The sequence below is a fragment of the Schistocerca americana genome, chromosome 1 (genome assembly GCF_021461395.2).
Source record: "Schistocerca americana isolate TAMUIC-IGC-003095 chromosome 1, iqSchAmer2.1, whole genome shotgun sequence".
Classification (NCBI taxonomy): domain Eukaryota; kingdom Metazoa; phylum Arthropoda; class Insecta; order Orthoptera; family Acrididae; genus Schistocerca; species Schistocerca americana.
Window position 1 is genome coordinate 993,260,258 of NC_060119.1, and position 144,179 is coordinate 993,404,436.

Below are 144,179 nucleotides of genomic sequence, written 5' to 3' on the forward strand. Positions count from 1 at the left end.
CTTGTATCTACAAACAGAGTGAGCTGACAATGATTTACGATCTTGGAGGATGAGGTGAACTGTTGGTGCCTGAGTCCATACTCGCCGGACGCTGATATCTGGATGACACATCAGAGCATTCTTCCAGAACAGCCTCTTTGCCCCGTTTTTTTCTAAGTGGGGAGAGTTCTTCCCCTGACAGGCACCGTACTTGGTAATGTATGTCCTGGCCCTCTTTGACTTTCTTGCTTTGACTTTGCTGTCATGATCTTCAGTCCAAAGAATGGTTCGACGCTGCTGTTCATTCTATATGATTTCCTCTTCATTTATGAGGTGTCCCGAAATGGTAACGAGCATGTTTACCAACATCGCTATGAAATAAAATGTCCAGATATATTATTTGCCAACACATATGCGCAAAAGTCAGTCGTATTTTGGGGATTTGGCCCAACCAACCAGAGTACAGAAACTCTAGATACATGAAATGTTATACCTAAGCTGCGCTGTATCTGCTAGTTAAATCGTTTGTTCATTCATTGGTTTCGGTATGAACGCGACGATTCTATTATATGTTTGAGCTTGACATTGGTGCAATGTCGATAGAAAAATTTCTACAAACTCTTGGCGTTCCCTCTTCAAAGTACAGAAGTTGGACAAGTAAGTCGAAACTCCGCGGTAACGTGTTTAACGCTTGAACGTAAATGCAGATAAAGTATGTTGGCATTGTCACCCAGGAAAACGCGACAGGTTGCAAATTATTTATTTATGACAGGGATTTAAAACCCATTACGTTAATATCGTACACGAAATCTAATTTGTTTTATTCATTACTGTTTTCGCTTAACATTCTAGCCATCTTCAGATCTAAGATATAAAATAAGTTTTTTCCCATATTGGCAACATATAACAATCTACAGAATTGCATACTATATTGTAACAGTGTTCAAGAGTACATACACGTATGAATTGCAGAATAAATACCATAAAACATTTTTAACTAGTGCTCGGACCATTACGGCTTCACTATCCTTAAAAATATTTCTTAAAGAGACAACATCCATACACAATGTAATTAAAAACAGTTATTTGTCGTTCGTGGACAGTATAATTGAACGATGGGCATAAAGCTGAAAACACACAATACTATTGGTAAGAGGCAGTGAAAACCAAACAATATTTACATAAGGAACTATCCACTAAAATGGCTAAAAGTAAAAGATATCGTCTTACTAAAGGCATTATGCCGTTACAACTTAGTAACTGGTGCAATCAGTATTCACACCTTTTCGTAACAGAGATCGTCACGTATGTGTTTCTGTGATATGGTACACGTGAATAACATGGCAGCTGACGTCTATTACAGCTTCAGGAGGCGTAACATTCGGCACATACAAAGATTACGTATGTGTGGACGGTACTGTCGGGATATGAGGACTGAAGGCCACCGGATTTTGACACTTTACTGGAGGCGAAGACCACTAGGTGAGGTTAGCAGCTGCCTATGTAGCTTACATAAACTCTACATACTCAAAAATCGACTTGAGAAGCAAGATATTAATGTAGTTAAAATTAAATAGCTCGTCCGATAGTTACGTCAACAGGACTTTGATGAGAATAACTGGCGTGATAGGACTCCGCTGGTGTTACATAAACCAAGCGATGTAATTTTATGTAATAATTTATCGTACTGATATTTAAAATGGATTGCCGGTCTTAGCAAGTGTCTCAAAATATTTTTATTTTTATTTTTAATATATATATAAACAAAGAATAAGATTATAAACAAAATCGCCATCAGGCAATTCTGTTGGCCGCTACTGAGTTGGAATTAAGGATAGACAGTTGTGTGTCATTGTGACGGTAATGGTCATAACAACAGAGTATACAATTATTAAACTGTATAGGATGTGAAATGTGTGACAATGCACACGATAAAAGGAGACATTTTTAAAACGTACTATGCTATATGTGTTAATAACAAGCCATGGGTTAATGAGCTTCGTTCATATGCAGCATTATGTACATAACGGAGGTCGAAACAATGTCAGACAATTTTTATGTCTTGGCCACGGTAGTAGGTAACAATATCGGATATATTCGAAACGGAACATTGTAGAAGTTGAAGGCCGGTGTGAATGGTCGCTCGATGTCTTGGTTGCTGATGTGCAATAGTAAAAAAAAATAAAATAGTATTTGGTTTGCCTTTTGTCTGTTACTTGTGTTTCTAGTCTTCCGATTATGTAAGATGTGTAAATCCATGGTTATATTATTAGGAGGTAGCATTCGTGTGTTGTGAGTGAACTTTTATGAAACAATGTATGTATAGTGTGTGCTCTGACTGATAGTGAGATATCAGTGAACAACGTGGGATTACGTTCTTTAGTAAGTTATTTGTAAAAAGAAGTATTGTATACCAGGAGTAATTCTAATGATTGTCTCTAACTAGAAGTCTGTAAATATATATGTACACGAATTAACTTATTTTAAATTGATCTAAATTTGTAAAAACTTTGACATGTCCTACACACTTGTAAAAAGAGATCTACGGGTGAATAAGGCCACTACTAACACTACTACTACTAGACTGAGAAGTTACGTGAGGTCTAGATTGTGTAAACATGATAGATTAGAAGATAACGATCCTTTAAAATGGTACTGAATAATCACAGACTGAACAGAATTGAACAAAATCAAAAATACTTATAAAGATGTTGTGATTTAACTCTAATTAATCGTTCAGTACACGATTTAATATATGTTTCTTACGACTGTATATCTCTTCTGAAAGAACTATTTTTCTGCATTTTGGGGCGTTACGTAAAATCATCACGGTTTTTTATCTCCTGAACCGTATGGTGCAGTGTCTTCAAAGGGATGCCAAAGGCTTATTCGTATTTGAATATCGTTGGAATCTTATTTGAAAAGTGCGGCCTATTTGGCCTAAGTATACTTGCTCGCAATTTTCATTGTTCAGCTGATAAACTTCTGAGTTTTTATTTTTATTCCTTTTGGACCAATTTGTTGCCGAAGATGGGGTTCTGAAACCGATTGCTTTAGATTTTTTCAGGAAGCGCTCAACATTGTCGCGTGTATTTCTTCTGTGAGCCATGGAAATCAGTATTTTTCTTTCCTTTTTATCTTCTTCGTGCATCGAATGAGGTTTTCGAGATGTTCTCGCAATTTCGGAAACAGCCGGGTGTCCATCGTATCTAAGTTGGAGGTCCCTGTGACTGTCTTCTCCGGAAAAACGAACGAGCTGTTAAACTTTCCTCGAGAAACGACGTTGTCGTGCCTCACTCTTTTCACTTAAATGGGACATAATGTCATCAATGAAACTTAAACACTAATTTAAGTTGTTATTTTCCATCTTCGCACACATTCAGCAGGCAAATATGGGATGGCTAACTCTCGGATGGCGCGAAGAATACAATTCTGTGGACTACGTGCAAAACTCTGTTGTAATCGCTCTACGCGTAGAATAAGCAAACGGAACCAATCGGTAGATTTCTCCGCATATAAACTTCTCATGGTATCGCCAAATTGTTTGAGTTATAGTAAGGGTAATGCCGGACTCCGGACGAAACTCTCGCAAACAGTCGTAACTGAATTCCAGCTATTGAAACGGGAAACGCCTTTCTTTGCTGTGTAATCATCGTCGCTACTTGACGCACGTTCAAAGAACGAGCCAGCTATCTGGGGAAGGGTGGGAGGGTGGGCCGGGGGGTGGGGGTGTGGCATTACAGGCAACCACATTAAAATGTAACATACGAGAACCAAGAGCTCTGTTTCGATGTGCAGAGTGAAACGTACACTATTTCTGTCTTCCTTCATGTACAGGATATTATAGTCTATAGCGAAATATTTTTGAACGAACATCGACTCAATTCATGCGAAACATTCTGACGTCACTAATTTAAAATAATTACGAAATAAAAATAATACCGACTCCTCATGGTCAGTAGAGGTATATTCGGTTTTTAGGGACCTCTGTAATCGATGTCGAGAATGGTTTCGTTTCTGTGCGAGGACGGTTTACGGTATGGCGTGCTTGAAATCAGAACTAAACTGGCGCTTTCTGATGGGGTCCTGATAGTTGATAGCGATCCCTGCAGTCATTGACATGGGTGACGCTGGCGGCGGTGGTTCTGATGGTACGCTGTAGTGTTGAGACAAACGGTCAGGTGGATTTCGCACGATTCGAGCACCAGATATCTGGTTCTGATCTAATGCCCTCTTATCGCTCGTCTACCCCATCTTGGGCTTGACTGTGACCCCGAAAGATAGTACAAAGTCTGATGGTGTAGCACACAGGTTGTAAGGGGTTCATTAGGGGTTCATTATGGGTTCATTACTATTCGCTAGCGCACTTGAGCAGATATAATTTCGATGGATTGTTCACGCGTTGCCTGCGATATGGATATGGAATAGAATGGCAGGTCAGATCAGTGTTGGCAGTGAGCCGAGTTCAGTAGCTCGCAGAGAGCAGTCGTGTTTTGTAGCTCGCACACAGCACTTGAGTAATGGAGCTCGGAAAGGGCAGTGCAGAGGTCGACTGGTGTTGGGGTGGTCGTGCAGAACGATGGCGTTGCCTGAGCGATGAAGTATAAGGAAAAAAAAATTGTTTTTATTGCTGCAACTGATTTAACCACAATTGTGATGTTAAAGTTCCATATAATTCCTCACAGAAATTTTTCAATAACAACTTTTGTTCTGAACAAAGCTTTTGCCAGTCATTTATCTGAGTTTAAAGATTTTACGAATTATTCCTGTGCATACCCATGTTGATTAAGCAAAAGAAAATCAGTTGTTTTCCTACAAATGAAGTGGGCTGTGCCAAAAATTTCTTATAGGAGCAGATTTATAGATAGCGTTATCCGGCGACATCATTGTGAAGTAAGAATTTTTCAGTTTATTCAGGATGATTTCACAGGGCCATGATGCAGCGTTGCTGACGTCAAAACTTATTAATCTCGATAGGCAGGCAGTCTTTAATGGAAACTCAAATTAAAACTCGAAATATTATTATTGGAAAGAAATTATTTATCGGGACTTTAACGAGATTTTTCCTGATGGGAGGTTACACTAAATGCGAATATAGTAATTATTTTTTTTTTTTTTTTGGTAGGTTACACTTGTGGCATCCGGTGGGGATGAAATCTCAAAATTCGTAAAATCATTAAACTCAGATAAATGACTGGCAAAAGTTTTCTTGAGAACTAAAGTTGTTATTGAAACATTTCTGCGAGGAATTACATGGGACTTCAACATTACAATTGTGGCTAAATCAGTTGTGGCAATTAACATATTCATGCGGAAATAAAGAACTACTATGTTTTTTTAATCTTATACCACATCGCTCAGGCACCGCCATCGTTCTGCTCGACTGGCCCAACACAAGTCAACCGCTGCACTGCCGTGTCCCAACTCCATAACTAAGGTGCTCTGTGCGACCTACAAAACACGACTGCTCTCTGCGAGCTACTAAACTCGACTCACTGCCAACACTGCTCTGACTTACGATTCTTTTGTAGCATACATATTCCATATAGCAGGCAGCGCGAGAGCAATCCATCGAAATTACATCTGCTCAAGTGCACTAGGGAATAGTTCAAATGGTTCAAATGGCTCTGAGCACTATGGGACTTAACATCTATGGTCATCAGTCCCCTAGAACTTAGAACGACTTAAACCTAACTAATCTAAGGACATGACACAACACCTAGTCATCACGAGGCAGAGAAAATCCCTGACCCCGCCGGGAATCGAACCCGGAAACCCGGGCGTGCTAGGGAATAGTAATGAACCCCTTACAAGGTGACACGCGGGAGTGTAACACTCGTTTACTGACGCTAGCGGCGCCTCTCAGATTCACTCTTGGATTCAACTGTTCGTCAATGGACACTTTGGGAAGGCTTTTCCAGCGTGAGTGGGAGCAGCAAGGATATCGGATTCTCCGACGTTACCTCAATGAGGACAAACGGGGAAACACATAGCTTTCTACATTATTGCGTGAACGAAAGAATAACTGTTAAATTGTAATAGTCCCTGTGAGAGAAGGGATGTTGTTCACACACACTAAAAGAAACGAAATTTGTTAAACCATGAACACCTTGATCGAACTTAACCAATGTCATACCTCAGCATTTCATTGACTGTTGAATATGTTAATGAAAATCGTACCTTTTTCGAGCTTATTTCCAAAATTGCCGCTCCAGAGAAAGGCCATTCCTGAGGACGGAGAATACTGTGATTACACTATAGGTATTGGACGCGGCAAAAATTACTGGAACTTTCGAGTGGAAATCGCATAATTAGAGGACGTGCACGGGAAGCTTATTATCATCTTTCGGACTTTGAGGAAGATTGAATCTATGGGACGAGGGACATGGGCGCATTAAACCGACAGATCGTGCAAAGTTGGCTGTAATGGAATGAGTGAAGAACAAGCTATGACGATGTTGAGAAGACGGTGTCAGAATTATGTACTTTACCATCTCTTAAGTTTTTTCTTATTGTACAGTGACTCCCGCTAAATATAATTATGGCAGATTGAATCCTAGTCTAAGGCGTACAATCTTAGATGGCAGATTTGGACAAATGCGAGGAAGCCAGATGTAAGGTCATTGCCCCCCTTCGTATTTTTATGAGGTCCACCCACCGTTTCGCAACTATCTGACCTAAATAATTTTAGTACTACGGTTTCATTATAATCAGAGACTAACTCGCGCAGCGGGTAACTCTAAAATGACCTCAAAACACAAACACTGAAGGCTACTCACGGTGAGCCACTCAGTGACTGACGTGCACATCCCTCTCACGCTATGTGCACAGCGTAGTCCAGTTACTGCACAATGATGACAGTCATACTGGGTAAATATGTCGAGAATGGATACTTGCAGCTGGCTTCGACATAACACGGACGCCTCTGTTAAGTATTTGAACGTCATCAACTTTATTCTCCTTAAGGTCCCATCCTAGCTGCAAATAGATAACTCTCTCGTTAATTCCTACTAAAACAAACTGGTCTCTTATAAATACTAATTTCTCTACACTCTTACCAATTCTACATTAACTTCTTCTCATACGATTGGTCTCTTACGGATATTAATTCTCTCTAGTTTTATTAGTTAACTTTCTTACTTTCTGTGGAATACAGTAACTCTACTAAATGCTCTGTTAATCTGCACGTAGATCAGGGAAAGGAGATGTCTTCGTTACTAATTCGCACTCAGACAATTTATAGCTTACGAAATCTTGATATGCCCCGTGCAGATTGGAACAGCAGTGCATGAATGAGTACGCTTTCAGATCAAGATAACATTTTAACCCCTGATAAAAATAATCTCCCAACGCCTCAATGAATCTAAGACAATCTCCTAATTCGGGCTCTGTCCCCACCAATGTAGACACGTTCACTTGCACATTCTTAATTTCAGTTTAGCAAAACATTTCTCTCCAAAACAAGATATACAGACGATTTAGACAAGTCACACGGTAGGTATTTTTCAATAACTGTTCACTCACATCAAGTATGTTCTCTCCTCTTGTCTGTGCCGCCAGTGATCACGATATCCTCTGAAGACAATGGTTTTCAATGCCCTCACCCTTTGTGTGTGCTTGTCCATGCAAAATAATTCACATGCAAGTGATCTCAACTCAATGTTACACTTCACATGCATGTAATCTCAGTTTAATCCACCACACTCGAAACTCCCATATCTATGCTTCCAACGCGTGCTGGTTGATTAACGCAAAGGACCATCGTACAATCAAGTCATATCCACAATTTAATTAAGAGGATGAGAAAAAAATCTCCCTCTAGTCCAACAGCATATACCACCTGGAAAAGAAATGAAAACTGCGTTCTTCAAGCTAAATATTTCACGTAGAAAACCGTTGTAGAGGACATAATTCAGGGAGCATACACTGAAGTCTATCTCCAGATTCAGCACCCGAATGCCTAACACGGCGGCACCAGAGACCGAAACCCTATTCCGGAAAGTGGCGATGGAGAGGACTATCAACCAGTCTTGGCTGCCACTCATCTTGGCCTGGTTTGCAGCCCAGGAAATAAAACTCAAGTTAGCATCAGCTTGATACTGCACAAGCAGTATCTATGAAAACTTCTAACATCTGAGCAGACGACTCACTCTATGCCGTTTAACTTTCAAACCCAACAAGACGAAGACAAAAATGAATCACATAATTACTGCAACTGATCCAAAAAGGACACTAGAAGAAAAGGAAGGGATATGCAATGAAACGTAAAATAGCAGTGGGTGCCCATCTCTGCTCCATACCTCACTGTTACAACTACTCCGAAAAAGCATGAATGTTATAGGCACGAACTTCGGCGTGCATGCCTATCCCAAGTGAACCAAAGTGAAACAGGAAAGGTTGTACCCTTTCAGTATGATCACGTGACAACAGTGTGACAAGAAGATTAGGCACAACTCTTTCCATAATGAAAGCAGCAAGAGAAGACTGGGTGATTGCTCGACTGGCTCTGACGAATAGACGAATAAATACAGTGGAAATACCAGAAGTGGTTGAAAGCAGAGTATCATAGCCAAACATCAGGAACTGATTCCTGGATCCTGGACTGAAATCGCCAATTGCCATAAGTCGTTTAAAGCTGGTATCACACCACTGAAAACAAACACTTGAGTGCTAAAGAGCTAATTGAATGGCATAATGTGATGTTCAGCGATGAGCCTCACTCTTTTGTGGCAGTCAAATCAACACAATCTCGTAGACGAAGTGGTGAAAAGGCTGAACAAGCCGCGATTTTTTATGCTTAGTCCTCTCCAGTTCCTGGAATTGTGGTGTGAGGAGCTACTAAACAAGAAAACAGGGTTTGATAATTATTGAAGGGAGGTTAAATGCTCGCCATTATGTGGCAAGAATGGCAGACCCTGTTGTCGTATGCTTTTGCCTGTGGTAGAAAATGCTATATTCTAAGCAGAACAATGAAAGACGAAGCACTGCAGTTTATACCACGAACTCCTTGATGAATTTAATGATACTTGACTGGTCTTTTCCGTTGCCCCGATCCCTCAGAAATACAGCAAGTGTTGCATATAGGGAAGCAATCTCCACGAACTGACAACATATGTTTCAGATTTAGCGAAAAGTTCCTCAAGATGACGTTCAATTGCCTTTGGCTTCTATTCCATAACGACTACAACAGTATATTCGTGACTCAGTTCGTCTTACCTCACACTGATGATGACAGACATCAGTTCTAACTAGTACTAAAGTTAGAGCAATACACGCTGGTGCCTCATGGTGCAAGACTTTCCATTTCTTTCAATGTGCAACACTGCAGCAGTTGTTGGAGACATTAATAACGTTAAAAGCATGTGCGGACAATTTAAAGAAATGAAGAGATACACATGCGAGCTGTCGCTGGAGAACGCTAGGGTCACATGCCTCTTTCGTACGTCAAGAACGTAGAAAATGGGTACAAGACGCCATTGGACAGCAGCAATGCAGAAGCGTGTGGTTACATCATGTAAACGAGAAAATTCAAAAGCTGATGTGCGTTTACATTCTTATCCACAACGAGACTATTAGGCTCAAAGTTTAAAGTCGACAAGGACAACAATAACTGTGACATCTTCAATGGAACAATACTGAAACTCGTTCTGCGATTTACGAAAGTAATGTAAAGCCTAAACCTGAATATTCGAACGGGGATTGGAGCTGTGATCCTTACAAATTACCCCACCCCCCACCCTTCCTCCCTCCAATAAACACCCACACACACACCACCATAAACCATGGATCTTGCCGCTGGTGGGGACGCTGGAGTGCCTCAGCGATACAGGTAGCCATACCGTAGGTGCAATCACAAAGGAGGGGTATCTGTTGAGAGAGCAGACTAACGTATGATTCCTGAACATTGGCGACAGCCTTTTCAATACTTTCAGGTGCAACAGCCTAGATAATTAACTAAACTGGGCTTGTAACATCAACCAAAACGCTTGTATTGCGAGAGTCTCAAAGTAAGAAGATACTACAGCCGTAATTCTTCCCGAGGGCATGCAACCCTACTGTATGGTTAAATGATGATGGCATCCTATTGAGTAAAATATTCCGGATGTAAAATAGCACCCCATTCGAATTTCTGGGCGGATACTACTCAGAACGATGTCATTATCAGGAGAAAGAAAACTGGTGTTCTACGGATCGGAATGTGGAACGTCTGATGTCTTAATCGAGCAGACAGCCTAGAAGATTTAAGAAGGGAAATGGATAGGTAAAAGTCAGATATAGTGGGAATTAGTGAAGTTCGGGGGCAGGTGGAACAAGACTTATGGGCAGGTGAATACAGGGTTATAAATACAAAATCAAACAAGGGTAATGTAGGAATAGGTTTAATAATGAACAAAATTATGGGAACGTGGATAAATTACTAAGAAAAGTGAGTGAACGCATTATTGTAACCAAGATAGACACGAAGCCCACACTCACCACAATAGTACAAGTTTATATGCCAACTAGTTCTGCAGCTGATGAAGAAGTCGGACAAATGTGCAATAAGATAAAAGAAATTATTTAGATTGACAAGAACAGGGGAAAGAAACACAGTAGGAACCGAATGGGTATCGTTGAGAGAAAATTTAATAGTCATTGGGGACTGGAATTCGAGTGTAGGAAAAGGAAGAGAAAGAAGAGTACTAGGTGAATATGGACAGGGGGAAAGGAATGAAAGAAGAAGCCACGTGGTAGAATTTTGGACAGAGTGTAATTTAATCACACCTAACACTTGGGTTAAGAATTATGAAAGAATGTTGTCTACGTGGGAGAGACCTGGAGACGCTGGAAGGTTTCAGATTGATTTTATAATGGGTATTCAGAGATTTAGGAGCATGGTTTCAAAGAACTGCAAGATATTTCCAGTGGTAGATGTGGACTCTAACCACAATTTATTGGTTAAGGACTGTGGGATAAAACTGAAAAAAGAAGGCAAAAATGTAAGAATTTAAAGAGATGTAGCCTGGATAAAGTGAAAGAACCAGAGGGTGTAGAGTATTTCAGAGGGAGCTTTACGGAACGATTGACAAGAACAGGGGAAAGAAACACAGTAGAAAACGAAAGGGTATCGTTGAGAGACGTAATGTTGAAGGCAGCTGAGGATCAAGTAGGTAAAAAGACATGAGATAGTAGAAATCCTTGGGTAACAGAAGAGATATTTACTTTAATTTATGTCAGGAGAAGATACAAAATGCATCAAATAAAGCAGGCTATAGGGAGTACAAACGTCTCAAAAATGAGATCGACAGGATGTGCTAAGGAGGAATGGCTAGAGGACTAATGTAAGGATGTAGAAGCACGTGTCACTTGTGGTAAGATACACTCCGTCTACAGGAAAATTAAAGAGACCCTTCAAGAAAAGATAAGCACTTGTATGTAGATCAGGAGCTCAAAATGCAAAACAAGTCCTAAGCAAAGCTGGAAGATGGAAGCAGTATATAGAGGGTCTGATCAAGGGAGATGTACTTGAGCGCAATATTTTGGAAATGGAAGAGGACGTAGACGAATATGAGACGGGAGAATTTGACAGAGAGCTGAAAGACCTAAGTCGGAACAAGGCTCCAGAAATAGATACCATCCCATTAGAACTATTGATAGCCTTGGGAGAGCCAACCGTGACAAAACAATTCCATCTGGTGAGCAAGCTGTAGGAGACAGGTGAAATACCCTCAGACATCAAGAAGAATGTAATAATACCACTTCCAAAGAACGTAAGCAGGTGCTGACACGTGTGAAAATCACCGAACTACCAGTTTAATAAGTCACGATAGGAAACTACTAAAACGAATTCTTTACAGACAAATGGAAAAAACTAGTAGAAGCTGACCTCGGGGAAGATCAGTTTGGATTTTGGAGAAATGTAGGAACACGCGAGGCAGTACTAACTCTACGACTTCTCATAGAAGATAGGCTAAGGAAAGGCAAGCATACGTTTATAGCATTTGTAGAGATAGGGAGAGCTTTTGACAATATTGACTGGAACACAAATTCTGAAGGTAGCAGGGTTAAAATACAGGGGGCGAAGGACTATCTACAATTTGTATGGAAACCAGATGGCAGTTGTAAGAATCGAGGGGCACAAAGGAAACCAATGGTTGAAAGGCAGTGACACAGGTTTGTAACTTATCCCAGATGTTATTAATTTTGTACACTGAGTAAGCAGTAAAGGAAATGAAAGAAAAATTAAGAGTAACGATTAAAGTCTAGGAAGAAGAAATAAAAACTTTGAGGTTTGCTGTTGACATTGTTTCTGTCAGAGACAGCAAAGGACTTGGAAGATCAGTTGAACGGAACGGACAGGGTCTTGAAAGGAGGATATAAGATGCACACCAACAAAAGCTAAATGAAGATAATGGAATGTATTCGAATTAAATAAGGGGATGCTAAGGGAATTAGATTAGCAAACGAGACACTTAAAATAGTAGATGAGTTTTGCTATTTTCGCAGCAAAATAACGGATGATTGTAGAAGTAGAGAGGATATAAAATCTAGACTAATGGCAAGAAAGCGTTTCTGAAGAAGAGAAAATTGTTAACATCGAGCATAGATTTAAGTGCCAGGAAGCCCTTTCTAAAAGCATTTGTATGGAGTGTGCCTATCTATGGATGTCAAACATGGACGATAAATAGTTTACACAAGAAGAGAAAAAAAAACTTTCGAAATGTGGTGCCACATTATAATGTGGAAGATTAGGTGGGTCGATCACGTAACTAATAAGGAGGACCTGTACAGAAATGGGAAGAGTAGGAATTTGTGGTAGAACTTGACTAGAAGAATGGATTGGTTGCCAGGAAACGTTCTGAGGCATCAAGGAATCACCAATTCATTGCTGGATTGAACTATTGGTGGTAAAAATCGTAGAAGTAGACCAAGAGATGAGTACAGTAGCAGATTCAGGTGGATGTAGGTGGCAGTAGTTACTTTTAGATGAAGAACTTGTACAGGATGGAGTAACATGGAGAGATGCATGAAACAGTCATTGAACTGAAGACCACAACATTAACCTGAAAAATTGCGTGTCTGTTAGCCTCTGACACACACAACTTAGTTTCCTATAACCTCTACTACTTCCTAATGTAGCTCCTGCGTTGACATCGTCGTCATCACCACCACCACCACCACCACCACCACCACCATCATCATCATTATCACCTCATTCCAAGGATTAGGTGCTATAGCCGCCTATTCCAGTGTCTATTGTCCATCCATCTCTTACATGGTCTATCTAGTTCTCTCTCTCCAGTTGGACAATAATTCATTACTTTTCTTGGCAATCTATTCTGTCATTCTATAAATCTGATCATGTGATTTTATTCTATTCCATTCTATCGCCTCATTAAGTGAAAAGATTTTATATCTGAACTTATTGTTACATTCCTCATTTTATCCATGTCACAACTCCTTACATATGTCATAAATTTCATCTCTGTTGCCTGTATTTGTGATTCTTCTTTTTTCTTTATTGGTGTTCACGATTTGGAGACATATGAGATACAACCACTGTGAATGCTAAAACTATAGACTTTCATTTGTGTGTCCCTTCTTGTTTTCCTTTCTCAACTTCTTCCATTTGTTCTGCCGGTACTTTGAAGTTTATTAATCTTGTCCTCCACTTATTCGTCATAGTTAAAACTAATATCACATGTCAGGTAACTGAAGTTTGATACTTGTTCTAAAATTTTATCATTCATTACTATTTTCAATCTGAGTGGATTCTTAAATTTGAAAGCCATTATCATTATGTTATTTGCAAATGTAATTAAACTGTAGTATGTTGAGTTTAGGCTCATTATACACTCCTGGAAATGGAAAAAAGAACACATTGACACCGGTGTGTCAGACCCACCATACTTGCTCCGGACACTGCGAGAGGGCTGTACAAGCAATGATCACACGCACGGCACAGCGGACACACCAGGAACCGCGGTGTTGGCCGTCGAATGGCGCTAGCTGCGCAGCATTTGTGCACCGCCGCCGTCAGTGTCAGCCAGTTTGCCGTGGCATACGGAGCTCCATCGCAGTCTTTAACACTGGTAGCATGCCGCGACAGCGTGGACGTGAACCGTATGTGCAGTTGACGGACTTTGAGCGAGGGCGTATAGTGGGCATGCGGGAGGCCGGGTGGACGTACCGCCGAATTGCTCAACACGTGGGGCGTGAGGTCTCCACAGTACATCGATGTTGTCGCCAGTGGTCGGCGGAAGGTGCACGTGCCCGTCGACCTGGGACCGGACCGCAGCGACGCACGGATGCACGCCAAGACCGTAGGATCCTACGCAGTGCCGTAGGGGACCGCACCGCCACTTCCCAGCAAATTAGGGTCACTGTTGCTCCTGGGGTATCGGCGAGGACCATTCGCAACCGTCTCCATGAAGCTGGGCTACGGTCTCGCACGCCGTTAGGCCGTCTTCCGCTCACGCCCCAACATCGTGCAGCCCGCCTCCAGTGGTGTCGCGACAGGCGTGAATGGAGGGACGAATGGAGACGTGTCGTCTTCAGCGATGAGAGTCGCTTCTGCCTTGGTGCCAATGATGGTCGTAAGCGTCTTTGGCGCCGTGCAGGTGAGCCCCACAATCAGGACTGCATACGATCGAGGCACACAGGGCCAACACCCGGCATCATGGTGTGGGGAGCGATCTCCTACACTGGCCGTACACCACTGGTGATCGTCGAGGGGACAGTGAATAGTGCACGGTACATCCAAACCGTCATCGAACCCATCGTTCTACCATTCCTAGACCGGCAAGGGAACTTGCTGTTCCAACAGGACAATGCACGTCCGCATGTATCCCGTGCCACCCAACGTGCTCTAGAAGGTGTAAGTCAACTACCCTGGCCAGCAAGATCTCCGGATCTGTCCCCCATTGAGCATGTTTGGGACTGGATGAAGCGTCGTCTCACGCGGTCTGCACGTCCAGCACGAACGCTGGTCCAACTGAGGCGCCAGGTGGAAATGGCATGGCAAGCCGTTCCACAGGACTACATCCAGCATCTCTACGATCGTCTCCATGGGAGAATAGCAGCCTGCATTGCTGCGAAAGGTGGATATACACTGTACTAGTGCCGACATTGTGCATGCTCTGTTGCCTGTGTCTATGTGCCTGTGGTTCTGTCAGTGTGATCATGTGATGTATCTGACCCCAGGAATGTGTCAATAAAGTTTCCCCTTCCTGGGACAGTGAATTCACGGTGTTCTTATTTCAATTTCCAGGAGTGTATGTATTGTTCTCAGTAATTTATATTCTGTTACTTGTATAATTATCTAGTGATCAGCATATAGTAGACCGTTTTGTGGATTTCTAGATACCATTTTAGCTCTGAAACGTTATTTCGTCTTTCCACTTCATAACTAGGTCATCAGTAAATAAAGTAAACATCACAGATGACAGACTACACACCTGTCAAACTGCACCCTTGATGAATAGCTCATAATTAAAATTTCATCTGATATTTTCAAACCTGAACTTTTAACTATAATCAAATTTATGTATAGACTCTTTATGGTATTAATAAGGTGTTTATGAAAATTTCAGTTCTAGGTTTTCCATATAAAAGGTACATCACCAAAAGCATTCCTATGTCAAATACCAGAAGATTTTCAATAATTTTTATAAGTACATGAAAGTCTCTTCCTGAAACCTGATTCTTCTCCGAAAATCATTGCACCAATGATAGTTTGCAATTTCTGATTAATAATTTTCACATCAATTTTATATCCTGCATTTGGTAAACTTATTACTCTACAGTTTCCTGTGTCTTTCTTAATGCCTTTTTATACATAGAAATACCTTTGGCTATGTTCTATTCTTCAGGTACAAAATAGATCCTCCAATAAATACTTCAAAAATTGAGAAAGTGAAACTCTTAAATGATTCCTCCATATTTGATTAATTCAGCATTTATTACATCTAGGCAAGTAGCTTTTCTATTTTTTGTTACATTAGGGCTGCTTTCAGTTGCCTAATGTCTGTTTTATCTATAGATATATTATCAGTTTCCACATAATAACTTTCTTTGCTGTCTTAATCATGCCATAAATTCCTGTAAAGCTGTTTCCACTGAGTTTCTGTTATACTAATGCTTGCTATGTCTTTCTCCATTTCATTCATGGGTTTCATAGGTTTGAATACTTTATTCTAATTTCTGTGTATGTCATTCTCAACATTAGCAATGAATCTTTCCCATAATTCACTATGTTATCTTCTCATTAATTTTCTTTCCTTCGTTTTCTTTTCTCTTTGTATATTACAAGCCTTATTCATTTGTGTTTGTCGTTACAAGAGAGTGTTTTTCTTTAATATTGTTGGCTATTCCTATATTCCATTTTTCAGGCAACTCTTCTGGTTTGATTACTTTTCCATTAAACCCAATGAGCTATTTTCAACCTTGCTTAGATTAATCTTTCCCAGTCTTTTCCATTGTTGTCATTAGTTTCAACCATTTCCAAGTCATATTTAAGTCTTGTTGTTGTTGTTGTTGTGGTCTTCAGTCCTGAGACTGGTTTGATGCAGCTCTCCATGCTACTCTATCCTTTGCAAGCTTCTTCATCTCCCAGTGCGTACTGCAACCTACATCCTTCTGAATCTGCTTAGTGTATTCATCTCTTGGTCTCCCTCTACAATTTTTACCCTCCACACCTTCTGAATCTGCTTAGTGTATTCATCTCTTGGTCTCCCTCTACAATTTTTACCCTCCACACTGCTAAATTTGTGATCCCCTGATGCTCCAGAACATGTCCTACCAACCGATGTGCCACAAACTCCTCTTCTCCCCAATTCTATTCAATACCTCCTCATTAGTTATGTGATCTACCCATCTAATCTTCAGCATTCTTCTGTAGCACCACATTTCGAAAGCTTCTATTCTCTTCTTGTCCAAACTATTTATCGTCCATGTTTCACTTCCATACATGGCTACACTCCAAACAAATACTTTCAGAAACGGCTTCCTGACACTTAAGTCTGCACTCGAAGTTAACAAATTTCTCTTCTTCAGAAACGCTTTCCTTGCCATTGCCATTCAACTTCGACCATCATCAGCTATTTTGCTCCCCAAGCAGCAAAACTCCTTTACTACTTTAAGTGTTTCATTTACTAATCTAATTCCTCAGCATCACCCGACTTAATTCGATTACATTCCATTATCCTCATTTTGCTTTTGTTGATGTTCATCTTATATCCTCCTTTTAAGACACTGTCCATTCCGTTCAACTGGTCTTCCAAGTCCTTTTCAGTCTCTGACAGAATTAGAATGTCATCGGCAAACCTCAAAGTTTTTATTTCTTCTCCATGGGTTTTAATACCTACTCCGAATTTTTCTTTTGTTTCCTTTACTGCTTGCTCAATATACAGATTGAATAGCAATGGGGATAGGCTACAACCCTGTCTCACTCCCTTCCAAACCACTGCTCCCTTTCGTGTCCCTCGACTCTTATAACTGGCATCTGGTTACTGTAAAAATTGTAAATAGCCTTTCGCTCCCTGTATTTTACCCCTGTCACCTTTAGAAGGTGAAAGAGAGTATTCCAGTCAACATTGTCAAAAGCTTTCTCTAAGTCTACAAATGCTAGAAACGTAGGTTTGCCTTTCCATAATCTTTCTTCTAAGATAAGTCGTAAGGTCAGTACTGCCTCACGTGTTCCAACATTTCTACGGAATCCAAACTGATCTTCCCCGAGGTCGGCTTCCACTAGTTTTTCCATTCGTCCGTAAGGAATTGGCGTTAGTATTTTGCACCTGTGACTTATTAAACTGATAGTTCGATAATTTTCACATCTATCAATAAGTTCTTTCTTTGGGATTGGAATTATTATATTCTTCTTGAAATATGAGGTTATTTCGCCTGTCTCACACATCTTGCTCACCAGATGGTAGAGTTTTGTCAGGGCTGGCTCTCCCAAGGCCGTCAATAGTTCTAAAGGAATGTTGTCTACTCCTGGGGCTTGTTTCGACAGGTCTTTCAGAGCTCTGTCAAACTCTTCCCGCAGTATCGTATCTCCCATTTCATCTTCATCTACATCCTCTTCCATTTCTATAATATTGTCCTCAAGTACATCGCCCTTATATAGACCCTCTGTATACTCCTTCCACCTTTCTGCTTTCCCTCCTTTGCTTAGAACTGGGTTTCCATCTGAGCTCTTGATATTCATACAAATGGCTCTCTTTTCTCCAAAGGTCTCCTCAGTTTTCCTGTAGGCAGTATCTATCTTGCTCCTAGTGAGATAATCCTCAACATCCTTACATCTGTCTCATGATGACTGAGTGTTGTGTGCTGTCCTTAGGTCGGTTAGGTTTAAGTAGTTCTAAGTTCTAGGGGACTGATGACCATAGATGTTAAGTCCCATAGTGCTCAGAGCCAGAGCCTTACATTTGTCCTATAACCATTCCTGCCTGGCCATTTTGCACTTCCGGTTGATCTTATTTTTGAGACGTTTGTATTCCTTTTTGCCTGTTTCATTTACTGCATTTTTATATTTTCTCCTTTCATCAATTAAATTCAATATTTCTTCTGTTACCCAAGGATTTCTACTAGCCCTCGTCTTTTTACCTACTTGATCCTCGGCTGCCTTCACTACTTCATCCTTCAGAGCTAACCATTCCTCTTCCACTGTATTTCTTTCCCCCATTCCTGTCAATTGCTCCCTTATGCTCTGCCTGAAACTCAGTACAACCTCTGGTTCTTTCAGTTTATATAGATCCCATCAACTTAAATTCCACCCTTTTGCAGTTTCTTCAGTTTTAATCTACAGTTCATAACCAATAGATTGTGGTCAGAGTCCACACCTGCCCCTGGAAATGTTTTACAATTTAAAGCCTGGTTCCTGAATCTTTGTCTTACCATTATATAATTTATCTGATGCATAGTATCTCCAGGCTTCTTCCATGTATACAACCTTCTTTCACGATTATTGAACCAAGTGTTAGCTATGATTAAGTTACGCTCTGCGCAAAATTCTACCAGGCGGCTTCCCCTTTCATTTCTTAACCCCAATCCATATTCACCTAATATGTTTCCTTCTCTCCCTTTTCATACTCTCGAATTCCAGTCACCAATGACTATTAAATTTTCATCTCCCTTCACTACCTGAATAATTTATTTTATCTCATCATACATTTCATCAATTTCTTCGTCATCTGCAGTCCTAGTTGGCATATAAACTTGTACTACTGTAGTAGACATGTGCCTCGTGTCTATTTTAGTCACAATAATGCGTTCAGTACGCTGTTTGTAGTAGCTTACCCGCACTCCTATCTTTTTATTCATTTTTAAACCTACTCCTTAAATTACCCCTATTTGATTTCGTATTTATAACCCTGTATTCACCTGACCAAAAATCTTGTTCCTCCTGCCACCGAACTTCACTAACTCCCCCTATATCTAACTTTAACCTATCCATTTCCATTTTTAAATTTTCTAACCTACCTGCCCGATTAAGGGATCTGACATTCCACGCTCCAATACGGAGAACGCGAGTTTTCTTTCTCCTTAGAACGACGTCCTCTTGAGTAGTCCCCGCCCGGAGATCCGAATGGGGGACTATTTTGTCTCCGGAATATTTTACCTAAGAAGACGCCATCATCATTTATCCATACAGTAAAGCTGCATGCCCTCGGGAAAAATTATGGGTGTAGTTTTCCCTTGCTTTCAGCCGTTCGCAGTACCAGCACAGCAAGGCTGTTTTTGTTAGTGTTACAAGGCCAGAGCAGTCAATCATACAGACAGTTGCCCTGCAACTACTGAAAAGGCTGCTGCCCCTCTTCAGGAACCAGACGTTTGTCTGGCCTCTCAGCAGATACCCCTCCGTTGTGGTTGCACATACGGTACGACCATCTGTATCGCTGAGGAACGCAAGACTCCCCACCAACGGCAAGGTCCATGGTTCATGGTTAAGTCTTAGCTGATATAAATTCCTTACCCGTTCTCCTATAGAAGATGAAGTTTAAATTTCAGTACTTGCTTTCGATCTCCTTTATATTCGCTTGTTTTCTTCATCTTGACTGTATTTTCATGCTTGAGGTAACTAAAATGTTATCAGAGCATATATCATGTCCTCTGAATGCTTGAGTACCTTGCATGTGCGAACTTCTGTTCTAGTGGCTGTACATAACAAATTATTGAGCGTGAACCTCCTGCATTGCAAGTGCAGTTATTTATATCTTTACTTCTAAAGAAGGTATTTGTTATACTTAACTGAGTAGATGTTGCAAAATCTCTTAATGACTCGTCATTTTCTTTTAAAGGTATTTCCCAAGTGCATCTAATGCATCTACTAGTGGTACTTTTCTTGTTCTTATATTTAAGTCTCCTAATTTTAACAAATGATCAGCCTTATTACACTTATTTACTTGTTTTTGTAGTTTTTTATTAAATATCCCAGAATCTTTGTGTTTTTCATTTTCAGGTGCGCTTCCTCCTATGACACATAAATCTCTTATATCAGTTCTAATTTTAGCAAATATTGTCCTGTCATTTACCAAAAATCTCTTTCTTTTTCATTATTCATCTATAACAACACCTATCTCCTAAGTGTTCATTTTCTTTATTCGACTCCACATAAATGAATGTCTAATAATTTAAATCTTTTGTCTATGTATGAAGGTAGTATCTGTTCCAAAAAGAACAGATGCTATTGATGACCATGCAGCTTCTCTATAATGAAATGTTAATTACATCGACACCCTTGCTGCAAACAGGCGTTGATATACATAATTGGGGATATGTTGATAATGTGTGCCCCGACCAGGACTCGAAGCTGGGATCTTCTGCTTACATGGCAGACACTCTTCTGAGCCACCGAGGGCACAGAGGATAGTGCACCTGCAGGGACGTATCCCTTGCACACTCCCTGTGAGACCCACATTCCCAACATGTCCACACCACTACAATCATATTGCAACTAATTGATGTTTGCCCATCAATCTATTTGTCCTCTCGAACAGGCCATGAAATCCCAACGCTAGCGACCGGCCGCCGTGTCACCGTGTCATCCTCAGCCCACAGGCATCACTGGATGTGGATATGGAGGGGAATGTGGTCAGTACACCGCTCTCCCGGCCATACGTCAGTTTCCGAGACCGGAGCCGCTACTTCTCAGTCAAGTAACTCTTCGGTTTGCCTCACAAGGGCTGAGTGCGCCACGCTTGCCAACAGCGTTAGGCAGACCAGATGGTCACCCATCCAAGTGCTAGCACAGCCTGACTTCGGTGATCTGACGGGAACTAGTGTTACCACTGCGGCTAGGCCGTTGACTCGAATTATTGTGGTTAACGATTAATTGAACAAGACTTGTATAATTAGATATTTCACTATAAGATTTTTCCCGCCAGCACTCAATGAACACATGAAACATTTGGCACATCCCCCTTCAAATAATCAAGAAATCAACGACCTACCATTGATGGTGCTCCATCACTAGTGCAGAGGAATAATATGTTTCGTAATGTATGATTTTTCAGTATTAAACATCAGTAATCCTGTTTAATCTGAAAAGAGATTTATTGCGCATAGTTTTTTACTTAACATGTATTTTTCTCTTCAAAATAGTATACATATGGCACCAAAAATCCATTAACACTTGCATTGGTAGATTCTTCCAGTTGCTTGGAATAAGAAGAGTCAATAATGCAACATTTTTAAAATTTCAGGCATATCCTGATGCATTAATGTTGATATAAATTCTTTTTAGTGGGTATTATAACAGTTTCTCCAATATTATAGCTTTTACTACTTTTGCAATTAATTCTGAAATGTGATAAGTAGCAATTAATCCATATTCATTCGGTGCATTTTCCTTCTATAATAATACAACAACTTTTTTAAAATATTTCCTGAAAATATTCAGTGCTTTTGTCCCTATCATTTGGCTGCTCTGGAGAAAGATATTCTCGCATTTCACCTAGTCTCAATGCGTAATGTTTTATGACACAATAATAATAATGGACGTTATTTGTTTTTAACGGATTCTGTTAAATCCATCTTCAGATACTCTGGCAAATAGCTGTGAACGTATTTATCTATTTGGGTGTCTGACATATTTCCAAATATTTTGTTTAAAGCTGCAGGCACGCGTTCACTCTCACAAATCGGTGTGGGAGTGGATGTGAGAGCTATTTAGACGATTTTCTTTTATTTGCTGTCACACGAGAGCGGCATTTACATTCAATTATGTACCTTGAATTAAACTAACGCAAAGGCGACACAAATAGAACACTGTCTTAACTTTATGTCTTTATAAGGAATTTTATGAAAGTCTAACGAAAATATTTTTGAAACCTCTACTACACACCATCCACCACGAATGCTGGAACACCCACAAGTGGGTCACAAGGACCACATTGACTATCACTGCTTTATACCATCGTCCCATTCCTACTAACATTCCTTCCACTTCTAATGGTTATGGACATTGAAGTCAGCCTAAAAAGAATATCGCAACTGTGAAAGAAGTATGAGCAGTACATCCCTGGAACAAAGTTTTGTGCTCTGTAGTAGAAAGAAAACACGGGTCACATTTGTCTACAAGGAGGGTAGCAGAAGTTACCTACTAAACTACTATCACATAACTTCGACTTCCATCTGTTGTAGGACCGTAGAACATTTTGTGAGATCACAATGATCTCTTCCATTCCAACCAACATCGATTGCGAAAACATCGACTACATGAAGTCCAACTCGTACTTTTCTCACAAGACATCCTAAAAGACATTGATCAAGATAGTTAGGAGGAAGCAGTATTTCTTGACTTCCGAAAATCATTTTACTCCTCACCGCATCAACTTTTTTAAACCAAAATACAGTCTTATGGGGTACCAAACAAAGTTTGTGACAATAGTGACGGTATCGTGGTAAGGATATAAAGCCTCTTACCTTGGATACAGGTCACCGACAGACGTACGCGACTCTCGCTTTTCATATGCTACGGTAATACTCTAGCAGATAACACCAATAAAAACCTAGAACTTCTCGCAGGTTATGCAGTAATCTACAATATATTTACAAAAGCAGGACAAATATTGAGTCAACTAGTGATAAGATGTCCAAGCAATACATAGGTTGGCAACTTGCTTTTAGTATTGTGAAAGTAAAATGGTGCAGAATGAGATTTTCACTCTGCAGCGGAGTGTGCGCTGATATGAAACTTCCTGGCAGATTAAAACTGTGTGCCCGACCGAGACTCGAACTCGGGACCTTTGCCTTTCGCGGGCAAGTGCTCTACCATCTGAGCTACCGAAGCACGACTCACGCCCAGTACTCACAGCTTTACTTCTGCCAGTATCTCGTCTCCCACCTTTCAAACTTTACAGAAGCTCTCCTGCGAACCTTGCAGAACTAGCACTCCTGAAAGAAAGGATATTGCGAAGACACGGCTTAGCCACAGCCTGGGGGCCGTTTCCAGAATGAGATTTTCACTCTGCAGTGGAGTGTGCGCTGATATGAAACTTCCTGGCAAATTAAAACTGTGTACCCGACCGAGACTCGAACTCGGGACCTTTGCCTTTCGCGGGCAAGTGCTCTGCAAGGTTCGCAGGAGAGCTTCTGTAAAGTTTGGAAGGTAGGAGACGAGATACTGGAAGAAGTAAAGCTGTGAGTACCGGGCGTGAGTCGTGCTTCGGTAGCTCAGATGGTAGAGCACTTGCCCGCGAAAGGCAAAGGTCCCGAGTTCGAGTCTCGATCGGGCACACAGTTTTAATCTGGCAGGAAGTTTCATAAAATGGTGCAGTTCACAAAAAGAAAATAACACTGAAACACTAACCTCATACAAAAATTACGCTCTAAGAACCCATGTGGACATGGAATGATCCGTGTGGTCAGTCACAAGCAAAGCAGGTGGCAGATTTTGGTTGCTTACAAATCACTCGTGCACTCTATCACAGAATGTTGTACAAACGTGTGGGACTCATACCAAATAAGACCAACAAAGGGCAATCATTCGTAATGAAGGGCTCCGCAGGAGGTCACAGGATTGTTGGAACCATGGAAGGAAGTCATGGAGACGCTGAAAACCCTGAGGGCAACAGACAGCTGGAAGACAGACCCCATCTATCCAACGAAATTCTAGTCTCAAAAGTTCAAGAACCAACTTTAAGAAATAAGAAGAATCATCCACCTCCGCAGCCGATGGGTTATTGCAGATGACAGGTGTGTAGAGGACTCAGTTTCGATTCTCAGTAATGCGAGAGGTCTTTCCTTTGTGTGTGGAGTGGAATGGCGTCCACGTAGCCTCATGACGCCACTGATGAGCTGCCCGACGGAGTTGTAGCGACGCTATGTCTGTTAACCCGACAATGGACGGGAGAGCGATAAGCTGATCACACGCCTTCCCCTCTCCCCTATTTCATACTACATCTAAGTGACTCCACAGACTGTTGGATGACACTGACATCCGTCGGCTGCGGTGAGCCCGTATGAGTCCTGAACTGCAGAGGTTTCCTTCTTTCCCTAAGTATCGCTATTGTAGTGACCACGGAGAATAAATGGGTAAGTTACTATGCGTTCAGAGGCGTATTGTTAACAATTCTTCGTGCGCTCCATAATGAAATACAACGGGAAGAAACCCTAATACTTGGTAAAACAGCAACTACCCTCTGGCACTCACTTTGAAGTGGGCTGCAGAGTATTGATGTGGAATCTACGACGGTGGTTTGATAAGCCTGGTAAACAAGAAAGAAAAAATGTTTGTTTCGCAAACAACTCACTTTACTTCTATAAATAGTTTCCTTTGAGCGTTATACACATGGTCTGGAGATCTACTTTGTCATCCCATAGGAAAAACAGATTCTGCCCATTAATTGGAACTATCATTTCCTCGTTTGATGTCCGCAGCTCGTGGTCGTGCGGTAGCGTTCTCGCTTCCCGCGCCCGGGTTCCCGGGTTCGATTCCCGGCGGGTTCAGGGATTTTCTCTGCCTCGTGATGACTGGGTGTTGTGTGATGTCCTTAGGATAGTTAGGTTTAAGTAGTTCTAAGTTCTAGGGGACTGATGGCCATAGATGTTAAGTCCCATAGTGCTCCGAGCCATTTGAACCATTTGAACCTCGTTTGATGAAAATTTGTTCCCAGTAAGAGAAATTGTCAACTTAGGGATCAGGAAGGAGTCACTTGGGGCTGTGCCTGATGAACAGAATGGATGATCCAATTCAAAGCCCAATCCACGCACTTTCGAGGTTGTTGTGGTTGATGTGTGTGTTGGCACATTATCCTGGTGAAAGAGTACTTTTTTGTGCTCGAACCATGTTCTTATTTTGAGCCAAAACAAGCATAAGACTGTCCAACAGTGAAGCACAATAGGGTCCAGACACGGCTCTGCCTTTTTCCTGCAAGAATTATTGCTTGGGAAACATAAATATATAGTGGCAGTGGAAATATAGTGGCAGTGTCCGTCACCAAACCAGCTGACAAGATGGTCTTTGCCTTCTTCAGTACACTTTCACAAAACTCTGTCCGCTGTTGCGACTGCCGGTTTGCCTAGTGTGTAATGATGGATGTAGATCTCATCAGTCAGCCTGCTCAGCTGAGTGGTTGCGTGCTGGCCTACCATGCAGCGGGCCCGCGTTAAATTCCCGACCGTGTTGGAGATTTTCTTCGCTCGTGGACTGTGTGTTGCGTTGTCCTCATCATCCTTTCATCCTCATTACCGGCACGCGAGTTGCCCAATGTGGCGTCGACAGTAATAAGACTCGCACTCGGCGGCCGGCAATTCCACACGATCATTCCATTTTTTTATTTTATTTTATTTTTTAAGGTTTCATCAACAATCGGCACAAAAATCTTTCAGATTGCAATTACACATCGTCAAAAACTGTGTTCAAATGTTGTTCCGAATACGCTTTTGGCCGACTGTGAGCAGTCGCAGCTCCTACCTCGCACACAGCTTCTTTATAACCAAATCTCCATGCCAGATATTATGCACTCCCTTGTTTGAGATGCCTACGATCTCGGCAGTCTCACGCATTTTTATCCAGTGATCTTGCATTACCATGTCATGGATTTTCTTATTGGTTTCCTTTGTGATGAGCTCAGCTGGACAGCCAGAGTGTACTTCGTCTTTGGTGCTTGTCCGACCAAGTTTGAATTCATTAATCCAAAAGTAAATGGTCTTGCTGAGTGCACGTGAAGTTCATTCAATTCTGTTTTGATTTGTGCAGCAGTACAACTCTTGAAATGAAAAAGTTTACTGATAGCCATTTTCATTCGCAGTCAACATAGTGACCAATTCAGAGGACTGTCAACCATGAACTGTACACTGTATGTCGTTGGAATTCTTAATACGATCCTTACAATAATTAGCTTACCAACCATGAAGGCACGATAATAATGTTCCATTCTTTCATGGAAATTTAACAGACTTATTAAGTCACTTAGCATGTATATAATGAAATTGATCTGTATCTGGACGGTATCGATAACAATCAATTCGTACACTTTTGGAACTACATGTCGCAAAACACTTCGCTGATCGACCATTTTGGGAGCCTCAGTTGGCGGTCCACCGTCAGTGAGACCAAAGTCGACGCTTTAGCCTCCAGTGGCGTGACACGTGGGGGCGGCGTGCTGTTCGCGTGGCACGCCTCTCGCCGTTCGCGTGCCCCCGCCCGCCCGCCGCTGTTGAGCCCAACGCCTGCCTCTTATCTCCCCAACTGCTGGCCCCGATACCATCGCGTAAGCTTTCGCAACTGTACCTGATCGCATCAGGCCGATGTCGAAAGCTTTCTGGAGTGTACTGTATCGTTCATTACGTGAGCCACAAAAAATGGTGCTTCTAGAAAATCTATAATGTTCATGTTTGTAGGGGTGCGGTCCCTCAGTATGTTGTTATACGATTTCGCGACATTTCATCATATTACATGTGAGCACCTAAGTGATTTCAAGAGAAAGGATACTCAGATCATCTGGAATAATTTCTTATTTAACGTTTTATTGCTGATATCCGCAATGCTTTTGACACCGTTCCTCACAAGCGACTTCTAATCAAGCTGCGGGCCTATGGGGTATCGTCTTAGTTGTGCGACTGGATTCGAAACATCGTGTCCGGAAGGTCGCAGTTCATAGTAATAGACGGCAAATCATCGAGTAAAACTGAAGTGATATCAGGTGTTCCCCAGGGAAGCGTCCTGGGACCTCTGCTGTTCCTGATCTGTATAACTGACCTGGGTGACAATCTGACCAGTTCTCTTATGTTGTTCGCAGGTGATGCTGTAATTTACCGTCTAGTAAGGTCATCCGAAGACCAGTATCAGTTTCAAAGCGATTTAGAAAAGATTGCTGTATGGTGTGGCAGGTGGCAGTTGACGCTAAATAACGAATAGTGTGAGGTGATCCACATGAGTTCCAAAACAAATCCGTTGGAATTCGATTACTCGATAAATAGTTGAATTCTCAAGGCTGTCAATTCATCTAAGTACCTGGGTGTAAAAATTACGAACAACTTCAGTTGGAAAGACCACATAGATAATATTGTGGGGAAGGTGAGCCAAAGGTTGCGTTTCATTGGCAGGACACTTAGAAGATGCAACAAGTCCACTAAAGAGACAGCTTACACTACACTCGTTCGTCCTCTGTTAGAATATTGCTGCGCGGTGTGGGAACCTTACCAGGTGGGATTGACGGAGGACATCGAAAGGGGGCGAAAAAGGGCAGCTCGTTTTGTATTATCACTTAATAGGTGAGAGAGTGTGGCAGATATGATACGCGAGTTGGGATGGAAGTCATCAAAGCAAAGACGTTTTTCGTCGCAGCGAGATCTATTTACGAAATTTCAGTCACCAACTTTCTCTTCCGAATGCAAAAATATTTTGTTGAACCCAACCTACATAGGTAGGAATGATCATCAAAATAAAATAAGAGAAATCAGAACTCGAACAGAAAGGTTTAGGTGTTCGTATTTCCCGCGCGCATTTCGGGAGTGGAATGGTAGGGAGATAGTATGATTGTGGTTCGATGAACGCTCTGCCAAGCACTTAAATGTGAATTGCAGAGTAATCATGTAGATGTAGATGTAGATATCATGGTCTGGTAAGACATTTGTGATTTTAGGCGAACGCCAAGTAAACATGTATTGTTAGTGGACACAAACAACCATTTTTTCTGTAGTCTCGTTGAACAAAGAGTGAATGTCAACCTCGTGACAGCACACACTCTATTTATTCACGGTTTATTGACATTTGTCACTATTGGCATCATTCATCTTGATATACTGTATCTTGGGAGAGCTTGTAATCTTCCATGTGCGCGATATTACGAACATGATAGCGGACGCCTAAGGAATTTAATTTTCGTTGTGGCTATCGTCTCCGAAGAAAATCTGACCGGTTAGTGGAGTGAACTGTACAATAAGTCGTTCTTAAAACCAAGGTATTCTACTCCTGCACTTTCTACTCACATGGATTTCGTAACACGTAAAACAGTGCCATCGCTCTCATAAAATACGAAACGCAAAGTGGTACCACATGACTCAATGAGCCCACAACAAAACTAGTTGAAATAATACAGTAATTAATAAAAACGGTCGCGAACAGAATTGGGCACATTTTATCTACTATCTGATCAATAATGCAGACAGAAACAAATATTTAACCGTTTCGCTGTGCGTGGGGTAACAGAAGGTCGACACAAGCCTCTGACAACACAACACTTTACGAAATAATAATGAATAACGAAAGCAATTGTCTGATGTGGTTAATAATCAGATACAGTAGTTTGTGTAACCTCAGATTAATATTTAATTACGTCTACTAGATTTCAGGCATGGCAAGCAAAGTACTATGAATAGATTGTAATTTACAACGAAAATTTGTAGGATCAAATAAGCGGCAGTTGATTTTCAGCACATTTACAACGACGAAGTATGAACCTTGCCAATACACATTAGCATTATTACAATAGACACAGATATGAAATATGCAAACTTAATTTATTTTCCCTTGCTTAATTTAGAATTGTCAGATTTACTTTAAGTTTAGTGACTTTATTTTGTCTTCAGTCAATTAACTGGAATCACTTCACGTTTAAATACACTACTGGCCATTAAAATTGCTACACCACGAAGATGACTTGCTATAGACACGAAATTTAACCGACAGAAAGAAGATGCTGTGATATGCAAATGATTAGCTTTTCAGAGCATTCACACAAGGTTGGCGCCGGTGGTGGCACCTAAAACGTGCTCACATGAGGAAAGGTTCCTAGCGATTTCTCATACACAAACAGCGGTTGACCGGCGTTGCCTAGTGAAACGTTGTTGTGATGCCTCGTGTAAGGAGGGGAAATGCGTACCATCACGTTTCCGACTTTGATAATAGGTCAGATTGTAGCCTATCGTGATTGCGGTTTATCGTATCGCGACATTGCTGCTCGCGTTGGTAGTGATCCAAGGACTGTTAGCACAATATGGAATCAGTGGGTTCAGGAGGGTAATACAGAACGCCGTGCTGGATTCCAACGGGCTCCTATCACTAGCAGTCGAGATGACAGGCATCTTATCCGCATGGCTGTAACGGATCGTGCCGTCACGTATCGGTCCCTGATTCAACAGATAGGGACGTTTGCAAGATAACAACCATCTGAACGAACAGTTCGACGACGTTTGCAGCAGCATTAACTATCAGCTCGGAGATCATGGCTGCGGCCACCCTTGAAACTGCATCACAGACAGGAGAGCCTGCAATGGTGTACTCAACAACGAACCTGGGGGCACGAATGGCAAAACGTCATTTTTTTGGATGAAGCCTGTTTACAGCATCATGAAGGTCGCATCCGTGTTTGGCGACATCGTGGTGAACGCACATTGCAAGCTTGTATTTGTCATCGCCATACTGGCGTATCACCCGGGGTGATGGTGTGGGGTGCCATTGGTTACACGTCTCGGTCACCTCTTGTTCGCATTGACGGCACTTTGAATAGTGGACGTTACATTTCAGATGTGTTACGACCCGTGGCTCTACCCTTTATTCGATCCCTGCGAAACCCTACATTTCAGCAGGATATTGCACGACCGCATGTTGCAGGTCCTGTAGGGGCCTTTCTGTGTTTAGAAAATGTTCGACTGCTGCCCTGGCCAGCACATTCTCCAGATCTCTCACCAATTGAAAACCTCTGGTCAATGGCGGTCGAGCAGCTGGCTCGTCACAATACGCCTGTCACTACTCTTGCTGATCTGTGTTATCGTATCTGTACACGGCATCCAAGTTCTGTTTGACTCAATGCCCAGGCGTATCAAGGCCGTTATTACGGCCAGAGGTGGTTGTTCTGGGTACTGATTTCTCAGGATCTATGCACCCAAATTGCGTGAAAATGAAATCACATTTCAATTCTAGTATAATATATTTGTCTAATAAATACCCGTTTATCATCTGCATTTCTTCTTGGTGTAGCAATTTTAATGCCAGTAGAGTATTTTATTGAGGCTTCATTATTAATTACTTTCAGTTATCTTTTAGCAAGCAAAGAAAACTATAAACGATTTTTAATACTCTCCTTTTAGCTATTTAAACAGCGACACTTGTGTATTTTATAACTGGAAACAATGGAACTCTGTGTAGGTGTTCTTCCATAACCCTTTCTTCAATTCCTTCCCCTAAAACCGCATCCAATCCGCCATAGCCATTCCATTTTCATTTCCTTTTACGTACTGGATTACCCGTTCAAAATCTATCTCTTAATCTTCTACTTAAGATGTCTGCTTGTACAAATGAACCATGATTGTCGGTGTTACTTTGCTGTCGATTCTGATGGGAACAACCCTATCACTGGACTGTTCACAATTAATCTATGACCTACCGTCCTATTCGTAACGAATCCTACACCCGTTATGCCGTTTTCCTTAGCTCTTCTTATTATCCTACAGTGGTCCCTCCACGACTGAGCCTAAGCACTTCCAATTCCAGATTTTTGTAGCTTCCCTACCACGATATACTTCTAACATTCCATGCCCCGACTCGTAGAACATTACGTTTTCATTTGTTATTCAGTCTATGGTTCAAATGGCTCTGAGCGCTATGGGACTTAACATCTAAGGTCATCAGTCCCCTAGAACTTACAGCTACTTAAACCTAACTAACCTAAGGACACCACACACATCCATGCCCCAGGCAGGATTCGAACCTGTGACCGTAGCGGTCGCGTGGTTCCAGACTGAAGCGCCTAGAACCGCTCGGCCACTGCGGCCGGCCTTATTCAGTCTTTTTCTCTAGGTCTCCTTCCCTGTCACTCGGTTCTCGGAGGGTTGAATGTGGGCTAGTTCGAAATCATTTGCGAAGTGAGAAATCATATTATAGTTTTTCAGCTATGGGCCTCATGTCCTGTGGATACGTATAATGTGTCCTTGATACAGTGGTTTCCATTGCCTTCAGCATCTTAAAGTAGTTGATCATTGCCGGTTCTTCCCCTTTTTTGGACAGTTTCCCATCCCAAGGGCAACATAATGCCATGAGCGCTGTCCACTCCTCAACCCTCCTAGAGAAGGTCGTTAGCAGAATTAGGATGACTTCATATGCTGGAGATCTTCAGCTGATATTTCTGATGATTTTTGTTCTTTTTCTTCTACTCTTATTTTTCCCTCTTGGTTCTTGAAGTTGTTGTATGTATGCTGTATCTCTCTATACCTTACCTCTATTTTTCTCAGAAGTTCCAACATGTTGTACCATTTTACATTGTCGAATGGATCTTCGACATCGTAAAATCCTACGAGCATGTCTGGATTTTTATTTTATTTCTTTATAAATCTATGGTGTCTATCTTTTTTAGAGCCAGACTGATCCTCATGTGACAGGTCTTCAGTTTTCTGATCAATCCTTCTGTGTGTTATTCATTCCAGTAACTTGGATGCGTAAGATATTAAGCAAATTATGCGATAGTTCCCGCACTTATCTCATTTTGCTATCTTCGTAATTGCGGAGGAGATATTTTTCCGAAAGTCTGATAGCATTTCACCTGTCTCATAGACTCTACATACCAACCTGGATAGTCGTTGGTACATCCCTTTCCCCAATTATCTTACAAATTCCGATGGAATGTTATCTATCACTTCCGACTCATATGATCTCAGGCGTTCTATAGCTCGTTTAAGATCTGTCAAATACTGTATCCGCTGTCTCTTTTATATCAGTTCACATCACTAGACAGGTGCTCCCTCTCAGTGGAATTTCCATTGCATTCTTAATGTTACCGACCTTACTTTTCATTTACCGAAGGATGTTTTGACTTTTTTCTTTTCTGAGTCAGTCCTCCCGACTATCATTTTCTTCTTCGACTTCTTCGCATGTTTTGCCTTCGCTTCACTGAACTTCCCGTTTATTTCATCTCTGTGGAATTTATATTACTGTATTCCTGCTTCTCCATGAAAATTTTCGTACTTCCTCGTTTCGTCGATCAGTTGAAATATTTCTCCCGCTCCGAAAGTTTCTTCGCAGTTGTTATCCTTGTACTTATGTTTGTCTGTTCCACCTCTGTGATTGCTCTTTTTAGTGATGTCCACTCTTGTTCAAGTGAACGTCTTGCTGTGCCATTTCGTATGACATTATCCACGTCTTTAGCAAACTTCTAACTCGTCTCATCATTTCTCAGTAGTCCGGCATCCCACTTCCTTCCTCACTGGTTGTTGTGGATGGTTGTCTTAAACTTCATTTTACTCCCCCTCGTTAGCAAATTGTTATCTGAGTGTATACCTACTCCTGGGTACGCTTTACAAACTAATAACTGAGTTCGGAATCTATGTCTAACCATGATTTGATATAGACGGAGCCGGGTCCTGTGGCCGTGCGGTTCTAGGCGCTTCGGTCTGGAACCTCGTGACCGCTACGGTCGCAGGTTCGAATCCTGCCTCGGGCATCGATGTGTGTGATGTCCTTAGGTTAGTTAGGTTTAAGTAGTTCTAAGTTCTAGGGGACTGATGACCACAGATGTTAAGTCCCATAGTGCTCAGAGCCATTTGAACCACTTGATACAGACGGAATCTTCCTGTGTCTTCGGTACCTATCCAAGTAAGCCTCCCTCTACCTTTTGTGGTTACTGAATTGAGTATTCGCTATTATTAGCTGAAATTTGTTGCAGAACTCATTCTTTTTCCAGTCTTATTATTACTAACAAACCCGTATTCTCCCTCAAATCTCTTGTACTCTTTCTGCTACAAACGCATTCCAATCCCCCAAAACTACGAGCTCCTCATCTCCGTTTACATAATGAATTATTCGTTGTGTTTCCTTACATACTTTCTCTGTCTATTCTTCTTCTGCTCGTGACATTGGCGTATACACCTGAACATGGGTCGTCGACGTTCGTTTTCTGGCGAATCTGATGAGAACATCTCTGTCACTGACCCGTCCGCAGTAACGCAGTAACTCAGTCTCCGCCTTACAGTCGTATTACCAAATAACCCTGTTCCCATTATAACATTTTCTGTTGCTGTTGATCTTAACCTATAACGTCCGACCAGATGTCCTTATCTTCTTTTCATTTCACGTCACTAAGCTCCGATATATGTAGATTCAGCCTTTCAATTTCACTTTCCAGGTATTCTAGCTTCTCTGTCACTTTCAAACCATTGGCGCTCCACGCTCTGACTTGTAGTGTGTTATCCTTAATAAATAAAATGAATGAAAATAAGTAAATTTAAACGAATACTATGCAGATGACAAGCCGTTGAGTAATATTAGCACAGTCAAAAATGAAACATAAAAATGCACTTAATTTTTTTTCCAGGAACTCCTCGACACAGTTCAAGGCACGATCCATGAGAAAATTCCTGAATTTACAGTTGGAAGTGCGAGCAGAACTGCTAAGATTTTTTAATTCTACTGTTATCTTACTGAAAACAGATGTAGTGGAATACGGTACTACTTTCTGCGTAAGTCTCAAGGTGTGCGATCCACATGTAGCTACTACTTCTGTCTAGTATTAACTGTGTAAAGATTGCTAAATCTAGGAAATAAGGACATATTGTAAACAACAAACGGCATTAATGACTATATATTGAGAGGCCAAAAGCAGACGCACTAAATTATTGAAGAAGGGACGATAACAGGTTTGATAACTTACACCTAATATTGCTCGAATTTCCCGTTTCCGAGCCATAAAAGAGTTATCCCACAACATAGCATATTTATATAAAAGAATTTTACAACTTTGAAAATTCATATTGATTTACTAAGATGGTAACTGTTCTTTCAGACACGTCCGGAAGAACAGAAACCATCTTAGTAAATATGTAATTAAGGCTCATCGGCCACTTGACCATCTTCTTCTTCTGTGCGAATGCACAAACAGTGCCCGAACTCTTACGGGAATCGGCAACCCCCGCGAGTAATGAGTATAGTGGGCGGGGGCACTACGAAAGTAGTGCGGGACAGTACGTTGTGAACGTGGGTTTCGCGGGAGGCGTGCCGGAGATAAATCCCTGCAGTCACGCTATCCTTTGTGTTCTTGGTGGCTCAGATGGATAGAGTGTCTGACATGTAAGCAGGAGATCCCGTGTTCGAGTCCCGGTCGGGGCACACATTTTCATCAGCCCCGTTGACATATGTCAACGACTGTGAGCAGCTAATGGTGATCATTTCATTGTAATTTCATATTGATTTATTCATGTAACTCACAGACATGGTTTTCTTTCGTTTTACGGAAAAATACATCAAATTGTTTACCAAATACCTAAACAGATTAAAATTGACTTCCATTCGATGTATGGCGCATATCCCATCGCACGTCGATTTCTTGCCGAACGCGTTGCAGCATGTCAGTGATGACTCGTTCCGTTGCGGGGTTGCCAGGTCTGAGCTCTGGTGGGGAAGCTGGTAAGGGTGGACCAAACAAGGTACCGTGGTTGATACCCCAAAACAAAAATAGAAGATGCGTCAAGTCCACTGAACGTGAGGTCGATGCAATTGCCGCACTTCGACCCATTCAATAACATGGAAAGCGGACATTTAAGAAATTCCTGACGCCATACCATATGAATATCAAGAGCTCAGATGGAAACTCAGTTCTAAGCAAAGAGGGGAAAGCAGAAAGGTGGAAGGAGTATATAGAGGGTCTATACAAGGGCGGTGTACTTGAGGACAATATCATGGAAATGGAAGAGGATGTAGATGAAGATGAAATGGGAGATAAGATACTGCGTGAAGAGTTTGACAGAGCACTGAAAGACCTGAGTCGAAACAAGCCCCCGGGAGTAGACAACATTCCATTAGACGACCTGCCAAAACTTTACCATCTGGTGAGCAAGATGTACGAGACGGGCGAAATACCCTCAGACTTCAAGAAGAACATAATTATTCCAATCCCAAAGAAAGCAATGTTGACAGATGTTAAACTGCGAAAATTACCGAACTATCACTTTAATAAGTCACAGCTGCAAAATACTAACGCGAATTATTTACAATGGAAAAACTGGTAGAACCCGACCTTGGGGAAGATCAGTTTGGATTCCGTAGAAATGTTGAAACACGTGAGGCAGTACTGACCCTACGGCTTATCTCAGAAAAAAGATTAAGGAAAGGCAAACCTACGTTTCTAGCATTTGTAGACTTAGAGAAAGCTTCTGACAATGTTGACTGGAATAACATCTTTCAAATTCTAAAGGTGGCAGGGGTAAAATACAGAGAACGAAAGGCTATTTACAATTTGTACAGAAACCAGATGGCAGTTATAAGAGTCGAGGGGCATTAAATGGAACCAGTGGTTGCGAAGGGAGTGAGACAGGGTTGTAGCCTCTCCCCGACGTTATTCAACCTTTATATTGAGCAAGGAGTAAAGGAAACAAAAGAAAAGTTCGGAGTAGGCATTAAAATCCATGGAGAAGAAATAAAAATCTTGAGGTTCGCCGATGACATTGTAATTCTGTCAGAGACAGGAAAGGACTTGGAAGAGCAGTTGAACGGAATGGACAGAGTCTTGAAAGGAGGATATAAGATGAACATAAACAAAAGCAAAACGAGGATAATGGAATGCAGTCGAATTAAGTCGGGTGATGCTGAGGGAATTAGATTAGGAAATGAGACAGTTAAAGTAGTAATGGAGTTTGGCTATTTGGGGAGCAAAATAACTGATGATGGTCGAAGTAGAGAGGATATAAAATGTAGACTGGCAATGGCAAGGAAAGCGTTTCTGAAGAAGAGAAATTTGTTAACATCTAGTATAGATTTAAGTGTCAGGAAGTCGTTTCTGAAAGTATTTGTATGGAGTATAGCCATGTGTGGAAGTGAAACATGGACGATAATTAGTTTGGACAAGAAGAGAATAGAAGCTTTCGAAATGTGGTGTTACAGAAGAATGTTGAAGGTTAGGTGCGTAGATCACGTAACTAATGAGGAGGTATTGAATAGGATTGGGGAGGAGTTTGTGGCACAACTTGACTAGAAGAAGGGATCGGTTGGTAGGACATGTTCTAAGGCATCAAGGGATCACCTATTTAGCATTGGAGGGCAGCGTGGGGGGTAAAAATCGTAGAGGGAGACCAAGAGATGAATACACTAAGCAGATTCAGAAGGATGTAGGTTGCAGTAGGTACTGGGAGATGAAGGAGCTTGCACAGGATAGATTAGCATGGAGAGCTGCATCAAACCAGTCTCAGGACTGAAGACCACCACAACAACAACAACATACCAAACAGTCAAAACTTGGTCTATTTTCCCGGAAGATGACACCAGTACTAAGTTTGTAAGACGTATGAATAAGTTTGCACGAAGTTTCAATTCTGCATAAAATTCTTTTTGATACATCTACATAATGCCGTATATAACAAGTGAATGGAAATTAGCAAAGTAGAGGAGTCTTAGTATTTGACTGTCACTTATTGCTGATGCTGTTCTAATGGGAAATATAGCAGTATTTCATGTCCTGAAAATGGGTTTTCCACGACAGCTTACCATCTGTCTCAACACATAGGGATTTGGATTGTTCAGGCTCACTAATCATATGACCATTTTGTGTAATCAAAATTTTGGTTTTAGACGAATTGCTTTTTAGAAACTGTAAAAAACAATTCTGACCGTGATTTGATGTCACCTTATATTCTATGGGCCATGGACTTTTAACTGCACTATCTGGCACACTGCCTGTACTGCACTCAACATCCTTCATCGTCGAGCTAGTGTCATCTGCAGACACAAATATTTTGGAGTCACCTGTCATGTTACATACCATATAACTATATAAGAAATAGCACTTACCTCTGATGAACCCTCCCCCCCCCCCCCTCCTACACGATACTTAACCGTGCCCTAGCCAGAAACCACCTCCTAGTTGTTCTCCTTATTGTGAAGATTGACGTTTTGCTGTACGTTATTAAAATATGAGAGGAACCAATTGTGAGCTACTTTTCCTACTGTCCTAATTGAGCACTAATATTTTGTCATCAACACAATCAAATGCTGTTACTAAATCAAAGAAGGCGCCTAATGTCCGTAATTTTTCCTTCAACTCATCCAGTGCCTCACAGACAAAAGGAAATATACCATTTTCAGATGTTGAACAACTTCTAAAACCAAACTGTTCTTTCTACAGCAAATTATGAGGACTGAAATAATCATTTACCTTTGTAAATGCAACCTTTAAATAATTTTTGCAAACACTAATGACATATAAATAGCTGCAAAATGGTATACAGTGTTGTTTTTCCTTTCCTTTAAAGCGGTTTCACAGCTGAGTACTTCAATCTTACAGGAAACTGATAAATCGTAAAGGAAAAGTTACAGACGCGATTAACTACAGCGTTAATGTACGAATCACATGCTTTAGTGTCCTGCTAGATACCCAGTTGTATCCATGATTATTTTAGGAGAAAGTGTAGTGTAAAGAATACGGAAAGAGGGGATAGCTGTCTGAGCCATCTGTTACAGCATAGAGGAGTGGTTGACTTTACACCTTGCTTAATACCAGAAGGGAACTATTGCAGGAAAATACATCTACGTCTACATGTGCGTCTAAATACGTATTGGGAAAATCACAGTATAGTGTGTGACATGGGATAGTTGGTATTTCCTGCTTTTCTGATGACGTCGCAACGATTGATGGAAAAGCTGCATGTGGGCACGAAGCACTCCCGTATTCTAACACCAAGGTATATTAACGATTTATACATAAGAGGAAGTTATATATGTTCTTTGAAGGTACACTCTCTGAATTTTAACATGTGTAACGTCACACTTGTAGCATCTTCCACTGTGTGAGGATCTCCACGATGGTTTCACATAATACAAGTTTTGTGTTAGTGTAGCAGGCACTAGCTTCCGAAGACTTCCCGCATATGAGGTCACTCTCTTTCAGTTACCTCCTTATCGAAGAGGGCGGAGGGGCAGACGTTCAGGGCAACCTCTTGCCCCTGGGTGGGAAACTGCCCCCAAACGGGGAGGAATTAGCAATCATCAACTGGAAGAGGATGCAGAATGCAATAAAAACACTGCATTGAAAACGCATGATGTGTATCCATAGGGCATGAAGCCTGTAATTGGAAAACTGACATGATGATTTAACCATTGGCGAAAGATTCTGGACTAGTCCCCCATTCGGATTTAGGGAGGACACTACCAAGATGGATCTGATCACCTAAAAAACAATGTATAAGCAACGAAAGTTGATCTTCAACGAGACGGGGCGCGGACTGTCAGAATCTCGAATATGGTAGAGAAGCTAGAAAATCTGAAATTGGAGATGCTGAGGCACATTCTATGTATAGTGATGGTCAGTAAAGTGAACCGGAAAGAAGACAACGATCTCTGGTCAAATGAGTGTAACGTAATATCAACAACAGCGGAAAATGGTATAACGGGAGCAGGATTCGTGTAAATAGGAAGTTAGGACGGAGACTGGAGTTACTGATCAGAGTCAACAGCAAACCAACACCGACAACGTTGCTTCAGATATACATGCCGACGTCACAAGACGAAGATGAAGAGATAGAGGAAGTGTGTGAGGATACTGAATGAATGATTCAGTACGAAAATGGAGATGAAAATCTAATAGTCATTGGGGATTGGAGTGTCTTTTTAGGGGAACTAGTAGAAGAAAGGGATATCGGAGAACGTAGCCTTGGTACTAGGATTGAAAGAAGAGAATGACTAGGTGAGTTCTGCAATAAATTTCAGCTACTAATAGCGAATTCTCTGTTCAAGATTCAGAAGAGGAGGAGGTATACTTGGAAAAGGCCAGGAGGTTCGGGAAGATTTCAGTCAGATTACGTCATGATCAGGCAGAGATTCCGAAATCAGATACTGGGTTGCAAGGCCTAACCATGAGCAGATGTAGACAGATTACTAATCAGCGGACAAAGAAGTGGAATACGGAAACACTAATGAATAAACAGGTGCGCTTTAAGTTCTCTAAGACTATAAATACTCTGATAAGAAATAGATCATGAGGCAGCTGAGTTCAAGAGGAGCGGACTTCTCTGATAATGGGAATCACAGAAGTTGGAAAGAAAAACATAGATGAAAAGAAGGTAATTGCGAAGAAACCGTGGGTCAAAGAAGAAATGTTTCAGTTGAACGACGAAAGAAGAGAGTACAAAAATGTTGAGGGAAATTGAGGAATACAGAAATACAAACAGAAAAAGCAAGTCGCTCAGGAGTGAAATAAACTGAAACCACAGGGAGGGTAAGGCGAAATGCCTGCACGAAAAATGTGAAGAAATCGAAAAATAAATGATTGTTGCAAGGTCTGACTGAGCATATCGAAAAGTCAGAACAATAGACGGTGAAATTAAAAGTAAGGGTGTTAGATCAAGTGTGGAGTGTGAATTTCACTGATAAAATGCAGAGGAGGTAGCGTGGAGGTGGAAAGAGGCCTGTATGACGTGGAAGACTTGTGTGATGACGTATAGAAAAAGAAACAGAAGTCAATATAGAGGAGGTTGGGTAGACTTAAGACCAAATAAGGCTGAGGTGACAGCATTACATCAGAATTATCAAAATGATAGCTGGAGGTGGCGAGAAAACGACTGTTTACCTTGGAGTGTAGAATGTACGAGTTTGGTGATCTACCATCTGACTTTCGGACAAACATCATCCACACAATTCCGATGATTGCAAGAGCTGAAAAGCGCGAGAACTGTCGTACAATCAGGTTAACAGCTCATGAGTCCAAATTGCTGACTAGAATGATACATAGAAGAATGGAAAATAAAACTTATGTGTCAGATGACGATCAGTTTGCAAAGAAAAATCAAGAAATGTTCGCGGGATATGTCAACCTGAAAAAAGTTAAATGGCGCAAAATGTTTGACATACTTATAAAAATAGGGGTAAGCTATAGGGAAAGACGGGTAATATGTACAGAAGCCAAGAGGGAAAAATAAGCGCGGACCACCAGAAAATAAGTGCTGCAATTTAAAAGGGTGAAAGACAATGATATATTCTTTCACTCCTACTGTTAAATCTGTACATCGAAGAATCAGTGACGAAATAAAATAAAGATTCAAGAGTAGAATCAAATTTCAAGGTGGAAGGATATGAATGATAAGATTAGGTGTGGATATTGGTATCCGCAGTAAGAGTGAAGAACAATTGCAGGATCTGCTGCTTGGGACGAACAGTCTAATGAGTACAGAATGTGGATTGAGGAAAAATCGAAAAGACGAATGTAATGAGAAGCAGCCGAGATGAGAACGGCGAGAAACTTAACAGCAGGATTCATGATCACGAAATAGATAAAGTTAAGGAATTCTGCTACCTAGGCAGCAGAAAAACCTAAGACAAGCAAAGGAAGGAAGACATAAAAAGCAGAGTAGCTCTGGAAAAAAGGGCATTTCTGGCCAAGAGAAGGCCTTAATTTGAGGAAGAAATCGGCGAGGAAAGAAATATATGCAAAACATTTACAAGAAGAGGGGACAGAATGATAGGACGTCGTCAACACATAGCGGAATAACTTCCGTGGTACTAGAGGGAGTTGTAGAGGGTGAAAAGCTATAGAAGAAAGTAGAGATCGGAAGGCATCTACATACAGTTAGAAGAGTAAAAGGAATGGACTGGATTAAGACTGGAAATCACTCCACAGGAGACGAAGACGGGGGAGATCATATTATGATGTCCCACTGACGAAGACAAAGTCGTCTCGCCATTTAACACAAAGCTAAGGCTCAGATGGGGCAATATAAAAGGTAAAGCTACTATCAACATGATGACTTTTTTGATCATCACAGTGTTTTATTGGTTATGGTCTTATTGGAGATGTTATTTCTTTGTCTTCCACCTACCTATGAACCCATAGAGTTATAGTAGTCCCTTAACCAAGGTGCGACTTCTATTTTTTCGCATCTCTATAGTCTAATAAGGTGGGGCAGGCAATCGACCGCGCTTTCTGTATAGCAACCATACGAACTTCACCTTCATCAAGTTAAGCAGCACGGAATACGTTGAAATGTCCGGAGGAGGATTTGAATGCAGCTGCTGCCTAATTGCTGCTACCTTACCATGTATGAACGCCGGCCTTTGTTAGTTGTTACGATGAGCGCCAAATTAAACCCTAACAAATTACAAGTCGTCCATAATCGCATCGAAAGTTGGTGAGCAGAGAATTTCGTGGAACGCTTCATCCGGTACTTCTTAATGGTATGTCTCTATGTTGTAAAATAGCTAAAACCTAATTTCCTTTCCTTCATTTTTAATAGTATCCATTCACTCTAGGGAAACGGTAGCGGATCTCGGCATAATCTTGGATGAGCACCTAGAGTTGGAAGGACAGACTTTTGTCGCATCCAGGTCTTGCCTGTACGCAATCCGGAGAGTTTGAAAAATATTTCCACCTCAAATTACACAGAAATGAATATACTACCTCAAGTTACACAAAAATGAATACATTATTTACTCATGGCAAATCATCGCTATTGTGGAGTTGTTCAGCATAGCACAAATAGGAAAACTCTCGGTGGCTACGAATGTTTGCAAAATATATGTGCATAATATTCGGTTGTTTGATCACGTCAGTTCTCCCTTTTACGCCACCAGAAAGTCGAAGTGATCTTCACACGCTGTATATTTCCTCAGTTTCTAAATCACTAGTACCTCAATATCTCCCTTCGCGTATCAAATTGCTGTCATCAGTCCATAACAGAGTCTGCCTCCGTAGCTAAGTGCGGAGGACCCAGACTCGATTCATGGTACTGTCAGCAATTTTTCCGTGTTGGGAGGAGTGGAGTGGAACGGAGTCAGCATGGTGATGGCAGTGTGGAGCTACTCGACCAAGAAGTAGCGGCTCTAGGTACCGAAAACTGACAACTGGCGGGAGAGCGTTGTGCTGATCACATGTCCCTCCAATTACACCATTAGCAGAGGATAAAACGGTCATTCTTCGGTACCAATAAGCCTATCAGGACCTGCAGACGTAGTTTACGCTTATATTATATAACTGCAGTACCTGATCGGATGCGTCCACCATCTTGGCTGTATGTTTGCATAATACTGTATCACTTCATCTCGTCGTCCGCTCCAGCCGTATCTAAAACCACGCTGTGTTTAAGACAAGATCAAAGCTTTGCCTGTTGTCAGTGACGTCTTCTGACGAAATGGAAACCAGTATCTCTGCCACATTTTACAGTATCCATGCTTTTCTCATCCCTACCTGTTTCTGTTTCGTTATGTCCATCTCTTTTGCTAATCTTAATCTGCTATTTCTCGCTCTTTCTCAGATCAGACGATTTCTTCTCTAGATGGGTTCCATCAGTACTGCTGCCACGTATTTCTATTGGATGTATTAACACGCATTTGACACGTCACAATAAGGAAACTGCTCAACGCAGTGCTAATAAGACTGACACTTCTTGCATATTTTCATTACTATATGTTAATATTTTATTATTATTAGTTTCTGTTATTCATAGACTATACAAATAGTATTGTTAACTTACTAAGTATATGTGAATATACGCAACTGACAGCCTGAGTGTTCTAAACTCGCCAGGGGAAATAATTTCACAGATAAATAAAAAGAATGCGGCTCTTGGATGCTAACCAGTGCACCGCTTCTCTCCGACAGATGTCATAATACTGGCCTATAACATCCCCATACGTGTCTATGAGAATGAAATAACTATAATGATTGAAACTTCCTGGCAGATTAAAACTGTGTGCCCGACCGAGACTCGAACTCGGGACCTTTGCCTTTCGCGGGCAAGTGCTCTACCAACTGAGCTACCGAAGCACGACTCACGACCGGTACTCACAGCTTTACTTCTGCCAGTACCTCGTCTCCTACCTTCCAAACTTTACAGAAGCTCTCCTGCGAACCTAGCAGAACTAGCACTCCTGAAAGAAAGGATAATGCGGAGACATGGCTTAGCCACAGCCTGGGGGATGTTTCCAGAATGAGATTTTCACTCTGCAGCGGAGTGTCCGCTGATATGAAACTTCCTGGCAGATTAAAACTGTGTGCCCGACCGAGACTCGAACTCGGGACCTTTGCCTTTCGCGGGCAAGTGCTCTACCAACTGAGCTACCGAAGCACGACTCACGACCGGTACTCACAGCTTTACTTCTGCCAGTACCTCGTCTCCTACCTTCCAAACTTTACAGAAGCTCTCCTGCGAACCTAGCAGAACTAGCACTCCTGAAAGAAAGGAGTGCTAGTTCTGCTAGGTTCGCAGGAGAGCTTCTGTAAAGTTTGGAAGGTAGGAGACGAGGTACTGGCAGAAGTAAAGCTGTGAGTACCGGTCGTGAGTCGTGCTTCGGTAGCTCAGTTGGTAGAGCACTTGCCCGCGAAAGGCAAAGGTCCCGAGTTCGAGTCTCGGTCGGGCACACAGTTTTAATCTGCCAGGAAGTTTCATATCAGCGGACACTCCGCTGCAGAGTGAAAATCTCATTCTGGAAACATCCCCCAGGCTGTGGCTAAGCCATGTCTCCGCATTATCCTTTCTTTCAGGAGTGCTAGTTCTGCTAGGTTCGCAGGAGAGCTTCTGTAAAGTTTGGAAGGTAGGAGACGAGGTACTGGCAGAAGTAAAGCTGTGAGTACCGGTCGTGAGTCGTGCTTCGGTAGCTCAGTTGGTAGAGCACTTGCCCGCGAAAGGCAAAGGTCCCGAGTTCGAGTCTCGGTCGGGCACACAGTTTTAATCTGCCAGGAAGTTTCATATCAGCGGACACTCCGCTGCAGAGTGAAAATCTCATTCTGGGAACTATAATGATTATTTCTTGACTCTGCTCACGTCATCATCATATATTGGGCTTATTATCAAGGCATAAGACGGTCTCGTTAGGCGAAAATAGTAGTGATTTATTCCCGAAGACTAACACGAGATGACCTACATGAGGAAGCGTACGGTATAGTGAACATTTGTGGCGAGTTATAACGGACAATAAAGAGAAAACAAGACAGACGGAAGAAACTAAGTAAACGGTTCATTATTTCAAAAGTAATCGCCATGAATGTTAATATACTCATCCCATTGTGAACCACGACGGCCAGTGCCATCATGTAAAAATGTTTCCGGTTGCTTACGGAACTATTAGTGTAACCAGGTGTGCACCTATTCGTCCAAAGCAAATTGGCGACCACGAATGTCTTTCTCTACCACTTCAAAAGTTTGGGTTCCTATGGGGAGAGATACGGACCATTTGTAAGCGCTTCCCAGCGAAACTTCTGCAACGTAGTCGAAACAACAGGAACAACAGCTCCTGAAAAATCATGATGACGTTTTCCTTTGACTGAAGGTACGCGCTACTGGTTCACTTTGTGGACGCGGCGCCACAACTAATGCACAGCGGTACGTGGACACACTACAAAATTTGGATCGCGCCCATAAATTTTGACGGTCGGCATAATTCTGTTGTATTGTAATGCCCGCGCACATGTTGCCAAGATTGTTTCGATTACACTACAGAAATTTCGCTTTAAAGCCGATAAACATCCACCACACAATCACAGCGTCTCCTCACGCAATGGAGGCTTGAAGAAAGACATTTATAGCGTATTGGCGCATTCAGACGATATATTTCTCGATTGTTCAAATGGCTCTGAGCACTATGGGACTTAACAACTGAGGTCATCAGTCCCCTAGAACTTAGAACTACTTAAACATAACTAACCTAAGTACATCACACACATCCATGCCCGAGGCAGGATTTGTACCTGCGACCGTAGCGGACGCTCGATTTCAGACTGAAGCGCCTAGAACCGCTCGGCCACTCTGGCCGGCTATATTTCTCGAGTGGCTCCCTACTAGCATCAGGTGAAGGACGTACTGGTAAACAAAATAAAAGAACTAAAATGCTGGCGAACAGGGATAGTTTCACCGCACTTCGCGACGTCTGTCTTGGAATGGTACAGACTGTCGTAGCTTGATTTCCCACACAAAAAATACAACTTCTTCATATTTTTGCATGAGACATTTTATGAGACATACAAACCAAACCAGTTTCAAACCACCGCTTACGGTCAACTTTTCTATTTTTTAATATCCTTCTAATGCTCTCCAAAATATTCCCCATTGTGAATCCCGTTGTCGCATTCCCAACTAATTAACCATCTGTCAGTTTCATCACAATATCTATCAAAAAAAAAAAAAAAAGGAAAAATAGACCACTCACGTACACGTACTGGCTGTGGAACACTGTAACACATTCAATCCCCGAATCTACTTAACTTTCTGGGACATTCCACAGTTACTGAGACTGCTACTTCTCTCGCATCTATCTTCAGTTGCAATACATTTACATGAGTAACAGCTATCTAAGGTGTAGATGAACCAGATGAAAAAAACCTCGCAAAAATATGATTTACTGTCCTGGTACGCCAGTAACCTAGGAATTCTTGATGTTCAAGGAAATGAGGATGTTAAATTTATAACACTAGCCTACAATACTACGAAAGAAAAGTGACTGACAGAAAGCCACAAGTATTATTCTATAGTCCATCTGACATGTTGTCTGTTATGCAGCCACCAGTTGGCCAGACACTGCTGGCGATCGCTGGGGGAAGCGTAGTACATTCACAAAGAAAAAACCTTCAGTGAACACAGTTTTGAAAACGAAATGAAATTCGCCAAAGGTCCTAAAACCAGGAATATAAATCGAGAATTTATTAGAAACGGTGGGTGAAATGAGTGAAATCGTGTGTGAACATAAGAAATTCACCTTTCCCTTTCTTACTGTTTCTTGAAAGAGAAGAGGCAACAGATATTACTGAGTTACCATTTCACACTATTAGCTACAGATTTCTCTTTTACTTTTCAGGATAATAACAGTAACTAATGTCATCGTTATAAATAGCAGATTACACCATTTCAACCATTGATTACACACACCACTGATAATATCTCTCTTCGTGTGAACTCCATAGCTTGTTCTTTAATACGTGACGGAGATTATCTTGTTCGATACCAATAACTGACGTCGTATAAGATAGCTGCTGGCTTATGCAGAATGTACACTAATCAGGCCCCTTCAATACAAAGGCGTCAGTGATAAAAATGGGGGTTTGCTAACGACAGAGTCACTTGCTGCTCATGAGGAGATCACTTCATACGTTCTCTTCTATATCACCATGCGCCTCCAAAACTAACCTTACCCCTAAGTCATGGAATGACACAGGATTTTATAAGTGTAAGGTATTGCTTCCCCCGAACACCTCAAGTACTATACTACGTATTGCTGTGTTACTGAGAACAAGAGATAGTGGTCCACATTACTAATGAAGACATTTGGATCACTCACAGGCCGGCCGCTGGTGGCCGGGCGGTTATAGGCGCTTCAGTCTGGAACTGCGCGACCGCTACGGTCGCAGGATCGAATCCTGCCTCGGGCATGGATGTGTGTGATGTCCTTAGGTTAGTTAGGATTAAGTAGTTCTAAGTTCTAGGGGACTCAGATGTTAAGTTCCATAGTGCTCAGAGCCATTTGAACCATTTGGAATCTCACACGGAATAAGCACCACTTCGTTTCCAATGTGGGCTTCACCCAGTGTCCAGCGAGACAATAGGAAGACTGAATCTCGTACAGTTCCGAGCTCTATACATAATACATTCTAAAGCAGGAAGAAAACCTCGACAGTACTGTACAGAACAATGCATGCTATATTATATTTGTTAATTCCATTTAATATAGAGAAATTTACCTCATGCATGCAACACGAAACAGCTCCATGACTAACTACCAGAATTATGTGGTCATCTTCATTTTTATCCCACGGTTTGCCTACAGTACGTCAAAATGAGAAGTTCTTTACAGGTAATTAGAAACTCGTATATTTGTTGAAAGGACAGGTTCGAGAACCGATGTTATTACAATGGAGAACATGCACATTAATACTATTGCCGTGATTGGACTTCATCTTTGTAGAGGAAAATCAAGAAACGAAAGAAAAACCAGAAAAATAAATTCTACATCACTAAAATAGCCCTCAGCAGAAGTAGAAAAGTTTCAAACCCCCAAATCTTGGAAAAAGGAAGATGAAATGTGTCTTTACTGAATGTATTAGAACCATCTTCGTTTCGATGATGACTTTTTACCGGTTGCCTTTAGCGGAGATGACCTCGAAAATAATTCGGAAGGACAAAATGCAGAAAATATCACAGTGGGGGTGAAATTTAATTATAATTAATATGTTGTATATTCAACAAGCTAGCAAAAATAGTTAAAGCTACTAATCATGTCGTGGAATCATTTGACGAATTTCTGTTCTTACTATAGCTGACGACATAAATATAAGTTATTGGGAGAGCAAAACTGGTTTGAAGTTCTCTGAGTAAAAGGAATACGTTTTTCAAAACTAGGATTCCAGTTTGTCTAATACAGAATGTTTGCAACCAGTTAGGAATTACCACATTGCATCATTGCCTTTTAATGCGAAAACTGCTAAAAGGCTAAAGGTTGTTCAAAGCAAAATGGAAAGACGTCTGGTGGAAATTGCTAGGAGAGGCAGGAAAATAAAACAAATGGAATGACATGGAGCTATGTGCATCATGTCGGCAACCGAATTATTTGTATATGTAACGAGGTAGTCTTTCACTAGATTCCCCAAAACAAAAAAGATCAGAGGACACGAACTAACGGAAAGGGCATACATTACGGTAGACTGTAAACAGGAGTAGCACACATGCACAGAGTTCGTACTGCGTGGAGAAGTCTAGAGAACATTTCTACTTATCAGTGGACGTAAAATGGTTGATAATATTGATGTACGTTTACTTTCGTTTCGTATACAATGCGCATTGTAGAGTCGTGGAAGCATCTTTGACAAGTAATCAAAATATTTCGAGTAAATATCATCAGCAATGGCGCCCGGAGAGACATAAATAGTCACCCTCTTTATGCCAACGGCATTGTCAAAGAGAGCGGCAGAGTGGACGGAGCTTCAAGTCAATATCTTGCCCGTGGTGTGGGAAACTGCCCCTAAAAGACGAAAGAATCAGCAGTGATGAACGGCATAAGGCAGAAGGTAATGGAAACCACTGCAAAAGAAGACGCACAATGTGCATGCATAGGATATGCGACCTTTAATTGGAAAAAATGTGACGATGATCTGTCTATTGCCAAAAGACTCTAGATTAGTTCACGTTTTGGAACCTGGAATCCCAGAAGTTTGAACGTGGTAGGGTGGTTCGAGCATCTGAAAAGGGAAATGCAAGTGGCTAGTCTGGATATTCTGGGGTCAGTAAAGTACAATGAAAAGATCATGTTTTGTGGTCAGAAGAATATAGAGCGATATAAACAGTATCAAACTGGGGTATAGCGGGAGTAGTATTCGTTATGAACAGAAAAGTAGAGCAGGGAGTGAGTTACTGCGAAAAGTCCAGCGATCGATACTTCACAAACTGAAGAAGAGTTGGAGTAAGTGTGTGAGGGTAGCGAAGGGACACATCAATATCTGAAAGGAGGTGATAATCTGATAATCATGGAGAATTCGAAAACGGTTGTGAAGGCGAGAACGGAAAAAAGAATTACTGGAGTATATGAGCTTGGTAGTCCACATAGTCCCAACCTGGTATTGGCTGTACACAGGGAATTGGAAAGAAAAAGAGCGATGGGTTTTGATAGTAAGAATTGAGAGAGGTGATAGACTAATTCAGTTCTTAAACAAATTTCAGGAGGTAATAGCAAACAACTGTTTATAAATCATAAGAGGAGGACATATACATGCAAAAGGTATGGAGAAACAGGAAGATTCCATCCACATTGAAGTCAGAAAGATGCTATAAACTCAGATGCTGGATTGTAAGGCGTACTCAGGAGCAGATACAGACTCCGATTATAATTAAGTGATTACGAGGAGTAGGTTCAAGTTTAAGAGACATTGTCCAGAAGAAGAAATGTACTGAAAAGTTGGACATTGAAGTACTGAGCCATGCTGACATGTGTTTGAAATTATCTCAGGCTATAGATACTGTGATAGTGAATATCAAAATAGGTAGTTCAGTTCAAGAAGAATGGATATCTCTGGAAAGGATAGTCACAAAACTTGGAAAATTAAACATAGGTATATGGAAAGTAAATGCGAAGAAATCTTGGGTAACGATATAAATACGTCAACTGATTGACAAAAGAAGGAAGTACTAAAATATTTAGACCAAATCAGGAATACAGCAATGTGATATAGAATGAAATAGAATGAATTAGATAGGAAGTGCATGCAAGCAAACCAGAAATGTCAGTAGGAAATCTAAAAACAAATGGTTGTCGGCAGGACTGATTCAGCAAATAGAGAAGTCAAAACGACCTTCGGTGAATTTAAAACTAGGAACGTCAACATTAAGAATCCATTGGGAGCTACACTGTTAAACAGAGAGGAGAGGAAGAGATCAAGAAAAGCCTATATGAGGGGAGGAGTTGTTTGAGGAAGAAATGGGAGACGATACAGAAGACATAGTGGATCCAGTATTAAACTCAAAGTCCAACAGAATTTTGAGGACTTGTGATCAAACAAGGGCCAAGAGATAGATTAATTTCCTTCAGAATCTTTAAAATCATTAGTGAAATGACAACTAAGAGACTATTCAAGTTAGTGTGTAGAATCTATGAGTCTTGAGGCGTACCATTACACCTTTAGAAAAATATCATCGATTGCAGACTCCTTATTCCACAGTCCTGTTGCTGCCGAGTTCAGAGACGCTGGTAGGGTTTTCTCCATCATACAAGAGGATTTGTGCCATTACCTCACTAGCAAATATGATCAAATGTGATTTGTAAACGAGAATACCGGTGCATAATCTTTTCTAATATGCAAGATGTAAATAGCGCTATTTTGAGCTCAACTGCTAATTATTTTCGTTTCTAAGCACTTGGTGCACTTCATACCGATGTGACATTTTGTGCATTATGTGACCATATGTCGAAGTTTTCACGGGCTGCGGTGAAAATGATGTGAGTAGTGTGTAATTATACAGGTGTGTACACTTAACGACATGAGACGACGGTTCATGCGCTAACACAACAGCCCAGTAATGAGTGGGTCGGTGCAATAACAATAGCTGTCCCTTAATAGGTTTTAAAAAATTCAGAAGATTGTGTGCGCTGCACGTCTAATCTGTAGTACAGATTAGACGTGCCCCTACTGCTTCACACCAGGTATGAAACAGCAAGCAAATGAATGGCTGCACGCAGTTCTTGGTGCACCGAAAACGCAGAGTCGATTTCATCAGCCGGAAAGCTTTTTGTATGTATTTTCTAGCATGCAAATGGGTTGCGTCTTACTGATGACGCTGCAGATGACATAGCAACAAGTACGAACTTCTAGCATGCTGGAGTAATTGCATGGTAGCAACGTGTGTTAATCAGTACAACAGAAAAGCAACCGAAGTTTCACATTTCACATTTATTTACCTGATGACTGGTTTCCAGTCGAGATCCATTTTCAAGTCATACATATAGTCAAAATGGTATTTCCCAAAAGTAGTCTGGGTGGCTGACTAGTGGGATGAGGATATCATGTAGAACAAAGCAGGAATTATATCAGAATGTTAGTAGTAGTCACAATCAAGCTACAGTTGCCCATTACAAAGAGTACTGTAAGATGCTCAGAAATATTTTTAGGAAGGCAAAGTGTATGTGGTAGGCAAAAAGAATAGCTGATTCACAGCATACCACTAAAACCATATGATCAATTGTGAAGGAAGTGCCTCGTCAGCAGCACAAGGTCGACGATGTAAAATCAGTTCATACAAAAAATATTTCTGTTACTGGTAACTCAGATATGTGTACAGTATTTAACAATCATTTTCTGGGAATTTCTGATGAATTAAATAAAAATTTTGTTTCTATAGGGAATCATATAACTCTCTAGGAAAATCCCTTTCCGAGACTGATGTCTGAAATACTTCTCTGTGAAATTGACAAGGGGAAGGTTGAGTAATAATTAAATCACTGAAGACTAAAGACTCTCAAAGATACGATGGAGTGCCTAGCAGAATATTAATGTACTGTACTGCACATGTTAGCCATGTGCTTAGCCATATTTGTAATTTTTCTTATAGATATGGTCAGTATCCTGGACGATTAAAGTACTCAGTAGTAAATCCACTTTATGTAAAGGGAGAAAGGGGTAATGTAGACAATTTTAGACCTATTTCGATGCCATCAGTGTTTGCTAAATTTATTGAAGGATAATTGTAAGAATAATTAATCGTTTTATATCACATAATTTGCTATCAAATGTACAGTTCGGCTGTAGAACTTTAGGACTGAAAATGATATATTCTCTTTTCACTCTGACGTAATAGATGGTTTAAACAAAATGTTTAGAACTCTAGGCATATATTTTGGTTTAACTAAGGTGTTTGATTTTGTTGATTACATAATATTGGCCGGCCGGAGTGACCAAGCGGTTCTAGGCGCTACAGTCTGGAGCTGCGCGATCGCTACGGTCGCAGGTTCGAATCCTGCCTCGGGCATGGATGTGTGTGATGTCCATACGTTAGTTAGGTTTAAGTAGTTGTAAGTTCTAGGGGACTGATGACCTCAGAAGTTAAGTCCCATAGTGCTCAGAGCCATTTACAAAATATTGCTCCAGATGTTGAACCATTACAGAATACGGGGAGTAGCTCATAATTGGTCCACCTCTTACTTTAACAACAGTCAGCAAAAGGTCATTATTCACAGCGTTGAGAATGGCTGTGATGTGGGGTCTGTGTGGGGTACAGTCAAAAATGGTGGGGGGGCAGGGATCAGTGTTGCGGCCACTCCTACTCCTTATGTATATAAATGATATGCCCTCTAGTATAGTGGGTAACTAAAATATTTCTGTTTGCTGATGACACTAGTTTGGTAGTAAAGTATGTTGTCTGCAACATTGGTTCGGTTTCAAACAGTGCAGTTCATGACATACGTTCATGTCTTGTAGAAAATAAACTAATTTCTAACACATGATTGAACAATTACCAACGTTTTAATTCCCCAAAATGGACATATGATTAACAAAATTGAACAGTTCTAATTTCTAGGTGTTCAGATACATAGTAGACTCATGGGCAGCCCACGTTCAGGATCTTGTTCAAAGACTCAATGCTCCATTTTTGCTAATCGCACGGCATCTGAAGTAAGTGATCGATACGAAAATTAGTCTACTTTGCTTATTTTCATTCGCTTATGTCGTATGGTATTATATTTTGGGGTAACTCTTCCCATTATAAAAGGATATTTTTGGCCCAGAAACGGACGCTGCGGGCAATAAGTTGTGTCACCCTGCAAAACACTTGTTGACCCTTGTTCACTAGTCTGGGTATTTTGACATTGGGGTAACTCTTCCCATTATAAAAGGATATTTTTGGCCCAGAAACGGACGCTGCGGGCAATAAGTTGTGTCACCCTGCAAAACACTTGTTGACCCTTGTTCACTAGTCTGGGTATTTTGACATTGGGGTAACTCTTCCCATTATAAAAGGATATTTTTGGCCCAGAAACGGACGCTGCGGGCAATAAGTTGTGTCACCCTGCAAAACACTTGTTGACCCTTGTTCACTAGTCTGGGTATTTTGACATTGGCTTCTCTCCCCCCCCCCCCTCTCTCTCTCTCTCTCTACATATATATATATATATATATATATATATATATATATATATATATATATATAAATTTTCAATAAGCTACCACAAGAATTTAAAAATCTTAGCAGTAATCCACGCGCTTTGAAACAGAAACTGAAGAGTTTCCTCATAGCTCAGTCCTTATATTCTGTTGAGAATTTCCTTGAAAAATTAAGCTGATTCTTATGTTATATTGTTGACTGCGTTTACTGACACATAATGCTTGACTTTTTTGGGTTCAGAAACATTTTATTTTTATCTGTTATTACTTATATGTTGTAATTTCATGTACTGACACGTTCCATGACCTTGGAAGTTTGCTCCTCAATTTGGTCCTACGGAACTTGACGTGTAAGTAACTAAATAAAACAAGAACCATGTCGTAGGTATTTGTGTTCCGCAACTGTTCATTTGCACTAAGTAATACGGGGTGAGTCAGGAGGGAAGGTAGATGCTTTTTAGGGGTGTTACTAATGGTGATTCTGAACAAAAAAAGTCCTAATAAACATATGCCCCTTTCTTAACCGTTTCCGGGTAAACCAATGAAAACAACTAGGAAGGGGGAAAGTGTAGCGTCGTCTTCACTAGGAGTGTCGGAACGCAGATCACTTGCGCATGGTGCAGTTGTTTACCTCAAGTCTCAGTCAGACAGTGCTTGTTGTACTGCACGGAACTACAGTGTTGTTACGTGAACAACAAATACAGTTTTGTATAGTGAAAATGCCACAGATCTTCACACATGCAGAGTATGCTGACATCGTGTTTGTCTATGGTTTTTCCAGTTAGAATTTTAGAGCTGCTGTGCGAGAATATCAACAACGATATCTGAATTGCAGTGTGCCAGATAGCAGGATGTTTCACGGAATGCAAAACTGAGCTCCGTTTGACACAACACCTGTCTACAAGAGCAGCAATATGCATTAAAGTTGACGGTGGACTGTTTGAACATCTTCTGTGAGGAAACGTACACAATGAAACAAACGATAAGATAATGGTATCTTAATTTACCGTCACCTACACCTTTCCTGTTCCTAGCTGCTTTTATTTGTTTACCCGAAGTCAGTTAAGAAAAGGGCATACGATTATTAGACGTTTTTTGTTAGAATCACCAGTAGTATCACCCATCAAAGTATGTACCTTTCTTTCTGACTCACCCTGTATATATGGTTCTTATATTTTGGGAAATACCATTTTGACTATCTGGATGGCTTGAAAACGGGTCTCGACGTATAATTACTCATGAAGTAAATAAAAATGAAATTTGCGCTTTGGCTGTTTTTGCATTGTTTTGAAAGCAATCAGAGGCAAATGCTATACCAGCCTTTGGACCATCTGATTGAAAATATACATGAGATGCAATTCGCAGTGAAGTAATAAGGAAATTTTCTTTCATAAGATAAATACAACTATTTATATGGTTGCATGGATAACGCGCATGCAAGGAGTATATGAAGGGAAATGTTTGAATATAAATGATATTAAGTAGGGTTTGTATACTCTGATTTAAATTTCCTCTGGTATACAACAAGCGTGGTAAACAATTTGGAGTCCGATAAAAATTATTGCAGCCAAAAATGGTATGTTGTGAACCATTCAAAATCATAGTTTAGGACAGAATGTGTCTATTAGAAAACGGAGCAAAGAGGTTAGACCTAAAGGAAGTTACTTTGACGGACTAAGGCATTATGGCCTAAAGTCACTATTTTTCACTGAGAGGATTTCTCCTTGTCCCCGTAGATTACGTAATGTTGTAAGTGCATCATCTCTCTAGATTTGTGGAACCTAGACTCTGCAAACGTTAGTATGACCCAACGCTATACAGTTACACATCTGCACAGTAGGCCATGCACTGGACCAAAGCAAGGTCTAGTTAAGGCCGTCTCCTGTTGCTATGGAGACAACTCTGACATGATCGTTACAGTATAAGACAATTTTGTGTGGGTCCAAGCAGAGTTTTCGGTAATCCGTATTCGTCGATAATCGGAATCTCTTTTTCTTCCCTTACAGAGGTATTCTAGTTTTCTTTGCCTGTAACATTTTAATCATTCATCACATATTTTATTTTTAATTTCCTCATCTACTATGATGAACAGAAATGAAAATTCGTGGGATTTAGATGACACTTGTGAATAAATAGTGAACTCTAAGTAGCCATACTGACTGACTGCGTGGGCGAGACGCTACCGTGGTTTTATGTTCGAGAATTAAAAATTGGAAATTTCTGTTATCATGGAAGAAGCTTGGGGTGAAATGGATAAATAATAATAGGATGAATTTACAAATTACGGCTCATACATGTTTATAGTCCTCCATATGAACTCTTTTTTATCAGTAATTTATTTTTATGAGCAAGGTAAACTCCAAAACATGGAAACCAAAATTCGTGAATGATTGAAACAGTGAAGCTTTTTTACTTTTAATAATTGTTACTAATAATTACATCATCATTGGACATTTCAGATTAACTGCAGATGCCACTGCTGCTTTAATGTTCCTCTCAAGTACACAATTAGTGCATAAGATTGTCGTTGCTATTTAGAACGGTATGCTTTACATATGATGTCCAAGCATATCATCAGAATAAGGTGAAGTCAACTGCTACTGATTACGTCAACAGACACGACCACTCACCGTTGCCTTGATTTAATCAGGACCCAAGACTTGCGTAGCAACAACAGTGTGCTACATCAATGAATGCATCTTGATGGCTCGATAACATAGCCATCCTTTTCACCTTTCATGGGTAAACACTTAAGATAAATCGCCATCCTTAGAGACAAGAAAAGAATATCTCTATCCAAAATGAAGAACATTAGCGGTAGGTTCGCACTGATAAAACGATATCTCTCATCGTCGGTGATGATTTTTTGCCAGAAAAGAAATATCCTCGTTTTTCACTTCAGGCGAATCATGGCAGGGGTCCACACATGTGCACATTTTTTTTTTTTTTTAGTCAATGTTTGGGACAAACTTTGCACGCAGTTTCTCTTCTCCATCATCACGTTCTGCAGAATGACTTTACCACCAGCTCCACTGCGATTTGTAACACAACGCTGACGCAGTCAGACCACATGTCAAATACTTAACACCGCCTACTCACATTTGACGGGTCTAAGGCACCTCACTCGCTTACAGCTTTTAGTTGAAGCTACTACCGTAGTTATTGCTCGGTCGTTGCTTGTGAGCTAGGTAGAAGTTCATTCTCACAACTTTTTGGACGGACGGTGTATATAGCATAAATTGTTTTGTGACCTTGCTAGACAAGTTTTATGAGTAGCAGTCTGAGCATTTATTGAACTACACGTGAATATACAGCTTGTAATATCTCTTTTTCCTTACAAACTACGCGTCATCCTACGTTACCTATTGACTGGAATGGAGTGTTTTATCCCTCTCCAAATCATCAAATCTCTTCTTCATCGTCCTTGGCGGCTTCTTCTCCTCCTTCAAGCTCCTTTTCTGCGCCGGGGAATTCGTAAAACCCCTATGTTCCCACTAGCTAAGATTCTAATTTCTGGCCTTGCCCTCGAAGACACCAGCTTCTCTGTCGGTGCCTCGGATAAGCAGGTCTCCCGGCTGCACGGCCTTGCGGTTTCCAAAGAGTGTTTTCCCCTGACACCAGTGGCTCTGCTCTATTGACGTTTAGTCAGCGCAGGTGGCTCTGCATGCAGAGCATAGAAAATTTCACCCACGTTCACAGCATCGGTAAAAAAGCATATCTATGCCGTGTCTGAGAACGTAAAGATAACTGTTAATTTCGTAGTCTTCCCAGCACATTCTTAACGATGCCGCCAACCGCGTCACTGTAATTACTATTATTATTACTAATCCACCTACTAATATTGTCAATATTTTGCGTTATGTTTCAGTTTCCAATCATTATTTAACTACAGAAGATTCTTATCCGGAGGTCTACTGGTTTCAATGATCAAAGAGACAACGCCACATCAAAGTTCAAGGTCAATAACTAAAGAAGACAATGTTCTAAATTTCATCTTGCTATTTTCTCAGCAAGGGGGAATAAACGAACAAATGCTAACCTGCACAGATTCAATTTTCTTGTATTATCACCACTGGCAGACGTTACAAGAGAGGTGTTGTGCATCGCGAGAGATTTACTATTGAAATTTCGGGACAGCACTTTTCAGGAGGAGTCGGACAACATACCCGTATTACTTACCCCCATACACATCTCGCGTACTGACCACGAGGAGGAAATTCGAGAAATCAGAGCCAATACAGACGCTTACCGATAATCGTTCTTCACGCGTACTATTCGAGAGTGGAACAGGGTTGGAGGGATCTGATAGTGGTACTCAAAGTACCGTCCACCATACACCATTACGTGGCTTAAGGAGTATGATATAGATTTATATGTAGATGTTAGAAACGCTGGCATAGTTAAGGGAACAATGTGATTTAGTGACTGGTCGGAAATCGTTATCTCCTCTTAAAAATCCTTACGAGAAAAATATTTGGACGAGGCAACGCCTTTGTATAGGAGCCCTGTATCATTTAGTTGACATACACATTAACGAGTACATACTGTCACCGGCCAAAATATTACCTTCCCCCCCCCCCCCCCCCCCTCCCCATCTTAACACAGCAGGTAGGTCGCTTTGAAGCGCTGTAGGTGCTGTAGAACTGGAACCGGGTAGTCATCTCACTCCCCACTACTGACGTTTGTCCTGCTACTGATATTTTCTATTTACGTAGTGCAATGTCTTAAAGCCTTATGTAATTAGCCCCTTTGGGGTAAAATGAAACTTTGTGCGAGGTAAAAACAAAAGGATCCGATTGTGTTTCGGTATTTTACAAGATAATTTCTATTACGACTATTTCGTAAGGCTATAATACTGGTTATGTAAGTTACCAACAATTACATTTTTTTCAAATATTGGAAGAAATTAATGCGTAACGAGCTATTATCTTCTTTCGCACATAGTCCATCCATTACACACGTCTTTGTATTTCGCATTATCAACTGCAAAATTCAGAGGTATTCGCCAGATATGTTTCAATATCTTATGAAAATGCCTTCTCCGGTTTGTATGTAACTGGCTCAATGGACCAAACATTCGTTTGCTATTTATTTAGAAATAGATAAACGAACTAATTGACAGCACAAAGCAACAGCAACTGCGTAATGGCTACTACATTGCTGTAGGGCTTCAAAGTGTTATTAAGATTTCTAGGGCAAAGTGCTCATTCTTCTGGTGCTTGCCTGATACCAGGTAGCTGTGTGTCTCCCTGCTTGGTGGTGCAGTCCGTAGCTCGTTCCGACAACCAGTAGAGAAGGTCACTCTCGTGTGTCATTGCGAGTTTAGCGCCGGTGCTATTAACGTTTCATTCTTCACAGTTATTTTTGCATTGTGAGCAAGATAACTATTTTTTACAGCGTTGAGTTGGAAGCCTCTTCTCAAGCCAGATAAAAAAGATCAAAAAGGGCTCCAGTCTCAAAGGGTGCAGGGCAAAGAGACCAAGAAACAGTCGGTATTGTAGTTGTAAATTGTCGTAGCTGTGATGGATAAGTACCAGAGCTTCAAGCGCTGATAGAAAGCACTGAAGTTGAAATCGTTATAGCAACAGAAAGATGGCTAAAGCCGGAGATAAGTTCTGTGGAAATTTTTACAGAGGCGCAAACCGTGTTCAGAAAGGATAGATTAAATAAAGTAAGTGGTGGTGTATTTGTATCTGTTGGCATTAGTTTATCTTGTAGTGAAGTTGAAATAGATAGTTCCTGCGATTTATTATGGGTAGAGGTTATGCTCAACAGCCGTACCTACATAACAATTGGCTCCTTCTACCGAACCCCCAACTCAGATGATATAATAGCTGAACGATTCAAAGAAAACTTGAATCTCACTACAAGTAAGTACCCCACTCATACAGTTATGATTGGTGGAGGCTTCGCTCTACCTTTTTTGTCGGCAAAAATACATGTTGACGGCTAGTGGAAGACAGAAAACATCTTCGGAAATTGTACTGGATGCTTTCTCTGAGAATTGCTTTGAACGATTAGTTCATGAGCCTACACGAATTGTTGATGGTTCCGAAAACACACGTGACCTCTTAGCCACAAATAATCCTGATCTAATAGAGCGCGTCATGACGGATACCGGGATAAGTGAACACAAGGTCATTGCAGCGAGGCTTAAAACCATATGAAACAAAACTTCTAAAAATAAACGCAAAATATATCTGTTTAAAACTGCAGATAAAAATTCGCTTGATGCTTTCCTAAGAGAGAGTCTGCATTCCTTCCAAGCTAATTATGTAAGTTTAGACCACATGTGGCTCAAATTCAAAGATACGGTATCGACAGCAATAGTCAGATTCACACCGCATAAGTTAATAGGAGACGGGACTGGTCCACCATGGTACACAAAACACGTCAGAACGCTGTTGCAGAGGCAACGAAAAAGGCATGCCAAATTCAGAAGAACGCAAAATCCCCAAGACTGGGGATTTCACAGAAGCTCGAAATTTAGTGCGGACGTCAATGCGAGATGCTTTTAACAGTTTTCACAATGAAATATTGTCTCAAAACATGGTAGAAAACCCAAAGACATTCTGATGGTATGTAAAATACACCAGTGGCAAAAAACAGTCAATACCGTCACTGCACGTTAGTGAAGGAAGTGTTACTGATGATGGTGTCACTAAAGCACAGTTATTAAATAGAGTTTTCCGTAATTCCTTTACGAAAGAAGACGAAATAAATATTACAGAATTCGAAACCAGAACGGCTGTTAGCACGAGTGACATAAAAGTAGATATCTTAGGTGTTGCGAAACAACTCAATTCACTTACGAAAGGTAAGTCTTCCGGTTCAGATGGTAAAGCAATCAGGTTCCTATCAGAGTATGCAGACATAATAGCGCCTTTCATATACAACCACTCACTTGACGAAAGGCCTGTTCCTAAAGCCTGGAAAGTAGCACAGCTCACACGAACATTCAAGGAAGGAAACAGGAGTTGATACATAACCACCAAGACAGCAGGGAAAACATGGCCTTCAACAAAACCTACTCGAGGAGCTTCATCTGGTGAATCTGATAGACATTTAACGTAAGGACGAACGGGAGTAAGAAAGAACCAGAGTTTTACGAAGCAGCAGGATCATGGTGAGGAAGACTGATTCAAGCGTTGAATCATCTGAATAGGAAATGACGAGAAGTACAGTTACTGCGACCAACTGTGGTTAACCTATGCCTCTAAAGAAACTTGAATTAAGTGCATCATTTGCTTTCGCTTGTGCTGTCAGCTTTAAGTAGGTGTCGACATGATACTTAGAAAGTACTAAAAGATGACTTCTGTATCGAAAAGCACAAAAATTGAGCATTTTTCTTGTTATAGCTGAACCGTCTTCAGAGTAATAGACAGTTGTGCTGTTTTCTCTACGTCTGAAACAAATATTTGGTGCGCACGAGGGTTATGTTACTACTTCAGTACATTTTATTGTCTATATACCGCTTATGATTTATTGTTGTTGTGGTCTTCAGTCCAGAGACTAGTTTGATGCAGCTCTCCATGCTACTCTATCCTGTGCAAGATTCTTTATCTCCCAGTATCTACCGCAATCTACATCCTTCTGAATCAGCTTAGTGTATTCATCTCTACGATTTTCACTCTACACGCTGCCCTCCAATACTAAACTGTTGATCCCTTGATACCTCAGAACGTGTCCTACCAATAGATCCCTTCTTCTAGTAACATTGTGCCACAAATTCCTCTTCCCGCCATTTCTGTTCAGTATCACCTCGTTAGTTACGTGATCTACCCATCCAATCTTCTGCATTCTTCTGTAACACCGCATTTAGAAAACTTCTATTCTCTTATTGTCTAAACTATTTATCGTCCATGTTCCACTTCAATACATGGCTCCACTCCATACAAATTCTTTCAGAAAAGACTTCCCGACACTTACATTTATGCTCAATGTTAGCCCGTAATTAGGAACGCGAAATTAGAGACCATATTTTCTAGAAGTAAAAATTACATGTTGTAATTCTTTGTTTAGCTATTACTGAATGAGAATATATTAGGAAGTTTTCTTGCAAGGGTAGTATTTAAATGTTCCTTCATAGCAATATAGCACATATTCCACAGTTCTAACGCTTGTAATTTACTAGTAATTTTATGTTTAGAAACCGTACCCGATAATAGGGCACTTTCCTCTTGTAGCGATCTGAAACAAACTATTAGCAACCTGAAGTCTTCCGATTTTGCCAGTTCAGAAGTAAGGAGTGCACCACTCAAGTAATTTACAGTCAGTAAGTGTAGGGCAAACATTTTTACTTTCTTGATTTTAAATAAGGGTTCAGGCTGTAAGTGGAGAAAGGGTCGCTAGGGAGACGAATGGTGCAGAGGAAGCAAGTTTTGTGACAAGTGTCTATCTTTAATGTGAATAGTTTCCATCCTTTTGCAAAGAGTTGTGGGTATCACCCGAGATGCTTTGTGAATTGCTTCATTAAAGATTGTTAAAAATAAGTAGTACAAATTGTCGCACTGTCTCATTAGTTAATAAAACGCCTCCCAAAATTAATTATCATTCATTTTTCGTCAACTTAGAATCGAAAGTATGCAAAGAAAAATTTTTATTGTTTGAAATTTATTATTTTAGTGTTAACTTAGTCGCTAATGTTGTTTATGGTGGTGACCGTGGTGGGGGTGGGGGCTGGAGCTACTAGTTAATATCGAATTTCACTTAGGGGAACCACCGTGATAGTCTGTTGTAGGAATTACAGCAGTAAGAAAGGGTGAAGTTGGGACGTGACGAAATGGCAGAAGGGGTTTAAAGTCAATAAAGTTATTCAGTTTGTTAATGCATCAACACGGACAAATAACGTTAATCGATTTGTTATTGTGTCAACACGTATTCTCAAACGTGTCTACAACGGATAGTCTATTACTCGCTGCCTTGCATCAAGGGTGTAAGATCAATGGACGTAAAAAGTACTGACCGACAGGCACCAGAGAATGTATCACGCCTTCTCAATAACAATCAGTTTCAAACTCAATAGAAATTTACCATAATGTTTGAAGCAGGAGAAATAAATTAAAATTTGGGCTGCGGCCGGGAATCGAACCCGGGTCTTCTTGCTTGCGAGGCAGCACAATGTCTAACATTGTTGCACGGACTACGCAAGTTGAGCGCCCTCTCCTTCACAAACTTCAAATCATATCTTCTGCTTATTTTTCCCTGGCAATAGTAAGTTTGTGTTGGCGGGGGGGGGGGGGGGGGGGGCATTAAACTTGGGTAGTTCGTGCAGCACTGTTAACAACAGTGCTGGGTGGTGTGGTTAAAATTTCTGCCCAGCAAGCAAAAAGAACCGGGTTCGAGTCGTGTCCGCAACACAAATTTTAGTTAATTTCCTCTTCTTCAAACATTATTGTAGATAAAGAAGAGACTTGAAAGTCTCAGGGAAAAATGTAATTATAAGATCAATAGGAATTCTGCCATCAATGACAGCAATCCCTGTCAACCAGTTTCCGAGTGAGCATCGCAAATTAAACTTCATTAAATGGACTCATGGGGTCAGATACGTCGCTAATGGCCATTGCACACAGTGGAACGAAAGGCTACACGGTTTTAGATGGGACAAACAACCCAGAAACTGGACAGTACTAGAGTGGAGGTTTATAGTGTGGTCTGACGAATCGTGATTTAGCCATTACTTAAAAGATGCGAGACCTCGAGTTCACGGGTAAGATAGTGAGTCGCAGGAAGGTAAAGCTCAAGACGAAGACGGTTCTATGGTGTGTTTCTCAACATAGCTTGGGGTTTGTCACTCGGGTTGAATAAACCAACGGCGCTCTCTCTTCTTGAGTATGCTGTGGACACTGCCGTCCTCCAAGATGACAACAACTGTTGTCACAGGGCTGAAACCACGCGATCCCTGTTTGACAAACACAGACCTAATAATCAGTGAGTGGTTTCAAATGGGTATAGTACACCTGAAGAAAATGTGGATTGCCCTCTACGCCGAATTGAGGCCATTATCAAAGCCAGAAGGTGTGGTATGGTATTTTCGTCTTTGTGACCAATTTTTAGCTCAGTCTGCTTATCTGCCGACGTGGAACTATGACTAAGCAGGTCAATAAGTGATGTACATGCGTGACCACATGTCGATGCTGTGGATTAAAGATTTCATCAATGAGTACTCTCTCCCAAACAGAGATCGCCTCGTGGATGAGAATAGTCCATAGTAAACAATTCAGGACATGCAATACATTGCAAGAACTGCCCCAATCCATCGAAAGATGCAGCCATTCGTATACAACGTACATAATTCTACTTTGCATCTTGTGACACTGTGTGTGGCTCTAAGCACTATGGAACTTAACATCTGAGGTCATCAGTCCCCTAAACTTAGAACTACTTAAACCTAACTAACCTAAGGACATCATACACGCCAATTTCCGAGGCAGGATTCGAACCTGCGACCGTAGCAGCAGCGCGGTTCCGGACTGAAGTGCCTAGAACCGCTCGGTCACAACGGCCGGCCGACACCATGTGTGTTGTATTGAAATCACACTTATCGGTCTTTGTATTCGCGTTACTTGTGTTTTACGAACTGACACGGCAATTTTAGGCCGTCATGCCATCATCATCACCATCATCGTCATCTCCTTCCTCACCCATCTTGATTTGATTTCCACACGTCTTCCTGTTATATCAGTTATTTTAGGTATTTTGCGGTTCATCAGTAATGAGCCTCATAGTCTTCTCTGTTGTCATCACTTGGGACGTGTTCTCGGATTATATCTTTTAATATTAAATCAGATTTTCATTTTTAATGACTACATTACGATCATGTCAGATCTATATGTTTGAGAATCATACAAGTCTTGGTGATGCCGTAGTTACTGTTGTCATCACGGGAATGTGATCTAAGTGATTACGCCTTCTGACAATAATTCAGATTTTCATTTCTCCTGACTAACATTAGTTCTTGTCAGGTGTACATATTGCAGAAGCATATAGGGCGTTAGTGATGCCATAAAATAAATCGCAATTTTCTTTTCTTTTCCTATGTTTTGTCCCATAATATCGAACAACCATTCTGACACGTGATGGATTACACAAGCTTTTCCTCCCTTCTGTCACATTTGTATATAGGTTTTTGACTTGCTGTTATATTTTATTGACTGAGTGCCTGGCGTTGCCTGGGTATGTATTCATTTCAATCTTCTTTTAGTCCATCTTTTCTCTTCCTCTCTCTCTCTATGCATCTCCTTCTTTACTCCCTCTATTCCGTCTTCTACACCCCCTCTTTCTATCGGCCACCTCCACGCCCCTCTCCTCTCCCCTACACTGTCTCTCCATCTCCTACTGACCCTCTCTTTGTCTATCTCCTCCTCCCCATTGTCTCTGTTCAATTGCTCCTCCTCCGCTATTATCTTCTCCATCCCCATCTGTCCACCTCCTCCTCTCCACATTATCACTCTAACCCCAAGAGGAAGGTGGTGGTTCTTACCCCAACAGCATTTATCTCCAGATCATGACTAATATGTGAAACAAATTTCGTTGAAAACCTTCCAGAGGTTCAAAATTAGCGTTCTACCAGTGACTTTTCCCGTGTACGCACGTGTCAAATGTATTTCACATAACATATTTCGACACAATTGTGCACATACGTCACCTGTATCTCTAGCGAAATTCAACCTGTATTTTCATTGTCACGCAGCTCAGTGCTTATGACGTCGTATCTCGTGGACAATGTTCTATACAATGATAGAATTTTGCAGCTGCATCCAGTGTTATATGCAGCTACAGCCTGCGAAATATCTGGGAAAAAGTTTTAGCAGTAAACAAGTTAAAAATTAAAATGTGATGCGTGATGCAGTAGTTCCTCACACGTCTCTGTGATTATGACATCTCTTCAATTATGTGCCTCTTGAACAATATGCTTTTCTCGATACATTCAGCGACATAAGTGGATACTGTCTGTGAAATGTGTTACGAACAGCGTTCACGGTAAATAACTAATAAATTAGAACGTCTTACATTATACGGCAGTTTGTCACGCATCTCAGTATTTGACGTCATATCTCCTGAATCACTTGTAGTACAATAACGTAATTTTGCTGGTACATGCGAATACTGTCTACCAAATGTGTCACGAGTACAGTCAGTAGTAAAGAAGTAATAAGTTGGAACTTCATGCCTTATGCGGCCGTTTCACTTCATGGGCAGCGAAACTGTAATAAACGATTAGCTTCTTCCCTTTCATCATTTTACGCGGGTTGTCATTGAGGTAAAGTTTGGTAAAGGTTTAAAATTTTGTGCCAAATTTGTTCCTCATTCTCAAATACTGGAAGAGTGAAGTCTGGGTATACGAGCGTCGTGGGCCAAGCTGCTTCTTCACACCAACTCCGTCAGTTTGATAGGTATGTGGTTCTTAGCCCCACAGCGATTCCTTCCAGATAGTAAGTGATATTTGCATCAAATCTGGTTGACACAGTGGTTTAGGAGCTGTGAAACACACATACATTCATAGATACAAAAAAAAAGAAATGGTTCAAATGGCTCTGAGCACTATGGGACTTAACTTCTGAGTTCATCAGTCCCCTAGAATTTAGAACTACTTAAACCTACCTAACCTAAGGACATCACACACATCCATGCCCGAGGCATGTGTGTGAACCGCACGGCCACCACGGCCGGCCGTAGATACATACATACACTCCTGGAAATTGAAATAAGAACACCGTGAATTCATTGTCCCAGGAAGGGGAAACATTATTGACACATTCCTGGGGTCAGATACATCACATGATCGCACTGACAGAACCACAGGCACATAGACACAGGCAACAGAGCATGCACAATGTCGGCACTAGTACAGTGTATATCCACCTTTCGCAGCAATGCAGGCTGCTATTCTCCCATGCAGACGATCGTAGAGATGCTGGATGTAGTCCTGTGGAACGGCTTGCCATGCCATTTCCACCTGGCGCCTCAGTTGGACCAGCGTTCGTGCTGGACGTGCAGACCGCGTGAGACGACGCTTCATCCAGTCCCAAACATGCTCAATGGGGGACAGATCCGGAGATCTTGCTGGCCAGGGTAGTTGACTTACACCTTCTAGAGCACGTTGGGTGGCACGGGATACATGCGGACGTGCATTGTCCTGTTGGAACAGCAAGTTCCCTTGCCGGTCTAGGAATGGTAGAACGATGGGTTCGATGACGGTTTGGATGTACCGTGCACTATTCACTGTCCCCTCGACGATCACCAGTGGTGTACGGCCAGTGTAGGAGATCGCTCCCCACACCATGATGCCGGGTGTTGGCCCTGTGTGCCTCGGTCGTATGCAGTCCTGATTGTGGCGCTCACCTGCACGGCGCCAAACACGCATACGACCATCATTGGCACCAAGGCAGAAGCGACTCTCATCGCTGAAGACGACACGTCTCCATTCGTCCCTCCATTCACGCCTGTCGCGACACCACTGGAGGCGGGCTGCACGATGTTAGGGCGTGAGCGGAAGACGGCCTAACGGTGTGCGGGACCGTAGCCCAGCTTCATGGAGACGGTTGCGAATGGTCCTCGCCGATACCCCAGGAGCAACAGTGTCCCTAATTTGCTGGGAAGTGGCGGTGCGGTCCCCTACGGCACTGCGTAGGATCCTACGGTCTTGGCGTGCATCCGTGCGTCGCTGCGCTCCGGTCCCAGGTCGACGGGCACGTGCACCTTCCGCCGACCACTGGCGACAACATCGATGTACTGTGGAGACCTCACGCCCCACGTGTTGAGCAATTCGGCGGTACGTCCACCCGGCCTCCCGCATGCCCACTATACGCCCTCGCTCAAAGTCCGTCAACTGCACATACGGTTCACGTCCACGCTGTCGCGGCATGCTACCAGTGTTAAAGACTGCGATGGAGCTCCGTATGCCACGGCAAACTGGCTGACACTGACGGCGGCGGTGCACAAATGCTGCGCAGCTAGCGCCATTCGACGGCCAACACCGCGGTTCCTGGTGTGTCCGCTGTGCCGTGCGTGTGATCATTGCTTGTATAGCCCTCTCGCAGTGTCCGGAGCAAGTATGGTGGATCTGACACACCGGTGTCAATGTGTTCTTTTTTCCATTTCCAGGAGTGTACATACATACGTATACAGGGTGGTCAGAAAATGTGTGAAATGCTTGTAGGGATGTTACAGGGCAGTTTGTACTGAGACATAAATGTTAAGAAAGCAGTTTAATACGTTGCTCCGTTTCCGAGTTATTTAGCATAGAATTTAGCCAATCGGGGCGTCGCGCGCTCACATTTAAGCGGCCTGCCAGGGGCGGTGTTGCCCAATGAGTGCTTTGTCTCGTTAGCTGAAACTCGAATTTACGCGCGCGACAATCTGATTGGCTAACTTCAATGCTAAATAACTCGGAAACGGCGCAACTTATCGAATTTTTTTTTGTAACTTACATATCTCAGTACAACCTACCCTGCAACATCCCTACAAGCGTTTGACATTTTCTGACCACACTGTATATGTACATCTTTTTTAAAAATTTGTATGAATTTGTCTTTGATTTAGTAACACCAGTGCAGTAATATAGCACAATAATACTCGCTTAATGGAAAGTTAAATTCGAGATGTAACTGTTTAGGGCTGCCTCGGAATTAATACAGTTTGGACTGCGTATGTAGCGACCTGTTGTAGTATTCTGCGAAAAGCGTTAAACTGCTTGCTGTGTTTCCACGTGACGGAGCTGGTGAGCAGCAGTCTGTGAAGTTCAGCGCCGGCACGTAGCGTGGCGGCTGGCCGTAATAAGGCGCCCAGCTGCCGTCCTCAAGTTGTGTGTGGTGCGGCGGCGAAACAGAAAGCGTGGACGGACGGCAGCCGTACACATTGGCCACGGCAGTTCGCTGCTACACAACTGGACGCCTCGTCAAGAGGGACGGGCGTTTGTTTACATGCGCTGAAAGCCAAAGGAAGCTAAATATCGACTGCTGAATATTTAGAATAGCGGATGACAATGCTTTCTCTGTTGTCGTGTACGACTATATTCTACAACACTGCAGTGTGTGGCGAAGGGTACTTCCATTACCATCTTTTCCCCCATTCATTCCACCCACGAACGGCGCACGGGAAGATTGGTTGTCGTATGAGCACTATTTTTTTAATCTTCTCTTGCGCATTTCGTGTGACCTGTGGAGGAAAAACTAATACGTTTACCATCTTCGCTTGGAGAGTACGGCCTCGAAATTTGTAAACAAGACTTCTCCGTGGAGGACAACGCCTCTCTTGTAGCATCTCCGTAACGCTCTCGCACGTACTAAATAGCCTCCTGATGAAACATGCCTCTCTTCATTTTACCCTATCTATTTGTCCAACATGGTAAGGATGTCAGAATATTGAGAAATACTCAAGAATTTTACAGACTCCCGTGGAAGATTTACACTTCCTTAATATTCTTCGACTGAGTTTCAGCCTGGCATCAGCTTTTTCAACATTTATTTTACGAGCTCATTGCACTTTAGATCTCTCAGGATGGTTACTCCTAGGTGTTTTACTGTAGTTACTGCTTCAAGTGACTTGTCATCAGCAGTGTTATCGAAAGGTTGTGGATCTCCTCGTCTACTGACGTGCAGTATATTAAATTTACTAACGATCAGGCTCTACTACCAGTCCCCGCACCAATCTCCCATCTTATGCTGCTCCCTGTATTTTTGCTACAGTACGCTGGTTCCGCAGGATCCCTATAGTCAACAGCATCGTCCACAAATAGCCCCACAGACGCTCGCTCCTACTTTGTCCGCAGCGTTATTGATATGTGTTGCAAACAGTAACCGTGTATCACATTTCCTTGTGGTACTCCTGAAATCACGGTCACATCTATCCATGTTGTTGCACTCAAACCTAATTCAGCATTCACTAAACAGGTATTTTGTTCTCTAAACGTCGTTGTAGAACTGTACTGAATGCCTTCCGGAAGTTATGGAACACGGTAGAGCCTGCACACGAGTTTCGTCCGCACCGCTGGGCGAGTTCATTACTTTAGGCACGGAAAGCCAGAATTGTCTGCCAGCTTTCTGCCAGTTGCCGACGCACTGCGTTGACAGAATCGAGGAGCACACGCAGCAATCTTCCTTAAATGATTTTACACAAAGTATTCAGTAAAAAAGAAACATTTTTGCGTTTCTTTTGCGTTGCTTTTGTCTGTTATGTTCATGATGACGTGCTCAGAGTGTCGTTAATGGTCACAGTTACTATGATATTTCCATTTAAGTACGACACTGCGCGAAAGTGGAAAAAGATTACAATGAAAAATAGGGGTCGGTATGATTTCGCGTTTGGTTTGTATCATGTAATGTGCTGTTGCTTATGAAAGTTAGCTAAAGTATTGAATTTTTCTTTAGACTTGGGTGACTTATCTCGAGAAAATTGAACGTATGTAACACACTCATTTCTGATCACGGGCCCCAGCGATGAAGCCAGTATGATATATCCATAATATCCCTGTTACGTAATAAACTGTTTTAAATATCGAAACTAGATTTTGTCAAATAATAGCATGCAACATGGGAGTATTTTGCCACTTGGTTATTACCTACTGTGGTATTCCACTAACTACACACTTTTTCGCTGAAAGAATGTAATTTTTAAAGGCCATCGATAGGTTATGAAAGGAGACTTTGGGAACAATGTAAGTAAAGACATTACAGATTTGTTTCTTTAGCGAGGATCTGCTTTTTCATAAGCTGTTGACATTACTTGTCCTCAGTTCCTCACTTAATAAACTGCTGTTAGGGAGATGACATCGTGTTAACTTGAGTACATTTTGGCAAAAAAAGCAAATTATAGTGTGGCAACAAGGAAAATGTAGGTTTGCCCAAAATTCGTTACCGATGACGCTTCTCTGAATGTATCAAATGGCTAACAAGTAAGATGAAAGTAAATCCCAGCTTTGGTTGCATTTTCAGCAGAATTCTTTTTAGATACTAATCAAAGCAGGAGGGCAGTAGATCCTTATGGTCATCATGCAGCTGTGGGTGTAGAGAGGCTCCACCTAATTTTTACAAGATATGTTAGAGTAGGCTTCAGTTTACAACTGCACTTCCCCTGCAGCATTCGGGATTTATCGTACAAGGTCCGCTAGCAACCTCCACCACAAGCAGTCTCCCCACGCTTGCCCTGCCGACTGCGCAACTGCCGGCCACGTTATTCTGCTTGCAGGCTAATAGGCTGGCCGCGTTTCCTATTGCAGCTAGGCACACTACAACCGTAAGAATAAGACAGTTTAAATGCAGGAAATTCTTTCATCACAGAACTCTACGTTCCACCGTTGTCCTCTACAGTTTTTCTCTTGTATTAGACCATCGAGGCTGCCTGCTGTAGATAACATGTGAGTTACATGAATTCCGGTGGGCAACACCCTTTGTCGTAGCCCGTGCTGATTCTACTTGATAAATAATCGGCGTGCAGCAATGCTCCTAGGTAGAACTACACTTGTCGTTGACTGTGAAGTTTGAAAGAAGCCGTGAATCCAGCTTGAAACAACATACAGTTGGTGTCAAGAATGAAGACGACGATATTAGCCTTCTTTCATGGTCAAGAGGTTCGTACACACTTATCAGCTCATGTTCAATATGTTTCTGTAGGGCAGTCAAACCTCCCATTGAACTACAATACTGCTTCATTGAAAATCAATTAGTTACACAGACTCCGCTTTCGATAGCATTTCGGTGAGGTTTTTTTTAGTTTTTTTTTCGCTATGTCTACAACCTTTTCAAGGGTAGTTTTTCATGTCTACATCTTTTACGAAGAACCATCGGGAAAGGGTGTGGGTGAGCTGTGGTGAGCCACCCGGTGTGGCCGAGCGATTCTAGGTGCTTCAAAAAATGGTTCAAATGGCTATGAGCACTATAGGACTTAACTGCTGAGGTCATCAGTCCCCCTAGAACTTGGAACTACTTAAACCTAACTAACCTAAGGACATCACATACCTCCATGCCCGAGGCATTATTCGAACCTGCGACTGTAGTGGTCGCGCGGTTCCAGACTGTCTAGGCGCTTCAATCTGGGATTGCGCGACTGTTACGGTCGCAGGTTCGAATCCTGCCTCGGACATGGATGTATGTGATGTCCTTAGGTTAGTTAGGTTTAAGTAGTTCTAAGTTCTAGGGGAATGATGACCTCAGATGTTATGTCCCTTAGTGCTCAGAGCCATTTGACCCATTTGTGCTGTGGTGAAGCATGGTGGAACGGGAGGAGTGAAAAACCAATCGAGGGCAGAATAATCGCTTTATTACTTTCGTACAGTTGTTGTTAGTAGCCCAGTGTCATATCTAACAGTCGATGGAAGATGTGCGTCGACCCACAAACCTCGGCGGCGAAACATTGTTGTGATGACGCCCGCAGCTCTACGGTCAGCGCAACCCAGCCTACACGTAACTTGTGCGGCAAACATTCCAAGCCGTCGTCCGAGCTACGTCGGGAACTGATGAAGCTGACTAGGTCGGCCAGGCCGAGCGCAAGCCTGCCTTCATGTGGTGAGTGACGGAAACATAGACGTCCATGAAGCAACCCCAGTCCGGCATCTGTCTGCGGCGACTGGCACTGGTGGACGCCACATGTATTGGCGGCTAGGAGGACCAAAGTTCGACTTTTGGCCCATCAGTATTGCGACTGGCCTTTCTGACGTGATGGTCGTGTCTGGATGACGGTGCAAGAGCAGTGGCGCCGCGGCGGCAATTTACATTGTTTTTACAAGACCCCTATTTCAATCTGTCCTCTAACTGATAAAATCGCAATGGAAAGACAGATCACATCGAAATAAATTAATCGGTCTTTTTTTTCACCGGGAGCCGGCGTGGCAAGGGATAACCCAGGTTTCAGGTTGTCCCTCATATACTTAATTCCCGAGATATAGCCTGGCAGGGACAAACAGCGGACGCGATGTTCCTTGCATTCATCTCAGCTGCCCGTCCAAAACATCCACCAGCCCCAAAAGGCTCATGACTTTTCCAATTAATAACAAAGCGCTCCGTGGACACTTCCTTCACGCCGCGGTGCTTCCTCCGACCCCTTACTACTTGGAGACCTCCTTCTAACTAACGGAGCCCTGCTCTGGCACCGCAGATGTACGTCCTGGCAAAGACAGCCACACAACGGCACAACCGACAGTCGAGAGATCGAAGCGAGCCACCAGCTCAGAGTTATTGACACGGTTTAACTAACGTAGAATGTAATTTTCTGTACTGAATTACACGACAACTAAATAAGAAGCATTTATATAAGCAAGCTACACTTGCCTTTAGGCGATGGGACGCGCAGTGGGTCACAATACCGACAGTGGACACAGCCTACAGCAGAATTTCCGGAAGGAACGCAGACGTGCCAGGCAGAAGAGGACGTGAGAATGGACAGCGCTTTGAAATAAACCGCCTCGGCGAAGCACGCCCAAAAAGTCACAATGTGAATAATACACCACTGGCCAATGAAACTGCTACACCCCGAAGATGACGTGCTACAGAGGCGAAATTTAACCGATAGGAAGAAGATGCTGTGATGTGCAAATGATTAGCTTTTCAGAGCATTCACACAATGTTGGTGCCGATAGCGACACCTTCAACGTGCTGACACGAGGAAAGTTTCCAACCGATTTCTCATACACATATAGCAGTGGAGCGGGTTTGCCTGGTGACACGTTGTTCCGATGCCTAGTGTAAGGAGGAGAAATGCGTACCATCACGTTTCCGACTTTGATAAAGTCCGGATTGTAGCCTATCGCGATTGTGGTTTATCGTATCGCTACATTGCTGCTCGCGTTGGTCGAGATCCAGTGACTGTTAGCAGAATATGGAATCGGTGGTTTCAGGAGGGTAATACGCAACGCCGTGCTGGATCCCTACGGCCCCGTATCACCAGCAGTCGAGATGACAGGCATCTTATCCGCATGACTGTGACGGATCGTGCACCCACGTCTCCATCTCTGAGTCAACAGATGGGGACGTTTGCAAGACAACAACCATCTGCACGAACAGTTCGACGACGTTTGCAGCAGCATGGACTATCAGCTCGGAAACCATGGCTGCAGTTACCCTTGACGCTGCATCACAGATAGGAGCGCCTGCGATGGTGTACTCAAGGATGAAACTGGGGGCACGAATGGCAAAACGTCATTTTTTCGGATGAATCCTGTTTACAGCATCATGATGGTCGCATCCGTGTTTGATGACATCGCGGTGAACGCACATTGGAAGCGTGTATTCGTCATCGACATACTGGCGTATCACCTGGCGTGATGGTATGGGGTGCCATTGGTTACACGTCTCGGTCACCTCTTGTTCGCATTGACGGCACTTTGAACAGTGGACGTTACATTTTAGATGCGTTACGACCTGTGGCTCTGCCCTTCATCCGATCCCTGCGAAACCCTCCATCTCAGCACGATAATGCACGACCGCATGTTGCAGGTCCTGTACGGGCCTTTCTGGATACAGAAAACGTTCGACTGCTGCCCTGGCCAGCACATTCTCCAGATCTCTCACTAACTTAAAACGTATGGTCAATGGTGGCCGTGCAACTGGCTCGTCACAACACGCCAGTCACTACTCCTGATGAACAGTGGTATCGTGTTGAAGCTGCATGGGCAGCTGTATCTGTACACGCCATCCAGGCTCAGTTTGACTCAATGCCCAGGCGTATCAAGGCCGTTATAACGGCCAGACCTGGTTGTTCTGGGAACTAATTTCTCAGGATAAATGCACCCAAATTGCATGAAAATGTAATCACATGTCAGTTCTAGTATAATATATTTGTCCAGTGAATACCCGTTTATCATCTGCATTTCTTCTTGGTGTAGCAATTTTAATGGCCAGTAGTGTATCTACAGGCTGTGCCAGAACAGCGGAGACTGTTTTTAGTGAGCCTTGAGTGGTTGGGGAAGACGTACTGTTTCCGGCAGAGTCACAGAAGAGCAGCTTTGTCCACAGACCTACAAACAGACATAATTCTTGGAAAGACACGGAATGTTCAGATAACATGTTAGAAAGTGCAATGGATCCATAAAAGTTTACATCACATCGGAAAACCATGAGACGCTGTCTTTGTGCTTGGATTCAGCATGAAAGAATGCTTAACAAAATGTAGAAACAGTTATCAGAGGTTAAACTAAATAATTCAGTAAGAAACATAGCTGTGCTTACAGAGGTTCACCCTTATTGGCTGACACACGAAGTCAGATAGAGAGCCACAAGCAAGAAATCAGCAATAAATAGAAAACTGTAAGACAACTCGTAATTAAAGCAATTTGGTCTTGGAACAGCTCTTAAAATGGTTCTAAAACAATTTAGATTAATTTCAAAATTAGTCAGACTAGCGTTTGAAAGGAGAATCTGCACCTGCAATTACTAATTACCAAGTTACAAGTCCATACATTCAATTTTCAGAACAGAGTAAGTATGAATGTTAAGTACCAATTGTTACGATCCAGCAAGATTTTCTTTTACATGCATGGAATAAATACAATGCGGAAGTGATGGCAAACTAGGTAGAATAACATTTCAAACACTGATCACTAGAGAAAGTAAGATCAAAATTTCCAAATATTAACACAATAAGTACAGGCTGAAGTAATGTTTTAGAGTATCTGAAGGTTAACCATAAATCGCATAATATTACCCATTTCAGCAGAGACACAAAATATTTGGCGGAAAATATTAAGCCGGCTGGTGGGGCCGAGCGGTTCTAGGCGCTTCAGTCTGGAACTGCGCGACCGCTACGTCGCAGGTTCGAATCCTGCCTCGGGCATGGATGTGGGTGATGTCCTTAGGTTAGTTAGGTTTAAGTAGTTCTAAGTTCTAGGCGTCTGATGACCTCAGATGTTAAGTCCCATAGTGCTCAAAGCCATTTTTTGAAAATATTAACATGAGAGCTTGTAAATAAGCAGCCATAAACACTCTCAAAAAACACCACTCCGGTGAGTATCAGCAACAGGACGCTGCAGCCAAGCGCCGCCCCAAACAGAGTTCACAGAACTCGTAAAACTAAGAGCTGTTAACAAACAGCACTCAAGAGAAACGTGAGCTGAAATACATAAGTTAAGAAAATGTAATTCGCACACGTCTTAATAACTTAAAGGCATTAAACCTGCAAATATGCCATAATAATGAAGCAGTAAAGTCAATCAAAACAGCACAGAGCAAAAAACTGATAAATAAGATAAAACTGTAAAATTATGACGTAATAAAAGTGTCCCACAAAACAATTTAACTGAATTGGGTGAAAGCAATAATCTCAGAAAGTTACTTCAAATACAGAAACAGACAATATGTTACCTTGGCTACACAGCCAGAAACTTGTCCGCGCCAAACTGAAATGTCTATGAGAAACAGAAGCTTACCTCTAGCAGATAATAAATTTAACAGCACTAAATACCCAGTTTCATTAAACACTAGTGTAACAACAAACGGCCCGACAGAAAATAACACTGCTCGGAAAGCCACCACGTTTAAAGTAACAGACAGCTTGTGGCGTGGCAAAACTTGAAGTGGCAAGTAAAATGGTAGGCAGTCACCGTTGCATGTGCAGAACAGGCGCTAATCATTAAATGAATCGAATTGCAACAGACCAGTTCTGATTAACAGTAATTGCAGTGGCTGAAAAATCTTTTGAGATCCATAAGGCGAGAGTCACACAGAGGCGGGCATATCACATCAACTATTGGTACACCAAAAATTCGTTATTCCCTAACTTCAAATCAATGCAAAACGCTGGCATCCTAAAGCGCAGAGCATGGACGTATGAGAAGACTGAAGGGAGTGGTGAAAATTTCGTTGCTCACACTAACGGTATACTCGTAACTAATTTAAGTCTCAGCACAAACAGAGCCTTCGGCCCACACAGCCGACGGACCGATCACTGTCTTTGTTGCCCTATCGCCAAGTACCCAGACACTTCTCAAATCCGCACGCTCCGGCGTGTTTTCAACAATCTGCCCCAGCAATAACGCCCAGGAAGTTAATGGTAATCTTTGCCACCTAGCGGGCCACCAGCAAATGAAGGGGGAAGGTAATATGAAATAAAGCCGCCACGTATGAGGGAGAGTGGAACACAGTTTTGGAGCTCCTCGTTTAACGACTTTTGTAACTCATTAACTACGTGAAATGATGGTAAGCGAGGGAGAGACCAGCGTCTTTTAAGACAACTTTTTACTGGTTGGTCTCGCAACATTTGTCATTCAGCCAATGATAATTCCATGACAGTAGAAATAGGCAGAGAAGATGGTCTTCCTTGTCTGAAGTTCATTGCAGAATGTAGCTTCTGCGGCGTACTTGACAGGTAGACTTCGTCAGACTCCATCGACTCTACAGACGAACTTCCTAGGCAGGCGATTTGATGGGCGACTTTACTTCGGAGACGAGGGTCTTTCATCCAGCTGAATTGAACTTAGATGCAGCCGCAAGTTGGTACAGAGGCAATGACACCTTTCGCTGCCACCTCACCCGACACTTGCTGATTATGAGTAAGGGGAAGTACAGCCGCAACAGCGAGGCAACTGTTGGGAAACTCGAATCACTTTTAACGATATTTTGTAATTTCCATCTTCATTCTGAAGACTTGCTTGCAGTTAGAGGTCCAACATGCTTTCAAATCCGGCTATTAATGAAAACGCATATCATTCTGCAGTGTTTTCTATCTTTATGTATTGCCTTCGCAATCACGGCCAATGTGTTCTATCCAGATATGCACTCATTTGATTAACATTCCAGATCGCTCGTCTGGGTTGGGCAAAGCGTTAGCTTCTCGATGGTGGTGCTTGTTAAGCAATTTATTTTGCATTTATGTGTAATAACTGAGTTATTTGATATCCTTATTTAATTTCGTAATGGAATGAACTCTACTTACTACTACTACTACTACTACTACAATTATTATTATTATTATTATTATTATTGCTTCCCTCTTAAGGAGAGTGCTCAAACACAATCATATTTCATGGCATTTCTTTCGTCTCTTTTTTTTTCAATTACGTCGTGTATATTCACTGTCATTTTTCTTCCTCTCTTCCGTCCATTTCTGTCCTGTTTCTTGTCTTCCTGCGATTGATGAAATTTCGATATTTTAATTTTTTTCTCTGTATTTTTCCCTGTCTGTCATGTTTTCTGTGGAGATTTTCAGATTCTTGAGATCTTCCACGATGTCCTTTACCCACTTGGTTTTCACTGTATTTGCCGTCACTAAGTTAAAAATCGTCTTCGTCAGTCCTTTTTCGTTCATCCTATGTGTGTGTCCGAAGACCTTTACCTAATTTTGTTTGTAATCGTCTCTGTCTGCTCATACTGTTCTTTTGTCGGTCTTTTTATCCAGATCCCCTCTTTCTGAAGCGTTCCTTAGATCTTTCTTAGTACTTTCCTGTCTTGTTTTTCAACCACGTTGATTTTCTTTCTTTCCTTGATTACTGTTGTTTCCGAGGCATAGAAGGCCTCTGGTAAGACTGCTGTATCATCGTGTCTTCATTTCGCATTGATATAAACATTTATTTTAATGTAATGTTTCCATGTAAGCCTGTAAGTTTTTTGAAGTGCTGTAATCCTCCTTCATTGGATGTCGAGTTCAGTTCCGTTTTGTGTCCAATCCCTTCCTGGTATATGAAACTTTCTACTTGTATTATATTTTCTAGCTTCATCTGTGCATTTTGCATCCACGACTGCTTCTTTTCATATGGCATTTATAGTCCTGCTTCGTCTAAGGTTTCGTGTAGTGTCTCTATAGCTTCTTTGGCTTCTTTTTTGTTATTTGCTATGACGGATATTCATCAGCAAAAGCCACGCTTTTATGTTGACTCTTCTATCGTTGTTTTTCCCGCTCATTACTCCATTGACTCCTTTATCCTATGTCCTGATTATTTGCTCCAAAACCGAAATATACAGTGTGTAACAAAAATGCACGGCACAAATTGCAGGATACATTCCCCACATGTAGACGAAGAAATAAAGACGAAGTAAGAATGTTATATGAACATGGGTCTGCAAACGTTGTGTTTCCATTTTTTTTTTTTTTTTTTTTTGTCGTCAGTCTACTGACTGGTTTGATGCGGCCCACCACGAATTCCTTTCCTGTGCTAACCTCTTCATCTCAGAGTAGCACTTGCAACCTACGTCCTCAATTATTTGCTTGACGTATTCCAATCTCTGTCTTCCTCTACAGTTTTTGCCCTCTACAGCTCCCTCTAGTACCATGGAAGTCATTCCCTCATGTCTTAGCAGATGTCCTATCATCCTGTCCCTTCTCCATATCAGTGTTTTCCACATATTCCTTTCCTCTCCGATTCTGCGTAGAACCTCCTCATTCCTTGCCTTATCAGTCCACCTAATTTTCAACATTCGTCTATAGCATCACATCTCAAATGCTTCAATTCTCTTCTGTTCCGGTTTTCCCACAGTCCATGTTTCACTACCATACAATGCTGTACTCCAGACGTACATCCTCAGAAATTTCTTCCTCAAATTAAGGCCGGTATTTGATATTAGTAGATTTCTCTTGGCCAGAAATGCCTTTTCTGCCATAGCGAGCCTGGTTTTGATGTCCTCCTTACTCCGTCCGTCATTGGTTATTTTACTGCCTAGGTATCAGAATTCCTTAACTTCATTGACTTCGTGACCATCTATCCTGATGTTAAGTTTCTTGCTGTTCTCATTTCTGCTACTTCTCATTACCTTCGTCTTTCTCTGATTTACTCTCGAACCATACTGTGTACTCATTAGACTGTTCATTCTGTTCAGCAGATCATTTAATTCTTCTTCACTTTCACTCAGGATAGCAATGTCATCAGCGAATCGTATCATTGATATCCTTTCACCTTGTATTTTAATTCCACTCCTGAACCTTTCTTTTATTTCCATCATTGCTTCCTCGATGTACAGACTGAAGAGTAGGGGCGAAAGGCTAAGGCCTTGTCTTACACCCTTCTTAATACGAGCACTTCGTTCTTGATCGTCCACTCTTATTATTCCTCTTGGTTGTTGTACATATTGTATATGACCCGTCTCTCCCTATAGCTTACTCCCACTTTTTTCAGAATCTCGAACAGCTTGCACCATTTTATGTTGTCGAACGCTTTTTCCAGGTCGACAAATCCTATGAAAGTGTCTTGATTTTTCTTTAGGCTTGCTTCCATTATTAGCCGTAACGTCAGAATTGCCTCTCTCGTCCCTTTACTTTTCCTAAAGCCAAGCTGATCGTCATCTAGCGTATTCTCAGTTTTCTTTTCCATTCTTCTGTATATTATTCTTGTAAGCAGCTTCGATGCATGAGCTGTTAAGCTGATTGTGCGATAATTCTCGCACCTGTCAGCTCTTGCGGTTTCCATGTTACAACTCATTTTCTCCAACGAGTTTCAATGAGCGCGCATTGTAAAGTTTCGCTATATGCACGCATGGGTAGATATCAATCCTCACACAGCTTCTATGGCAGGTCATCAACACAGATTTTCTGTCAAGGTTTGTGTTGGGATTGTGGGTGATCGTTCGGTAGGGTCTCACTTTGTTCCACCCAGGCTCAAGGGACAAAGTTATCATAATTTCGTAGAGAAGGTTTTAGCTCGCATGTTAGCGAATGTGTCTTTAGCCTTGATACAAAACATGGACGTCATGCACTATGGAGCACCTCATTTTAGTGTTAATGCATGTTAACTTCTAGATAACAGAGTGCCAGATGGATAGGTAGAGATGGACCCATTGCCTGGTCTCCACGTTCTCAGGACCTACACCCACTGGTCTTTCGTGGGGGAATTTGAAAGTTCTTTTGTATTTACCCGCGGTAAAAGATGTTCAGAGTGTCCATGCGCGTATTCTGGAAGGCTGCGAAACCGTACGCAGCGCTCTCGGGATACATCTGTGCATCCAAGATTCGGCACGACGGCAGGTTGGTGCATAACCACGGAAGGGAATGTTGAACATCTCCTGTAAGAAACAGATACATGTAGAATGCCGGTGTGCTCTGTTCGTGGGTGTTTCTCATGATATAATGAGTTGTAACATAGAAACAAAGACTTTCCAGATCCATCTTCACTGAACATAATTTCGTCGTCTGTATGGAAGTCATGTGATCTGAACTTTGTGCCGTACATTTTTGCTACATCCTGTTTTCAATTAAATATTCAGTATTAAAATCACCTCCCACCAATAACAACTTACATTGTGGCGGACGCCGACATGATGACTCGTCGATTTTATTATCTACCTGGCTGTATGGTCAGTGGTTATACGTGCCATAGCAGGCTTGGTGTAATGTTGCTGGTGCAGATATCACGTACGCTCTGTCCCAACGTGTTCCTGACTTCGGAAACCAGTTACGCTCTGAATGACAGGCAGGCAATGACGCCTAGCAGATGCCGTGGCTTAATGCTGCCCCATCGTGTTGTGGCAAATGTCCTTTATACAGCATCCAGCCGTCTTGCCTACGCTCGCGCCATTACAAGTGGTACTGTATGTGCTGGAAGGTATCTTGCATGGTTTTTGATCTATGATCTATCCCCTCTTTATTTGTAAATGATGCATGGAGAAAACGACCAATAGTACTGTGTGACCTCGAAATCCCCTAATGTTATCGTTATGGTCAATTAAAAAGACGTATACGGGAGTAAGTAAAATGGTTCGCGAATGGTTTATGAAATTTCGGGTGTAAACCTCTCCATAAACACAGCATATCTTAAATGGAATCATTACATATCTTGATATTTTTCCTGTTATGTATCATATTTTCTTCCTTGTATTGTCCTTCAATTTTTCCTTCAACGGCATTGTCGTTGATGGCTCATTATATGTAACCACCACTGCATGCTACAATGGCGTTTGCATCACGGTGTAATTGATGTCTGATTTGTCGGTTCTGTAGTAGACTCATTCTGGTATTAACTTTCCTATATTTACAAAATTTCTTTCAGAGAAATCCAACTTTCATTCATTCATGTCGCACCCATGGGTGAGGATGGGCTGGCAGCGGTACAGATCAGCAATTACGAAAATACAGACGGAAAGCTTTAAGAAGCTAAAAATGTGAATTATTTACATGTTTCTTAAAATTATTAGATAGGAAATTGTGCACTGAACATGTTTAAAGTATTCACTGTCTTTCTGAAAGGCAAATATCGGTTATCACATTTATATTAAGATGGAAGAAAATCAGTACAGTGCACTGTCATATAGGAGAGGCAAAACGGGAAGAATGAGGTGGAAGGGGAAGGGGAAAGGGTTAGGTACGAGAGAAGACAATCGAGACGCAGCGAGGCGCCAGTTCCGACACAGGCGAGCATAGCCCAAGTGGAGGTAGCGTGTGCAGCTGTTTGTTTGACCAGCAGACGACATCAAAGTCTGCTACTGCAGAATGTGAGGACCAATAAGTAAGCCGGCTATGATAAAGACCGCAGGAATTCTAAGGGTTTGCTAGGGACTGACCTTTGCTAGACCGCTCGTTGTGTGAAGGGTGTCATCATGATGGCAACTCAGAGGCTTCATATTGTTTCACGACCGCCGCATACGTAAAACCTATAATAAAAAAAGATGCAGAAAAGGCAATGGCACCACATGACAAAGAATCAAGGTGAGAAGGCATGCTTAAACATCCACACTGTAGACATAATAGTACTTTAGAATCTGACTATGGTAGATATGAATGTATCTACAGGTATTATCTTTAAAAATTAATAACTTGTAAATGCCTGAAGCGATCTAAGACGCTGCAGCTCCTTTCGAGTCTATCCATCCTTGCTGGCGTATGATCGGTACGCTGCCGCGCCGTATCGCTAGTTGACGATGCGGGACCGGGAGGTAAACTAAGAGAAGGAAATGGTTTGACTCGAGTAGGGAGGCGGGCGCGCCCAGCTTAGCAAGACCGTTTACGAGCAAGTGCGCGCTGTTGAATGTGTTGAACGCTGGTGTTAGCGTCGAGGGTTATGGGGGTCTGGCAGCATATTGCAGTGGTTATTATCCTGGAGGCGTGCAGTATTTTCGTTGCACGTTGACTGAAGGACAGATGTGATTTTGGCGCCTTCCGTTTGTCCGTTAACACGATATTTGTGGAGAATGAAGTCGATCTCCTGGAAGCGAAGGTTTTACTGTTCGGAACTCTAGAGAAGGCACTGTCGCCTGATAAACAAAATAAGAGCCTACGGAATATCAGACCAGCTGTGTGCTGGATTGAACAGTTTTTAGCAAACAGAACACAGCATGTTGTTCTCAATGGAGAGACGTCTACAGACGTTAAAGTAACGTCTGGCGTGCCACAGAGGAGTGTTATGGGACTATTACTTTTCACAATATATATAAATGACCTAGTAGATGGGCCGGCCGGAGTGGCCGAGCGGTTAATGGCGCTACGGTCTGGAACCGCACGACCGCTACGGTCGCAGGTTCGAATCCTGCCTCGGGCATGGATGTGTGTGATGTCCTTAGGTTAGTTAGGTTTAAGTAGTTCTAAGTTCTAGGGGACTTATGACCACAGCAGTTGAATCCCATAGTGCTCAGAGCCATTTGAGCCATTTGAACCTAGTAGATATGTCGGAAGTTCCATGCGGATTTTCGCGGATGATACTGTAGTATACAGAGAAGTTGCAGCATTAGAAATTGCAGCGAAATACAGGAAGATCTGCAGCGGATAGGCACTTGGTGCAGGGAGTGGCGACTGACCCTTAACATAGACAAATGTAATGTATTGCGAATACATATAAAGAAGGATCCCTTATTGTATGATTATATGATAGCGGAACAAACATTGGTAGCAGTTACTTCTGTAAAATATCTGGGAGTATGCGTACGGAATGATTTGAAGTGGAATGATCATATAAAATTAATTGTTGGTAAGGCGGGTGCCAGGTTGAGATTCATTGGGAGAGACCTTAGAAAATGTAGCCCATCAACAAAGGAAATGGCTTACAAAACACTCGTTCGACCTGTACTTGGGTGTTGCTCATCAGTGTGGGATCCCTACCAGGTCGGGTTGACAGAGGAGATAGAGAAGATCCAAAGAAGAACGGCGCGTTTCGTCACAGGGTTTTTTGGTAAGCGTGATAGCGATACGGAGATGTTTAGCAAACTCAAGTGACAGACTCTGCATCGCGGTGTAGCTTGCTGTCCAGGTTTCGAGGGGGTGCGTTTCTGGATGAGGTATCGAATATATTGCTTCCCCCTACTTATACCTCCCGAGGAGATCATGAATGTAAAATTAGAGAGATTCGAGCGCGCACGGAGGCTTTCCGGCAGTCGTTCTTCCCGCGAACCATAAACGACTCGAACAGGAACGGGAGGTAATGACAGTGCCACACAAAAGTGCCCTCCGCCACACACCGTTGGGTGGCTTGCGGAGTATAAATGTAGATGTAGATCCAAGCATTGTAATTTCTTCCTTCTGCATTTGTATTGCCAGAGTGGCTTGACATTGTATTTTAAATGACAGCTTTCACCTTCTTTGGTTCCGGCTATTTTGAGCGATTTGTTTGAATTCATACAATTATTTGTACTGAAAAGTGATAGAAATCTTTGTGCGTTCTAGTGCTGCTCACCTGGACTGCTAAGACTGAACTACGGTTACGTCACTGGACGGCTGTTCCGCAGAGAGTATATGACCTGTTGATAACTCGCGGGCTCACAGCTGGAACTGTGGTACACTGTTAGCAATTAATGCTTAATTTGTCTTGCGGAACTGTACGTGTAGCATGCTGCGCACCCTTGCAAGATTTTGTGATATAAATTTGTGACTCAGCTTAAATTTCATTGGAAATTAAATAGCTAAGATTTCTGTAAGCATCTTGTGCTGTCCGTTCAGCAGATTAATTGCATTCTTATTATCTTTGTAAGATTGCTGATGTTACTGAGGTACCAAGGTACTGTCGCCCAGGCATTTCGGGCAGTTACCTAAATTTGTGTCATTCCCAAGCGTGGTGGCCTGGTGCAAGGTTTTCCTAAAGAAAATTTGATGGGGTTATACCTCAGTGCAGTTAACGCTAGATTTTGCTCATATACACCGACTAATAAGATTTTGTATCGTTGGTCTGCCTCCCGTCCGAGTTGTAAATTCCACTACAGAGTGACAGTTTCATTTTGGAAACATCCCCCAGGCTGTGGATAAACCATTTCTCCGGATTTTCCTTTCTTGCTTCCTTGCGTGGGTTGCATTGTCTGTGCTAATCCTCTACAATGAGAGGGTGGCGGCACTGGCCATTTCGCATATCTGCGATGCCGAATGGGCTTCTAGACATCGGGTGACACACGTTGTTGTATGTATACATTCCAGAGGGACTCCGTCTGTATATTGTATCTGTTGCATCTAAGCTAATTGGCAAAGTTAAGATGCTGTTCATTGTTGTTAGGAATTGGATTGGGCCTTTAAAATTTCATTTAATAACTGAAAGTTATTTGTTTTTCATGTTCCAAGAAATTGCATGCTATACTGTTTGGCGTTCTTGTATCTGGTCAGTTATTGTGTTGATTAATAGTTTTACTTGCCTAGTGTTTCCTTAATTGTATATTGTTCTCTAAGGCAATATTGTTGATAAGATATAAATTATATTTGTAATTTTGATCCCAGCTACGTTTTCTTAAAGGCGCTATTTTTTATTCAGCTAGTTGTGCTTAAAAAGACTAGTTCCCTGTGGTAAATGTTCTATTCGTTTCTCGTAACAGAAAAAAATAGTGGTCAGTTTATTCTGAGCATTAGTGAACCTGTAAACCTTGATTCTGATGTTATTAATTAGTCACATATTCTTGAGATCGCTACAGCAAATTCTGGATTAATTAACGGTTTTAAGTAACCTTATTTTAATTGAGTGATTGTTTAGTTAAATAGTTATAATCAATATGTGTTGGTGTTTGGAATTAAACGGTGAATTCTGTTGAACAACTTGGGGTCACGTCCTTCCATGTGAGTGTTTCTCTAGAAATTCCTTTGGGCGTAATTTACCCATTTCGCGACCTTAGAGAACAAAGTGTCGGCGAATAGCGATTAAACAGCAATGTTGAGAAGCGGCTTCATAATCTCTATTTAAGGAATACATTTCGACTAATGGGCCAAAATAGTGAATGCAGTTTTCAGTCAAAGTAAGTTAGTTACATGATACTAAGAACAGTGGTAGAATTAGATAACAGACTGCAATAACTATCTGTAGGCGTTCGTTTTTCATTAGGTTTCATGTAGATAATAGCAAATACGCTCACGTAGAGCATGTCACTAAATAAATTGTAAATAACAGAAAGCAGCGGAGTTTCTGTTGAAGTGGCAGGATAAAACTAGGTGCCGGACCGGAACTTTCCTACAAGAGAGCTAGTCCTCCAAGTTCCGTAGGAGAACTTCAGTGATGTTGGGAATCTATGATATGAGGTACTCGCGGCTCGTGAAACTACAGTTGTGAGGACGGGTCGTATGTGGCGCTCGGGTAGATCACTTGGTAGAGCACTTTCCTGAGAAAGGCAAAAGTCCTGTGTTTATGTCCCGGTTGTACATACAGTTTTAATTTGCCTCTAAGTTAACCTATTAGCGTAAATTCCACTAAAGAGTGAGAGTTTCATTTTGGAAACATCCCCCAGGCTGTGGGTAAACATTTGTCCGCGATATCCTTTCTTCTAGGAGTGCTAGTCCTGTAGGTTTCACAGGAGAACGTTTGTGAACTTTGGAAGGTGTGAGATGTACTGGCGCAAGTAAAGCTATAAGGAGGGGGCGTTACTTGTGCTAGAGTAGCTCAGCTGGTAGAGCACTTACCCATCAAAGACAGAGGGCCTGGGTTCGAATCCCGATCCACGACACACTTTTAATCTGCCAGGAAATTTCAAGGTGCAAATAAATACCAACGACCTCAGCAGGACTTAACGTCATTCCAGAAAATCTGGTGCAATTCTAGGCCTAATTCATATGTAATAGGTAAGGTATCAATACGTTCAATATAATTTTTCTTCGTTTTAAATTTCGTATAGAAGAAATAAAAGACATCACCCAAGATTTTTCTGATAAAAAGACAATGATACTGGTATTTCTAACAGCTAAAAGAAATCTGCTTGCAGGTACAAATCATGTAGAGTGTTTATATCTGTAATTTTTTATGGTAATACGTACAATATGTGTCAATTTGTGGATTATGCAGCGGCAAATCGAGTCTTTATTGGCAGCGGCTTTGATAGGTCGGGGAGAACGGACGTTTACTGATGAGCGGCGTGTCGGTCGCGTTTAAAATGTTAAAAGTTTTTTTGTGAGATACGTTTAATGACTTGAAGAATGTCTACAAGACAAACTTGGAAATATTTTGACAGTTACACTCACGGACCTTGAAAAACCGACAGTACTGCACTTGTCACATTTTTAATTGGTTCATGGGCTTTAACTCTGACCCGAATTGTGTTCAGAGACCCGTCATTACACTCATGGTATTAAGTGCGGAAAAATCATCCTTATTACTAAAGGGGACCCGCTTGTGGTAAGGACATTTCTTCATTTCACCAACACTAATGATGCCTGCAATTTGAGAAAGCTATATTAAGTTAATATAACAACAACAAGATACAGCAACAGGTTTGTGGCCCTTTCCAAGACATGTGCGAATCCAGTGAACGTTAATAATCGGTCACAAACTTAGTTAACCCCTTCGGCACACAGGTGCATTGTAGTTAAAGCCATTAGTACATCACAAGTAATGTCTTGAGTTGCAAGGTGATAATTTACACTGCCCAAAGTAATTAATGGGTCACTTTTTCTAAACCCTGTAACTGACCATCATAGCGACGCACAAGTTTGCGGTTTGTCTCCAAGATGCGTAAAAACCTCCTTTTTAATGATGGAAAAACGTGGCGCCCTGGGACGTCACCCTCGGACTCAGCGATAATTCAGATATCCAGGTGTCGACACATGTAAGAAACGGCCGCAACACAGACGTTCATGCGATGTGTAAAGTGGGTTATAGATGTTACGTTGACACCAAACTTCACCACAATTCTGCTGAACGCCACCACCGTGGTCTCCTTACGTACTGGGAAGGTTGTTACAGCCCCTCTTACCCACATTTCACAATTTCTTTTGACATTTCTGCCATGGACGCTAGAAACGCATGGCCAGAGATGAAATCATGAGGTTGTTTGATGAGTGGCCGAGGAAAAATTCCGGACAGACCGCCGCCCAGAACAATTATGGCGCACATCCGTGATCACACCACAGGAAGGGTGAAACAGAATTGACAAAAATGCGTAAGCACCCTTTTCTGCTGTTATTTCAATGCTGGGCGTCGCAGTTCTAACCAACATCGCAGAGACGTCAATAAATGGGGCGAAATGAGGGTAAGAGGGACTGTGACAACCTGCCGTCATGTGACACGTCCACCGTGGCTTTGGTCAGAATTGTGGTAAAGTTTGCTACCAATGTGACGTCATTAAACGACATTACACGTCACATAAACTTCTGAGCTGTTGCCTTCTTTGCGCGTGTGTCGATATCTCGGCGTGTGAAGCGTCGTCGAGCCCGAGGGTGTCGTATGGCGCCAGTAGAGAAGCTGGTGTTACGTACCTTTGAGCCAAATCTCTAATTTACGCGTGCCAGTGGGAGACAGTTACGCTGTTTCGGAAAAGTATAGTTGGAACATTGGTAATTTGGGAATTCTGCTATTAGAGAACTGTTCTAAAGACTTAGAATCTGGTGTAGGGGAGCTTGGTTGGAGACTACGGTAAGTTTATGGAAAGGGAAGGAGGAAATAGCCTGCAAAAGAGGAGAAAGCTGTAACGATCCAAAGAATACAGCACAGTAGTTTGATATAAGTGCAAGGAGGGGTGCGCTTTGCTGCAATTGCGTTTGTTCAGGATTCGGAGTGATAATAAGTCGGAGTTTGATATGGTATGTTGGTACTGATTGGGAAGAATATCAATGTTGATAGCGACGGGGGAAACTATGAATGTCTAGAGAAAAGTTTTCGGGATGAATAGGATGTAGGGATACGTTCAGTGTTTGTATGGAGCGGGAGGAAATTGAAGATGCGATAAAGGATTCACATAGGGAAGGATAAGCGGATACCGTAAACAAGACGGACTGCATGAAATTCGGATTTGGAGGGGATGATTTATCTTCTGTGGAACGACTATCCAGCTTGGGACGAATGGATTGAATAAAAGCTTTTTAAGTGTGGGGAATGAAAAATGTGCTAGAAATACTGAAGTTTGACTAGTTAACAGCTCTTGTCCGTTGTGGACTTGCATGCCACATAGGCTTGGTTTTGTTGTTAGTTGAAGGTCCCTTCGACATATTTTTGTGTTAGTTAATTGATAGGGTAGTAATAAATGGATGGTTAAACGTCAGAGGAACAGAAGCTTTGGATGGTTGTTTTTAAAAGTATTGCTAGTATTTTGAACAAATTTCTCTTAAGGAGCCACTGATTGTACCATGAGATAAACTGCTTGAAATGAAATTTAAAGGAGCATTGAGATTTCTGGAGAGTAGCGTTGAAGTCAAGGGAAGCGGTATAATCGGTGTAATACAGCAGATAGGCAGGGGGAAGCAGTTGAGACGTGTTCTTGATATAGGAGACTCAAGGGCGACGACAAAGCCTTAGAGTACATTTACAATACGATCGACGGTATAGACATCTCTGTTGACGACAAGACGAAGGCAGGTAAATTACTTACTTTTTGAGGCAGGAACATCAAAACGTCTTACATGGTGACTGGCCTCGTCATAGTCATCGGGCACTTTAGTTTCAAATTTTCTCTTACAACGTGATGGGATAAAAAAATGGATGATCGTCAGATAAATTGTGACGCAAAACCCACTGGTTGTCAGGTGATAATCGTTAAGTTGAAACTAATTTCAGAATATTAATGATCTACAATGACATGTTTACAGAGGCAAAGATCTTTCTGAACGAAGATGGCGCTCAAGGATCGGCAGGGGTGTCGTTTCAGCTATTTGACGCAAGTGGAAAGGAAGTCTGGTTTAAGAGAAGAGTGTGGCTGTAGAGGTTTTCCGCAGTTGAAGTTAGTAGCCTGAAAGAAAGATGAGATTCTAGAGGCTGGGAAAATTCCATTTTGCGTCTGAGCAGCATTTGTGGCATTCCAACCATCTGTAGTTAGCGTTGTGGAGTTGGTCCTATGGTGTAAAATTTTATTATTTGTAAATATGTATTGGTTTCGTGTGTATATATTACTTCACATATGAATATTCGCGTTCTGCAGTACGCCAGCCATCTCGAACAAGGAATGGATACTTGGCAAAATGAAACTGAATGGACTCTATACAGATGTCGAGGTCCAAAGAGAAGTCCAATCCAGTACAGACAAACTTCGTTGATGAAATGACACTGGTCGATAGGCCGAGTTGACCGAATTACTGTACGACGACAATATTTTGTTAAGGGAAGAAATCGTCTTTCTTTGTGCATTTTGTACATTTACATGAGCAACGTTCTGGATTAGACTTGAGAATGTATAACAATAAATGACGTGTGACGTGAAAGAAGAGGAAGTGCGGCAAAGTAAGTGTGGCCAGTCAACGAGATTTCTAACTTACCAACAGCCGTGGACAATGACTTGATGAAATACTTTCGTGAAGAGTAGACTGCTAGCCCTAACGCTTGTGAAGGGAAGCAAATAATTTTATATTGTAGATTTAAACGTGGTGGCAGCTTTCAGAGCACGATTTATTGGAAAAAAGAAGAGAGATAATGAGAAAGAGAGAGATAGATAGAGAGAGAGAGAGAGAATTCAGGAAGGGCGATGTGTCGATGCGCAGTGATTTTACGTAATGCTTTATGCTTCAGAGGTATACTGAATTTACGTATAAAAGTTTCAACTTATCGCGTTACGAATAAGATACATAATGTAGGTCGTAAAACCACTAATTCAATCTATGTGATGTGCAAAGAAGTAATCGTCTCCAAGGAAAAGCAAGTAATGTTCCTCCAGTCTCTTTACGTTTGTTGACGAACGGTAGTACCTACAGCGTGTTTCTTGCCACGTCAGGCCAAAACGCGAGCCTGGATTAATTAAAATTTGATAAAAGTTAAGATGATGGTTTTAATGCTTCATGTGTTCTACTTCCGTCCCCCTCCCCCCCTCCACTCCACTTGATTACAAAACCACGTGAGACTATCAGAAAAGTTTTGCTTTGGGATGTTATTCAACAACTCGCTCGTCACTTTCGAACCATCTATATCCTATTCTGCACACTATCGTTTTGTGGTAGGTTCAAATGGAAGCACTAACGTTTGTCACATATTGTTATTTTTTCCATAAAATCAATGTCCAAGAGTCTTGTTCTTGTTCGGCAGTCATGATTTTCGAGGCAAACTCTGCACACTCTCTCGTACTCTTCAAAACATTCTGAAGGCTGTGCTGAACATATCATTTACAGATGTCCGGTTCGTTGCTCCATTGCGATTTGACACACTACAACGTTGACACACTACGCCCGCATGTCCACTACTTAGCACTGCCTGCTCTCAACTGACTGATCGAATACATTTCTGTTGTTTACGTTTCATAGACACTGGCGTCACTTACATAGAAGAAATAAAAGTACAGGAACTTTTAGGATGGATGATCAATTGAGGGCTTCTAGTGGGGATTAACTTCAATTTTTGAATGGTTATTTATGTCCAAAATAGTTTTGTATGAATGACAGAAAGAGGGATACAACAAATAAAACAATACATTCTCCTGTGTATGACGCATGATGAACTATAATCATTTACTTCAAATAATTATAGCCTTTCTAACGTGGTAACCGACTCAAGACCTACTTTCAACGCTGAGGAATGAACGCCTTTCAGGTAACATTTAAATTGAAACATACGTGAGTTCTTTAGTGCTTAAGCAGTTCACACACCCGTTCATTTGTAGAAGACTTCACAACACGCCGCTGTTGCAATTTAATGACGGGTACCCCCTCCACCAGCTGTGCTGAAACACTGTCGGACCATTTCTGTACCACGAAATTTACACCCCGACCGCGTATTCAATTACGCTAAACCACCGCCGCAGTAGTGTGACAATCATGGCTTCCCGCGAAACCGCTAACCGAGGAATTCTGAGTACACGAAAACCGGTTGGGTGGCACTAAATGCCTCTGTCAACTCACGCCACCCCTTTTCCCCGGCCGCCACCACACCGCACCCGCGTATAGCGCACACCATTCTCTGCCAACATTCAGCTGTAACATCAACTGGTCAAATAATCACTATCGTGAGAACTCATTTAATTTGTCTGCACAATTTCCTTGGATACTGTGGCTGGCTGGCAAAATGGTTCAAATGGCTCTGAGCACTATGGGACTTAACATCTGTGGTCATCAGTCCCCTAGGACTTAGAACTACTTAAACCTAACTAGCCTAAGGACATCACACACATCCATGCCCGAGGCAGGATTCGAACCTGCGACCGTAGCAGTCGCGCGGTTCCGGACTGAGCGCCTTAACCGCGAGACCACCGCGGCCGGCTACTGTGGCTAATTTACTCGAAGATTGATACACTTTGCCTAAAACAAGAAATAATAACATTGGTATATTCAGAACAGATTTATACCGTACATACAAGGCAGCTAAACTTTGTGATACAAGAGTTCACATAGACGGACAGGAAAAAAATCTTGAAAATGTTATCATTAGCTTCACCTTAACCAACGAATGTGAGTAAATGAATGTGGGCATATTTTCAGAGCAGCTATCGGGAGTAAGGAAAACTTAACCAGGACACTTTTTATAAGCCAGGATCTTCAAAACGCAATTGGGAGCTTCTGAAACCTACATTGCTTGTTACACAGCTGCAAAACATATTTTTTATATTACGTGAAAACTCTTAATAGTGGATATGGTTATATGCAGATGCCACCCTTCCATGACAGCATTGTGGCATGATCTCTATAAGGCGGTTTGTTGACCACTATTGCCAAGTGAGCCCCATCGAAAGTTTCAAATATAGGTGGACAAAACTGATTAAGGTTCGTACTTGGACGGAGGAGATGAGTACATCGGAAGTCACATATGGCGATACATCCCGCATATAAAAAGGCAGGCAGGAGATGTAGTCTCCCATACAGAATATTCTCAAAATGGTTTGAGCACTGCATGGCTACGTTGAAGCCTATGTGATCACCGAGGTCACTTCACTGCAATCCAGTAATCACTTCCGGGAAACCACCTCCACTCAGTCTCTGTGATGGGTTGCGACGGTCGCGTCGTAATGTATAAGAAAGACTTCTCAGCAATTTCGATGTCTCGTGAAATGCATGTCAACTGTTTACCGAAGTTTAAATAGTCTTACTAATTGCTCATAAATCTATGACAGAGACACCTGAAATATAAGAAAGATAAAGTAAGGGATTAAAAATCAAGTTGAACTTCGGATTTAAGAATAGTGTTTGTCAATGACGTTGCTATCCTTGGTAGAAGAGAGAAAGAAAAAAGTCTGTTAAAACGAATGAATGATGAGTACAGAATGTGGACTGCGAATAAAACATAGAACGACTGAACGAATGAAGTGTAGTGGAACTGAAATTTTCTATCTGTTTTTGGGAACAAGGAAATAGACGTACTCAGTGAACTGTGCAAAATAACACATGTCTGGTGAAGCAAAGTGGGCCTAAATATCAGACTATCATGGGATAAGGGGACACTACGGGTGACAATGAGTTTGCCAATATGAAACATAAGCGTTAATTTGAGGATGACGTTTCTGAGAAAGTATCTTTGGAGCTCGACATTCTGTGGGAGCGAATCATGGACTGTGGGGAAACCAGTTAAGAAGAAAACCGAGGCGTTTCAGATATGATGCTATATAAGGAAACTGCAAATTAAGACCGATTAGGTTCTTCGCAGAGCCGGTCAGAAGAGAAATATGTGAAAATGATAAAAAGAAGGGACAGAATGATAGGACACATGTTAAAATGTCAAGGAATAATTTCAAGACATACAAACATTTACATTTAAAGACACTCAGTTTCGAAAAATAAGGGCACAAAATAGTTCTCATCAATGTATTTATTAAATTCCACTGATAATCCAGTCTAACAATCAATCCCATGAGTATGGGGTCGTAAGTTTATTCTTCAGTTAGGCTCATCTGAAAGTGTTGTGTTAAAAATTATATATCACAGGAAAAATATTAGCAGCTAACAACTCATCAAGTGCATCAGGAAGGCCCTCCGCCACACACCGTTGGGTGGCTTGCGGAGTATCAATGCAGATGTAGATGTAGAAGGCGACCGAAAATGAGTGTCCGGGAGGTGTAGAGATCAATCTTCTATGGGATGTATGTTCGAGTATTACGCTTCACAAAATGGACACTGTCGGCATTCAAGAAACGTTCGAAACAAACCATTAACTTGCACCATGAACACCGAATGAAAAATTGCACCCCACAGTTATCACAAAGGTTCCTACCATTAAGATCGAAGGCGAACTCCTTGGGAGTTACAAATCTGGCAGGTCGTTCACCAAGGTATCCACTATTAAAGAGTGCATATAGAATTATACTCGGGGTGATGAGAAATGATGGAATGGAATGGCACACAACCAAATTCGAAACAGTCGGTCGTGGAGCTTGTCATGAAACTGGCTATCCTTTAAGGCGTAGCTGCAATATGTTTTGTAGACAGGGAAAAAACAAACATCACGAGGATAAATTTGTCCAGTGGTTCCCGGTGGTATAAACTGCGATGTTACACTTTTCGGGACGGTAAGTTTGCTCTAAAGGAGAATGATTTTTGCATGCAGACCAGGAATCAAGCTATTGACCAAAAACACTGCTCGTATCATAATTATAGTCCTCTGACTCCCATTCTTCCTTGCTGTGACGTAAATATTTGCAACTGCCCTTGCAAGATCACACAAAGAATGGTAGGGCTGAGCACTCCAACCTTTCACAGGACAGTAATTAACTTCTACCCAATTTACCATTCAGATGAGTGGTCAGCGTAATGGTATACGAAGGCGTTTAGGCATTGATATTCGTTGATCTCGATAAAACTCTCTTGGTACTTCTAATTTCTAGCGTTTTCTTCACGTGCACTTCCTCTGCAAATGCTGATTGATTGGAGTTAAAAACAAATTCTTTACTGAACGATGGGATAAAAGTGTTTTATCGTCTACAAATTTTCGGGCCGATTCCGCAGTTTGCTTTGTATCGTCAGTTTTAAACCCTTTCTAACCTCTACAGGGATATTGGCACATATTTGACCATTATCCTTATGCTGAATATATTGAAGAAAATGATGTCCTGTAATGGGCAGTGGCTACATTTGTGGCCATTGTGTTCCCATAGGTTGGCTACCTTGTTCCTAGTTCATAATCTTTGACTGTTATGGAGAGCGATGTTTTTATACCTACGGATAGTCAGTGGCTGCCTGTAGTTCAGTACGTGCATTTGAAATCATAATCTACACTTTTTTGCAGGAGAATTTTTCGTCTACAATTTTTTACTGTGTGCTTTCAACATTTATTACTATGGTAAATGTTTTGTATAAATCGACTACTAACAAACGTACACATTTATGGACACAGTGAAATAGGTAACTTAACTTGAAATACAACGTAACCACCAGTGTCTCAGTTATAAAACACTGTTTTTTTTCATTTTGTTATTTTCATTTATTTTACAGTTTCTTTCCAGCATTATTCAAAATGAATCGAAGGGAAACATTGAGCCCAGAGGAAATTTTACTCATTTTAGATTCTGTTGACGATGTCAATTGTTCTGATTTGGACGTAATTACAAGTGATGAAGGCAGTGATATTCCTGATGACGATTCTGATGATGGTAGTGTTGTTGGTGATGACATTCCACAGTTCCGAATTCTCCAACGTCTTCCCGCATTATATGGTATCCAAATAAGGACAATGACTTCGATGGTAAACTTCCTGCATTCTGTGGCGTTTACAAAATAATAGTGATCCTTCAGTAGAAAATACACCACATTTTTACTACTGCAAATGTTCACTCCTGAAGCACTGGACGTGATAGTTAGAGAGACAACACGCGTATGCATTTTCAAATGATGAATGCAATTTCTCTGTCTCAGTAAGTGAAATTCATTTCTTCTTAACGATTACTTTGATTATGACATATATAAAGTACCCAAACTATCGTATGTACGGGTCAAGAAACCTAGCTTTGAGAATGGGTCTTATTGCTGACATTATGTCACTAAAGACATTTGAGAAAATAAAAAGGTATTTACATTTTGTGGACAATGACGAAATCTCTTAAAACAACACTGACATGTTTGTGAAGGTGAAACCCATTTTGGACATATAGAAAGAGACATTCTCAGAGACAGTAACTCCTACTTAATATAAATCTATAGATGAAATGATTATTCCCTTCAAGGGTAGAAGCAGAGCAAAACAGTATATAAAGTGTGAACGCAAAAAGTGGGGATTCAAAGCATGGGCACGCTGTAGCTCAGATGGAAACTTGATATTTTTTGAAATGTACCAAGGGAAAAGACAGGAACAAAATAACACGCTGAGCCCTAACTTTGGTCCTATTGGGAACATTGTCGTAAGATGGTGCCAGGAATAGAAGGAAAGAACCACAAGATCATTCTTGAAAATTCAGTAAATAAAAGTACAGACCAATAGTGCAACTACAAGTTCCACAGTTCCTAATTTTTCAACGTCTTCCCAGACAACGAACTGACACTGTCAAAAGATGGGACGTGAAGAAGGATGCTCGCATAGAAATAGAAGCCATATGCTGTAGCAAGCTACAACAAATTAATGGGCCGAGTAGGCTTGACTGACCGGATGCTTGCACACTACCCTCACACAATGAAGAGCAAGAAGTTTTATTTGAGAACATTTTTCCTCTTTCATAATGTTGCACTAGTAAACACATGGTTTCTTTACAGAACAGACACTGAAAGAAATATTTCTTTTGTTGAATTCAAGGCATCAGTTGCTACAACAGCTATAGAGCTTGGAAGCCTGCAAAAGAAGCGTGGCAGACCATCAAACACCCCTGACTATGCTCGCTTGAAGAAAAGGCAACACACTGAATGTTCTGCATATATAAGCGTGGATGGAATAGCCCATTGCCCTGAAAAAAAAGGCATTACAGAGATAAAAACTGCAAAAGAAGAACATTTACAAAAAGTGCAGAATGTATGGAGTTCTTCCACAACACATGATGTGAACAATTTCTTGTTACTTGACTTTTGTCACTATTTATCATATTTCTTGGTTTCTTTGTTTTCAACATGTTTGCTCTAATGTAACCTGCTATGCACCATGTACAGAAATGTGACCATTTCCTATTTTCATTGTTGTACAGTAAATTGAAGCAATTGTTGAAAAAATATATTTGTAATGAATTCCTTACATCTCCAGTATAGTGTTTAAAATAATTGTCAGAATTGAAATTATTTAAAAAATTCGTCCCTGAAGAAATTTCATTATCTCACGCCTTTCAGTTACGTAACTCTGAAGTTATGCAACCACCCGTTCCTCCCTTTGAAATCAGTGTAATCTATGTCGCGCAGAATTTCATGTGCATAACTCAGTAGGTCACCTATCACGCACGTTCTATAAATTCTATCGAACATTCTTGAAACACGCGAACACCATTTTCTGTAACAAGTGCGACTTGTCTTCCTTTCGTTAACCGTAGTTCACCTTATGTCTACACTGTCATACTGCACCGGGCTTTTTTGAAATCTGTTCATAATTTCACCAGCTGCGATGAAGCCGCGTATACGAACAGTGATCCAATACTATCAAATGTTTTTTATTCCACTCTTTGGTCACAATATCAATTCATTTGACGGTTTAAGTCCGGCCTTATCACTTTAGGACATAATGTAGAAAAGATCTGAGGATGGTCATTACGGATTGAAACCGGTCTTCGTCAAAAGAATTGATGTTGTGATCAAAGACTGGAATAAAAGACATTAAAAAAAATATCTGTTGATTATTGTTTCTTTACTATGTTGCCGATGATCTTCCAAGCACGTAATCATGTTTAGTACCGTGTCGATAGACTTGCACAAAAAAGCTCTGAATATGGTCTAGATGTCAACCCTCAAAAAACGGAAACAATGATAGTAAAAACAGAGTCCCTGCATGTCACATTAAGATAGGCCAAAATGACATAGAGCAAGTACGTAAACACAAGTACCTCGGCACTACAATAAATGACGAGTGGGATCTTTCTGATGAGATGAGAACTCGAATTGGAGAAACCAGGGCTGTCTTCAATAAGATGAGTAACCTTTTCAAGAATCATGGCTTAGCAGTGACGAGAAGATCAGACTTCTACGCTGCTACGTATTTTCCACCCTCTTCTATGGTGCTGAAACATGGACTCTGACAGAATCGTTGGGTAAGCGGCTGGAGGCTTTTGAGATGTGGCTGTACACGAGAATGTTAAGAATTCCGTGGACAGCACATGTCACAAACGTCGAGGTTCTACGAAGAATGAAGAAAGAGAAAGAAGTACTGGCCATCGCGAAAGCATGAAAGATCCGGTACGTGGGACACATCATGCGGAACAACAACAGATACCATCTCCTCCAGACCATCCTCCAAGGACAAATACCAGGGAAGAGAAGCATTGGCCGCTGAAGAATGTCCTGGCTTAAGATCATCAGAACATGGACCTCTAAAGCATCTTCAGAGCTTTTTAGAGTCGCAATTGATAGGAATATCACTGCCAATCTGGTTGCCAACATCCGGAACGGATGGGAACCAGAAAAAAAAACAGCTCCTTGGACAAGCCCTTTACTACGTTTCACGAGAGACGAGGTTTGTGGCTCTCTGTCCAATAATGATGGCAAACTACGTGGTTAGATATCTACTTCAGTACCATTTTCATCTGTTAAGCACGTGATTTCTTCATTGTATTCCATATGTACAGTCGTGGACAAAACGAGCGACACCCATCGCCTTTTCGTTATGCTGATCCGCACAACTTTAAAGTCTGCTACACAGCATAACAGGCAAGGCGACGAAGTGCTACCAACATACTATGCACAGGCGTGAAATTGAAAAACTATCCGAACTTTGTCAGACTGTTTTAAATCATGTCTAAGACTATATCAATGCTGATTAGTGTGCTAAACACAACACGTAAATATAAGATATAAATGAAAGAAGAAACGCTAATTAGTATGAACTGTACTAATAAAAATGAATTTCAGCTTTTCGAGATAGCTATGGTCGCAGGTTCGAATCCTGCCTCGGGAATAGATCTGCGTGGATGACCTTAGGTTAGCTAGGTTTAAGTAGTTCTAAGTTCTAGGGGACTGATGACCCCAGCAGTTAAGTCCCATAGTGCTCAAAGCCATTTGAACAATTTTTTTTTCGAGATAACATAACTGTTTTAGTAAGACAAAGTGCCCCAGATCGTTACGAATTAGCAAAATATTATGTGCATTCGGACGCGAAACGGTCTGTGTCAACGTTCAGACCAGTCATACTGGATTACCTTTGCGTAAATTTTCTTTACATAAACAGCCGTATCTTTAGATTCCGTTCACATAGAAGCTCACTTTTTTACAGCAGCAAGGGACCGTACACCGCAGGAAGTGCGATACGTTTCCGCTTATTATGTCTACCCGTACTCGAGGTAAACGGATTTTAAGGGTTGGGTAGACAGGCAGACGGTCAAGAAAGTGAGACTAGTAGGGTTCTATTTTTACCGATTTGGTGACTAAATAGCTACGACAGTCACTGAAGATGACGACCGCATAAATAATTCCACCTACTCTATATTCGAAATGTTCTAGTTGCAGTCGATACATCAGCATATATATAATCGTAGCTACGCTTTCGATCCAAATCACGTTTCAGGAAAGCAAATAAAATCCATTTGCCTATACACGGTGTAATTCAGATCCTAGTATTAATTCCACCCCGTTTTAGAAGTGCGAGCATTCCCATAGTTTAAGAAACACTTCGGCTAATGAACGTTTCCTGGCTGTGGCGAGTCTAATGGAGAATTCGAAACATTGTAGAATACCTTTGACAGCTATGTCGCCGTTTATTTCCTGGGGTGGTACAGACTTATCCTACTAACTTTACTCGCTAATAACAGTATTTGGTATGTCGATAAACATCCCGAATGATTGTCGCATAAGCGGTGACATAAAGGTAGAAAATTCATGTTTTTGAGTCCAGAAAGCTCTATGAAACAGAAACTGCAGATCATTTTGCCATTTTTATTGAGAAATTGGCGGCTTATTCATGTCTGGGGTAATAATAGAGGGTTGTTCGCCTGGGTTGTCTGCTAGCATAGTGAAAGGTGTTTGCTACTGCAAGGGAGGTTTGATTTGTTTTCGGTTCTAATCTCCATTGAGGCAGACTATCAATAAAGCAATTTTAAGCATTTATCGAGCCCCCTATACGTTCCTTTGCTACCTTTACTCTGTACCGGCGCCCTGTGGATGTAAATATGAAACTCTTGTAGAATTTCATACTTGTTACCGCCTACTTTCTCAACTCTGTACCGGCGCCCTGTGGATGTAAATATGAAACACTTGTAGAATTTTATACTTGTTACTGCCTACTTTCTCAGCTTCTGTCAATAATTGAATTTATTTTTAACTGAATTTCGTTACAAATCTTCACTAATTGTTAATCTTGCACACTTTCATGGTAGGTCAGCAACGGTAATCCAGTACGACTGGTCTGAACATTGACACTGACCGCTACGCGGCCGAATGTGCATAATATTTTGCTAATTCGTATCGATCTGGGGTACTTTGCCTTACTAAAACAGTTATGTTATCTCGATAAGCTGGAATTCATTTTTATTAGTACAGTTCATACTAATTAGCGTTTCTTCTTTCATTTATATCTTACAATTACGTGTTGTGTTTAACACACTAATGAGCATTAATATAGTCTTAGACATGATTGGAAACAGTCTGACAAAGCTCGGATAGTTTTTCAATTTCACGCCTGTGCATAGTATGTTGATAGCACATCGTCGCATTGCATGTTACGCTATGTAGCAAACTTTAAAGTTGTACGGATCAGCATAACGAAAAGGCGAGGGGTCTAGCTCGTTTTGTCCACGACTGTACATTGTATGCACAGCCGAGCGTATACGACACCACACATTCCACGGACTCGTCGTGCAGAAACGCTAATATTTCACCTGCCACCTCTTTCTCATTCAGCGAAATTCCTTCGGTTTCTTTGTGACGAAATGTAAACTTTGGCGATTATTGTTTGTTTAGAGCGTTGCCATCGCTCTGCTCTTTGTCAACAACATTAGCACAGTAGCACTGTTATGAGTTACTCATTGACAAAGCAGTTCAACTACGCTCCGTAACTTCATGCTGAGCTCACCATTGGATACCTCCAATCCTGCTTCACCCCCCCCCCCCCTCCTTTGGTCATTAGCGGGCAGTATGGTGGTTGCATGGCACACAATATGTGGGGCGTCGAACGCTGTGCACATCATTGGCATTTTGCGTCCTCGCACTCGAGGCGTTCCCTGTGAGGCGTTTTGAAGTATATGGCAATGTACTGTTACTGCAAACAGTAACAGTAACGTAAGAAATGATATTCATTAATTTATTCATTTCCCTGTCTGACCAATGTGGTATCTGCAGATATTATTATTTTTGTGACCAATTCTTTCGAAAGTTAACTAACACATGAAAGTATAATCTTCCTTATTACACAAAGTATACAAATTTTTTCTGTACCTGAAAGGGAACTGCGCTAGTTAGGCAGGATATTTATCGCAACAGCATCGAGAGTAGTAGTTTGCCGTTGTGACTGTGCTCATAGCACAGCTGTGTGCATTTGTGAAGATGGAGAAAAAGTGTGTGGAGACACACCTATGAAGTGGCACTATACGGAGATGCCAGGAGACGAGGTTTGCCACTATGGAGTAATTAACACTGCAACGGAAGGAATAGTGGAGAACATGAAACAGTTTTTCTGCGACTGAACCACTACGTCTCCTGCTACAGTCCAGCTCAGTCTTAAGTCAGATTCCCGATCTTTTCGTTCAGGTCCTGTAGCCCAAATTTGTAACATACAGACTTTACACAGACGTTTACACCTATCCGAAAACTCATAAATTCCTCAAAATGGCGTAGAAGTACAGTTAATCGAAAGGTCGTTGGTTTAAAAATTCTCGCCAAGGAGACGGTTACTCCGAGGGACACTGGCCTCTCCGACGTCCAGGCATCTAGTGCCAACGCCAACCTTTGCGTAGATGGGTAGACCGCCAATCGCCTGAAAGTAGAAGCAGCCTTCGGCAATCATGCCCCCGTCTATGTTGGCAGCAGGGGTCTTTTGCTCTCGGAGAAAGCATACAGTGTGCGAGGACCCGAGATTACGAGTCGCCCTCTCGGTCTCAGCTCGTGGCAGTGCTTAGTAGGCGCAGTTAGTGTCAGTACATTGTAGACTTTATTTAGTGACTAACAGTCGTGTGGTAGTAGCTGCTATTTTGCGCTTCATTTATACTTTACCACCGCCACTAGCCTCGAATTAGCTCTTTGTTTAAGTGTTGTACGAGGTCCAGCCAGATGCAGAGGATCTGCGTGAATGTCAGAGACCTTGGCACGTGGCTCGACCAGAGGCTTACTCGGGGGGAACCACATACAGCACTTTACGAAGAGAGCTAATGCGACGCTCAAGAAACTATACCCTTTACGAAGAGAGCTAACGCGACGCTCAAAAAGCTATACCCAATGCTCAGCAGGAATACTACACTCAGCAGGAGGGCGTTTTGGTCCTTGTATACGACACTAATTAGACTACTGTTGTCATATACTGCTCGTGCCTGGGGATACGCAGCGGCTAAACACCTTCAGAAAATACAGAACAAAGTTCTAGGCACCATAAGCAATGCTTCCAGATATTCTCGCACAGTGGATCATCAATCATCATAGCGAATACCCCTGGAGTCTCTCTCGGAGCTATTCAGAAAACACGCCACACGTCGTTGACTATACAGAAAATGTAGTCACTGGTTCAAATGGTTCAAATGGCTCTGAGCACTATGGGACTTAATTTCTGAGATCATCAGTCCCCTAGAACTTAGAACTACTTAAACCTAACTAACCTAACAACATCACACACATCCATGCCCGAGGCAGGATTCGAATCTGCGACCGTAGCGGTCGCGCGGTTCCAGACTGTAGCGCCTACAACCGCTCGGCCATTCCGGCCGGCGCACTCGGTCAACCCTCACATACACCCGGGGAACAACGATGGCAACCATAGACGGAATCACAAGCGCCCAACCACACGGTTCCTTAGGGACTAACTATCTACCGTATTTATGCTATTACACAGACGTCGCAATACGGCGAGCTCATGTATATCAGCTACTAATTAGCACCACTAGCCGAGCCTTAGCCAAAAGAACTGGCAATCGTAGAAACGTCGAACACAATGCACAGACAAACCCCCTACACACTCGTCGGTTCTATCAAGGACCATCGAAACGACTTACATATGACGGCACTGCTGTGTTACAGGAGCAGCCGGAACAGAGACGTTTTCCCCTTGGCACGTGCTGTTGCACTTTGCACCCCCTCCCCCCTCTCTGTTGTCTTTATCGCTCTCTTTCTCTCCCCCCCTCCCTCTGACCTTTCAAACCACTACTCTTAGTTCGCTTTCGACCAACCCCATTCCATATCCCGATGGGCTCGTATTAATGGGTAATTGTACCCAGGCCTACGGAAAATATCACAAACCGTAACATGTGAATCACTCGATTAAAAATCAACAAATAGCAGAACTTTTGTGATGGTCAACGCCCTTCGAAGAAAAAACGTGCAAACATGGAAGCGACCAAACACCCTGACGATCAATTTTTATCAAGTCAAAGGAACACTGTAGTGCGTGCGGCTCATACCGGGGTTTATTTTGTAAGCGTGGCCCTATTTTGTATTGCTATGGCGGCGGCGTCTGCTGTACTCAAGGTCCACCTTGCATTTTATATGTTTTTATGACAGATGGGCTACATATCCTATTAGTGTTGCTTCCTTTTTCCATTTTATATGGCTTTATCACGGATGGATTACTTAACCAGCTACTTTTACACAGTCTAATGATGCTCCAAAAGTGTGATATCACATAATTTAGCAACAAAGACTGTTTTATTCTGAAATAACACCTGATGTATTTTACGAATGATCACTTTCAGCGAAATTTGTAACATCGATGGTGGTGATTAGTGTTTAACGTCCCGTCGACAACGAGGTCATTAGAGACGGAGCGCAAGCTCGGGTTAGGGAAGGATTGGGAAGGAAATCGGCCGTGCCCTTTCAAAGGAACCATCCCGGCATTTGCCTGAAACGATTTAGGGAAATCACGGAAAACCTAAATCAGGATGGCCGGAGACGGGATTGAACCGTCGTCCTCCCGAATGCGAGTCTTGTAACATCGACTCATTGATGTTTTATTCGTCTGGGAAAGACTGCATAAATACACGGTTGAGCTTCGCTATCAGTAGTTAGGACGTTACCAGACGTTTTAGTTTTGTGGGTTTCAGCCAAGATTTTCATTTAAATAATTTTGAACCGGAATGAGATTTTCACTCTGTAGCGGAGTGTGCGCTGATATGAAACTTCCTGGCAGATTAAAACTGTGTGCCCGACCGAGACTCGAACTCGGGACCGTTGCCTTTCGCGGGCAAGTGCTCTACCATCTGAGCTACCGAAGCACGACTCACGCCCGGTACTCACAGCTTTACTTCTGCCAGTATCTCGTCTCCTACCTTCCAAACTTTACAGAAGCTCTCCTGCGAAGCAGGCAAAGTTCCCGAGTTCGAGTCTCGGTCGGGCACACAGTTTTAATCTGCCAGAAAGTTTAATTTTGAACCGCCTTGTAATCAGAAAGAAGGAGGATTCAAATGTGGAAGCGTAATAGTATTCTACCTACCGAAAGCAAAAGAATAAAGTTTACAGCGTAAAGTGGAACAAGATCTCTGACTCAGATATGTGGTGGAAGTTACAGTCCCGAAACCACGAAGAACTGGAAAGCACGATGCAGGAAAGCGCAGTCGAAATTCCACTGATTACCTGACGATAAGTAACCGAATGTTAAAAAAAAGTCAAACAAGATTTGCAGACAACTGGAAAGAGTTTCATAGTTTGCACTTTTATGTTTAGGCACTAAATATCGATGTGACATCCGTTGAAGCTGCTAGGCTGACTCATGAGGAAGATGACTCTTTATACTATGAAGAAGGGCTAAATGCAAGGCTGAAACACATCGATCGAGCGTCAAAAGCATGTTAATAACTTTGTGTTATTGCGTGAATGGCTGTATCCAGTAGGAAATTTAAAAAAAATTACATAAAATGAACGTCTCAAATCATATTATGTGAAAACATGATTGAATGAAAACGTTTTTTGTTGAGTAAGTTGGTTTCCAACGTATCACGTCCAATTTAAAAATTAAAATGGCGCCTTCATGCAGTGAGAAGAGATTTCAAACATGAGTGATTCTTGAACATAAGTAACTATGATCAAAATATCCACGGGTGTACTGCCGGTCTACAGTGTCCAACGGGCACAATATTTCGGCGATCATACATGTCGCCATCATCAGATGAACCGACGGACTGAGCTCCTGTGAACGTGGTGGCACGGAGATCCGTACGCTATCGCTGCTCAGGGGGAACTAGGTTCGGTCGCGGCGGCGGCCGATTTAGATACCCTCCGCCCGCGGCGCGCTCACTCCGCCGTCCGCGCCCCGCGCCACGGTCGCGCTGTGGACGCGTCTGAGATGACGTCGATGTGATGGCTCTGTCCGCCGTGGTCGTCACAACTATACGTTTGCTCGATTTACTCTTTATTAACCCAATCGCTGGTTCCCAAGCCTTGCTAAGCCACGGTTTACGAGGTCGTCGTTGGTGCGAATTTCGATGGCCTCTCCAACAACGCTGTCCCAGTATCTCGACGTCTGTACCAGAATCCTCGTGCGTTCGTACTCCATAGCGTGATTTTCCGACAAACAATGTTCAGCGACCGCCGACTTGCTCGGATACATCAGTGTCGAGAATTTTGACGTGTTTCATTTGGTTAGGATGAGAAATTGTTTTTCACTTCCTGTTAAATTATAGTCTGTGCTCTTAATACGATTTTAAACGATGCTCCCCAAGGTTTATTACCACGTGTACTTGAAACTTTGTTATAATTCTACGCTGGGTTACCCGATGCATTCACGGTCAGATTTCTCGATAAAACAGGATAATGAAATAGTAAATCTGGACGGCGTCGTTATAAGGTCCCAAACCCTTGTAATGCGAGATAAGGTCCAAAGACTCCCCCGAGGAGTCCTCAGGAACCTGTGGCCCGCAGGCACGTCCGCGACTCTCCAGGGCAGAGGAGCTGCGGGCAGGAGGCCGTGGGCGCGACCGAGCGTGCTGCGGGCGATTAGTCTGCAGCGCTCGCTCCCCATTGGGAGGCAACGAGCGTGAAGCCAGAGCTGGCCCCGCAGGCGGCACCGCACCTCACAGCGCCGTGGGCGTGTGTGTCGGCTTTGTCCCTCCAGACCTGGGACGATTAAGGGCTCAGGCGGAGGATGCAGACAAAACACTCACGTAGCACACGAAGTGCATAGAGCAGTTACGCGGCCTTCTTATCTTGCAAAGCTCACTTTACGTACGAGGGCAGTTCAATAAGTAATGCAACACATTTTTTTTCTGAAACAGGGGTTGTTTTATTCAGCATTGAAATACACCAGGTTATTCCCCAATCTTTTAGCTACACAACACTATTTTTCAACGTAATCTCCATTCAATGCTACGGCCTTACGCCACCTTGAAATGAGGGCCTGTATGCCTGCACGGTACCATTCCACTGGTCGATGTCGGAGCCAACGTCGTACTGCATCAATAACTTCTTCATCATCCGCGTAGTGCCTCCCGCGGATTGCGTCCTTCATTGGGCCAAACATATGGAAATCCGACGGTGCGAAATCGGGGCTGTAGGGTGCATGAGGAAGAACTGTCCACCGAAGTTTTGTGAGCTCCTCTCGGGTGCGAAGACTTGTGTGAGGTCTTGCGTTGTCATGAAGAAGGAGAAGTTCGTTCAGATTTTTGTGCCTACGAACACGCTGAAGTCGTTTCTTCAATTTCTGAAGAGTAGCACAATACACTTCAGAGTTGATCGTTTGACCATGGGGAAGGACATCGAACAGAATAACCCCTTCAGCGTCCCAGAAGACTGTAACCATGACTTTACCGGCTGAGGGTATGGCTTTAAACTTTTTCTTGGTAAGGGAGTGGGTGTGGCGCCACTCCATTGATTGCCGTTTTGTTTCAGGTTCGAAGTGATGAACCCATGTTTCATCGCCTGTAACAATCTTTGACAAGAAATTGTCACCCTCAGCCACATGACGAGCAAGCAATTCCGCACAGATGGTTCTCCTTTTCTCTTTATGGTGTTCGGTTAGAGAACGAGGGACCCAGCGGGAACAAACCTTTGAATATACCAACTGGTGAACAATTGTGACAGCACTACCAACAGAGATGTCAAGTTGAGCACTGAGTTGTTTGATGGTGATCCGTCGATCATCTCGAACGAGTGTGTTCGCACGCTCCGTCATTGCAGGAGTCACAGCTGTGCACGGCCGGCCCGCACGCGGGAGATCAGACAGGCTTGCTTGACCTTGCGGCGATGATGACACACGCTTTGCCCAACGACTCACCGTGCTTTTGTCCACTGCCAGATCACCGTAGACATTCTACAAGCGCCTATGAATATCTTAGATGCCCTGGTTTTCCGCCAAAAGAAACTCGATCACTGCCCGTTGTTTGCAACGCACATCCGTTACAGACGCCATTTTAACAGCTCCGTACAGCGCTGCCACCTGTCGGAAGTCAATGAAACTATACGAGACGAAGCGGGAATGTTTGAAAATATTCCACAAGAAATTTCCGGTTTTTTCAACCAAAATTGACCGAGAAAAAAAATGTGTTGCATTACTTATTGAACTGCCCTCGTATAACAGTGAAACTCCATACTGCTGAAATTAAATATTAATACAGTTTTGCATAGCTTGAGATCTTTGCTTTTAATGTTGGCAACAATTAAAATCATTCGCCATCTATTGGTTACGTGTTGCATTACAGTGTAAGGTGACACCTCTGAAGGGAGTGAGTACCAGTATTCTAGTGACAAACGTCATGGGAAAGCGATATACACATATACTGGGTCATCAAAAAGTTAGTACAAATTTGCAAACGTAATAAACCACAGATTAATGTAGATAGAGAGGTAAAAATTGACACACATGCTTGGAATGACACGGGGTTTTATTAGAACAAAAAAAAGTTCACTAAATGTCCGACAGATGGCGCTGGACAGCAAAACGTCAGTAACTGCGCATGACAATCGTGTATAAAAGGACCAGTAATGAGAGAATCACCAAACCCCCCAAACCGGTTCATCTTCTCCAGTTTGCTGATGACACCGTCTTCCTATCCCTTTATCCTACCCTTCAATGGTCCCAACGTACCCTCCAAACCAACCTTGACCAATTCACCGCTTGGTGCAACCAGTGGTTCCTCCGTATCAATCCCTCCAAGACCCAGGCGATCATCATAGGCCACACCACCCGCTACTTCCGCCTCCATGATTTCTACCTCACTATTTATGGCCGTCCTATCCACCTCATTCCTACCCTCAAATACCTTGGCCTCACACTCGACCGCCACCTCACCTGGAGTCCACAGCTCCTTACCATCCAACACAAATCTCACAACCACCTCCGCCTCCTGAAACTCCTGCATCCTTCCAACATCCTTCACAGCTACTAATCCTTGATCCACCCCATCCTCTGTTATGCCAGAGTAGCTTAGATTTCCACCCCTCCCCGGTTCTATAAAGCCCTCCAAATCCTCGAACGCCATGCGCTCAGCCTCGCCTTCCACATCTGCCTTCCGTCCCCTACGCGCATCCTCTGTGACCTTCTCCCCTTCCCCCACCTTCTACTTTTCCTTGAACACATCCACACATTATATGTAGTCCGCCGCCTTGATCCTCCTCACCCTGGTGTCTCCCTTCCTCTCCATCCCCAACCAGTTGCCACGCCTTTACCGTTGTGTACCACCCTCTCTCCATCTCCACACACTACATCTCCTTTCCCAACACAACTTTCACCATCTACCCCCTCCCAGATGATGAGCTTCGCACTGACACCTACCCTTCCTACCAACTCTAGCCCCATCTTCCTGCCTCTTTCTCAGGGCTCCCTCTCCTCCCCCTCCCTCCTCCGGAGCGGCTTCCCCCTCCTATACCCCCTCCCTCACTTGTGCCCCCTTTCAGTGTCTCTGCACTTCCTCCTGTCTTGTCTTCCCTCTTCATCTCCTGTCCCACGTGTCTCCTGCCTCTTAGTGTACCCTCTGACGCCCCTACTCTCTTCATCCTGCCGCTTCCCCTGCTGCCCCTTCCTCTCCCCTCATTTTCCATCCTCTCTGACCTTTCCTTCGGCAGGTCCCACCTGGCAGTTTTATTCTTCATCGTGTGTGCTCCAAGTGGGTTTTAAGTGTGTTGTTCTGAAGTGTTTTAATACTGTGGCCGACGTTTAACCTGTGCATGCACATTCGGTGTCTTCTCTGTGTTTTAAGAATCGCCAAATGTGTTTTTTAACTTTCTGGTGACTTTTTAACTGTCCCCCATGAACGTCTGCATGACAGTGTCTTTTTACCTCCATTTTCTCCCCTTACTCTGTTTTATGTTCCCCTTTTTATCGCATTATGTATGTATCATTTTATTCTTGATTTAGTTGTCGTGTCACTCGGCTGAAGAGCGGCGGATTGTGCCACTGACATCCCTCCCCTGCCCATATGGGGCAGGGGAATGAAATCAGAATAAAGGGAAAAAAAGAGAGAGAATCAGATGCGCTAGCAGTCGCAGCATGTTGACGTTACCTGAAAATGCGCTTTTAGTGAAGCTGTACTATCAGAATGGGGAACGTGCTAGTTCAGCGTTACGATCCTATCGCCATAGGAAGGGTATTCGAACGGGTAAAGATCCGCTGACAATTGCAGCTGCGGCGAGAATGATTTCGAAATTCGAAGCCACGGGTTGTTTAGACGATAGACCCCGTAGTGGCCGACCGAGCACAAGGCGTAATGCCGCTGAGACAGTTCAGGAAGGAATGGAGACTAGCGGTTTCGTCTATGCGCGGAGAAGTCAGTGCTCGTGCAGTCGCATGTCGCACTGGCATTCCATACACTACTGTTTGCTTGGCACTGAGGCGTACCCTCCGGCGCTATCAGTACAAAATCCATCGGCATCATGAACTGTTACCTGATTAGTGAAGCGGAGGGCATTTGCGGTGTGGGCATTTCAAAAGATGGCGGAAGATGACGATTGACTGAGTAACGTGTTTTGCACCGACGAACCTCATTTCACGCTCCGAGGGTCTGTCAACCCCCACTGCAGAATTTGGGCTACCGAAAATCCTAGAACTGTCGTGGAAACTCCATTGCACGACGAGAAAGTCAGGGTATGGGTTGGATTTACCACATCTCCCGTTATCGGGCCTTTTTTCTTCGAGAAAATGCGTGATTCTCGCTTTGTAACTGCTACCGTAATGGATGAGAGGTACGCCGATATGTTACAGAATCGCGTCATCCCCAGCCTGGCTGATAAACACCTGCTGGAACATACGACGTTTATGCACGATGGCGCTCCACCCCATAGTGCTAGACGCGTGAAAGATCTCTTGAGCGCGTCGTTTGGCGATCATCGAGTGCTCAGCAGCCACTTTCGTCATGCTTGGCCTCCCAGGTCCCCAGACCTCAGTCCGTACGATTATTGGCTTTGGGGTTACCTGAAGTCGCAAGTGTATCGTGATCGACCGACATCTCTAGGGATGCTGAAAGACAACATCCGATCCAATGCCTCACCATAACTCCGGACATGCTTTAAAGTGCATTATTCCTCGACTACAGCTATTGTTGAGGAATGGTGGTGGACATATTAAGCATTTCCTGTAAAAAACATCATCTTTGCTTTATCCTACTTCGTTATGCTAATTATTGCTTTTCTGATCAGAAGAAGCACCATCTGTGAGAAATTTTTTGAACTTTTGTATTTTTTTGATTCTAGTAAAACCCCATGTCATTCAAAGCATGTGTGTCAATTTGTACCTCTCTATCTACATTATTCCGTGATTTATTCAGTTTTCAGATTTATACTGACATTTTGATCACCCGGTACATATGGTATTACCCCTCACTACAGATAGTGCAGTGGCCGACGGCCTTCATTTAACGACCAAGAGCGTTGACTTGTCAGTGCTAACATACAAGTAACAATGTGGGACGTATGACGAACGTATCCATTAGGACACTGCGTCGAAATATTGCGTTAATTGGTTGCGGAAGCAGACGACCTTCGAGAGTGCCTTTGCTAACAGCATGACATCTATTCTCCAAGGCCTGTGACCGTATCGGCTGGACCCGAGACGACTGCAAAACCGCGGCGTGATCAGACGATTCCGATTTCAGTTGACAAGAGCTGACGGTAGGTTTCGAGTGTGGCGCGGCCCTCACAAAGTCATGAACCCAAGTTGTCAACAAGGCATTGTGCAAACTGCCGGTGGCTCCAGAGTTATGTGGGTTGTGTTTACATGTCCATCACTCAAGCCAATGCCACATCATAGTTTTGTGAAGATGTTGGTTTCATAATTAATATAACATCTTCAAGGCGTCGCTACGGCGTTAATTCAACAACTTATACGACGTGATTCCAGAGATAAAATACTCTTCTCACAGCGTACAGAAAGCGTCGTATATTTGTGTAAACTTGCTGTTCACTCTTAATAAAACCACTAAATCACCTTTAACTTCTGCGTTCTCTCAAGAAATAGTTAATTTCACAATAACACAGTAAATTTCCATTAAATGGCGTAGCCGACACGAAGTATTAAGTTTGTATTGGAGTTTATTGAACTTCGTAATTATATAAACCTGCACTGAAAACACACCAATCTGTCATTCAGGGTCTTGAAGCTATTTACATCAGCGATTCTGACATTGACTACAGCTTCCGACAACAGGGCGTAACTGTAAGTTTTTCGTGATTGAGTGTAGTTGTTTCCTACTCAAGGTTAATAATATAGTTTATGTCGTCGGTTGGTATACTCCTGTGTCCTTTGATGTTCGTGACAATCACAGATCACTAAGGCTAAGTCCCACCGTTAATCAGGTATCACACGATTTACTTTTCTTTCACGTTTGCTCCGTTGTCTGGCTAAACCGTAAATGTTATTTTACTTCAGTTCGAAATTCTGACTAGTACGTCAAGTCGATACTGGAAATCTTTTAAAATTTCAGATCGGTTTGAAACAATCTAGTACGTTCAGTAGGCTGACTACTATTGCGACGTCTACAAGAGAGACTGAATTAACATCTCCATTGCAGTGTTACATTGTGGTCGCAGCGAACTTAGAGCTCGAAGTGGCTACAACTCCCTTCTTGGTTAAATGTTATCTCTGATCTATTTATGGTCTGGTCTTTATCTTCGTAAAGAATATATGTTGAATTATTTATTTAAAGGTTCAGGCTACGTATCATCTGATAGTCTTTCATTTAGTCCTTTCTTTATAATAAACGCTATTAGTTACATAGTATTCCTGTTAGCCAAACTTGCAATATTAATTTTGTTGTCAGTAGCTTCCGTCAATGTCAGGATAACAAATTTTGCTATTTCTTTTACTACCAAAGGGCTTTCATTGGGGGTTCCATGTTTGGGGTGTTACAATGCACTGGATTAGGTATTCTGGTCAGGCCAAAACACAAAACAATCATTGACTGGAAATGGTTATGTTCGGTTAAGTGGATACCATTTGAAACTACTTGTATACATAATATCCCCAAACAACGATGGAATTTTTATGGATGACAATGCACCATGTCACTGTACCACAATTATTCGCTATAGGTTTGAAGAACTTTCTGGACAGTTCGAGCGAATGATTTGGCCATTCATTGAATATTTATGGGATAATGGAGAGGTCAATTCTCGTACAAGATCCTGCTCCCTCAACACTTTCGCAGTTAAGAATGGCTAGAGAGTAACGTAGCTCAATGTTTCTGCGGGGGACTTTCAATGACTTGTTGAGACCACGCCTCGGCGAGTTTATGCACCACGCCAGGCAAAAGGAGGTCCGACTATATAGCTTTTGTCACCCCAGTGTAATCAGGTACACAGAGGGCAGTTGCCAGTTGTGGACGTTGTTATCAACAAGAACAGACAATGCGACAAGTGCAAGTTTCAACGGCGGCCTGTTTGATCCAAGGAGGATTGAATTTTGGCCGAATTTCTGCACACACCAATGCCTCTGCTTATGCCATCCATAGGTTGTGGACATGCTACAGGGAGACAGGTCAGCACATAAGGCGAGTTGGACAAGCTCAGGGATACATTGCAAGTCCACATGAAGACCGATATCTAGCCACCAGCGGCGTCGTACAAATACCGTCGGGACACTGCAAGACGATATCCGAAGGGTCACTGGAGCCACTGTGCCCGATCAGACTCTAATGAACAGGTTACGAGTAAGAATCTTACGACCGAGACGTTCTGTTTGAGTAGCGTGCTTGGCAAGACAATATCCCCTTGCAGCTCGCCTTTAGTTCCTTTGTTCCCATATCAATTAGCAACTCTACCACTGGCGAACCGTGTTGTCCAGATATCCTCTAACGCAAGGTGATGGCCGTGTTTGTTTACAGACACCAGTGGTTAGCGGTACCTGCCAAATGCTGTCAAGGTTCTGTGATGCGAACGCTTCATTGTTGAGAGCTATACGGATCTTGTCGTTGTTCACGGTCGCATTACCCCCAGGGATTATATCGAACAGATCCTTTTGGTCCATGTGACTGCTGCATGTGATGGTGGCACTGAATTCCTCATAACGCTAGGGCCTATGTGGTAGTTGTCAGCGGGTATGTCTTTAGAAGCCTGGACATTGAAATAATGGAATGCTAGGCAATTAGTCCCGTGAGTTACGCTTGACAAACATTTTCGTGGCGTCTTGTTCCCCTATAGACTCTAAAACTCTCGTGGACTCATATTGAAGAATGGTAACGGATATCGCAGGGTGACCTCCTTAGACTTATACTGAGCAAGCCCTGTAGATATTAGGCAATGATAAACACTCACGGAGGCCATACACGTTTCTGAAGCTCTCAAATTCCAATGAAAACCACCCAATATGAGGGCTGAAAGATTGTTTCCACTTCGTTCTCGACATCTGTCACACAATTCAGTTCTTTTTATGTAAACGACTGGTAATACAATGGCGTTTGGTTGCATATTTAACTTGTGAACGATGATGGTACAAATTGGTAACATACTGATTCCTCAATTATTGCTCAATGTTTTATGGCTAAAGCCCAAAGTCATGTTCCTCTAATTCTTTTGAGCAGTGTAATTCCGTAAGTGTTTCTCCTTAAGTCCCAAGTTACAAAATTCATTGTGAGTGAATCAGAGCACGAGCTGTCAAGTAGTAGTCAAAGACAAAGACCTAGTATTATGTTCCCATCTGGTTGGGCGGTTGAAGAAACACACGAGTGAAACTGAAAAATTTAATTGGCCAGTATAGCTCAACAAAATAGGATGCTGCACAGTTTTTTAAAAATATTTTATAAATTTCTACTCTTAAGACTGTGATTCAAACATTAACTTCGTGCCTGTTTGACCAACATTCAGTACTTCACTGTTTTGGAGAGCTTGGGATATTCATCCGACCATTTCCTAGAGGTATTGACCCCTTTTACCTTTATGGACGAAATTTTCAAAATGATCTGATGATGGCAGTCTGAGGATTTTCCCTTTACTGTACGGTGAGACATCTGAAAACAATTTCTTCGAATGAATGCACAGAGGAGTTGCTCTTCCAAAATTAGCAAAAATTGCGCTGGGTACTGGGGAACTTTGGAGTGCTCTGTAACGGAGAATAAACGCTGCAACCAAAACGGTTTGCGAGGAGACCATAGTGTCAGAATGCGCTATCCCTTCGCGTTCAACGCTGAATTTGATATTTCTGGAGGGATAGACAATTGAGTGGCTAAAGTCGGAGAGAAGATTGCTGTTAGTTACTCAGATGTCCTGGGTGTTGTCATCTATAATACTTTTAATCTAGTGAATGTTAATGTATGGTTATCTCTCTTGCCAAGAATATTAATCAGTGTGTGTTACATATACCACCATATCAAATGGCCACATCTTGAGACTTGGGGTGAATGGATCCTGAACAGACGGTATCAAGTTCTATCGCAGTTCTATCTGTATGTTGGACAGTCGAAAATATTAACTTTCAAGAATAAGTTTACTACTATGTAGTTTATATTTAGATGTTTTTATCTTTTATGTATTCGATTTTGTTTCATCTATTGGCAACTGTTTTTTCCCTTTGAATGATGATTTTCACCTCCATCAACGTATGTGTTCCGTGGGTCAGCTGACTGTTAACGCCAAATTTCGCTACGCTGCATTTTAAAACTTTTGAATCCATCTATTATGACTGTAAGGTGATATTTAAATTGTTTTTCATTCTGATTTCAAATCAGATTTTGGAATCACATTTTTTCTCATTAAAAATAAATTAATTATTCTGCAACCTTTTATGGAATCATATGTGTGTAATGCCCTTATGTAGGTTTAAGTAGTTCTAAGATCTAGGGGACTGATGACCTGAGATGTTAAGTCCCATAGTGCTCAGAGCCATTTCATTTCATGCTATGGCAAATTGCACATCTCGGTTTAATTCTAATCTTCTCTGTGATGATTTATCGTCTTAAGTTATTTAGCTGAGGACAGCTAATTCGTAACGTTTTACTATAATCGCTTACATTTTTACGAAGGAAATATAGAGTATTACGAGTTACGTTATACCACAGGATGGTGCGAGTTCTGCGTGAAATGAGTTCAATGTGACACTTTTACAGCTTACTGACGAACTTCATGCAACAGATACAAAGGTAAAATATAGAATTAACGTAAGCAATCAGTTAACAAGGTGCATTACATAACAATATATTTAAAGAATTTTTTTTTTCATTACGTGAGTGGTTGGCCAGTCGACAATACGTCGCAAAGTTCCATTGGGCTACTCTGAACAATTATAGTCAATGGTTTGTAGCTATGCCGCTGCCACCACAAGATATCACATTAATTTCAGCCAAAACACAAGTTATCCATTAGATAATGCTCATCTGAAATGAGACCAATAACAGCTTTGGCCCTGCAAGAAATTACGCAGCGTGGAACCAATTCGCTCATTTCCTTACTCTATGGCCACCCAAAGCAGGACTTACAGGTCACCATGAATGTTGATTATCGAGTAAACTTAATAAAATGGCAATCATATTGGACAAGGTACACTTCACACCATAGCGCATATGCCTTATAAGAACATTCAGATTAGAACCAAGTGCTTAATTTAAAATTTCTTGACTGGCACATGTAAAACAATACTTTGAGTTAATATCTGAGAAAATTATTCTCATAAGATAACGTAGATGCGGACCTACAAAATTTTACAGAATATTTGCAGGACGAAAAATCTTAAAAGATTAAAACTATAATACAACCTGTTGTTTAATAGCAACATTTAACTGTTTGTAGTACTGCCAGTGAAGACAAGTACAGACCAGAATATTGAAACAGCAGACGTCCTAATGGAACGATGTCACGTAGAGGGCTACACACACGGAAGGCATCTTGTCTCCTAAAGCGGCCGCAGTGGTAGCTGCAATCTACTGAACCAACTTAGATTATCTCTAGTAAACGTAGCAGAAGAAACATTAATTCAAGTCAAGACTAGATCGTCCATAACAACAAAAGTTAACATGAAACTTCAGTCTTATTTACTCGTGGATAGAGTATCGTTTAAACATGCAGATTTATACGTCCTCCTGGCAGTACAGCTTTCAAAATCAATGTCTATGTGTCGCCAATAAATTCCACCGTGAAACGAGGCATGTCGCTCCGGCATGCAGTGCAGTCAGTGGTTGCTGCGGTTCACCTGGGTCGATCTGCGTTGTGCTGACTTTCTGATATGAAAATATTTTCCCTCGTTCAGCTTTTTATTCATTCAGTATCTGACCTACGGACGTTAGGGTTCTAACAAAGAAGGGCCTTCTGTATTTTTCGCCAGGTTCTTTATCATGTTTTAATGTTTATGTACACCGGATGATTTCTCTACAGGCCACGAAATCGGTGGGGCCTTAATAAAATCGGTTCAAAGTATTCTAAATACAGCTGTTTGCCAAGTTCTTCCTCCAAAATGTCATATCGATAGAAAATAATACTAGTGCTTCTTAAATTGCATTACACTGAAAAAGACTTACAGATGTCAACAATGTCAATGAACCTTTGGAGCTCCGATAAAAATTTCTCCTTAAAATACTCTTTCCCATAAAGGTGCAAACAGCTAAGGATTCAAACGAAAAGAAATTTATTTCCCAAAAATGTAACCTTATTCATGGGGGTTTCTTTAAGTGGCTGCATATACTTGTAAATCAGTGAATACGCCATACCACTCTGCACGTTAGCCCTCTCCAGCAGCTCCCGGTTTCCTGAGGTCTACCTTTCGCTCTCAGAGACGAACGCTTTACTTTAACTCGTTCCGACATTACTCAACAAAATACCTGAACCACAGTTGTAGGCAAATTCCGGACAGCGCTTGTTCCTTCATATATACTGCCAGGCAAAAATTATCATAAACTACTAGTTGCTACTAGAGACTAACTCTACAGTGCTTGCGTCTTCTATAACAGCCAGAAAAATCAATTAACTGTTCCTGGATGCTTATCGGAACATCAGTTACCCCCCCCCCCCTTTCCCCGGAATGTGTACCGACTTCTTTGGAGCCGTACTTAGCAGCATCAAAGAGACACTCTGTAGTGGCTTCCAGGCTTAGCAGTGGTGCTCTCCCGACGACTCCTCTATGTGTGCTACTTACATGTGTAGTACTGCAGCATCGACTCCTGGTAACGACTACTAACTTCTTCGCTTCGACTGCTTCTTGATAGTAACTGACATGGCTCTCTGCGCTAGAAACTTATATACTGATTTTTCAGGGCCCTTGCACGAATATCTCTGCACTCATTATTTTCACCCGACTCTTCCCTAATTGCTGAAAACATCCAATCTTAGTTGGAATGATTCTCAAACATAGGTGGCCTTGCTACCGTGTTTGCCTCGACCGTCTGAACATCTTTACTGCTACTGTATATAGATATGTTCTTGCCCCTGCAGAGACCGTGGCAGTGAATGCAGTGGCAGTGTACTGACAGTTACGTCTCATGTACTTTCGTTTGTTCCCAACCCGACGACTATGAGTTATCTTAACGTTACTACTTAATAACCCACCCCCCTCCACTTAAAATAATTCATGGGCACGTACACAATTTGTCACTACTTCCTTAAAATTTATAGGTACATCGGTTTTTACATAATGTTTTCTTTTTTAAAAAGAACTAGTAAGAAGATACCGTTATTTCTTATTTTTTCTACCTTCTATTCTTTAAAAATACTTAACCCCCTTATTCTTAAGGATGCCCCTCGTAGATGACTATATTACCTGTACTTCTCAATAGAGCTACCTTTGTTGCATTAAGTACAGTAGCCTTAACATATACGGAGTGGAAACGATTTGCACTCCCGATACAGTCTGAAAAAATAGCAATTCTAATGGTAACCTGAAAGTTTAATTTTTTCTCCAGTTCTTCATAATTGTCGTTCTTCATTGTAATAGTAGTCACAATGTCCATTCTAGAGACATCGGTCTGTGCTCTTCTATTTGAGAGGATGTACATCTGCAATCAAAAACCTTTGCAGTTTGTATTAAACGTTAATGATCCCATGTGTTGAAGCTAAATATTTGTGGAAGTCTGTTCCTCATAAAAAATGGTCATACTTTCTCTTTTTACACATACGTATATCCATTCGGTATCACAATTATTTGTCTGCAAACTCTTTTCTACGGTGATCAACTATCTGCCTTTGCAGTAATGGAGCTCTGCACGCTTCCTGTTCGGACATGAACATTACGTAGGTTTATTTACACGTCTTTGATTTCTTAGCAATCTCTTTGCATTCGAATTGACCTATAGAGAATTTAGTATACAGCTTCTTTGAATTATGTAATAATAATTACTCGTTCTCGGTATCATCCTTTGGTGCTGCTGGAAGTGGTGACATTCTATATAAATTTAACTCTTTGTTTTGCACTATTGGAATGATAATGATGCTCTAATATGTTACCTGACGCAGATGTTTCTGATACCATTATTTGTGAAAACATGTATCCACGTACTTCCAATGAAGCTACGCAGAATTGTACATTTTTAAGAGTGTCTTGAAAACACTTTAAACGTTTTGCTGTCTGCATCGGGTTCACAATATGTGGTACTAGGCTACCCTTGTGAATACAAAAATGGTTCAAATGGCTCTGAGCACAATGGGACTTAACATCTGAGGTCATCAGTCCCCTGGAATTTAGAACTACTTAAACGTAACTAACCTAAGGACATCACACACATACATGCCCGAGGCAGGACTCGAACCTGCAACCGTAGCACTCGCGCGGTTCCGGACTGAAGCGCCTAGAACCGCTCGGCCACCGTGGCCGGCCTTGAGAGTACACATGATGATACTAACTGCTCGTACTCACATGTCAGTACTCAATTCTTTAAATAATGAGGCTAACTGCATCATATGCTTATTGAGGCTGATGAATGCAACATTTCTTTTTAGTCCTGCGTCCGTAGTTTTTAGTGAATACGTCATGAACTGTCCTAACGTATTAATACTGTTCTTTAATATTTCCTCGTTGGTTGCTATAGAGTTTAACGTGCCATTCAGCCCATACAATACTGCTCTTATCTAGCTGTACTATGATCATCTTCGTTACTTAAAAGATAACATTCTGTTCTACTGATATTAAGTTTGATTAATCTTTCTCTTCCCTGTTGGAGGGCCTTGTTTCCTACTTGGACTGCTCCATGAAATTTCTTGTTAAGTGTTCTCATATTCACATAGGTCACGATTTTCCATGCCTATTGTCTCTCCACGACTTTTCTTGTCGTTTAATAATTAGACTTCAACCGGTTTTCATGTACATTCATCTGCTTACTCTTAAGTATCTTAACAATCACATTGGTTAGGTCTGCTACAATTGCCTTGTAATGTACTCAGAATTGCGTATACACGTCTTAGAATGATCCCTTACTATCTAATCACAGAAAAAACCCTTGTCTTGTCCTAAATATTCTTGGATTCTACATATTGTCATAGTGAGCCTTATTGATTTGTTTCGCTTCCTGTATACTTTCTCGCGCTATTAGGTGGACCTCTGGAGTTAAAGTTCACAGCTGATATACCTAATAATGATAATTAGACCCAACAGTATTTTTCTCTTCTGGTAGGACTAGTAGAATGTTTACTTTTTTCCCTGACATTAACTGAGACTGTGTAGACCCATTGCTACTACGTGGCATTATATTCAATACAAAAATCTGTGATGGATTGGAAATAACAGGTAACAAGAAACAAAATACAGGTTTATTAAACTTTGACCATGATTTCGACAGTTTTAAACTGTTTTCTTCAGAAGGTGTTGCACCTATTAACCAAAGTGACACTGTGTGTGAAACAGAGGTGGTATCGTTACAATAAGCAAAATGGCTCTGAGCACTATGCGACTTAACTTCTGAGGTCATTAGTCGCCTAGAACTTAGAACTAATTAAACCTAACTAGCCTAAGGACACCACTCACATCCATGCCCGAGGCAGGATTCGAACCTGCGACCGGAGCGGTCGCTCGGCTCCAGACTGTAGCGCCTAGAGCCGCACGGCCACTCCGGCTGGCTAAAATAAGCAAAATTACACGAAACATTTACAAATAATTTTAATGAAGCATACTCACGTAGAATCATATATTATCTATATCGGATGTGGTAATTGACTCTGTCTAGTACATGTGCTTACCATCCACTGAATCACCATTAAAAATATATGTTTTAAAAGTAGTAGCTCTCTACTGTAGGGCTTCCTCTTAAAATATGGTCTGCAGCCAGCGTATGATACTCCTTGGCGGTCATGGTGCATTGCACGAGCTCCATTTGCCCTATGGATGACCACGTGAGTGTTTCCCAGAGCGTAATTGAGCCGTCACCAGCTTGTTTCCGTCCCACACTCCAGGTGAGACGTGGTATTTACTGGTATTAAGGAAAAAGTGTCAGTGAGGACGCACCAATGTAACTATCTTTTCACACAACCTGTTTATGCAACAACATGTAAATTTGTTTTCTTTACAAATTAACAGATTTTTGAAATGAATAAACTTTTGGAAAAGAAATCAGAACGAGAACAACATGACAATAATTACAAGGATCCGGACCTGCAGTGTGCCCGTTATCGGCTGAAACAGGTGTGTTTACTACCCCGCTAGATACAGTTTCTCTTATTAAATGCCCTTATGGAACACATGAAAACATGTGAGTAACAATGATGACAAGTGTCTTTTAATAATTCAAACAGATGACTTAAATTTTATTTTTAATTTGGAAATTATACGTCGAAAGGTACGGGGTTAAGATATCCTATGCTTAAGGGTTCAACAATTTAGGAATTAATTATGACAATGATAAGCCTTGCTTCAAAGCGAGCAACCTTTTCATTTCAATCAGCAACCAAGGTGTGACTGGATCCAACTCGTCCATTTTGGCAATCTTATTCTGACTACAGCCCTGGTGACAGTTGGCTGTTAATACGTCAAAAATTAAAGTGATTGTCAGTTATGAAGGTCGCTCTGAAGGAACGTTTTACAACATTACGAATGAGCAGTTATTACAAGAGAACTCACTCGGCGGAACCACAAGAGCCACTTAAAAATACAACAATAACGACACCGACGTTCAAAGAACACATAGCTTAGTACAACAGATTGTCTCAGATGCAATTACATTCAAGGAATTGAACCGGGTAACATCTAACTTTAACCGTAACACCCTGTTTGTTTAACAGCAACCTGTGCCTTGGTAGAATTGTTCCGACTTTATTTCCGACCAGGAGATGATTCATTAAAACATTAATCATCGCATATAAACTAGAAAGGAAGGGCAATATAATATCAGAACAAATCTTCAAACGTCAACTAGTATCTGGTACAATACTACGGTCTATGTTTACGACCAAAGAAGCCGACCGAGCAAAACTCGGAGAGTCTGGTGAAAATGATAATAATAATAATAATAAACCCCGTGGACGCCGGGGAAAAGAATAGGCCTCCGGTATGTTCTGCCAGTCGTAAAAGGCGCCGAAAAGAACAAACCACTAATAGGGCTAACCCCCTTTTAGTGTGATTACTTGGTTCAGGGCAGAACTAAAGAAGCCTCGGACAAGCGCCGTCATGGTCGGGGACGACGCTTGAACCCTATGCCCGCCCACAATGGTAATGACACTGCTAGCCAACTGGAAAATGATTTAAATCCAAATAGAGGTGTTTTGCAGGATATGCTTCCTGCAACCACCCTAGAAGGAAAACAAAGACAGAGGATGAGATGGTCAGATGAAGTTAATCGGCACCTCATGTTCTGTTATTACCAAGCAACAAACGTAGGAACCAACACAACTGGATACAGATCACAAGTATACACAACATTTATTACCAGATACCCGGAATTAAAATTTTTAACACAACAACGACTAGCTGATGAAATCCGTGTAATAATAAAAAATAACAGGATACCCCAGTCAGAATCAGAAAACATCAAACAACAAGTACAACAAATACTGGAACAAAATAATGTGCAATTAGAAGAAGAAGAAAATACAGTAATGGACTCAAACATCCCAGAGAAAACAAACAAAGAACAAAACGCGTCAATTAAATAATCAGAGGAAAACGAAATCTTAAGACAGCCACCAGAACAAACACAAATAGAACACGAAGTGACACACATGTTAGATATAGAAGAAAAATTTCAGTTGACATATATAGAATACATAGACACAAATACAGACATTAGACCATTCTTGCATAGACCACCAATTAAATCACAAGTCGAAACAACAATAACAACTATCAACACAATCATACACAACAGAATAAATGAAGATACAACTATGGAAGAGTTACAACTACTGGTCTATGTAGGAGCACTCACTACACTAAATATACACACTAGCTAGAGATCAGAACCAACCAACACACAGAAGAAACCCACAAAACCAGCATGGCAACACAGGCTACTGATCAGAATAGGAAAACTGAGAAAAGACGTCGGACAGCTAACACAATTTATAAGAAATGAAATATCAGACAAAAAACGAAAAAGGTTAGGTAAAATCTCACAAGAAGAAGCAGTAGAGCAATTAGATGAAAAGAAGCAGAAATTACAAGCATTGGCCAAACGACTTAGAAGATACAAAAAAAGTGAAAATAGAAGGAAACAAAACCAAACATTCGACACAAACCAAAAGAGATTTTACCAAACAATAGACAACACACACATTAAAATAGACAATCCACCAAACATAACAGACATGGAACACTTCTGGAGCAACATATGGTCAAACCCGGTACAACATAACAGGCATGCACGGTGGATACAAGCAGAAACAGACTCATACAAGATGATACCACAAATGCCTGAAGTGATAATTTTGTAACATGAAGTCACCCGAGCAATTAATTCTACGCACAATTGGAAAGCCCCTGGAAATGATAAAATAGCAAATTTCTGGCTAAAGAAGTTCACCTCAACACATTCACACCTAACTAAATTATTTAACAGTTACATTGCAGACCCATACACATTCCCTGATACACTTACACATGGAATAACCTATCTGAAACCTAAAGTTCAAGCAGACACAGCAAACCCAGCTAAATATCGCCCCATAACAGGCCTACCAACAATCTACAAAATATTAACTTCAGTCATTACACAGAAATTAATGACACATACAACACAGATCAAAATTATAAATAAAGAACAAAAAGGCTGCTGCAAAGGAGCACGAGGATGTAAAGAGCAACTGATAATAGATACAGAGGTGACATATCAAGCTAAAAGTAAACAAAGGTCGCTACACTACGCATACATTGATTACCAAAAAGCTTTTGATAGTGTACCCCACTCATGGTTACTATAGATATTGGAAATATGCAAAGTAGATCCTAAATTGATACAGTTCCTAAACATAGTAATGAAAAACTGGAAAACCACACTTAATATCCAAACAAATTCAGATAATATCACATCACAGCCAATACAGATTAAGTGTGGAATATACCAAGGAGACTCATTAAGTCCTTTCTGGTTCTATCTTGGTCTCAACCCACTATCCAACATGCTAAATAATACAAATTATGGATATAATATTACTGGAACATACCCACACAAAATCACACATTTGCTATACATGGATGATCTAAAACTACTGGCAGCAACCAATCAACAACTCAACCAATTACTAAAGATAACAGAAGTATTCAGCAATGATATAAATATGGCTTTTGGAACAGACAAATGTAAGAAAAATAGCAAAGTCAAGGGAAAACACATTAAAGAAGAAGATTACATATTGAATAACCACAGTGACTCCATAGCAGCGATGGAAAAACAGATGCCTATAAATATCTAGTATACAGACAAAAAATAGGAATAGATAATACGAATATTAAAGAAGAACTAAAAGAAAAACATAACCAAAGACTAACAAAAATACTGAAAACAGAATTGACAGCAAAAAACAAGGCAAAGGCTATAAATACATATGCTATACCACTATTGACCTACTCATTTGGAGTAGTGAAATGGAGTAACACAGACCTAGAAGCACTCAATACACTTACACGTTCACAATGCCACAAATATACACTCCTGGAAATTGAAATAAGGACACCGTGAATTCATTGTCCCAGGAAGGGGAAACTTTATTGACACATTCCTGGGGTCAGATACATCACATGATCACACTGACAGAACCACAGGCACATAGACACAGGCAACAGAGCATGCACAATGTCGGCACTAGTACAGTGTATATCAACCCTTCGCAGCAATGCAGGCTGCTATTCTCCCATGGAGACGATCGTAGAGATGCTGGATGTAGTCCTGTGGAACGGCTTGCCATGCCATTTCCACCTGGCGCCTCAGTTGGACCAGCGTTCGTGCTGGACGTGCAGACCGCGTGAGACGACGCTTCATCCAGTCCCAAACATGCTCAATGGGGGACAGATCCGGAGATCTTGCTGGCCGGGGTAGTTGACGTACACCTTCTAGAGCACGTTGGGTGGCACGGGATACATGCGGACGTGCATTGTCCTGTTGGAACAGCAAGTTCCCTTGCCGGTCTAGGAATGGTAGAACGATGGGTTCGATGACGGTTTGGATGTACCGTGCACTATTCAGTGTCCCCTCGACGATCACCGGTGGTGTACGGCCAGTGTAGGAGATCGCTCCCCACACCATGATGCCGGGTGTTGGCCCTGTGTGCCTCGGTCGTATGCAGTCCTGATTGTGGCGCTCACCTGCACGGCGCCAAACACGCATACGACCATCATTGGCACCAAGGCAGAAGCGACTCTCATCGCTGAAGACGACACGTCTCCATTCGTCCCTCCATGCACGCCTGTCGCGACACCACTGGAGGCGGGCTGCACGATGTTGGGGCGTGAGCGGAAGACGGCCTAACGGTGTGCGGGACCGTAGCCCAGCTTCGTGGAGACGGTTGCGAATGGTCCTCGCCGATACCCCAGGAGCAACAGTGTCCCTAATTTGCTGGGAAGTGGCGGTGCGGTCCCCTACGGCACTGTGTAGGATCCTACGGTCTTGGCGTGCATCCGTGCGTCACTGCGGTCCGGTCCCAGGTCGACGGGCACGTGCACCTTCCGCCGATCACTGGCGACAACATCGATGTACTGTGGAGACCTCACGCCCCACGTGTTGAGCATCTCGGCGGTACGTCCACCCGGCCTCCCGCATGCCCACTATACGCCCTCGCTCAAAGTCCGTCAACTGCACATACGGTTCACGTCCACGCTGTCGCGGCATGCTACCAGTGTTAAAGACTGCGATGGAGCTCCGTATGCCACGGCAAACTGGCTGACACTGACGGCGGCGGTGCACAAATGCTGCGCAGCTAGCGCCGTTCGACGGGCAACACCGCGGTTCCTGGTGTGTCCGCTGTGCCGTGCGTGTGATCATTGCTTGTACAGCCCTCTCGCAGTGTCCGGAGCAAGTATGGTGGGTCTGACACACCGGTGTCAATGTGTTCTTTTTTCCATTTCCAGGAGTGTAGAATACATCACATACATTCAGCAACAGAAAGATTCACATTAAGCAGAAAGGAAGGAGGAAGGGGATTCATCGACATAAAAAACCTACATTATGGACAGGTAGACAATTTAAGAAAATTCTTTCTAGAACGAGCAGAAACTAGCAAAATACACAAAGCAATCACTCATATAAATACATCGGCTACACCACTGCTATTTCATAACCACTTCTACAACCCTTTAGATCACATAACATCAACAGATACGAAGAAAGTAAATTGGAAAAAGAAAACACTACATGGCAAGCACCCGTATCATATAACACAGCCACACATCGATCAAGACGCATCCAACACATGGCTAAGAAAAGGCAATATATACAGTGAGATGGAGGGATTCATGATTGCAATACAGGATCAAACAATAAACACCAGATATTACAGCAAGCATATTATTAAAGATCCCAATACCATAATAGATAAATGCAGACTTTGCAAACAACAAATAGAAACAGTAGATCACATCACAAGTGGATGTACAATACTAGCAAACACAAAATACCCCAGAAGACATGACAATGTAGCAAAAATAATACATCAACAACTTGCCATAAAACATAAACTAATAAAACAACACGTTCCCACATACAAGTATACACCACAAAATGTGCTGGAGAATGATGAATACAAATTATACTGGAACAGAACCATTATAACAGATAAAACAACATCACATAACAAACCTGACATCATTCTCACCAATAAAAAGAAGAAATTAACACAACTAATCGAAATATCCATACCCAATACAACAAATATACAGAAGAAAACAGGAGAAAAAATTGAAAAATACATCCAACTGGCTGAGGAAGTTAAGGACATGTGGCATCAGGATAAAGATGACATTATACCAATTATACTATCAACTACAGGAGTCATACCATACAATATCCACCAGTACATCAGTGCAATACAGCTACATCCAAACATATATATACAACTACACAAATCTGTAATTATTGACACATGTTCAATTACCTGAAAGTTCCTAAATGCAATGTAACATATACCTTATAGTTAAAAGGTTGTCACGCTTGATCAAGGTCCACGTCACCTTCCAATTTTAACCAGAGATAACGTCTGAGACAAGAAAGAAATAATAATAATAATTAGGGATTCGGGCAGACAATGACACAGATCACCACGAGGATTAGAGAAGGTTACTCCCCTTTATCAGCAAGCAGTTCCATGGATCGGTTCTAGGCGCTACAGTCTGGAGCCGCGCGACCGCTACGGTCGCAGGTTCGAATCCTGCCTTGGGCATGGATGTGTGTGATGTCCTTAGGTTAGTTAGGTTTAAGTAGTTCTAAGTTCTGGGGACTGATGACCTCAGAAGTTAAGCCCAATAGTGCTTAGAGCAATTTGAACCAGTTCCATGGGTCCATGGTGCGTCTCAGCAGTTACTGAGCGGTGCCGATGACAGTCAAGCAGGAGGGGGCAGCCAGGCCACCCGCGGTGGTTCGACACTACTGTTGCCAACCAACCAACGGGATGTGGGCCCGCTGCTTGTAGTTGACGCTCACCCCCGTGAAGTGCTTCGGTATCCTTACTCCTCGCACAGCTCGTGGCTTCGGCCATCGGACCTCGTGACTACCTCTGGTCGCGACACTACAACCAATCCTCAAACTTGGTGACCCCTCACTCGGGCCAGCGAACCCGTATACATATCGTCAAGCAAAGAGCTTCTGAGGACACAACACAGAGATACCAACTGTTCCTCATAGATGCTGGCAACGGGGCAGCAAGAGGGGTAGTCGATACTATCCTTGAGCAAGTGGTGCCAGAAAGAACAGTTTACTAATTTAATGGCGCCACGGCTCACCAGGTATCAAAGAACTGTTGGCTTGGAAGACGACAGATTAATGCCCACCCATCAGCGTGATGTATCGAGATTCATCAGACCATGCAACGCTCTGTCACTGTGACAATGTCCAGTGCGAATGGTCACGTGTCCATTTTAGTCGTAGTTGCCGATGTCGTGGAATTAACATTGGTACATTCATTGGTCCTCGGCTGCGGAGGCTCGTCGTAAGGAGTGTTCGGTGCACTGTGTGTTCGGACACACTATACTCCGCCCAGCGTAAAAAACTGATGTTAGTTTCACCTCATTTTTCAACCATCCTATTTTACCAGTCTGTCCAGCTTATGACGTCCAACATCTGCAATGAGGGGTGGCCACTGTTCTCCGCGACCTCTGCACGTGGTTTCACATTGGTTTTGCTGTGTGTTGAAGTCACTCGTTACAATACTCCTCGAACACACGACAAGTAGTTCACTTTCCGAAATGGCCGTGCAAGGCTCTTGGCCATCCCAATCGGCCCTCAGTCAAACTCGGATAGATCGCTTGCCCTCCTCTTTCTACATTCGGACAGCACGCTAACTGATACTAAATTCACCGTGTATGTATGTCTGACCAGCAGTTGTTTCTCGCCAGCTGATGCTGCTATCGCCTGGACGAGTTAATGTCGTTGGTAGGTCGGTGGTCATAATGTTCTGCCTGATCAGTGTATGCCTGTAGGCCAGCCGAGTCGGTTTTCGTCATGTCTGGTTTATGCATGATTGCACACTATAGGGTCAGTCTCTGCTATAGAATTGGTGGCACTCTTCTGATGCACCTGTCATTGATGCAGTCGGATTGTGAATCAACACCTGCTGCTTGACAGCCTAACAACCAGCATAACTTCACTCTGCTGCCGTCTCCACAAGACCGACAGTTAGGGATACTGAGGGTTCAAGGTACAAACATAGGGCATCCCATGTCCATGTGGCTGTGGCCCAGCGCCTCCAAACTCGGCATTGTTGCCATAAGTTTAAGATTCATCGTCTAGACGTCACCGTCATCACCTGCTGGCCACCAGCTTACATTGTTCCAGCCACCCAAGCTGGGACGCTCTCCAGCCATGCTAGTTCAGCGATAGCTTCAGCTAGGAATGCACTGTTACCGAAGACACTAGTGCCTGGTTACGTCTTTGAGAAGCGCTTGCAGTGGTGCGTCTGCACTGGTATGCCTGTGCAGCGGGTCAGTGCTCATCGCCTGTAGTCAGCTTACTGATGGCACCCTATACTATGTCTATTTATGGTTAACAATGAAGAACTTTGACAAGATTTGGCTGCTTTCATGTTCTACTCCTCTACCCAACCCAGCAGTGATCATCCCCCACCCCATTCTCCTCAGTTCCATTACACTCGACATCATTGCAATTTATATTTTCATATCTCACGTGCTGGGCACATTAATGATCTTATATGACAGCTGTAGCAGTGTCTCGAGTGAGGAATTGGTAATAAACAAGGCGGAATGATGAGACAACATGAACCATTTTATGTACGGCAATATGCGATCCTGGAGTCAAAACGTGAGGGAATGGAGGAGGAAACACAGAAGATTTTGATAGTGAAAATTCTCGAAAGGTCAACCAGCCAATACAATTACCTATTATTTGCGGTTGAAAAGTGGAATGGTGATCACAGGATAGTACTGGATGCGTGCCGAGTGAACAAAATAATAATTTAACAGTGGGAATTATTCCAGAAGTTTACCGAGCGAGATGGCGCAGTGGTTAGCACACTGGACTCGCATTCGGGAAGACGACGGTTCAATCGCGCGTCCGGCCATCCTGATTTAGGTTTTCCATGATTTCCCTAAATCGCTCCAGGCAAATGCCGGCCGAAATCCTTCCCCATCCTTCCCTAATCCGATGAGACTGATGACCTCGCTGTCTGGTCTCCTCCCGCAAACAACCCAACCCAAATCCAGAAGTTTCATCGGGCGAAAGTCCGCCCCCGTTACCTACGTGGTCAGCGCGACAGACTGTCAATCCTAAGGGCCCGGGTTCGATTCCCGTCTGGGTAGGAGATTTTCTCCGCTCAGGGACTGGGTGTTGTGTTGTCCTAATCATCATCATTTCATTCCTATCGACGCGCAAGTCGCTGAAGTGGCGTCAAATCAAAAGACTTGCACCTGGCGAACGGTCTACCCGAAGGGAGGTTCAAAAATGGCTCTGAGCACTATGGGACTTACCTTCTGAGGTCATCAGTCCCCTAGAACTTAGAAATACTTAAACCTAAATAACCTAAGGACGTCACACACATCCATGTCCGCGTCAGGATTCAAACCTGCGATCGTAGCGGTCTCGCGGTTCCAGACTGCAGTGCCTAAAATTACACGGCCCCGAAGGGAGGCCCTAGTCACACGACATATATCGGGGGAAAGTGTTTAGTAGCACACATATGAGGTCGGGGTATTGGCAGATCCTCCTGTAGAATTACTCCAGACAATATGAGTATGAGCCCGCATCTCGTGGTCGTGCGGTAGCGTTCTCGCTTCCCACGCCCGTGTTCCCGGGTTCGATTCCCGGCGGGGTCAGGGATTTTCTCTGCCTCGTGATGGCTGGGTGTTGTGTGATGTCCTTAGGTTAATTAGGTTTAAGTAGTTCTAAGTTCTAGGGGACTGATGACCATAGATGTTAAGTCCCATAGTGCTCAGAGCCATTTGAACCATAATATGAGTATGCAGCATTCCTGTATGGAGGAATGTGCTACCAGTACTGTGTATTACCGTTTGGTCTGGATATTTCCACCTTAGCCTTTGTGAGATCACTGGACAGGGTTCTTGGTAAATAATTACTTAAAAAGGTGACCACATGACCACGTATGAAGGGCTTATATCAGCAGTGGTACAAGTCCATTACGTCCACTTTTCTGCCTATAAAGTTTCTGAAATTAATGATCCAAACAAACAGAAAGAAAGGTTCATCTTTAGCATGAAGCCATATGCTTGAATATTTCTGGTATCTCAACTGCAGATTTTTCAGCGCTTATTTAACTTGAGGACGCTGTATCTCAAAAGGAACAAAAATGGACTTGTACCACTATTGAAATAAGCCCTTCATATGTAGATGATATTTTAATCACAACCCAAAATTAAGAGGAACTTGTGAAATTAATTGATAAGGTGCGTACGGTCTTCGAAAAGATAGGTGTGATGACAAATTTAAAGAAGCCAAAATTTGGATAAGATGAAATCATATTCGGGAACATGTTATCCATGTAGAAAGGATCAAATCTTATTGAACTAAACTACAAGGACTTCCCAGCACCATGTTGTAAAATGACATGGACGTTACTTTGGATTATTACTGTGAACAGTACAGCCCAACCTTGTGTGCATGTTTTACAGAATATACTGAAGCCTATCAGAATAGGTTGCCATTGTTTGTGTGAGTGGTTCCGCACCCTGTTAGATAATAATTATTACGGGACACATCGAAGCAAACAGTACAAGGGAAGGAGAGGAACCCCCGCAGGGAAACCAGGTACGTGGAATTTAGGCACGCCGTTGTTAATTATCCAACCCCCGTTCTTGGGTTTATGGAGTTCTTGTGCAGAACATATACCGCATTTATTTTCCCGGACGTGTTTTAAGCCGTAATCACCTTAATGTGACACGCCTGGAGAAATGGTGCAATCATCAAGCTTATCAACTTCTTCTGCATATGTTTCAAGTTCATAGAGCACCCATTTCGCACAATGCATCCCAGTGGTTTACAACTGTGATTTCAATGTTACGAAATATTTCTTGGTATGCTATGGGAGCAGGCCGAAGTGGCCGAGCGGTTCTAGGCGCTTCAGTCTGGAACCGCGCGACCACTAGGTTTAAGTAGTTCTAAGTTATAGGGGACTGATGGCCTAAGATGTTATGTCCCATAGTGCTCAGAGCCATTTCATTTCATGCTATGGCAAATTGCACATCTTGCCGTGTATTCCCAGTGTGGAAGGCATTCGAATCGTCCTCTCAGGTAACACAGCATAGGAAACATTCAAGGTCTGAATAAACAGTGAACTGAAACTTGCTGGCAGATTAAAACTGTGTGCCGGAGCGAGACTCGAACTCTGGACCTATGCCTTTCGCGAGCAAGTGCTCTACGAACTGAGATACCCATGCACGACTCACGATCCGTCCTCAAAGCTTCAATTCTGCCATTACCTTGTTTCCTACTTTCCAAATTTCACAGAAGCTCTTCTGCGAATCTTGCTGGACTAGCACTCCTGGAAGAAAGGATATTGCGGAGACATGGCTCAGCCACAGCCTGAGGATGTTTCCAGAAGCAGGGCACTTGTTCGCGAACTGAAAAGGTCCAGAGTTCGAGTCTCGGTGCGCCACAGAGTTTTAATCTGCCTGGAAGTTTCATATCGAGGCACACTACACTGCAGAGTGAGAATCTCATTCTGGAAACATCCCCCATTCTGTGGATAATCCATGTTTCCGCAATGGTCTTTCTTTCAGGAGTGTTAGTTCTGCAAGATTCGCAGAAGAGCTTCTGTGAAGTTTGGAAGGTAGGAGACGAGGTACTGGCAGAATTGAAGCTGTGAGGAGGGGTCGTGAGTCGTGCTTGGGTAGCTCAGGTGGTAGAGCACTTGCCCGCGAAAGGCAAAGGTCCCGAGTTAGAGTCTCGTTCCAGCACACAGTTTTAATCTGCCAGGAAGTTTCATATCGGGGCACATTCCGCTGTAGAGTGAGAATCTCATTCTGGAAACAGTGAGCTGTATCCGATTCTTAAATCAAAGGTTCCTAAACTGAAGGAATGTCCGGAGGAACATGGCACCATACTTGTTAACAAACCAGACACATCATTATCGTATGTACTCGCTGATACCAGGCAACGACTTTCAATAAAATAGTCCTCTGAATTACATAATGTGCACGACTGCAGGTTGTGGCGAGAACGACGACATCTGAAAGTCGGGGTAGGGCTGTGCGTCTTACATAGATAATCAAGGCAATTAACGCTACTACTCGCGTAAGGAGGGAATTATGGATTCGAGTCAAGGTCCAGCACTAATTTTCACTTTCGTCATTCCATTGTACAGCTGATGTCTTTTTGTATTCTCAAACGCAATACGTTTTATGTATATTGAGATTTGTTATTATTATTCCGAAATAACTGATTCAACTTCAGCGCCCTGTTATAGTTATAATAAATGATTCATTCTGCACTTTTATGATTACTTGTCACTATGCACGTTATATTCAGTTCTGATGTAAACATTCAGTGACGTGTCAAAGATAAAGGGTGCCTCAAAGAAGTATCAATACGATTTCTCCTTGCCTCACTTGAGATGTAATTGGTGCAGTAAATGAATCATGTGAGCTGTGGTGCGTCAGCCGACAGGAAGCTGCTAAGATGTCGATGAGCTACCCCGTAAATGAAAAAATTGACAGCAAAAATGGTAAAACCTCCAACTGCAGCACCTCATCACGATCTGCTCGATAAAACCTTTCAAAACTCTTTAGAAATCGTATTGTAATGGGAAATGGTGGGTTGATATCTGAACACAGCTTTTTAGGACGATAGTGGACGTCCAGTTTAGGAAGTATTTCTGTGGTGTGGCGTAGATTCATTTAAATCGTCACCTTTCAAAAACGTGTGCTTTGGCCCTCTTAGAAAATAATTTGTTTAATTAATCAGCAGTCTTCTTCTCAAACACAGAAGAACGATAACAGTCACTTTTATAGCAGGACCAATACCTCAGTTGTAGTTCACAGTCTCACTCCTTTTCTTAGACGGAGTAATGCTTTTGTGTCCTTTGCTCACAGTCTCTGCAGATACAAAAAATATTTGTGATCTCGCGAAGAAAACTGCTTACAAACCCCTAGCTTCCGACAATTTAAAACTTTGCTCGGAGGATGTCTTCCTTGTCAGTCATATTGATAAATCTTTTATCTTGGGTTTTGTTTCTTGAGTTTTCTCTGTTGCAGTCTTCTCTTTTGTGTCTTCTCCGTGGATAATTTCAAATTTTGTTGTCTCTTACTAAAATTTGGTAACTCCTACCAACAATGACGGCTTGATAAGCGTCCGGCAACGTTCTCTTTTCGCTCGTCTCTGCACTGCAAAACTGCTGCAGCTGTCTCATTACTATTTACTATCTTTTCCACTTTACGCGCACTTCTGCTACCTTGGTTCACTTTCAGCTGTCCATATTCACCTGTTGCCTGCGCCTTAACAAAAGTACAGAGCTTAAGTTCACCTATCAGACTAAAGCACACACACATGATACAGAAATCAAACAGTGATGTGACATTTTCTTTAGATATGAGTCGATACGTACAGAAATATAGTAAAGAAAATTTTTATGTGGGACTGGTTTCCCCAAAATACAGTATACTGTAGTGATTGGCAGTGAAAAACAATCGGTGAGTGCTGAATAACTGTGTATTGAACGTCTGTCCATTAAAACTCTCTAGTGAATGTTGTGAAATTCTCCAAGCACCTGGGGGTTCACTAGTTTTCTAGAAGCATGTGTTTGCTGATCAGCAATCAATTATATGAATTTATTCCCAAATTTCCATGTAACTGGTACTACATAAGAGACGTCATAATAAATGTCTATTAACATCAATACATAGTGACCTCAAATCTATGTGACTGAATTCCCACTTACGAAAGTGAAAGTTTTTCACCTTAACGCATATTGGAGAAGATCTACTCTCAAATTCTATTCCAAACATCCGCTTATGGTCAGAAGGGATTTTCCTGACGCTAACTTAACATTTTTACGTCCACGTCATAAGTTTTGTCTAGCTGATTACCCTTATGCTTTGAGAGAAACTCGCGTGTGACAACTATTTCTTCCCAATGAGGCTTAAAACGCTCTTCATTAGATGGTGTAGTTTAAAAATAATTGGTCTGAAGGTTTCTCTATAAACGTGATCTCTATTCGTATGTTCACCCGTAGCTCTTGCGACTTACAGTGAACCGCTTTCATTGATTCAATTATTGTACCCGACGTTGTTGTGTCACTCATAACAGGCCACGGCGTGCCAAACCTTAGGCGAGGCGAGAGTGTGGGCCATGGACCGACCAAGGTACCGCCTTTCTTGTCTTTGCTAGTTCCTTCCCGGAAGTAGTCGGTGCACCGCGGCGTTTTATTCAGAATTGCGGTGTGGCATTTACCTGCCGGCGCAACTCTCTTCAGTTCGACAGAATCGTAGTGTCAGCGCTGTTTACCTTTCGATATTCGTTCGTGATATGAAGATCGTTGACAACTCCAGCGACCTATCGTTACAAACCTTTAAAAATGAACGGGAATGGCTGAATAGGGGTATGAGAATTCTCAATATATATTTTTTGCTGTTCCATATGTGACGGGTACTGTAAATTTTCTAGGAAACGATATTCAATACCAAGCAGAAAAATGTCAAGGTGTAGCTGACACCGAAAAAGCAATGAATTACAGCGATCTTCAGATTGGATTCTTTCTGATATTGTATGCGTCGCAATTTCACTGTCAGTTGCGACTGTTTTCGATGAAATTGTGTGTGTTTGAATTCCTAAGTCACCAAACTGCTGATGTCATCTGTCCCTAGACTTACACACTACTTAAACGAACTTAAAATAACTTCCACTAAGAAGAGCACACACACCCACGCCCGCAGGAGGACTCGAACCTCTGGCGGGAGTGGCCAATCCGTGCATGGCGCCTAGAACCGCGCGGCTCGAAGCAATTTAACGAAGAGTATAGAGACTATATGTCACAGCAAAGTACGCTGGTTAAGTAAAGGGGCAAGCCTGGAACTATTTTTCGATTTAAAACTGGCTATCGTTGAATTTATGAAGGAAAAAAGGAATAAAAGCAACGAAGATGAGAACATCTGGAATGGATTTCAGACCTCGCATTTAAGAGGACCTGACTGCACATTGCAAGGTGAGGAACCACTTCTTCCCAGTTTGATGAGTGCTTAAATTGAACAAGCGTTGTAGAAGGGACGCATTTTGACAAACACAGTCCAGTTCCTAAGCTCACTGCTGTTTAAGAAAACGCGGTGTTTGACGAATTTATTTTGGCCTTGAAGAAATTAAAGAGATAGTTTCCTAAACATTTTGAGGACAGCGTCAATTTTACATCTGTTTTCCAGCTGTTTTCGAGACCTTAAGCTGTTCCAGTTGAAAGATCCCCTGTGAATCTGCAAATGCGAGGTAATTACCGTTTTAGTGGCAAATCCTTTTACGTTAAAACTGTCCGGAACGTCTATATTACCTTCCTCAGATAGTGTTCCCAGGTCGCCATAACAAGGTTGCAAAAGTACTACAATACTTCAGTCGATATATTCGTGTAAAAAACCTTTTTTCGATTGTGACACTAAAGAAGTCACGATTACGTGGAAACCTGAGTACCGAAATCTGTGAAAATGTTTGCATCTGTGTGAATGCCGACAGTTCATACTAGACAAAAATTATGTCTTCAGTGCGCCAAAAGTACTGAAACCTTTTTGTTTGTGCTCTGTGTTGTTGACATATGTGAAGTATAAAACTAAGCCGTATGTATTGTGACTGCTCTGCCATTCTCCCTTTCCCCCCTCGCCCCCTACAAATGGCGTGGCATGGCAGAGAAGCTGATCACTACGCCAGGGCGCGGCCCGGGAGGTGAGATCTTGGCCTCCCCTGCTCTAAACAGATCTATGTAATATATACAACGTTTATTCTCTATGTACCTTGAGAGTCTGGTTATGTAGTTCACATGTCAATCCATGACTAAGGCGATTACTTAATGCATTTAGATTATAGGTTTTTTGTAATCTTCCACAGAACTTACATAATGACCGATAATTTTCAGTGCTGTACTACTCTGCGCAAGTCTTTAAGGCTGGTTGACGATTCTAGAAACTAATTCTTTGGTCCAAGAGAGGAAAGGGGTGAATATTTCTGGAAATATCGAACTGATGATGATGGTGCAATATCTGAACAAACTTGTTCATGATATACAATCAGTAAATTAGCAGTCTGAATCTGATTAATATAAGTCTAAAAATTCACTGAAACTGCGTCTGCATCGACATTCGTTCCGATTCCGTATTTTGTCGGCAACTAAGAATTCTAACTTAAGCCCATCTAAACAGTTCTTTGGGCACTAGAGAGTATGTCTCACAATGTAGCGCACAGAGATGGCCCTGCAGTGATGCAAAAGAAAGAGAATTAACTTTCTGTAAACGACGTGGCCATTAGAGGCAGGCCATGAGCTAGTATGGTGATGAATTCATTCGTTTCCTTTTAAAAGGAATCATTCTGACATTCGCTTTAACCCATTCAGGCAAATGACGGAGAACTTAAGTACAAATGGCCAGACGGGCACAAGAACGCCATTCTGCAAATTACGATTCCAGTGTCTTACCACTTCGCTTAACTTACTCGGTCTTACTTATTTGGGGCCGTCTGGGGTAGCAGAGTGGTTCTAGGCGCTTCAGTCTGGAACCGCGTGACCGCTACGGTCGCAGGTTCGAATCCTGCCTCGGGAATGGATGTGTGTGATTTGCTTTGGTTAGGTTAGGTTTAAGTAGTTCTAAGTTCTGGGGCACTGATGACTTTAGATGTTAAGTCCCATAGTACTCAGAGCCATTTGAACCATTTGAACTAACTTATTTGGAAGGTGACTGTCGGATTGTGAGCTGTCAAAGCCAACAAATGTGATTTCATGAGAACCTCAGCTACCTACCAAACGAGGGAAGTAATTTAGAAAACTGTATTTCGTCAGAGGCTATTTACGTTTACATTAGTCCAAAATGTACATTTAGCTTTATATGATGTGCTAGAAAATTCACTCCTGCCAATCGTTCTCGAATGGCTATCGACACCCCTTGCACAGGACACACGTGACTGGTTGTACACTTCCTTCAGAGCTATTTTTTGTAGGACATAGTCCTTAATTGTGCCTTAACAGATTTTCTACCAGTATTATCATTTCCATCACTGCGTAATTTGTATCATTTGTAGCATTTAGCAACCAACAATTATAGTAATCTCTTTCTGTAAGAACTTGCAGGCTTTGTAAAGCTATTTATAACTAACTGCACCTTTGAAGCTTGGAAAATATAATTCACGAACGCTAATACCATTAATCGTTTTCAGATTACAACGAAATATGTCGATTGCAGCAGGGAGCTTTCATCTGCTACTCTGGCGTTCGACCGAAGGGCTCTCCCGCAGGTTTAATTGCAGACCGCCTGTCCCATTTCACAAATACTCTACCAGAGCGCTGAGTACGCTGCTCTCTCATTTCTGAATGGCAGGATGACTTCTCATCAGGCAACAGACTTCAGAGAAATGAGCGCAGTCAGCAAATCAACGATACACTCGTTGCATGTAATCAGAGGCAGTGTGCTCTAGACTGGCAACCGGCACGAATTAGGAATGCAACGCACACTTACGTATGTTGATTGCCACCAAAATATAGCTAAAGAGCAGGGAGTTTATTGAGCTCTTTCAATATTTCACAGTATAGCCTCTTCCCTTTACGTTAGACGGATGGGCCAGTTGAGCAACGTTTGCTGAATGGAGTCTTTTTACTGGCTACAACAACAGACGAAATTTCAAAGCGCTCCCCATTCTCTTTCCATCGAGCTTCTGTCTCTTAGTGAGAGAAGTGGCACCGAAATCGTTTTTGGGAGGTGTACGGTTATGTTCGTCCAGCTATCCAGATTTAGATTTATACCGCTTCCGTAAATTAATAACGAAAAATCCCAGAAGAGTTTATTTGAACAGACACGGTTTTCCTTCCGCTTTCATCTTTCCGTTGCTGCTGACAGCAGACTAGCTGCAGACTTCAAATTATCTATGCCTATTTCGTTTAAATTCGTGATATTTTGCTGTGTACGAATGCTAATGCGAGATACAGAATGTCTCAAAAAGCGCGGTACAACTGCGATGTGTTACAGCATCCAAAATAATTTAAGAGATTCACACCATATTTGGCTTACGTGCAAAACTATCTCGCAAAGTTTTTATGCCAGTCAGTCAATTTCATCGTGTGCGCCTTTAGTGGCACGTATAATATTCAGTTTGTATTCACGTTCTGTCCACACTCGGCGCAAGATATTCACGTCGACTACGGTAACGGCGGCATTGATTCTGTTCTCTGAATCATTGATGTGCTTGGCAGGGGTTTGGTAAGCTCTGTCCTTGACGTAGCCCCATAGGAAAAGTCCATCAGGTGATCTAGAAGGCCAGCGAACTTGACCACCCCTCGGAATTCAGCGACCTGGCAACACATGGTCTCCAACATCATGTACAGTCAGCACTCATTGTGTCGGTGCACCATCTTCTTCATAAAGGATTGCTTCTCGGTTTTCAGCCAGTCGTGGTAACGCAAACAGTTTCAGCTTATCGAGGCAACTTTAAGAATTAACTGTTTTATTTTCTTATCTTTTTAAATGATCCCATAGTGCAGTCAACCAGCATACAACACCACACATTGACTTTCGGTCTCTCACGTAGCTCTTCCGTTAGATTTTGCACATTGGTTGCTCCCTACATGCATTTATTTGTTTACCTTAACGCACACGTAGAATGCTGCTTCTTCAGAAAATTCTAGGCTTTTTACAAAATTTCTATCCTCCTCAGACGGTGAAGAACGTCCACAGCGAATTGCATACATTGTGACTGGTCGTCTGGTTTCAACGCCTGCAACAGTTGCCGTCAGTATAGGTAAGTCTGTAGCGGGTACAGTGTCGTCCTAGGGATTTGCAGCTGCTGCGATGCCCTCCGAACAGAGTTCTGAGGGGAACGTTCAAAAGCTAACTGTAACTGCTCTGTGTCCGCTTCTCTTGATCCAGATCGCCCAGAATGATGCTTCCACACACTGAGCCTTTTCTTGAACCGTTGTCATTACGCTTCATTCTCGAGAAATTGGAATACGCACAATATAAACCGTGAGAGCCTGTCTGTCTCACAAACTAAACAAAATCTTAATTGTTTTGGGTGCTTTAACACATTGAAATTGTAGCGTACATTCTAAAATAACCTGTACATTTATAAGTTTATTTTAGGTACGAGATATAATACTTGCTAGTAAAGACGTTAATGAGCACACCCAAAGGATATTAATTCCTTACATCTAGTATCTGGTGTGAATCCGAAAGCGCGGCAGAGAGGACTTACGTCACAGAGATCAGCGAGAGAGATGGAGACATAATTAAAATAGGATACGGCAGTAGCTTTGATGTCATACTGTATTTCAGTGGAGTGTGAAAAGTAGAACTCCACGACTTGAACGACGTAATTGTTTAATCAAGAATCGAATATAAGTGCGAAACAGTGTGTTATAATATCAGACTGCTAGTTAGTACTTACAAAGACAGAGTCCCAGCAGTGGTATCAACTTTTTGAAAACAACTATATGGCGATGTAGGTTACATCCTGTAGCCATTCATCATGGTGGGCTGTCGTTTACGAGTAACAAAATTAAAAAAAATCGCAGGTTTGTGTTGCGCTCTACAGCTTCGAAGTAATAATGTTTCAGAAACTGGGTAACCATTGTGGTACTAGCCTCATATGCAAAAGTTTGTGGATTAGCATCCCGTTAAGTGCTTTGAAATCTGTATCTAAATGATTTTGATGATTATTTACATTCAGTTAATTGGTTTAAATGTAATTTTCTAATTTCTGCTCCTTTGCAACATCATTTCAGTAGCAGAAATTAACTTATTCAAATGCCCTCATTTTTAATTTCCGTCATTCGTTTTCCATTTGGCATCTTCCTGCATGTGAAATTAAATATTAAATATTTTTATTTATCTATCACAATATTTAAACATTAGAAAATGCCAATCCCTCGATTAGAAAACAAAAGACGAAATAATCTGATTATACAAACATCAAAAAAGTTCTGCATCACCCCAGAACCCAGAACTCCTGAAGATAGACGTTGACTGTGGATATTGTATCACAGACACAGTCCTTTTGACTATTCATGGATGTCACAAAAGCCGCCGAAAATTGTAAACTACCATGCATGAGGAGCGCATAACCATTCAACCAAACAATCGTCGGAGACGTGTTTGGAGGCAACCCGGTTAGGCTGAACGCGTTAAACACACTGTCCATTGAGTGCAGCAGGATGGAGGTCCCCTGATGTTTTGGGGTGGCATTATGTGGGGCCGACGTACGCCGCTGGCGGTCGTGGAAGGTACTGTAATGGCTGTACGACACGTGAATGCCATCCTTTGACCGACAGTGCAAACATATCAGCAGCATATTGCCGAGACATTTGTCTTCATGGACGACAATTCGCGTCCCCATCGTACATATCTTGTGAATGACTTCCTTCAGGATAACGACATAGCCCGACTAGAGTGGCTAGCATGTTCTCCAGGCATGAAGCCTATCGAACATGCCTGGGATAGATTAAAACGGCTGTTTATGGACGACGTGACCCACCAACCACTCAGAGGGATCTACGCCGAATCGCCGTTGACGAGTAGGACAATCTGGACCAACAGCGCCTTGATGAACTTGTAGATAGTATGCCACGACGAATACGGATATGCATCAATGCAAGAGGACATCCTACCAGGTATTAGAGGTACCGGTGTGCAGAGCAATCTGGACCACCACCTCTGAAGGCCTCGCTGTATGGTGGTGCAGCATGAAATGTGTGATTTCCATGAGCAATAAAAAGGGCGGAAATGATGTTTATGTTGATCTCTATACCAATTTTCTGTACAGGTTCCGGAACTCTCGGGACCAAGGTGATGTAAACCTTTTCTTATGTGTATATGTAAAGTGGCGTAAAAGATGTGAATTTGGTTACAAAATGCACATTTCGTTGGATTTTATTCATCATACAAACATTTAAAACATATGTGCTTGTTACACAATGTGCAAAATGACGCAGATGAAAATTTAAATGAAAGAAGGGATTATATACACAGGGAAATTCAAGCAAAACCGGGGATATAAATAGTGACTGCAGTACCATGGACGACAATGTAAGATGATAAAACGGAAGAAATTACAACGATGTTAAGACACTCATGTTCATTAAAAAACAGAACACCTTGAACGACTAGAGATAGGACGTTCATATTCACAGGACATATGACATTAGTATATTTTAAAGAAATGATTAGCATTTCAGCCGCCGGAGCTCAGCATGTGTTCTGTTACCTAATAGCCACAGGGTGTGCCATTGGCCCTGATAACTTGTTTCATGGGTGATGGCATCGACGTGTATAAGGCGCGATTCGCGTCCTGTGGTATGACCATTCATTCTGCATTCTCCTGGTTCCCAAGTTCATCAGTGATGTTTGGCACTGTGTCACAGCACTGCACCAGTTATTCCGCCATATCTCATACATTTTCGATCGGCGACAAGAATGGTGGTATGGAAGGCCAGGGCAAAAAGCTGGTATCCTGTGAAACCAAGAAGGCACGAGTTCATGCAGCAACATGTGGTCGAACATTGTCATGTTGAAAAATGGCGTCTGTGGTGTTGTGCAGAAATGGTACGACTGCGGATAGCAGGATGTCTCTCACACTGGTCACAATGCCCTGGGGACGCACCAGCTGTTCAAAAAATTCAAATGGCTCTGAGCACTATGGGACTCAACTGCTGTGGTCATAAGTCCCCTAGGACTTAGAACTACTTAAACCTAACTAACCTAAGGACATCAGACACATCCATGCCCGAGGCAGGATTCGAACCTGCGACCGTAGCGGTCGTGCGGTTCCACTCCGACCGGCGCACCAGCTGTTATTTGTGGTTGTAACCAATAGCACCCCACACAATAAGGCGTTGAGTTGACGCTGTAGGTCTTGTGCGAATGCAGTCACTGTGATGCCATTCCCCGTGCATGCGCCGAACCGAAATGCAGCCATTATTTTCATACCAACAGAATATGGATTCATTCGAACACAATATTAACGCCATTCCTGTTCCTAGTGACGTAGTTCCGTACACCATTGCCGTCTAGCATGTTTCTGCACATTCATCAATGGTAGACGGAGAAGTGGACGACGCGCACGCAACCCATAAACGGCAACGGACTGTCATCACTGATAGTGTATGATGTGTTCCACTTTTGCGCCAGAGCCGAGGAGGACGCAGATCTTCCCTGCAATGCAATTCGGATGAGGTGTCGATCTTCTCAGAGGGCAGTCTGGGTGATATGGCCTGGCCCATCTCGTCGTGTTCTACGATCTTCCTTGAACCATTCGGAAGACACCAGTAGTATTACGGAAACACTTTGACCACACGAGCAGCATTTTTCCGGATGGATGCATCAGATTCTCTCGTGTCAACAATGCGCCCTGTTTCAAGCTCACTGATTTGACAGTATGGTTCCAGCATACGTCTGCGAGGCGTCCTTCACGTCTGCTCAAGTCGCACTGATCCTATTACATTCGGTTTATAGCGACAAGGAGAGCCACGGGAACATTTTACCGGTAGGTGGTGTTGCGCTGTAATATAGATGTTGACCTTGAACCCACGGGCCGACGTGGCTCAAATCCTAATCAATTCTGCAGAACATGCATGACCTGCGAATATGAACGTCCTATCTCTAGTCGCTCAAGGTGTTGTATTTTTTCTGAACATGAGTGGACATGGCAATCATCAAAATCACGCGCGCAAAAATTCCCACAGGAAAACGGGTGATCAGAATTAAAAAGGAGAGCAAGTGAAAAATTTAATACAGTGATTAAAATCGTATGACAAAGGAACAGAAATAAGGAAAATACATTTGAAATAATTAACTGGATAAAAATAATTATCAAAGTCATTTCGATAAAGATTAAAAAATTTAAAACTTCGAAGCATCTAAGGAGATGCGAACCCACATGATGTTGCATATGAAGCGCTACTGTAATCATCACGCTATTTTTTAATATTGACAATATTGTTTAATATTGACTTTAAATACAACATTTCAATTAAATGTAAAACTTTGTTTTATAGGATTTCTTGTCTTACAGTCTTCAAGTGTTGTTCCAGGTCATATATAGACTCTCCTGTCTCATTGAAGGTGTAGTATACAAAACAATATATGGAACATGTGAGCGTTCTTGTCTTCGTTGTTGAAAACTCTGGCATTTACAGAGAATTGTTGTGCACCAGCACGTAATCCTTGTAATGTGGTGCGGACTGTGCTGATTAATGGTTCTAAAGACCTGATAAACATCATCATTGATAAAGGACAACAGTGTCGGACAGAACGTTGGACTGCGAATGCCTCTGTGAAAATACGTTTATTTCGTCAACAGTTGTTGAAATCAAACTTGCTGATTTAAACATTACCAATTTCCATAAAACTGTTAGTATACAGTAACCTACAGTTCGGTGTATGACAGTCTCAACCATTCCACAGCACTGGCCGTACGGATGACTAGTTGGTTTTATTCTGTGCCGTCGCGCAGCCGTCGGGATCAAATCGCTTACAAACATGTAAGCTGCTGAGCGCACCTTGAACTTAAGCAGCTGTCTGCAAAATTTGCCCAGACAGTCTTCAGTGTTTCATTTGATTTTTTAGGTGACAAGGGCATCTTTTCCCAATAGTTTCGATTATTTTCTTTGGTGTGGAGTCTTCTCTAAAACATAGTTGCAATTTGAAACGCACGAATTATTTTTGTTGGCGTCCTTCTATCATCTCTGTTTTCTGTCACGATATCCCAACGCGTCTGTAGTAAGTCCAACGGACTAGCTGGCAATATTTTTCACTATTTTTCACTATATGAGCTGAACATTTTGCCTCACTATCTGTTGAAGCTAGGCCGCCTTCATTAAGTGGTTTCGTCAGCTGATCTCTGGCTACCCGTAACAACACGCGTTTTCAAATAAATCAGCCAATGTACTTTTTAATTTGTGCGATACATTTTCTATCGATGGGGATGATTTGTGCAACATGTCACAGTTTCAGTATGGCCAGTATGTTTACACATTCATTCCTTTGAATAATGTTTACTTTCCTTGTACTCTTCGCTATCAGGGCACCTCTTACTTTTTCTACAAATCCTTCTCACTTGGCGTCAATTAAAGTGTTTAGATTTCCCCTTAATTTCAGTCCATTCACTTCCATTTCAACACATTCTGAGAAGGGGTGTGACATGGGGTGAGCATTTAGTCACAGTAGCCGTGTTTTACCATTGTTTATCGTTGCCCCTGCTGCTTCTTTATAATCATCTATTATTTCTGACACTTTTGCGGTGTCTTGTGGTT